We start from the raw sequence: 115,058 nt of genomic DNA on the forward strand, positions 1-115,058 counted from the left end.
TCTGGCCATATGCATGTTTGCATATTTAATAGAATTTTATTTTTGTTTAGCCAATTAGTTTTCTGCATTTCTGTTTATTATTAATATATATATATATATATATATTGATTTAAAAAAAAAAGTTTTTGCAGTTTTATATGCAAAAAAAAATATATTTTTTTCCCCAATAATTTTACATATAATTGTTGTCTGCACCTCATTCGGTTAAAAAAAAAAAAAAAAAAGTCCATCTTAACACCATAACTACATAAAGCTTCAGTGCAGCGCGTGCTGTGTTGTGTATCACTTATGATCGGAGAGATGCCGATGCCGTCAATTTAGCGAAGAATCATGGCTCGAATGGCCCAGAAGCGGGCACACAGGCATTTTTATCGGCTGCTGGCAGCCGCCCCGGCTACTCCTCGGCAAACCCACATTTCAGTCACGAGGAGCGCTCAAGGTATGATGGGAAAGAAAAAAAGAGGTTATTAATCTCTGTAATAGCCCAAAGTGGGATTCCACATGGATGCTCCCCGTGGATTCGTCCCATGGATACAGCTGCTTTCAGGAGTGGAAAGCCGGAAAAAGTACACAAACGCGCAACAAAGCCGATCTTTGGAGTAGGCCGCAAAGTTCACGCAGGAGAGGTCGACGGAAACGGAACGTTACGCCAAGTCACCTTGCCCTCGTGCTTTACGGGACTTTTTTTTTTTTTTTTAACCGTCGAGTTACACTGGACCCCCCCTTTCCCTTTAAGTCCGTTTAACAGTCCGGTAGCAGCCACGGATCGCTGCAGTCTCTTGGCGGGTACGGCGCTCGGCTGGGGCAAAAACTATTAGGCTACCAAAAGGAATCACATAAAAAAAAACAAAAAACCCAGTCCTCTCTCTCTCTCACACACACACACACACACACACACACACACACACACACACACACACACACACACACACACACACACACACACACACAGGAAACCAGCAGGAACGACTGCCAGCGTAGGTGTGAACGTTCCCAAAGCTTTCTTCTCTGCCCACCGCCCCTTCCACTTACATCCTGGAAGAAGTCCTCTGTCCCCGGATAATAAAAAAGAGAGAGACTGCTGCCGGGTGCCGCCAGTCCTCGTTACTTGCGAGCGGAGGGCAGGGGACGTTTTTTTTTTTTTTTTTTGCTTTGCTTTTCTGGCCTCGCCTTCAAAGCCACCCGCCATATCAAATGTGGTGCTTAAAGTAACCAGAGAGCAGCCAAATTAGCCCAGGCAACTCAATTTCGCTGCGGTTTACGTCCACCACCGTCTGCGCGGCTCGAGTGCCATGATGTCATCGCGGGGTTGTGAGCACATGTGCAGGGAAATGGGGGGGGGGGCGGAGGAGAGAGGCCCCCCCCCTATTTAGGGGTAATTTGTAACAGATCGGAATTATGCCGGCTGCCAAGAGTTCACGGCGCTGTTTTTCTTCCAATTAAAGAGTCGGTAAACTATCCCTCCCCGCCGCCACCCCGCAAAAATAAAAGTCGGGGTTCCGCAGGTGCCACGAATCGGGGTTCGAGGAGTATCAGGTCTGGCCATTTTGCTGTAAGATGCACCGCGGTTGCACCATATATAGAAATACATGCACACAGATGGGGCAGGAGTGGGTTTTTATTATTTTTTTTTAATGGAACGTCTGCCAAAGTCTTCATAGCTGAAGAAGGGCTCCATTGTCAGCCGGGAAAGGACAGGACAGCCAGACAAAATAAATTGAGGGACGTTGGCCTACGCCGGGTTCTGCTTCTGTTGACTACCGTCCTCTGCTCGGACCTCTGGGGGATACGCTGTGTGTGTGTATATAGACGTTTGGTGTCTATTTGAGTAGTCGGCCCTTAAGAAATGTTTAAAAATGACAGAGAAACGACAGAAGCCCGTCTGAGAAGGGACGGACTGCCAGGACACCATGAGTGGTGGTTGGTGTTTTTTCAGCCCGACCGAGTCCCCCTTCGGAGTCAAAGCAGAGCAAGTGCAGGAATTGCAGCTGCCTGCTAAACATTTGCACTTAGAAGTATAACTGTCATTAATTTTTCTCACTTGAAAACAAACAAATAAAATATTTTAAAAATGGGTCAGTGGTGGCCTAGCGGTTAAGCAAGCGGCCCCGTAACCAGGAGGTCGCCGGTTCGAATCCCGAATCGCCAAGGTGCCACTGAGGTGCCACTGAGCAAAAGCAGTCCCCACACGCTGCTCCCCGGGCGCCCGTCGTGGCCGCCCACTGCTCACCAAGGGTGATGGTTAAATGCAGAGGACACACTTCACTGTGTGCACCGTGTGCTGTGCATCCCTTCACTTACTTTACTTACTAATACTCCGTAAACCAGAGTTTCATATGAACCCCGGACGTGAAATAACCCAAAACCATAATGGGCCTGGCATCGACTCCAAACATTAAACCTCTAAACTGTGGCCTTGATTAGGGGGATGAAGCTAAAAATAAAATAAAAATGTCCCAAACGCGAGACGCAGGGAAAATATTAATGTGCTCACGACGTCAGTAACGCGCTTGGCCGCTACCGTTTGGTGCGACTCGGGATCGGACCTGAGGGGACCTCTTTTTCTCCTCCGGGCAGGATGATGATGATGATGAGGAGGAGGAGGAGGTGCGCCGTTAATTTAGTCACATTTCCCTCGCGACCAGGTCCTTTTTTTTTTTACGGCAACGCCGCCGCCAGAAAGTTGCTGACGGCGAGGAGAAGGCGCCCGAGTTGGCTTCTGGAAGCTGCGTCTCAAGGTGATCCTCTAATTTTTTCCACTTACCGAGGAATGCGGCCTTAACCGCGCGCCCGGTTTCTCCGCACCGCGCATTTGCTGTTTGTTTTGACCGCTCTCCCTGCGGGGAGAGAGAGAGAGAGAGAGAGAGAGAGAGAGAGGGGGGAGAAATGGAAACACTCGTCCGCCGCCAGGACAGCCGCCATCTCTCCTAAAGCTATTCAGAGTGATGCAATGGGAGTGTTATTGGGTTTCGCGGACAGGAAAACCGCAGGTACAGGCGCACTGGTCTCTCACCAACACACACACACACACACACACACACAGTACACTCAACATTGTGTAAGAGACGCTCCCCCATGACTGACATCCAAAGCCTCCATTCTAGCAGTTGGGGGAGACGGTTCGGTCCCATCTACCCCACCGCATAAGAACGAGACCGAAGAAACACCGGGACGTCCGGCGGAGCTGCAAGGACGAAGTCATTAGGGTCACCAGGTCTTCCACAGACTCCATGATGTCATCTGCGACGGGCCAGACCGAACCAAACCTGCCTCCTCCTCATCGTTCAGTACGAACGAGCACGTTCCAGGTGTGAAAATGAACGTGTTTCCGCCCCGACCCAGTCTGATCGAGGGTGATCTTACGCGGGTCCACTTCCTCTCGGCTCTTGAGGCATGGAGGGACGCTGGGAAGGATGGGACATGGAACGGGGGGAGAGCTGCAATCGATTGAGCGCTTTTCCCCGGCTACTGCCGGCGTTAATTGATAAGTGCGGCAAAGCGAGCCGGGCCCCAAGTCCCCCCCCCCCTCCTCTTCCCGCTTTAGGAATACCGAGGGGGGGGGGGGGGGGGCTGGGGGGTATGCTTTACGAGCCGATATCGAAGTGGACTCCTTCAAAATGTAGCGTTTAAACGGCTTCGGCCCTCGTCACTAAATAAGACGTTCCTGCCAACGTTCCAGTTCTCCCTCAGAAGAAATACGGTTTCCTGTTGAGTAACAATTAAAAAAAAAAAATAATAATAATAATTTCCTCCTTTGTCTTCATTATTTTTTTTCTTTTAATTCTTAAGGAGCTGATTTGCAACCTGCAGTCATGTTGCTTTACCACAATCACAACGGAGAGAAGGACCGGGAACGGAACCGGGCGCGTACTGCCGTCGGCCCGTGAACACACGGTACCGAAAGGAACGTTTCTACTTCCCAGCAGACGGCGCGCGCACAGCGGAAAAACGTGTCCTACGCATTTAACCAGTCATGGTGAATACAAATTAAGGAAACTGCAACACCGCAAAAGCAAAGTGAAGTGATTGTCACTTGTGATACACAGCAGCACAGCACACGGTGCACACGGTGAAATTTGTCCTCTGCATTTAACCCATCACCCTTGGTGAGCAGTGGGCACCATGACAGGCGCCCGGGGAGCAGTGTGTGGGGACGGTGCTTTGCTCAGTGGCATCATGGCGGATCGGGATTCGAACCGGCAACCTTCTGATTGCGGGGCCGCTTCCTTAACCGCTAGGCCACCACTGACCCAGCGGATCGATCGCGGTTCTTTGGACTGGTGTTGGCCGAATATTCGACATTCGGGGCGTCCATCGGCGTTCCAGACACCCACATTTCTATAAACCAGCATCACTGATGGCATTATTGATAATTATACACGATAATAAATAAAACAGTTCATACCCTGATAAAAGAAATGCGGTAGAATCAGCATGTGTGACTGCGTGTGTAGGACGATGCAGTTTTGATGCACTATAAAGTACATTTACCCCCAAAAACTCCAGTAAAATAAAAGTGCTTTAATTAAAACGTGGATTGAAATTTAAAGGATTCCTGCCGCATGAGAAAAAGTTATGCAGTGAGGCTCATGCGTAGTGGCATCTTTATTGTTTAGACTTTTTACGTAGGAATTGATCTCCACGACCAATGCGGATCGCAAGCATGCTGCGGTTCCTCAGTGCGACTCTGAAAAGCGGACCGAAAAAACTCCGCAGCCCTCCAGGCGGCGGGAACCCGTCTCGGACCGGGCCGAGAAGGGCGACGGGCCCGCAGGTGGAAGGCCTTGGCGAAACCCGATCCGCGGTGCACGCCGCCTCCTGATCGCTCACGTCTGGACTCTGCCGCGGAGGAAAAGGAGACCTATTCCCCAAACCCCCGCTGCATATATTTCACAAGTAAAAAAAAAAAAAAAAAAAAAAAAAAAAAAAAACAAAAACCCCGGTGACCTGCTGCAAAACGCAAAAAGGAAAAGAGTGGAAGGGAAGAAAAGAAGCATTTCAAGGAACACCAAGTTTAATAAAAAAAAAAAAAAAAAAAAAAAAAATGGAGTCAAAGGACACGGGAAAAGGTTTTACTGCTCGGCGGCTCATTCGTCTTCCGGGAAGAACTGAGGAGGGCAGCAGGTCTGGTGGAGCCCACGACAGCTCTGGAGCGGCCGGCCCGGCGAGACGTGTATATTTGCTGTCGGAGGTGATTCGCCACGACGGAAACGGGCTGTTCCTTTCTCGCTCGGGGTTGCGGGGCGGCGGCGGCGTTCGAAATTGAGCCTGTTTATTTGACTGTGTCAGTTTTGGCGGACGAGGAGCCGGTGCTGCGTACTCGTGGTGAGTGTGTGTGTGTGTGTGTGTGTGTGTGTGGCAGAGATTCGGACAGAAGGTTACGGGGGGGGTGGGGGCGTTTAAGTAAAAAGGCGCACTGTGCCGTCCGCTCCGGAAGAGAACACCCACGGCTGGCTGGGGTGGAAGGTCACGTCCAGAACCCCCAGGTCATGAGTGATGGCGTGTCCCTTCAGCACTTTGACGGGAACGATGAGCGGGTTCTGCAGCAGATCGCTGTGGATAAAGGAAAGAGGGATAAACCGCGAGGAAGCACACTTCCCTTTCCGTATTTCACCGTATTTATCCACCTTTACAGTGCGACACTGTCAGGGTTACCGCGACAATAAAAACGGGTGTGAAGGGAGCCTAGTGGGTAACACACTCGCCTATGAACCAGAAGACCCAGGTTCAAACACCACTTACTACCATCGTGTACCTGAGCAAGACACTTAACCCTGAGTCTCTCCAGGGGGGGACTGTCCCTGTAGCTACTGATTGTAAGTTGCTCTGGATGGGGGTGTCTGGTAAACGTCGTAAATGTAAATATGGTTTGCAGCGTATGCAAGCGTTGGGAGAAAATGGAAAAACAACATTACATCGTCGGTTCGAATATAAAGAGAGATATTAAGGCCCTCTGATGATCCAGATCTCGGTCGTGCACGGATCATTAGCAGAGCTCAAAGACTGAATGATGGCCTGCGCTGCGGCTACGCACTGGACGATGGCCCAACAGTTGGGGTGTGTGTGTGTGTGTGTGTGTGTGTGTGTGTGTGGACAGACAGAACAAGAAAGGAAATGACGGCGCGTTTGCACTCACTTATAGACCATGCCGTGGCAGACGATGACGCTCCCGTCATCGGAGCCAGAAGCGAAGAGGGGGTAGTGCTTGTGGTAGGCCACGCCCCTCAGAGCCTTCTTGTGGTGCCTGGAGGTAATCAGAACACCATGAGCGGTAACCAGGCTGGGCTCTACGTTCGCATTTACACGCACGCCTTCTGGCGAACTCGGCATACTTCACTGACTCACCGCAGCACTTTGTAAGGCTTCGTGGCCAAGTCCAGGTCGAACCAAGTCAGCCGGCAGTCGTAGCTGCCGCAGATCACGTTGTCGCCTGTGAAAATACATTCATAAATAAACAGACCGATTTGACGCTCACGCTAATGTAAAAATATGTAACGTTTGATTAAACTCTGCTTAGAGGCAGCCATCTTGGACTATTTATGTGATGAGTTAACATCGTGAATTAACATCGTGATGCACGGCGCCCTCAGTTAGCAGCGGGGAGCTATGAAAGGCACCCAGGGAGCAGCATGTGGGGACGGGGACCTCTGTAAAGAGAACGTGTAATAAGTGAAGTGATCGTCGCTTGTGATACGCAGCAGCACAGCACACGGTGCACACAGTGAAATTTGTCCTCTGCATTTAAACCCATCATTCTGAGTGAGCGGCGGGCGGCCATGACAGGTCGCCCGGGGAGCAGTGTGTGGGGACGGGGACCTCAGTAAAGAGAACGTGTAATAAGTGAAGTGATCGTCGCTTGTGATACGCAGCAGCACAGCACACGGTGCACACAGTGAAATTTGTCCTCTGCATTTAAACCCATCATTCTGAGTGAGCGGCGGGCGGCCATGACAGGTCGCCCGGGGAGCAGTGTGTGGGGACGGGGACCTCAGTAAAGAGAACGTGTAATAAGTGAAGTGAACGTCGCTTGTGATACGCAGCAGCACAGCACGCGGTGCACACAGTGAAATTTGTCCTCTGCATTTAAACCCATCATTCTGAGTGAGCGGCGGGCGGCCATGACAGGTCGCCCGGGGAGCAGTGTGTGGGGACGGTGCTTTTGCTCAGTGGCACCTCGGCGGTTCGGGATTCGAACCGGCAACCTCTTGATTAAACGCCAGGCCACCTTCGGACACGAGCGGCGCGCCGAACCCTCACCTCCTGGGTGGACGGCCATGCTCGAGATCCACTTGCAGTTGGCCTGCAGCTTCTTGGAGAGCTCCTGCTTGATGAGGTTGTAGACGCGCACGTGGCGCTGCGTGGCCACGAAGAAGAAGGGCCGCGTCGGGTGGAAGGACACGCACTGCACCAGGCCCTTGCTCCGCCGGAACGGGTTCTGCGTCCTGCGCTTGCTCACCTGGTGGATGAGCACCTGCTGGTGGCTGCCGCCGTCCGGCGTCACGCAGGCCAGGTAGTCGCCTTTGCTGTGCCACGTCACCTGTCTGACGGCCTTCGAGAGGGATTCGGTGGAAACAGAAACAGGGGGGGGGTTTTACATTTTTTTTAAAGGCCACAGGTCAATGCAATCCTGCGGTAAACCCACGCGGAAAATAATCCGATTGTAGCACTAAATTTACGGTTATTATTATTAATTCTCGCCGCGCTGCTGCCAGGCTGCCAACTGGCTCGACAGCTTGAGTCACTGTTTTTTCTTCACTCCTTTCCAGCAGCTTTAATTGGAAACTAGGAGTCGTCTCGTATTTCTTTCCACTTGTAGAAAGGTGGGAGGGGGGGGATAAGCGAAGATATGCCGCCACGCGGCACGTCGGTGATTAAAAGCCGGCTAGTTAGAGGCCTGGGGGGCGTAAAAACACAAGTCCAACTATCATTAAGGGGTGGGGTAACACACACGCCTGTGAACCAGAAGACCCAGGTTCAAACCCCACTTACTACCATTGTGTCCCTGAGCAGGACACTTAACCCTGAGTGTCTCCAGGGGGGGACTGTCCCTGTAACTACTGATTGTAAGTCGCTCTGGATAAGGTGGTAGTAGCCTAGTGGGTAACACACTCGCCTATGAACCAGAAGACCCAGGTTCGAACCCCACTTACTACCATTGTGTCCCTGAGCAAGACACTTAACCCTGAGTGTCTCCAGGGGGGGACTGTCCCTGTAACTACTGGTTGTAAGTCGCTCTGGATAAGGGCGTCTGGTAAATTAAGGAGAGTTTCTGACCTTGGGGTGGGCGAGATGAAGCCGGTGACCGGCGTCGTGCTCCTTCCCGGCAGGAGCGGCCCACTGGACGGGCTGCTCCCGCGCCTCCTCCGGCTCTTCGTAGGAGGACACGAGCTGGTCCGTGGCGCTCACCACCAGGCGGTCGCCCAGGGCCGGGTTCAGCAGCACCACCGACTCGTTGCTGTGGAGAAACCCTGGTTAGCCTGACTTCAGATTCAATTTGATGGCTGTATCTTCATCCTCGGCTTCACGCCATATTCGTCTTGTACGGTACGTAAAATAATTCTGCCCGTCAGCGCCCATCGGGCCGACCGCTTAGGAGGATTTCGGGCAGGGCGGGGGGAGAAGGTCCTTACAACGCCACGGCGACCAGGCAGATGGAGGGGTTGGGGTTCCAGGCGACGCTCTTGACCGCTCCGCCGACGTCCACCGTCTTCATGCAGCGGCCCGTGCCGATCTCCCAGAAGCGCACGGTGCCGTCATCGGAGCCTTAAATCAAAACAGCCGGGAGACGGGGGGGGGGTCAGTCGATAACGGAAGGATAAATATGGGAGTGGGAGGCCCGTCTGAAGGGAGCTCATGGGCCAGTTGGTCACGCGGCCGGATTCACCGCTGAACGAATGTTCTCGAGACGCTTCCCAGGTTGGAGGACAAGACGGGTGCGGTGACTACCTCTCGCGTGTCAGAAAGATGCCGCGAAGAGCCTAGTGATTGAAGTGATTGTCACACGCGATACACAGCAGCACAGCACACGATGCACACAGTGAAATGTGTCCTCTGCATTTAACCCATCACCCTGAGTGGGCAGTGGGCGGCCATGACAGGCGCCCGGGGAGCAGTGTGTGGGGACGGTGCTTTGCTCAGTGGCATCTTTGGAGGGTCGGGATTCGAACCGGCGACCTTCTGATTACGGGGCCACTTCCTTAACCGCCAGGCCACCGCCGCCCCATGTGATGTTCTGCCAGCGGTTGTACTCGACACAGCGACGGACGCGCTGACCCCTGCACCACACAACCAGAACTCGGCCCCTGTTAAATTGTGCCGTCTGGCGGAGCGAAGGGGGCTGCAGGGAGAGCGGGCCGCGGCGTGGCCCCGCCGTCAGGGCCCCCGGCTCTTCTGTTTCTCTTGGACGCCGCGCGGTCCGTCAGCTGAATGAAAGCGGACACTACGGCCTGAAGACGTCGGGGCCCGGCACCGAGGAAAGAAAAAAAGGGCCGCAGCGGAGTCCCTATTTCACTCGCCTCGTCTTATAATCCGTCATGCGACTCAGCGCCGCACGACAAAACCGAGACTCCAGGCAGCAAATTACGACTTTTTCTTTTTTTTTTTAATGTTTCCAATGAATGACGTCCCGCCGAAACCGTTATTACGGCCACGGAACGGCGAGCGAAAAAGAGAAGGAGATAAAGAGACTGGAAAAACGCGATCTCTTACCAGAGCATGACAAAAGGACCAAGGACCAAGGTGGCAGTACAAATCTTATTTTTTTTACTTTTATACCCGCATGGTCCATAAACGCAAGAAATAAAAACACCGGAAAATAACCGGGGCCCTGTCGGAGGGTGGAGCGTAATAACTTTATTTCTCTTTTCGACCATAATCACTTTTTAAGTATTGTGCGCTCGGGCGACGGATATAGAAAGCAGGGACGGCCCCGAGGTTGTGTCCCGCTGGCGGTTTTTGCGGAGCCCCGTCTGGCACACATAGCTGTGGTCGGCTGTGCAAATCCGCCGGGACGCGCTGCGCAGCCGGGCTCGAGCCAAGAGGCCTCTCTCGCCCTGCGCTTCTGACGTGCGGACAATAACGTGGTGCGTGGGTTCCAGACGTCCCCCCCATCCCGCGGAGTAAAAGGGGTGACTTGTGACGACCCCTTCAAACACTGGCACCGTATTATACAAGTCAGAACGAGGTCGCGCTCAGTGATCTAGGGGAGGTAGTAGCACACTCGCCTGTGAAACCCCACTTACTACCATCGTGTCCCTGAGCAGGACACTTAACCCCGAGTGTGTCCAGGGGGGGACTGTCCCTGTCACTACTGACTAAGTCGCTCTGGATGAGGGCGTCTGGGAAATGCTGCGAATGTTTGTGCGCGTGATGGAACGGCGCTGGAGCGTTTTATTGGGAGCCCGTCTCGCAGGGCAGCGCTCTTCCTGCTTGCGGCCTCGGGCTGCCGCTGACCCCTCAGAGCTCCTTGCGCTGCCCCACTAATTTATACTTGTGTCGCTGAGCAACTATTTCTTTTATTTTTTCTTTTTTTTTTAACTCAAACTTTGGTCTGTGTATAGTTTCGTAATGAGTATTTTATTTTGTGTGCGTTGCGCGGTTGTGTTACGCAGTATGGCTCCTGTAACACGTTACAACCTAACTACGTGAACTACAACTGTAGTATCTACATCTGATCTTCCCGAAACGTACTCCGTTCTTTACTTTACTTGGCGGACGCTTTTACCCAAAGCGACTTACAAGAGGAAGACACCAGCAACTGGGAGTCAAAAAACTAAGAGCCCTGATAAGGCCCAACTTGTCAGGAATAGAACGTATGAGGGAATTGTTAAGTGCTAGACGGGTTTTGTGTGTGTGTGTGTGTGTGTGTGTGTGTGTGTGTGTGTGTGTGTTGGACTCGTTTGAAATACTTTTTAAACAAGTGAGTTTTCAAATGTTTTTAAAAGGTGGTAGTTGTCTTGGCTAGCAGGGCAAGTCGTTCCACCAGCCAGTGACGACAAAGGAGAACAGAGTCGATTACCCCGGAGTGTCTCCAGGGGGGGACTGTCCCTGTAACTACTAAGTCGCTCTGGATAAGGGCGTCTGGTAAATGCTGTAAATGTAAAAATGTCAAAATTAAAGTGAAGTGATTGTCACATGTGATACACAGCAGCACATCACACGGTGCACACAGTGAAATTTGTCCTCTACATTTAACCCATCACCCTTGGTGAGCAGTGGGCGGCCATGACAGGCGCCCGGGGAGCAGTGTGTGGGGACGGTGCTCAGTGGCACCTTGCCGGATCGGGATTCGAACCGGCAACCTTCTGATTAGGAGGTAACGGTCCCGGAATTTTCAAGAAAAACAGTTCGGAGACACACGTGTATTTGGCCACGAGAACGAGGTCCCGCAAGAGACTTCATTAAAAACGAACAACGAATTAAAACCAACAGCGCCATGGAAATAATTATTCGGGGTGAAGGAGGGGTGGGGAAACTAATTGAGGCGGGGCATGTAGAGGGCGAGGGGGTGGCGCTAATTCCTGGGAGGCTGTCGACTGCCGCTTTTACTGTGGGAAAGATACTTTTATTGGGAGGTTCAATATATTTTACAGCAAGACAAAAGAGTGGCGCTGACTGTAGTGGTTTTGCATACGGGCTTTATGGAGTCCTTTGTTATGGCCGGCTTAGCAGATATTGCCGCTAAATTGCTGCCAGCCACACTACACCTCTCTCTTTCTCAAACCCCCCCCCCCCACTCTTCTGGGTGGATTCCCCACGGCCGTTAATGGCGATAGTGGGCTTTTTTTTTTTTTTTGTGGGCCGCCCTGGCCATCTGCGCCGGGTTTGAAATAAACAAGATCGCGCAGATGCCCATTCAAATCCCGCAAACAAATTTCAACCGCATTTTCATACTCGGGGAATCGTTTTTTTTTTTTTTTTTTTTTTGCTTGCGGGGCCCGAGGAGACCCACTCGCATCGCTTGCAAAGTGGAGAGAGTGATCTCATCTAAACTTACACGGGGAAAAGCTCCTACTTTCAGGGCGCATTAATGCCGACTTCTGACTGGCTATTAGTTGAGCATTCGTATTCAAAAAGTATTTCAGACAAATCAAATAACACTTACACACGCGTAAACACTGCACAATATTTTATATAAAAATTATTATTTTTCTTCGTGTAGCACTTAATCTCCGATCACACTCTTTGCTGACAAGTTCGGCCTTATCAGGGTTCTTAAGTTTTTGTAAACTCAAAATCTATAGAAATTGAACGAGAATTGCTGGTGTCTTCCTCCTGTAAGTTGCTTTGGATAAAAGTGTCTGCAAAATAAAGCAAAGTCAGTATGCAAAGAAAAAAAAAAAAAAAAAAAAAAAAGGTGTGAATTCAGACTAAAAATCAATTTGATTATTATAACAAATTATTTATATCACCCCATTATATTAGCTACACAATTGCACACATACACGAGAACAGGGTCTTGTGATCTTGTCTTTAGCGGACTGGGCCAATAGAAATTCGCGGACTGACACTTGAAACAGCGTCCAGAGAACCGATCCAGTCCCACCGCCGCCGTTTAACTTGTGCAAATCCGGGGGAATTAGCAGAGGGAGTCCAGAGCCGAGCTCGGCTGTGGGGCGGATGTGTCGGCTCCCCAAATACCATCCCGAACCTGAGCAAATGCTTTCCATTTGATTTCCCCAAAGCGGGCCGGAGAGAAGCCAACCTGCCAGAGGCTATAAAGAGAAAAATGAGAAGTCTGGTCTACGATGTGAGAAGGGAAGGGGGACCGACAGACAGATCACAAGCTCGCCGTGATTGATTTATCCTCTTAGCCGAGCGCCAGCGTGTGTAATAGTCCCGCCCCCGCACTCTCGACCAATCACTTACATCTCGCAGTGGGGCGCTCGTCCCCTTCAGTACCGATTTTTTGGCTTTTCGGGAGCCAAGAGGCATGACATCAACATTCGTGCTTTGGGGATGATTTAAGCAGCCAGTTAGCTACTGCTGAAGCAACACCGAGAAAGCCAGCGAGGAAAATGAGCCATGCTGCACCGGTGACAGAAATGGCCAAGTTAAGCTGCTGAAAGAACCTTAAGTAAGTATGGCACAGAATCCAATAACGTTCCATTAACCGTAGATTAACGACTGGAGACATGTTTCGTCATCATGGTTTACCCTACAAATTGATGTAATGTTTGAGAAGCAATAGGTTTTTAGTCGGTACTGACCCGAGACCAGCCACTGTCCTGTCGGTGACACACTGATGGACCGCACCAGGCTGGTATGTCCACGATACACCTGAGGGGAGGGGAGACAAAAAGCCAGAAACCAATTCAAACCCACTGAAGTCGGGAAAAACACTTTCGCGGGAAGTACTGTCCAGACTTGGCGGGTTCCAAGTGGAGATGATTCGAATACGAGTCCTCCGTCACTTGTTAATGTGTTGCCCACCCAGCCATTTTTGTCGCTTTAGCACCACAGCGCGTCAGACGGACTGGCGTTTGATTTAGTGCCGCCGGGTTTTATGGGCCGGGCTGTCTGAAATGTGAGCGTTTGAAAATGACGTGCTGCCGGGAGGGATCAGGACGCAACACCCAGTTACAGCGAGGACTCCGGTTCTGCCGGGCCGTAAAATCGCCACACCGCCCCTCGCCTAGAACCGTACCACAGATCCCACAATGCTTTGGGGCCGGGTGACGTGAGCCTACCAGGGACTGCGTGGTGGGGAAGGGCTGCAGGTCTTTGGGTTTGGGCATCTTGGGAATGAGGTCCTCTGGGTTCACATTCACCTGGGGGGAAAGACGAGGTAACGGCGGAGTTTAATAGATCATAATATCAAACGACCGGGACAACAGAACGCTGCAGAGAGGAAGAACCCCCAATCAGGGTGAAGCACGAGTGGACGCACCCTCATCTTGCGCTGACGGGGGCACAGGTAGAGGTCGAGGCAGCGCTCGAAGCGCTCGTGGATGAAGCGGGAGAAGGCAGGAACGGCACGGAGGCAGGAAAACCTCTGTGGCAGGAAACTCAACTTCCTGTCCTCCGGGTCCTGCTGCTCCCAAGCCAGTTTCTGATGAAGACGGAGGTGTGCAAGAACAGGTCACCATCAACGCTGGAGCCACAGAGTCTAACTTATAGGAGCCATGCAGACGGAGCCAAGGCTCAAACGACATGCGCCTAAAACATCATGTTGAAAGCGTGACTTTTCATTGTCTGGCAGAGTTCCATTTACATTTATGCAAACTTCTCTGCATTTTTTTTCCCCTTCTTTTCCCCATTGAGAAATTTAATATCTGTGAGTTAAATTGCGATTTTCAGGTTGATTCTTCACTCAGCATCCATAACCATTCCTCTTATCTATGAGTGTTATAGTGTTGTCTATTATTAGGCTTATACCATAATGTGTGTTTCACAAAAGATCTTCAAAGTAGGCCAACAAGGGGAACTCGTATTAATGTAAAATCTCACAAAAGGGTCAATAAATAAATAAATAAATAGACAAATAAAAATATTAGTAAAGAAAAGAAATTGAATCAAATGATAGATTACAATGATCTGTCTTATTCACTCTGGATAGTGCCAAATGCTGTAATTATAGTGTAGAAAAATCGGCATGTTTTAATAGAGCTTCTTTTATCCATCTTAACTTGAATAAAAACACAGGGTCGATGCTTCAGAAGAACGTTTCACGGGCTATTTAAAAAAAGCCGCAAGCCGCACCTCTTCCTCCGAGAGTAGATACTCCGGTGGGGGGTTGTAGGACTCCTCGTGGCCGGGCAGCCTCATCTTGGGCGCAGGAACGTGCATCTTGTGGCGACCCAGGATGGCGTTGGGGTCTTCCTGGGCCCACAGGTCATAGTACTGCGGCGTGGTGTCTCTGGGCTTGCGGGGCTTGATCCAGCCCATTTTTATAGCGTGGACCAGTTTGCCGACCTGGCGGCCACGAACACAGTTAGAAATAACCTCGCTCGCTGCCTGCCCATCTTACACTATCTGCTTTGTCTAACAGCCGGTCTTATTTGTCTAATTGCTTTTTCGCGGCCTCGTGTACTTTGCTCCACGGCATATCTGTTTTTAGGATTGCAGAATTGAACTTGTCCATTTGTCCAGAATGGACATTTATCTTAATGTCCCATGCATGCTCATCCACAGCCGTAAAATTTACTGGTAGCATTTCCATTAGAAGTTGATATGTCTCGAAATCGTACCAAATTTATGCATCTTGTATGATGCATTTGCATTCGCAAGACAACGAATGCAAATCAAATGTAAATCTAACTGCCCAGATGTCTGCTGTGCAAACAGCACAGCGTGCAGTTTAATAGCACAGACAAATTCGAGGTATGAAATCAAAACAGAGTTATATTAGCATTTAGCGATGGGGATTTGCATGTACAGAACGATCAGTTTTAACAGCTAATACCCTTTTATCTGTAGTCTGAATATAGTCGATTTTTTTTCATAGTCTAATTCCCCCCCCCGACCACCTCATTACAACTGAACGCAACGCCGCTTCTACTAATAACAACTATGTGGGAATCATTACGGCTGATGCTACACATATGGGAGCAGTTAGCAGAAGAGCGACTGGAAATGTGAACTTTTGTGTCAGTTAAGGTATATTTAAGGCAAAGATAAATACGGGCTTCCAATATTAAACTTAATAAGTGACGAGGATTCCACTGAATGAAAGAAACTACGTCAAAAAGCGAAGACTATCTATATATATCTATATATTATAGTTGGCTGGTAAACAAATGCCATCTTTGTAGAAGATACTCACTTTCTGCTTTTCTATAAGAGAAGGAATGAAGCTGCGCTTATCCTGAGGCCTGTTCGTCACCGGGTGAATCATGGTCTCACTGGAGAAGAAATCTATATAGGGCTGAGGCAAAGAGAGAGACAAGATTGACCATTTGACACGTTTCTAGGCAGAACATGGTTGTGATCTACATGAAGTTCGTAAAAAAAAAGGTCTGGTGGTGTGTGCGTGTGTGGTGCGCAACCAAAACCATTATAGAGAGAAACAAACCATATGGTGAAATCACGCCATCTGGGGTAGCGATCTGAATTTATAGACACAACATAAAAAAAAAAAACGTGTCACAAAGGCCCATGTCCCGACCAGGACAGGTGGCTTTTGAGTGCTGTTCCCAACTTGAATCCACCGCTCTGCTTTTAATGCACGCTGATCGAGTACAGGGCCGGCGCGGCGTGACTCACTCACTGTAAATGTGCAATTAACACCGGCGTTAATAAAACTCCACAGACGGAGGGAGCGCAGTCTGAAGCCATTAACGCGGACCTCCGAAGCGGCGAACCTCCAGAGCGGGCGAGTGTTTCGTAAACAAGACTAATTGTAGGAACGTTAGCGCTCCGCGCCGTCGGCTCGTTTGTCAGTGGCGGGAACAGACAGGGTTTGGGGTTATGTGGGCGCGGACGGGAGGGAGATGAATGACTCAAGTGAGGTTTGTTGTCTCCGGTTGTGTGCTGGCCCCGCTAGGCCAACTTCTACCAAATCTCCAACGTCCAGACCGCAGCCTCAATAGAGAACGGTATTTAACTGCACAGTAACAACTTCGTCCATACGTTAGCGTACGTTAGTGAAAGACCTGGAGCTACAGTTGTACGGCTCTGTAACCACGAGAACTACATTTTGTTCAGTAGGGTGCAAGCTGTGCGGTCGTAACTTCGCAATGTTTTTGGGCAAGTTGTGACTTCCACAACGACGTCGGCCCTTTTACCTCATACTCTTTGAAGTTGATGTCCCCAAACTGGCCTCGCTGAAGACGGTGCACCAGATCCACCTGCTCATCCGAGAGACGGACATCTGCGCCAGTCATTTTGTCACGGACCGTGCGCCTGAAAGAGGAGGAAGTGCGGAAAGTACAGCAATCATGGTCTCGAATCGGTGTTAGACTGGGTTGCCAGATTGGGCGTTTTTTTATTTATTTATTATTTATTTATGGAAAAAAGGCCTGATGAGAACCGCAGGGCTCACCAGCCCTGGTCCTGGCGGGCACCAGTCTTGCACGGATTAGATCCATCCTTCTTCCACCACACCTCAAATCAAGAACTGATTTTCGAGTACAGAAGTTGAATGGGGTGTGCAAAATGAAAGTACACACACAATTGTGCAGGACAAGTGGACCCCCAGGACTAGGGTTTGTGACCCCTGTACTACAGAGATTCAAGTGAGGTTTATTGTCAGTACAACAACATACACAGTACCCTGTGTATTGAAATGCTGTTTCACACAGACCTCCCCCCATACTGCAATCGTAAAAAAAAAAAAAAAAAGAAAATATGTAAATACACACTAAACCAAACTAAAAACTTAAATACTGTACAGACTATAAAAGAAAAGTTACACTTTTCTGTACACTGAACAAGGACAGGCTGGACAATATTCATGTAAGATGCTTGTAAGAGGATATTCTGGATATTTCAAACCAGACACACAAGACAAGACAAACGTGCAAAATGAGCAGAAACCTGCAAAAATAACACAGATGTGCAAAAAGAGCAGAATGTTAGAAGGCGCTTAATGTGTATTGATTGTTGAGCACATAGTTTTTTTTGGTGATCGCAGTGCATCGAGTGCACGGAGAGCTCTGACTGCTCGGGGGAAGAAGCTCTTGCCGTGTCTGGCAGTTACAGTTCTGATGGCGCGGAACCGTCTGGCCGGACGGTAGGAGGGAGAACAGGGCGTGTGAGGGGTGGTGCGAGTCCTTCATTATGTTCCGAGGAGTTTCTCGTAGAGCAGTAAGCAGTACTGTTGCACCCTTTCGCTATGTGACTACGTATGGAGGGTATACGTTTTTTCCTGTTTAACGCACAGGGTGACTGAGCAACGTTTATCTATCTATTTATCTATCTATCTATATCTATAAGCATAGAAACTATCAGACTAACTATTCGCTTACAGAATGAACAAGACCGAAAGATCAGCGGCAAGATATTGCGAGACTTAAATCAAGCTGCTCTCGGCCAATCACAGCGTGATGCTGAAACACGCCGTGGTAACTCCAGCACCAAAGCCTTTCCCTCACCAGTAATCAGGATTATCCATCTTGTCCAAGAACTCGTCCAGCTCGTCCTTGTTCCTGATGGGCTTGAAGATCTTTTTTCCGTCCAGATCGTAGCCAACGTGCGGGTAGTCCTGGTACCACTCCATGGGGATGTTGCCCACGGTGTTGCGGATGTCCTGCAAAATAAAAAAGGCACGCTGGCATCAGCGCTCGTCCACAGCAGGAGGTGCGCTTGCCAAAGCAACACTGGTTAATAACCCCCGTCGAGAAGACACACACACACACACACACACACACACACACAATCAGAAGTCATTTCCCCCTGCCATCCCATCTGGGCTAGAGCGTCCGGCTGCCAACGCTCACACGCACTCGCCGCTTCTCCTCCTCCGCTGCTTTTGTTCAGGCCGGCGCATGGATTCAGGCCCGCCGGCCTGCTACGCTGTGCAGGTGCATGCTGGGAGGGGGACCGGAGACGCCGGGAAGGGGGCGGAGGATGAGGGAGAAAAAAAAAAAAAAAAAACCACCTTCCTGCCACACCCCCTCCGTTTCGCGGCAGTCGGACCACACGCCACAACACCATCATACGGTCTCAGACAAAGAAATCCGTATTTTGAGGGCAAGCGCTTGTTTTTTTAAAAGCTGCTAAGAAAAAGAACTACACACACACACACACACACACTCCAGACAGCTGAAAGTCCTCAAAAGCACGGGCCGCACCTGCGAGCGATTTCAATAAAAACACCCCTACCATATCCAATTAGGCCAGAGTGGGCAGCGGTGTCACGCTTTTTCTCACACGGACGGCCAGCTGGAAGACCCCTCCCTCCCGCCTCACCGCCGCCGCGTGACAGGTTGCCGGAGGAGCCCTTCGCAGTCTGTTAGACTACTGGCCCGGCGCTGCCCCTCCCCTCCTGATTGGCTAACGGCTGAAGCACTTGACATGCCAGGACGGATTTTGGGGATAATTTGTGATGTAATGTCTAGGAAACGTCTAGGATGGGGGAAGAGGAACGGAGCCAAGTTTGGTGAAGTGCCATCCAGAAGGTTCTACTCTATCTGTTGGAGAGAATTAGAGACAGAGACAAAATTGCTACCTACATTTCTCAACGGCATGCACACACATACACACACACACACACTGCACAATTTCCACAAATGTGAGTACTTTTGGTATGGAATAAAACAAAAGCAGCAGACTATAGAATGTTTCCTATTCGTAGCTTCCTAAAAACAATGCTTGATGCCATTTATTGATTTATTAATAAATGCTGAGGAGTTTGCACACAACATACATCTGATTCTTGACTAACGTCTGTGTATTCCAAGTTCAAAAAGAGAGGTGGTGCTCAGGGATCTCATGACACAGGGCAACATTTTTTTGAGGACCATAAAAATCTGATATGTTTGCATAACCTCTCAAACGGCCACAATCACAGAGGCTTCTAAAAAAACTTTGAAAGAGGCTCCTTATTTGAAGTTGATGAATGTTAGAGCAGCACCAACATTCATCTTCTGCAGACACTTCAACAATTACCGACCGATGCCTACTGGGCGAGTGTCGCGCTGTAGATGAATGAGCCCTCAACACGCGAGCGCGATAAAAAGCGTACGTACGCATCACATTTCCGTCTGGGAGCCTCCGCCGCTCCATAACAGCGACGACACCCACCTGCCTGGCGAGCCAGTATTCAGCAGCGCCGCCCGGCCCAGTCCAGGCCGGGAGAGAATAATGTCTCCAACGGGAGACAAATGGAACATTTCACCAGGTCCAGGACGAAAAATATTTAAATAAAATAAATTATTAATAATGAAATGTATATTAAAAATCCTCAGCAATTTCTGGGCAAGGCGGCTGTATGCCTGCTCTCAGATTTCCAACTTTGACAGGGTACTGAGGATTTAGGGGTCGAAGCCCTAAGCATTCAGGATATAGAGTTCTCTCGTGCCATTCTTATCCATTATGCATGATCCAGCAAAGTTTTGAAATGTTACCAAGTTTAGTTTGACTAAATATGTACAAAAAAAAATAAATATCTAGTTGAATGAAGCCTAAGATGTAGCAGCCAATAAAAATGGTGGATTGTATGTTTCTTCTCTGTGTTTGAGGGGGTAAAAGGACATAAAACTGTAGCGCGATTGGCCAGTGGGCAAAAGGGCGTCATCTGTGATGGTGAGGTCTCTGTGGGCACAGCTGGACAGTCTGTCTGGTTCGAGAGTGTCAGGAAGGACATGTGAGACACACACACACACACACACACACCCCACCTGCTTTCAATTCCGGAGCTAAAGAGACTTTATTAAGTGTCCGTCAGCCAGCTGCAGTCTGTCAGTGTGAAGTGACGTGGAGGGAGAACACCATTAGACTGGACAGAGTGAGAGAAAATAAAGGGGGAAAAAAAAAAAAAAAAAAAAAAAAAAAAGAGCTGTGTCTGCCATTCAGAAGAAAGGGTCTTATCGGCTTCCTGGCTCCAGTGCTGTGGTTGAGACTAGATGGGCTGAGGTCGGAGTCTAATGTGGTCCCAAAAGGAAAGGGGAATAAAAAAATGTAAATAAATACAATGAAATTTTGATTTCAATTAGTACCAGGTTTGCATCTGCTGGTTAACGAAAACCGCCAGCAGTTTACATGAGGTAAGCACTCTAAACCTAATTCTGCAGCACCAAGTTCGCTAGGACATCAACCAGATGAATGGGAACAACCAAAAGATGTGGACAAGCTCATTTGCAAGAAGTGCTCCAAAGGTTGTCACTATCAAAGCAAGCAGCAGGACAGAGTTAGCATAGCCACAGTGAAACAATATTATAAGAATGGCAGTGTCTTCCATTTTTTCTGCATTTACAATTATGTAATTGCACATAAACTCATATTTTTCACTTTGTGGCATGAGAAGCGAGGAGTGCTTTTTCTGTTTGCCTCAAAAACATAAAAAAAAAAATAATAAAGAAATAAAAAACTATGAAGAGATAAATATTGATAGAAATAATGATGCAGTCGAACCCGCATTTGCTGATACTGAAAAGGATGCTCAGTCAGTCTAAATTTAAAATCACTACAACTGTTTTCAGCCAAGCTAAGATCATTGGAAAGTGGGTTTGTAATAAAATCACTGAAGCTTCTAAAAAGACAGCATTCCGTTAGTACAGACTAATTCTTGCCGATAATGGGCCTCTCTACATGTATGCCGAAATTCCTTCCTTTAAATCAGCTTTTTCAAGCTACCATGGTCATTTACAGCATTAACATGATAAAACAGTTGCTTTCTATCAAATACAAGAACGTTGAAACAGTGCTGTATATTTGAGCTTTGGTCTTTACATTGATATTGGGATCAATATGTGAATCAATATAAAATATATACTTACAATTTGATAACTATACAAGTGTACATTACAAAGGGCACAACCAGTAATACACGATGCATTTTTTGCCTGGTAGAGGGCAAGATGAAGGGTCCCAATCAGCACCATCTGAGACACATCCACTACTACAGCAGAAGGAGCTGCTATGAGAACTTCAAAAAGACTCCAAAAAGGACAACCGCTCAATAAACACCTCCAATGATTTCTGAGGATGCTGTAACCAGAACCCTGGCCCTAACATTCTCTGCAGAGTCTCTCAGAAAGAGCCCAAAAGAAGCAGTGGGAGGGGTGGGAAAGGCCCAGCCGCTTAGAACAGAAAAGCCCCAACTCGTGAATCAAATTTGTAACTTCCAAGAATTATGAAATAATGACTTAATTCAATGGGAACACTCCATGGATTGAACTACATAAAAAAAAAAAGATATGTGAACTGTTGACATACAGAGCATGAATAATATAATATATGTTTAAAGAAAATTTAACACATGGAAGAACAAGCAGCAAGGCTGAAATATACATAAGTTAAAACATCCAAAACCTGCCAGGCTCTGAGATCTCGGTGTCAATTGGCTCTGGCATGTGAGCCGTGTGGCGAGCCTGGCAGTGGCAGGTCTATCCATCAAAACGGTCCTGAGCCCAAAGAAACCCTAAAGCAAATAAACAGAAGGGTGGGGAGCAGAGTGGCATGGGTCTTGGTGTGATGTTATTATGAAGAAGACAGAGGACGAGAAAAGAGAAAAGCAGCTGCATCGGCCTCCAGCCTCTGCCGGGAGCCCGGCTCACTTTTTCCGTGCCTCGGCACCGCTGACCTCTGCCTTGCATTCTTTGGCTGCAGGGATATAAGAGGATTGCGGCATGGAATTTCGGAAGACCGTGACTTCATCTTTTGTTTTAAATTTATATACTTTTTTTTCAATAGGAGAGGAAAAAAAAAATAATAATAATAACCCACTGAATAAACACAACCGTGCCAGCGGCTAATCTGCCATTTCTCTGTGGTTTCCTCTTGCTGCAGTAAGTGCTCCTCCTCATGCAACAGTACAGGTTACAGGCACAACGTAATATAGCAATTACTCTATTATTAGGTCCAAATATTATGATGTCATTTTTAAAGTGCAATTTAAATCAAATACAAAAAAAGATGCGTTTTTTTTTTTTTTTTTTTTTTCCAATCCCCGTCCTTCTCTCAATGTGTCAAATATTCTTTCTCGGTTTCAGTTCCCAAAACCAGGTAAACAAAGGGTCGTGCGCCACAAGCCTAGTTGAGCACTTGGCCTTTAATTGTATAAGTCAACTTAAGTGTGAACATGGAGGTCTCATTAAGACAAATGTAATGACATTTGTTCTAAACATCCTAGAATACAAGAGCGCATTTTAAAGTAAAGTCTTTTGGGGAAAAAAAAAAAAAAAAAGACTTTGTTCTCTGGAATGCATTTTACATATTATAAAATACAGATTTGTATATGAACCGCTAAAGCATATATACAGTCAAATGTGTTCCGTTCAGTGATCAGTCCAGAGAACCGAAGGAAGCCAATTTAGCATCACTACTTTACCTTAATCAATATAAAATCTATACTTATTTGTATACAGGGTGGGCCATTTATATGGATACACCTTAATAAAATGGGAATGGTTGGGGACATTAATGTTCTGTTTGTGGCACATTAGTATATGTGAGGGGGCAAACTTTTCAAGATGGGTGGTGACCATAGTGGCCATTGGATCCAACTTTTGTTTTTTTCAATAGGAAGAGGGTCATGTGACATTAAATTTATTTGTAATTTCACAAGAAAAACAAACAAGGGTGTGCTTGCTTTTGACGTAACTTTATTCTTTCATGAGTTATTTACAAGTTTCTGACCACTTATAAAATGTGTCCAACCATTCCCATTTTATTAAGGTGTATCCATATAAATAGCCCACCCTGTAGTTATCAAATTGTGGGCACATAACCAGTAATATATGATGCACTTTTTGCCTGGTAGAGGGAAGATGAAGGGTCCCAAATCAGCACCATCTGAGACACATCCACAACTGTAGACAGCACTAGGAATTGCTATGACCCCCAAAAGCCCGTGGTGGCCTAGGGGTTAAGGAAGCGGCCCCGTAATCAGAAGGTTGCTGGTTTGAATCCCGATCTGCCAAGGTACCACTGAACAAAGCATCGTCCCCACACACTGCTCCCCGGGCGCCTGTCATGGCTGGCCACTGCTCACCAAGGGTGATTGTTAAATACAGAGGACAAATTTCACTGTGTGCTGTGCTGCAGTGTTTCACAATGACAATCAACACTTAAATTTTTTTATTTTTTTTTTTAGAAACAAATCATTGGTAACAAACCAATGCAAAACATTGTAGCCATATAAGGAATAATTTTAATACGACTATAATTTATATGTAATTTCCCCAAGTAGCTAGTCAGAATGTACACATTAAGACGGGCAACAGAACTGACAAATAGGAAGAAGTATTAATGAGAACACGCACGGTGTGGACGAGAAAGTGTGGTAGGTGGGACGTCTAGACCATAATGGACAACACACATTTGGTTTGCATTCAACTTGACTACTTCATGAGCCATTGCCATTATCCAGTGGGGTTCAAACCTAAAGAGTTGACTGACACTACTTGAGGGGGTAAAATTTCTTTGCATTCTTGACTGGATCCCAACACTTCTTTCCAGGAATTACATCATTAATGTACCCATTATTCCTCGTAACAGAACGGGGAAGGAAAAAAAATAGTCATATTGCTCACCACTACTTATTTAAATGTGGACTATAACCTGAGTCTGTCTAGACAGAGGGAAAGCAGACTGCCTCATTGCTACCAAATGCATCAAAGAGCTGAAATGAGCGCTCAAAAAGCATGTTTTCCTGGAGATGGGTCCAAGCCGCAGTGAGGAAATAAAACCAACATGCGCTCAGCACTTTCGTGAGCAAACACAATGATGTATGCTCATTTCTTTCACACAAAGCCCAGAGTAATGACCGTTCCAACAAGCACATTATCCTTAAAAAGGCTTATAGGGGGGTTAATGCTGAGGGGACCCATTGACCATGAAATTTATGCAACAGGGGGTCTTTAGCAGGATAGATCTGCTTAGCAAGGATGAGTCAGCCTTTCGTGGTGACTCAGTAGAACCACTAATGAAGAACGTAAAAGGGTCCACCTACAAACTGGTATACAGTGGAAAACAAGGACCAAATGGAACCAGAACCACAATTGCCAAAGCCATTTACATTTACAGCATTTACCAGACGCCCTTATCCAGAGCGACTTACAATCAGTAGTTACAGGGACAGTCCCCCCCTGGAGACACTCAGGGTTAAGTGTCCTGCTCAGGGACACGATGGTAGTAAGTGGGGTTTGAACCTGGGTCTTCTGGTTCATAGGCGAGTGTGTTACCCGCTAGGCTACTTCCACCCAAAGCCCAGAGTTGAACAGGTGCAAATTGGGACGAAGCGGAAATTTTGGAACTAAACAAGAAAATGCAGAACACCACCGACGCCCTTTGAGTAACTTAGATGACTCCTCTGAATTCTTCAATTTTTTTTCCGTCTCCTCTCACTCAAACCCTCCACCATCCTTAGCCAGCGTGCTGTCGCTAGGGAGCACTAGTATGGAAGTTGTTTTTGGACCGGGAGCCACATGCCTGGAAGTGTAGTATTCCCAGCTTTGTGCCTGACTCCTGGAAGTGAGGAGAGACAGGAAGGGGGGAGAAAAAAAAAAAAAAAAAAAAAAAAAAGCACCTCAAAAATAGTTTTCCTGAAACTATCCAGAATGCGGCTACAGCGAGACTGGCAAACAATTCTGGCCGGCAGAGTCATGTCTTGGCTTCTTCCATTCCACATCCATCCGACTTGCTAACCATATTCAAGGGCAAACAATGGAGGATGTTGGCCAGTTCTTCAAAAAGCAAGATGTCTGTACACCAACAGACACCAAACCTCGGTCGCAAGTGGCCGAGGAATGGATGGTCTGTGCAAGGCTGTTGAGATGCCCCCATTCCCTCTTGGCCTTCCCCTCAGGCCCGAGAGGATGCCCCCTTGCCAGACGGTACACTCATAAAAGACCCTTGGTGGTCCAAGAGGCAAAAGGCCTGTTTGTCTGTATTTTTAGGATTTGTTCCTTAGTTACCGGTTATTTATTTGTTTTACTATTCAAAAGGATATTAATCTCAGATTTGAGATCCCATTCGAGCATAGAGGCATGATTGATGAACTGAGAGCTGCATTGATAGTGACCCTTTGTCCACGAAATTTGGCACACAAGAGGCAGAACAGGGAGCATTTATGCAAAGCGATGCAGAGCAGGCCCCCGATAATGCGTTAAACAGCTGGGGGGGGGGATGCGGGACACGCTGCCGACGTTCCAGCCACCCGGCTCCACGGTCCCTGCGCTCGCGCGGAGCTCGATTAGCAAAGTGTGCGTGATGCGGCCGACGTTTACTGACGGGACGGACTGCTCGGGGAGGAGCGCCGGCGGTGGGAAGAGCATCGGGGCGGGATGGAACGTAGGAGCAGCGTGTCGGGGGGCCGGAAGTCTGCGCCTCTGCACCTGCGCGTCGCACGCGTTGGGGTGCACATCTGTTCCTCCCTATCGCCGATACAGCAAGTCTCCGAGACTGCCAGATGGCACGAATTAAATAATTATTATATATTTTTTCAAAAATCTCACACACACACACACACACACACACACACACACACACACAGTAAGAGAGGATCTGCATGTCTACATAGTCATTTTTAAAATTATTATTTTAGCCCCTTTTTACTAATAATAGTTTTTAAAAAACTGGTAGTAGCCTAGTGGGGTAACACACTCGCCTATGAACCAGAAGACCCAGGTTCGAATCCCACTTACTACCATCGTGTCCCTGAGCAAGACACTTAACCCTGAGTGTCTCCAGGGGGGGACTGTCCCTTAGACTACTGACGGTAAGTCGCTCTGGATAAGGGCGTCTGGTAAATGCTGTAAATGTAAAAGTAAGTGTCTGATTACATTTCAGTCTTAAAATTGGACCATGACCGCGTCTCTTCGGCCAGGCACAAGAGTTTCATGGGGTCTGCAGGTGACCTCAAAGCACAATGCCTTGCTCGTGCAGGAATCTCGTACGGATCTGATGGCATGTAGTAAAATGCTGGAGCACACACGCTTCTGCTTATTTTCTTTTCCACAAATGAAACACAACTTGGCCTTTTTTTTTTGTTTTTTGTGTTTGTTTTTTTGCATGACGTTGTCTACCCGCCTTTTGTTCATGGTTGCAGCTCTCCAATCTCTTAATACATTGTTTCTTACAAGACTGCAAGTAGAAGAAGGTTCTCATTTACATTTACAGAATTAACCAGACGCCCTTATCCAGAGCGACTTACAATCAGTAGTTACAGGGACAGTGCCCCCCTGGAGACACTCAGGGACACAATGGTAGTAAGTGGGATTTGAACCTGGGTCTTCTGGTTCATAGGCGAGTGTCTTACCCACTAGACTACAAACACCTTTACTTTCTCAAGATAAACTGATGTGATTGTGATACACAGCACTGCACATGGTGCAGACAACGAAATGTGTCCTCTGTATTTAACTATCACCCTGAGTAGGCAGTGGGCGGCCATGACAGGCGCCCGGGGAGCAGTATGTGGGGACGGTGCTTTGCTCAGTGGCACCTCTGATTCTAACCGGCAACCTTCTCATTAACCGCTAGGCCACCACTGCTTATGTGCAGTAGCATTTAAACCCGTATGGGAGTATTAACTATTTACGCTTAATGAGTTCTGAATGGTCCTGGCACCGCACATTTTCCCATTTCAGCAGTGTTGGCAGCGCACGTTTCAATTTAACCAACAGAGCGGGTGGCAGGTCTGAAGGTTCCTCATCGGAGACGCGGCCAATGGAGGGGATTCGACGAAACTAGCTCCACACAGTCCAAAGACGCGCGGCGCGCCATTTCCTGGCACGGCGGGCTGAGGCCGTCGCCCGCAAATGTAGGTTCGCATTTCCCTCTAATACGATCATTCATAAGCTAAGTAATCTTTACGCCACTGCGGATCGCAGGCACCCCTCGACTTTCCACTGGAGCAGTCCAAAAGTGGGTGATGTGCCTGCTTGCTGGCACGTATGAAGGCATGTCTGAGTCGGGGTGCGCGAGCGCGTGTCCGAATGCATGCGTAGTCAGTTTCGCGAGTGGCAGCAGCACGCAGCCCATTAGCAAGGCCACTAACGGCCGCCACTAACAGCCGGGTGGAAAAAAAAAAAAAATCCATGGAAAAATTGCCCTAAACCAGAAGATCCTGGGTGAAGAACATTATGAGCACATGACGGGGAGCAGTGGAACGCTCCGGAGTGAAGATTTTTCACAGTTGCTGCTTAAAAACTTTTTTTTTTGTTGTCACAATCCAAATTTTTCCCTCATCCAGCACGAGCTGATTATTTTAAAACACTTCAGATAAAAATCAAACCCATGCAGATGACAGAGCAAAAAAAAAAGGCACCTAAGAATGAGTGTGTCCCTTTTTTTTTTTTTTTTTGTCCCTTTATCATTAACCACGAAGGAAGAACTCCAACAGACAGGTCTGTCCCAGCCATTAATGAGCGCCCGTCTCTCTTGGTGCACATGGAAGAAATGCGCTGAAGACGTAGTCACGCAGTATTTCTCTCTTTGTATTTCCAGCCTGTTTATATGCTTAATGCACTATAAATGCCATAAAATGTACCCAAGAGAAAATGTCCAATAAAAAAAAAGAAAAGAACACTTTAACAATGGAAAACTTTGAGAAAGGAGTCATTTTAAATGAGAATAAAAGGCTGACATGGCTGTAAACCCCCCCCCTGTTTTTGGTGGGACCTCCCCCTCTTAACCAAACCTTTTGGACTGATTAATTGAAGTTGTGGTTATGGTGACCCTAACAGGTTCTCCCCTTGCTTTCTTCAACTGTATTTCGCTCTTCTGGCCAAGCGGCAGTGTCGTGTTGCATTATGAGGTCTGCAGTCCTTCCTCCCCTCAGGCCTGTCCAGACTGTGACACCCCCGGACAAATACGGTCAAGGCATCCTTACAGACGGATTTCTTTGGGCAGCCCAGGTAAGGAGTTGGGGTTTCGAGTTGTCTGAGGGAGCCGAGCCATTCGGGGGACCTAGATTCGACGTTGCGCTGTGGAGCAGGAAGTAGAGAGCGGGCTAATGCCTGTCAGATGTCAGGCCAGCCTTCTTTAAAAGGGTGAAAAAGAGAGTGGGAACCCGTATGGCTGGCGGACGACGAGTGACGTCATCTGCTGGTCCAAACGTCAGTGCTTATGAGGTAACAGAACGTCCCACTCCGCATTGGACTGAAATGCCCCTAATGACCGCTCTAATGCATAGGCCAAGGCTACTTGTGATAAAGTGGCTGCTTCAGCACATAAAATAAAAAAATAAGGAATTCCTGACCAAAAAAAAATTTTGTTTTTCCAATTGTTTAAAAATTTCAGATGTACTTCAGATGTCACCCCCTAAATGAAAACACTGAAATTAAATATGAAATGTAATATTTTATTTATTTAAACACTCCCCCTACACAGATTTTTTATTTAAATTATTTTTATTTTTTTTAAAACCCCATTCAGGCTGCATCATCTACTGCTAATAACACAGCTGCTGCTCCCCAGCTCCAGACATGGTGATTCAATTCCTAAAGCATTGGATGATTACTACTTACCCAAATATTGTCGAAAGTCAGCTAATTAGTGAGAACACATTAGTTTTCCCGTCAAACAATTTATTTCTACTAATGGACAAAAGAAAATTATACCCATGTGGGGAGGTGGGGGAAAAAAATGAAAAGGGACCGCAAGCAGGGAAAGAGCCATTTCAACAGTCATAGCATACAAAGATAAAAAAAAAAAATTATAAATGGAGTAGTAGTAGTCGAGGAGGGGGCGTGGGGCATTATGGCAGGAAACTCAAATTCCCATGGTGCCGCTGATGAGTGTGGACAGTAATGGGGGGCTCTCATGCAGTCGAGGGGGTGGGGAATGGGGTACCCTGTCTGGGCCAAGAGACCAGACCAGACACGGCTCACGTCGTTCATTACCATGGGGCTTGAGGGGGTGGAGACACACATTCATGTGGATTTATGGCACCCCCCGAACCAGGGAGAATTTGGCTTTTAAAGTTCTTTATTTATTTTCAAACCATCAGCATCAATTTCATTCAAATCTCAAGCAATCATTTGAGAGGGGGAAGAAAAAAAAAAAAAACGCTTCCGGTACTAAAACAGACCACATCATAAAAAAGTGAGCCTAGCTGTAACTTTTACTTTAAAGGAAAATAAAATAAAAGCAGTCTTTCTGTACAAGATCACTGCTGATTATCTAAACTGATCAATTATTATTATTTATTTATTTTTTACATTTACAGCATTTCCCAGACGCCCTTATCCACAATCGACTCACAATCAGTAGTTACAGGGACAGTCCCAAGGTGCCACTGAGCTGAGTACAGTCGCCACACACTGCTCCCCGGGCGCCTGTCATGGTGCCCACTGCTCACCAAGGGTGATGGTTAAATACAGAGGACACATTTCACCATGTCACAATGTGCTGTGCTGCAGTGTTTCACAATCCCTTCACTCCCCCCCCCCCCCCCCTTCACAGTCTTCGCAGCCCCCCCCCCACCACTCATCTTTATGGGTGAAACAAAGAGCAACAGGTGTACCACCTGAGTTATGGTCCCATGGACAATATTTTTGTTTCTATCTTCTTCGAAGCGCCATGACTAAACTGATCCAGTCAGAGTTGAACGGTGGGACATGCCTGCGAGAGTCGACTCGCTCGGTTTGTTTTGCCATTGCAGCAGCACGACTGAGCGTCAGAAACGGGGTGGCGGGGTACACGACTGTAGTTACACAAACTGCACTTGATGCGAGTTTGGGGTTTGTGGATTATGAGTGGGTGCGAGTGAGTTTTTTTTTTTTTTTTTTTTTCCCCTTTTAAATCCGCTTTGAACCGACGCCATTTAAATCCCCCTTGAACTTGCCGAGGTTCCTTTTTTACGAGGCTCTTAAGGGATGCCCAGGGGTCACAGCAAGTCCCTCTCGAAACGAGTCCGATCCCAAAACCACGAGGGGAGGGCCGGCCCGCAACCATTCACCCCCGCCAAATTAAAAGATGGGAACGTAGTTACGCGCCGTCGCGTCGGCGAGCGGGACCGGAGGAGATCCACACGAGCCGGATCTCCGCGCTCCACGCGATGGCCAGCCAGCTGTGGGATTTGCATGCGCGGTGAAGGAGCGGTAGGAAAGGGAGGGGAGCGAGGGAGGGAGGGAGGGGGAGCCCCGGACACTCCCACCGGCTATAAAGCGCGGCCCATGCTGAAACGCTCAGGCAGAAAGCAGCCACACGTGGACCTGCCTTCGGAGCGGGAGACGTCCCAGACGTGCACGTGAATGGCGGGAGCCACTTAGCGGAGAACGCCGGCGAGACCGAGAGGGAGCAGAAGAAGACGGGGATTTACGAAGCCGCGTTGGGACTTTAAGACTACGTTGGTGGCACAGCGGCGGGAACTAGAGGCACATGAGCAGGCGAGGAAGGTCAGGCCCCTTCCACTTCATGGTCCAGCCGAACGTGATCTTGAAGAGCTGCTGGACCGTCGGTGGAGAAGGTCAGACAGAGTAGGAGGGGGGAACGTCGGGTGAAGATGTCTTTCGCCATGGTCCGTCCCGCTCCAAGTCGATACCTGTACTCGGACATCTCCATGATGTCCGAGGACGAGGAGAACGGGAGCGAGAGCTCGGGGTCCGACGACCGCTCCTTCCGGCTGGACGCGGGGGGGGTACGAGATCAAGGTGGCGAGCCGAAAGCGCAAACCCGGGGGGAGCGGCGGCCGACTCGGGGGCACCGTGCCGCCGTCCGTGGTGCCGCAGCTCTGCGAGGGGCGCCAGCGGAACGCGGCGAACGCTCGGGAGCGCGACCGCACCAACAGCGTCAACACGGCCTTCACCGCGCTGCGCACGCTCATCCCCACCGAGCCCGCCGACCGCAAGCTGTCCAAGATCGAGACGCTGCGGCTGGCGTCCAGCTACATCTCCCACCTGGGCAACGTGCTGCTGGTCGGGGACGCCTGCGGGGACGGGCAGCCCTGCCACAGCGGCGGGCCGTCCGCCGCCACCTTCTACCACCACCACAGCTCGCCGGGCCACGACTCCGAGAACTCGCAGCCCAAACAGATCTGCACCTTCTGCCTCAGCAACCAGAGGAAGCTGGTGAGTCTCCGCGCTCCACCGAAAGATTTTCCACTCGGCTCCAGACAACCTGACAAAGCCTGTTTACAATTTTATCACCCAGGTCTGAGCCAGGTCTTTTTTTTTTTTTTAAATGAATGGAAAAGAACACATTTCGATCTGGTCTGTAGGGAAAAAGGGAGGGGGAAAAAAATTTTAATAATTTAAAAAAAAAAAAAAAAAAAAGAGAGAAGCAATTTTTCAACCTTCAAACTGTCAAATGCCCTGACATCATACCTGTCGCTAAAGTCTTTAAAAGAGATTAAATTCCCTCTCTGGAGATACCAGCGTAAATATTCGATGATATGGGGGGGTGACAGGGGGGTCACGGGGTGGCCGAGCAGATTTTTGATGTTGAGAGCGAGTGAGTGATGACAGAGCGGACCGGCTCTTCTTAGGAAAACAGAAGCTCAGCAGCAGGCTAATGTGCCACACGCTCGTTTTTTTTTTTTTTTTTTGGAGGGTCGGACCGACTTAAAAAGTTCTATAAAAAGTTGGCCTCTCTGAACTTGTCTGACGGTGACTTTAAAATATCTTCCACGTGAAAAGTAACAGGAGCTTGACCTCGGTGGACGCCTGAAAAGGATCACGACCGGCGGCCTGACAGCAGAAACACAAACACGTCATCCATCTCCGTTCTGTTTGTCCTCAGTCCGCCACGGCTGACCTTAGCTCATAAAGCCAACACCACGGCACATTAAAAATAAGACTGTAAATCATGCGGCAGCCACGAGTACAAAAAAAAAAAAAACACGACTGTAATTAAAATTTTTACACAGCAAAAGGGCCTTGAAATGTACCATATGCTCGGAACAATTACGGCCAGCCAAGATACCGGAACATTTTTGGTTGGGTACATCACCACCACAATGTGGCTCTACAGTCCTCAGAAACCTGAAGCGGGTCCACCACCGATTTGTTTGAGGGGTGAAAAAATTAAAGACTTTTTAGGGAAATTTTTTACGTGGATAATAAATTGATCGTCTATTATAAAGAGTGGCAAATACACAAATGATTAGCACCTGGTTTGAGATTGAAGTCCTTGAGAATGCATTACCTGTTCACCGCTTAAACCGCGATGTAAATCAGTGGACAGTGTCCACCACAAACCTGTATGTACAGCTGGTGTGAAAATTGGAAATGACTAAATTTAATAGATAATAATAATAAGAATCATTGTATAATGTATTTCTTATCAATAATAACAAACAATTTTTTTAAATACACTATGGTCACGCTTTCAATAGTTCATTGAAATCCAGGATATATTCAGGAAACAAATACGTAAAAGAACTGTTCTTTAGCCGTGTAAGTACTTTATGCAGAGATGGAGGCCTCTTTGCAGCAGTCATATTTGAAACAGACCATGCCTCCCTTTGTAGTGCAAGTTTAAGAGGCAAAACTGCTCACTCCAAACCACACTCCTTTTTCTTTACCCCTACTTAGTGCTCATTACCCCATGAAAAGAATCGCACAGCCAAGACAATCTTCTTTACTGCTTCAATAGAAAAAGAGGAAAAAAAAAAAAAAAAAAACGAAATTGGCGTAATAAAAACAAAGCACACTGGAATATTTATATTTTAAATAAAACAAATGTTTCAGATGTCAAATATGAAAAAGTCTGATAGGTTAAAGGTTTTAATATCACAAAAAAAAAAAAAATCCAAACATTCATATTTCCCCCCCCATCATATTTGTAATGCATCTGAAAGTAATGAGTCAGCACTGTCTAAACTACGAATGAAAATGAATTATTAAAATGCTAATTATATATTTAGTAAATGTATATGACTACACACACACACACACCATAAAAGTGACATTAGGCCAAATCTTACATTACTAGCAGGCAGCCAAAGATGACTTCTCTCCCCACTTTCAATTCCCAGACCACCTAGGTCAGGAGCAGGGAGCATTCCTACACCCCCCTAATGGCTGTAGCAGGTGAGGGTGGGGGTTACGGGGGATGGCCGGGGATTGCATAAGTGGGCACACGGGGGCAGGCCGGCTGCATGCAAATGGCCCGTACGTGCGGGGAGGCCTTTTTCGGAGCGGCGAGGAGCACCTTGGCCCACGCAGACTGCTAATTGAGTAAGGGGCGAGTCCCAGGGCCGTGCGTTTGCACCGTGGCTCGTATTTTCTCTAATTATCCAGAGCTCCTTCATTACCGCCAGGTGGAAGTTATTACGGACGCCCTTCCGTCCAACAAGAGCATATCAGTGTGAACATGGAAGACATTATGAAATCATGAGTAATAACGAGGAAGAATAAATCAGATGAATAATCAACAGAATAATCTCACTGGCACGGATCACCATTGTGTTAGACTACGTTACAGAGTGGGTAGTGGCCAAGAAGATGAGCAAAAAATACATTATTTTTCAATGCTCTGTGGCTAATGTAGTGTGTAAATATTAGGTTACGTCTTTGTTAACTAGAGACTTAGATGGAAGTGAACCATAGTTGCTGATATATTGAGGCAAGAAGGTGGCTTTAATAATCTGGATTCCCACAGTGGAAGAGCCTGACAAGTACCCCCCCCCCCCCTTTGTAATCTTTTCCCAATCTGCAAAAATCTCCTGTCAGACAGTAGAAAAAAAAAATATATATTTCTATAATATTTATTTCAACACATTAGCCATTCAAGTACAACAAAGACTACAAAAAAAAAAAAAAAAAAAAAAAGAACTTTACAGTGTGCTACACAGGATATGAAAAACAAATGGAGGCAAGACTCTTATTAAGTTTGCCGTAAGTGATCCCTTGAGTCGCCGAATTTTGCGACTTCAGAAGTGGCGGCGAATTAAATGAAAGGGGGCTAAAGGGCCGGGCATGTTCTCGAAATGGGCCTGTCTGACTTCATCTGCCTACATCAGATGCAGCCGTGGAGACGGTGGCATTCCTTCTGCTCGCTTTCTCACCAAAGCCCGGCGAGAAATGGAAGCCAGGTGTGTGAGTGTGAGAGCGTGAGTGTGTGTGTGGTGCCATGGTGTAAGGTGAGCCCAGAAAAACAGTGGTCCCTCTTTCCCCAGTGCCCATGGCGGAGTGCGGTGGGCGGGCCAACGTTGCTCCTGTACGACTGAGACCCATCACTGCCACTCAGCACGAACCAGTTTAAAATTGCTGTAATTATTTCATTAGGCTTTACAATAATGGACAATTTGGCTACCATGCAGTACGGATAAATGCTTCTACGAAAAAGCGAAAGCAATTTACTTCTTGTGCTTTTTGCCTAATGCACTTTTTGTTTTCTTTTTCTCCCCAATCTCCATTTCAGAGCAAAGACAGAGACAGAAAAACGGCGCTGAGGAGTTAATACGAAGAGGACCGTCGGCGTGAAGAAACTTGGAAAAAACTTTTTACTGCAAATTGACAATTTAATGGTGTATATATATGCAACCATCAAGTAATATTTAAATTACAACACACACACAAAAGATGATACAGCATTTTTTTTGGACAACAGTAACCTCAAAAAAAAAAAAAAAAAATCTTTACAATAAATTTTCATCTCAATTTCCGATTTTTTTTCCTCTAATGAAAGAAAAAGACTTACCAAGAATGTTTACAAGCCATCGGAGGAAAAAGTGACCAGAAGGACAACGGACTGAAGTACTAAAAATCATAATGCCAAACCAAAGCATTATTGAAAGAGAAGAAAAAAAAAAAAAAAAAAAAGGCAATGAACAAAACTGGTGACAAAATTATTATATTTTTGCTCTTACTTTGATCTGTGTACGTGCTTCAAATAAGCTTCCCTATCTAGTGCATACTATCTGATATGCTGTATAATATATGAATGATTAAGTACTGCTATGTAAGAAGGTAATAAAAAGTTTCGTGTGCAATTTCGCTCACGATTTGGAATTTCGCGACTGTCTGAGGTTATTTCAGCGCTCTGGCAGGAGCTGGGAAGGAGTGAGTTATCCCTTCAGGGCATCTGGCACCCCCTGACGTGACCCGGCGCAGCTACACCTACAAGCAGCTAAAACAACAGCGCGCTGCTTGATAAGAATCGTCTGCCAGCGTTCCAGATCTCGCAGGCGTGCTCGCGCACACGCGACAGCTCGCCTTCACGTAATCAAGAGGGGTCCAAGAGCGCATTCTGCCAATGCAAACAAACAGTTTTCCCCCCCGCCACTCTCGCGCACTTTTTTTTTTTTTTCTTCCCCGACCAATAAAATCAACAGGTTTGCGGGGGAAACGATGACTGGGACATTGTTAATTATTGTTCGTGTAAATACGGCAGTTCCCTTGGTAGGCAAAATATACCCCGTGTAAATCGGACACGAGCGGGCTTGTTGGTGTTGGGGCGGATGGCCACGTACCCGTCGCGATGCACGGACAGCGGGAGCAGAAAAGGAGGGATGAGTCTGGAGATGAGTGGCGGCTGGCCACAGCCATGGTGCAGGGCTCCCCTGGGGACCCTTAAATGGCCAGCTGCACGCAGCGGCGGGGGCAGATCGAATCTGCAGGTAGGGCTCTGGCCGCCTGCCGTCCGCCCCCGGACCGCCCCGTCTGGCTCCAGAGGAAGTTTGCGCACCTCTGAAATTCCACGCTTCGTCTTCTCCACAGCCCTTCATTTTACTTTCACCGCAACACGCCATCGTACCCACTCCCGGTCCCTACACCATCTCAGATTGGCTTCCGACACTCAAGATACCCCTTCACCGTCTGGTGATCCCACTGATCCCATGCTGGCCAGCACATCAAGGCCTGGGTTCATGACCTCCTCATGCTTCCTGACTCCCAACTGGGCGCTTCTCACTTGTCACTTAGTCAGATCGCTCAGCGTGCCCCCAACAAAACCCTATAAGCAACCAAACAGAACACCGATGCCATTTCAGGCCCGCTGGAGGAGATTCAAAAAGCAGATCTTGGAAAATCAGTAGCATATAATTTGCATTTGCACAGTCTCAGCAGGTCGCCACAGGCCAGCTTTAAGCAGGCACTGAAAGGTGAGGCTCAATGCAGACAGCGGCGTGTGACCAACACTGGCCCAGACACACAAACGCTGCTGGCAAAGGGTTTGAATTTTGAGGAGGGGAAAAGTGTTCTGGCAGACGCAGTCGCAGAAAGCTTAAAATTCCGAGCAGGGCTCACAAAGTCTTTTTGACAGAGGACCTTTCTCTTAAGCAGCTCAAAACAGGAAAAGGAAGACATTACAATCACCCTGTCTCCCTATCAGACCCCCAATGGATGCTAGGAGACAAATTAGCTCCAGATCTTCTGGCTGGGTTCGACGGTAATCATCTCCCCCGTCTCTCCGGTCACCTTTCTCCCGCCCCCCCTTCCTTGAAAAGTACATGGTCTGACTGCGTCGGAGAACGGTTAGCAGACGATAGCCCCTCAAGGGTGTCTGGCCTGGCCCACGTTCTGCTAAGCATCAACTGTCTCCTCTCCTTTGCAAGTAACCCAGAGAACGTGCCACTTCGCCAACAGCGGGGTTGATGTCGGGGTCGGCCATGCGACGGCGCCAAGGCCAGGCGCTGGCAGCACAACGCCAGACGCTTCCCTTTACCTACCAGCTGGGGAAGCCCAGCCCCCTCCCATACTTTTTTTTTTTATGTTAAATTTCCAACATCTCATATGGCTGGAGGAACCAGAGCCCATAAAAATAAATCCGTTCATTATTTTTTAAAATAGCGAAACCACAATTCGGAAAAAGGTCGCCTTGGGGTCAAACGCTCATTATTCATGATGAGGAAAGAAGGGGGAAAAAAAGATAAAATAAAAAAAATTATAAAAAAAAAAGGTTAACCGACAGCTCTGCCGAAACCCCAACAAGGGCTCCACGCCACGCCAGCCCGATAAATAAATAATCTGCAGATCCTCGTACACAGGGCTTTAACCTTGGAGGACTCATGTGGAAAGTTTGTGTTCAAGCCTTCCAGGTTTCAAATGGGTTTTCCACCTGGCCGCAAAAAGCATCCGGTACATCATTCAGAGAAAAGTCGTTATTTATTGAAAATTAAACGTCTAATGATGCCCTGAAGCTTTCTTCACCACAGATCGGAATTATGACAGAGGAGAAAGCCATCGGGCTGGAAGGTGAAGAACTGGAAATCACAAAGACTCAAAAACATTGCGACATAGCTATCCCCGCCTCATCTTTAAAACCGCAAAGAGCCTGCGTCAATTTATTACACACACACACAAAAATCAGAAGATCAAGAAATTGCTGGTTTTCATGGGAGGACAACATAAGAGTGGAAGAAGCCATAACTGAGCCATTGTCGAGATAAAATGTTTTGTCCCCCCGTCCTCGGTCTTGCCTCTCTTTCTTCCGGGGGAAAACAGAGCTGTAAACGCTCCAGCATCTCACGCCACGGCCTGGAGAAAGAGAGCCGATGAGCCCCATTACTGTGGGAGTCGGAGGCGGGTGTCAGGGAGAGACACAAGGCAGTCTAGACAGCTCATCCCTCAGCCGGGCTTCTGGAGCTCCCTTTCCTCTCGACCCACCCTCCCCGGCTCACCGGGGACTCGCACACATGGCAACTCCCGCTGGCAGTTGGTTTCAATCAGGTCTTCTGGCAGGACACCCGCTGGGGCCCGACCGGGGCCGCGCGCTGACGTCCGGATGAAAAGGAACCCCTAAAAAACGACGGAACGACAGGTGGCCGCTTTGGCAGGCCTTCCCCTTGCCCCCCACTTCCCACATCTTCCAACATTCCCACCACGTCCGCGCACCTGCGCGCGGCCAAGGGTCCCGTTTACCCTGTACGAACGGCACGTAGTTTAGCATAGCCGCCACCTTGAGACCCCCAGACGAGTGCCCTGTGTCAACATCGCCCTACCGACTAGGAAAAACACATCCCTGCTTCTGCTCAAATAGTCTATTAAAAAGAGATTTCCTGCTGACAGCACACTGACAGGCCAAGATTCCATGCAATTTACAAGCGATGTCAATTTTATCACCATATTGATTTCAGCAAGAGCTGTGCGCACTGAATGCAAACCTTTGTGCCTCAAGACGGAGCGCGTTCGGAAACTTGTATCTCCGTGTCCAAAAGTGGTCAAAAAACCGTTAGGGGTGCTTCGTTGTCTTGAAAGGTTTCTCAGGGTATCTGGCCCATATCCCAGATTTGCACAAATAACTCACCAGTCGATATCAAATGTTGAACGACCAGGCCAGAAACCACAGCATCATCATCATCATCATCATCATCATCATGCATCTCCTGCATGCAGCTGTCAATCATTACCTAAAGAAGTCACGACCACGTAAACCCAGTCCTCATCAAGTGGAAACAATGATTCATTGAACGTTAAAAGAACAATTGAATCCGAGCAAATTATTTTGCAAGACCTACTCGGTATATTAAACTTATTAAACTTGGTATATTGACTTTGAAAATTCTTCAACACCAAACCAGTTTAAACGTGGTCCAACACTTGAGCATCAAATTAGCCAAAAAGTTATAAAATTATAGTGCTGCACGATTAATCTAATTGCAATCATAATCGCGATGTCAGTCTGTGCGATTACATGAACGCAAAAAGATGCGATTTAAATGATTAGTACATGGATTGGATATGTTGCCGATCCATTCTCATTCTCTCAAAGTTGGCGAGCTGACTGAAGTCTCACTTCAGTCGGATGTGAAGTGTTTGGGTCACATGACTTTCGATTCTGAGACATATGGGTAGACGCCGCATGACGAGCTGCATCGTACGTCAACGTCACCGCCATATTGCGATAGGCTCTGCAGTGGCGTGAAGCATATCCATGTCTATGGAGAGAAGTGCAAAAAATGCCTCACTCTTGTGCTGCTTGGGGCTGTACAAACCGCTGTACGCTCCAAACCAGATCCCGGGGGATTACATTTCATAGGTAAGGATGGACAATTGTTTTGAATATATTTGGCCATTGTAAAATCCCGTTTTATAAGTCTTAACCTTAGCTAAACTAGGCTAAGCTAGCGAAGTTATGCATTCCTGTGTTCAAGTCAGCCTCCAAACAACATTTTGGCTAAACGTAGGCATTAACTATTTAGACTGTTCTTAGCTGTTTAGTTAACTTTTCTCAAACTTTGAAGGTTTCCTAAAGAAATTCACCTCAGTTTACAAATCTTAACCTTAGCTAAGCTAGCAAAGCTATGCATCCCTGTGTTCAAGTCAGCCTCCAAACAACGTTTTGGTTAAACGTAGAACTATAATACGGGATTTTATAATGGTCAAATATAATCAAAACAGTTGTTTAGCCATACCAGGGTTTGTCGTTCGACAGTAATGTAAAGAGTTTTTTGTGATTATTTTATATTTGTAGAATATTGTATTTTGAAAGCACTGGGCATTTCAGGTTGTTATAAGTAGTTTGTATGTTTCACAAGCAAGTGTCCTTTATCATATCGCAATCGCATATCGCAATACTGATCTCAATAATCGCAATATGTCTTTCCCCCAAATCGTGCAGCCCTATAAAATTAGATAAAAAAAAAAAAAGGACAGGTAAAATGTTTCATGTTGTTCAGATCCAGACAGAAAGAAAGATTCATTTCACTCCCTCAGGTTTGCAAACAGGTCTTTGGTTTTTGAACCTTCCAAGAAATGAAATATCTGTTTCGTTTCATGACACCCATCTGGAAGCTAGCGGGACGTGGGTGTGTGCCTGATGGGGACCTATGGCTCCTTCTGGAATAGGGGAGTTTAAATCTCACTCTACCTTGCATTGCCGGTAACAGAACACCACCCACATGCGCGCTTCGGCTTAATTTGATAAATTGTAAGAATGGGCTCCTTCCAATGGATCCGAGAACAAAAGCGCTCTTTGTTTTGTTCATCTCATGAAAACCATGCCCGTGTCTGTGTAGCAGAGTATATTAAATCATTTGCGTCCTTCAGAGAGGTTAAATCCAAAATGCTTACCGCGGCGGAGGAAGACGTAAAAACACACATCAGACCCGTTCGCGCTAATCAAGAAGGCTAAGAACAGAACTGGAGTGAATGAAAAACCATTCGCGGTAAATCAGACGCTGATATTGGAAAAGGGGTGGGTGTCTTAAGGTTTGGCACGACCAACTCCACTTCCTACACTCTTAACAGCTACATCGACTTCCATAAAGGAAGTTTTAGTGGCCGCTGAGGGCTGGCAATGGTTATTCCACTTCTGGAGCCCAAAGTCGGAGCCCTATACTTCTCCAATATGGTACCTGGCTCGTGGTGAGTGAATATTGCTCTTTTGAGGTAACTTCGACTTCATAGCTTGTAAAAACATTAGAGAGAAAGAGGAAAAACACACTTCATACTTTCAGAGTAGAAGCGGTAATGAAATGAACTTAGTGGGAAGAGAGGTCAGAAGCATTCCGCCACGAAGAGGAAGACGGGAGGGGGTCACAAGGCCACACGTTTAACTTGGGCAGCAATGTCTGGCACAATTTACTGTACCGCAGGTTTGACATCTCTCCATCCCTGCTAACTGGAGGGGGAGGTCAGTGGTAAGGCTGAGTTTAGGCCTGCTGGGTGAATGGATACGACCCTTAAGGTTCTTGTATCGCAAAATTGGTTAAATTTCATTTCAAAAAGATATGCCACAGGAAAATGGTAAGGGCTTGCACGAGGGCCCATTCCTCCCCCCAGCACCAGTTGCACCTGTGGTGTGCAGAGGAATGAAGGACTCCGTTCCAAGAGCTCCGCTGAGAGCCAGTGGCAATGTTTAACGCAGGAGGTTGAACAAGGCGTACACACTCAAGCCCCCTCTGGACAGTTCAGCGCTCCAGGTCGACTTCCGATGCGCCGTGCCAGGATTTTGTTCCATTTCGCCAGGATGCGTGCACTGAGTAAGCAGAGATGGCTCGAGACCAAAAAAAATTAAAATACATGCTTCCTCGTTGGAGACACCAGACCAGCTTTCTGTGGCCAGCCATGGAAGGAGTGGGGAGGGCGACCAAAGGAAAAAGGAAAGAGAATGACAGCAGGTGACAGAGACGAAGAGTGAAAGAGAGGGAACTGTAGACTAAAATTCTCTTTTTTTTCCCCCTCTCTCTTTTAGAGACAGGGATAAATCTCATCCCCATTTTGTTCCCAAGTTTGGATTTTAACACAGGGAACAGAAAGTTCTCCCTGCTGTCAATCATGAAGTTTAATAACAGTCAAGCAAGAGTCTGTGGCCGCTCTCCCTCTCTCTCTCGCTGGCTTTTGTTCCTCTTTTTCCTCCCCCTCTCATTACGATCCGAGGTTCAAGGGGGCTGCAGCCCACGCAAGGGTCCGTCTGTCGAAATTCATGCAATTTTTTGGCAATAAACTGGCACGAATTTGACGGGGCTCGGTAAGGACCTCATCTGGAATGCATTACAAGCCAGCACCTGGAGACATCCCAATCAGAAAATTAAACTTCGGGATTACCACAATTTAGCAGGATGGGGAGGGGGAGTCTGGCTCTTAGCTCATGGGTACGTGGGACACCTGACCCATCACGTTACGGCCTGTTTGCTTTGCTTCGTAATTAAATGAAAACAGGCCACCGCGCTAGCTCCCGTGCCCCAGGGAAGGCTGCCAGGCATGGCGATGGAGAGCGTCTGCACACCTTCCTGTGAGAGAGATTCAATCGAGAGACTTGAAACCCACGGTCTAAAACCCACATTGACGCAAAGGGTGATTACGACTAGTGCAAACATGGGGCAGGTGAGGATTATGGCGGAGAGGGGAAAGAAAAACACGTTGGGATAAACGTGAGGGAAGTGCGGTAGAGGTGGTTTATTGGGGACATGTGGTCTGAAGGGATGTTTAAAGTACGGTGCTCTGCTGTTTCAGCTCGGCCAAAAGCGAAGCAGCGTAGTCCACGGGGTCATTTCAGGTTGTCGTCATGTCATAGTTGCCAAGAGCTCAGACGCCCTTCTGTTGCATTGGGTCATAAGAACGGGACCAGCGATCAGCCAACCTACTGTGCTGTTCAGCGTGATTGGCAAGAACACTTTCTTGCTCATCACCGGTGTCTAGCTATCTAGATCCTAAGGGAGGACTGGAGGGAAGACAGGATTCCTTTCAAATGCTTAAAAGACATGCATTTATCCAATGAAATCTGGAAATCATATGGAATCACTTGCGCAGATATGAAATGCTGGACTTGAAACTGGGCAGTAAGCAAGCGCTGAATTTGTTTTACTTCTGTTTGCTCTGTGGGAGTTCTGGGAGATGGAATGCCCACTGGCCGCTCAACTAAAGTGCAGTAGAAACGGGGTTGAATGGGTTGGGCCATATTATTTGGAGGCAGCATTCTTGGGTGAGGGATGCTGAAAGTTCTTCATGGCAGGGCCATGAGGTCATGGACGTTTTGCATGCTCAGACTCAATGTTTTCAGGTGTATCTCAACAGATATAAATGGGCCATAAATGAACAAGTCCCAATCTCCGATTGGCAAAAAAGCCAATGACCATAATATGTCACCCACATATTTTAGTGGTCAATTACACACATTCAGCGATCAGCCATAACGATGTGAGAATATAGAATAGGACATGGCTAATTTGGTGGCAAAAAGGGAACCTCTCAAAGCATGGACCCCACAAGGCTTCTGAAGGTACAAAGCGGATTTTCCTGTAAATTGCACAACACCTCCTTTATGGATTGGATTTGTTTTTTTTCAGCTTGATTGCTCGAGAGCAACGCCTCAAAATTTAATCCAAGGTTGCAGGGCACTGCCATCAGGGAACACAGTTCCCGAGAAGTGGTGTACTTTGTGAGCAGGTAGACCTCTGCAGATCAGGACTTTTGAAAGTGCTATGGGCCAGACGTCTAGCAAACACAAGTTTGCCCAGGGCGCAACGATTTTAAGAAATTGAACAGACACAAAAATCACAATTTGACAAATATTGTGATTGCAATTTAATTTTATGATTATTCACTATATAATGTGTATTACAAAACTGCGCTGTAACTACAAGTTCAGAGCAAGGGTCCTTGCTTGCATTTAAGTTGTGAGGCTTTAACATGGGGCACATCGGACTGGGGAGCATGTCAATCACACAGGGACGTCAGCGCAACGTGACTGGACTCAGGCGGTGCCGTGTGCACCCTCGCGCCTGGCGCATTATACAGCCGTTTTCAGACCAAACTTTGCTCTAAAACCCATTATTGTCTATGTCTTGCGTGGCGCAAGAGGTGTTACCTGAGCCGAATCACCTGCCTGATCGGTCCAAGTTGGGAAAAAAAAAAAGCATCTAAGCGGGCAGTGTTGTCACTTTGAAACACACACAAGGCGGGAATGGAGGAAAAAAAAGCTGATCTTATCAGTCTCCGAGTGTGCAGATCTACACCACCACAGCATCGAGTTATACTTTTGCGTTGAGCACAGTGACAAGCGTGGCGCGTTGAGCGCCACTCGCCTAATAGCCAGAAGGCCCAGGTTCAAACCCCACTTACTACCATTGTGTCCCTGAGCAAGGCACTCTGGATAAGGGCGTCTGGTACTTGCCGTACATGTAAATGTAAAATGCCCATGCTCTGCATTCGCCCAGTCCCGCTCTCCCCACCACGGCGTCGCTGCAGCTTCCATCTTTTGCCTGCCTCCCCGACAAGCCAGGGGGTAACCAACGAGCCAGTCTCTTGCTCACTGACTGTCTTCCAGGTAACCCAGCGTGTTTGCACATGCGTCTTCCCGCAGCAACCCCGACATTAACCGATGGAGAAGACTTTGGGGGTTGCAAAAATCACAAATTATAGAATAGATTTATTAAAGACATAATTTTGCCGCCATATATTGTTCAGCACTAAGTTGGCCCTGGTCAAAGTCATTAAAAGTTTTACAAAACAAAAAATGTTCACTTGGTACCTAACATACATCGCACACTGCCAGGTGCCATTCCGACAAGACTGTTATTTACTTCACCAGTCAGTGATTAAAATGTTACTGATTGTGTATAGTGAAGCATGAACAATGGCTGAATTGTCCTTGGGTGCCCTGGTCAATAGATGGCTGGATCACCTACTTCCTACGTGACCACACACACACACACACAGACACGTACACACACAGGTCTTAAAGTAGTTATCTGGTACCGTAAGGCCCTTCAGCGCAGTAGCTGCACTGGAGCAGGAAGCTGCAGCCGCTGCCGGGAGCCAGGGCCTTTCTTCCCCCATATTCCACAATGTGTCTTCATTCATCTCACAGTGCACATGGAAAAGACATTGCGGGGGTAAAAAGCCCCTTCCTGCCGGCGAGGCCTCGGACTGCAGCGCCTGTCTCGCATATTCCCCTTTCACTCCGCAAACAGGAAAAGGCCTTTTATTGCAAGGAAGGGGGAAAAGGGGGTGTTGAGAAAAGAGAGAGTGGAAGGGGGTGGGGGGAAGAAAAAGGATTTCGGACGTCTGGAGTTTTATTTGTAGACAACTTGTGCCGAGGGCAACGGGGGACTTAGAGGCAACACTATCTGCTGTCCCCAGGCAGGGGGCTAATTTAACACAGGTCAGATGGCCGCAGACCACCACGACGCTTGCTTGAGCGGCACGTGGAACAGCGTGACCACACGAGGGGGGGAATCAACGTCTTATCAGCTCAATAATCGGGATAAAGACAGAACTTCACTCCTTCTCCAGTCCAAAGAAACGCTCCCTGTGACAAGACCAAAAATAAACCCGCCATCAAATGAGGGGAAGAGGTAGATAATCATTTCAGAAGAAGTAAACCTTGTCGTCTACACGTCTGCGGCAACCGCTGGAGAAGGTGGAAATAAAAAACAGATTTCCACATGCTACGTTCAAGTAATGTTCTTGACCACCTCTAAAACAAAATGTGGTCTGAATTTAAGCTGATTGTTTTATAAGGAAAAAAAAAAAAAAAAAAAAAACATAAGAATAAAAACTGGCTAAAGAGTATTGATATTACCTGTGCCACCTTTGCCACACAGTTTCGCACACCACCACCATTAAAGCAGCATTAAGCACATTAAGTATTAAATGTTGACCTGTCCAGCACACAGATTAGCCGTTAGCCCTTTAACTATATTATAATTACAGTAACGGCTAGCGCTTGAGTGCTAAAAATGAAACATTCGTGTGAGATCCAAACGGCCATTCCTGTCTAACATTTACATTTACGACATTTACCAGACGCCCTTATCCAGATGACTTACAGTCAGTAGTTACAGGGACAGTCCCCCCCTGGACACACTTAGGGTTAAGTGTCTTGCTCAGGGACACAATGGTAGTAAGTGGGATTTGAACCTGGGTCTTCTGGGTCATAGGTGAGTGTGTTACCCACTAGGCTACTACCACCCCGTATACCACCCCACGTAACCACATTACATGTTATTTGTATCTGAAGAGTTGTTTAGTGCTGCCTCATGCTATTGTTGCTACTTGGTAGGACTTGTCCCTCCGTACTACCTCGACTCTTTTAGTCCGGTCGGGAACATTATCAGCATCAGCATTGTTACGAGGTCCTAATTTCACACCAGACCGACCATATGAAAACATGACGCGCTCCAGCAAAGCCAAATAAAGAAGCCTGTTAGCATGGGGGTTGTATCTTTTAACATAGCAAAAGGAGGAAGGGGGGAAAAAAAAAAAAAAAAAAAAAAAAAAAAAATTCACTTAAAAAGGCAAGAGCCCATCCAAGAACAACAGTACTTGTACAACAAATTCATCATGGGAGAACGCCAAGAAGCGCTTTGGACGGCTGTCAAGTTAAGGTTGTATGGCCTGGCAAATAGTCCAGACCACACCGTGGCAGGGTTCAATGCCTCGCAATGGACCCAGTAAATTAAATAGCAGGGAGGAAAATTCTTTAACGGCCTGACACGAAAATCCAAAACCGTGCGGGGCTCCCAGTGGCAGGACGGCTACGCAGCACATTCCTGCAGCAACAACGCAACGTTAGCTCACGGAACGGCACCAGCGTGCAACAAGAATCGGTCGGATAGGTGCAAGAGCGTCTCCTGCCCATCACACTCCACAACGGGGCAAAAGCAGTTTGAGATCTATATTACGGTCACATTTGCGTCATGTACTTCTTCCCTTGCAAAAAAACAAAATGTGTCCTCTGCTTTTAACCATCACCCATGGTGAGCAGTGGCAGCCATGACAGGCGCCCGGGGAGCAGTGTGTGGGGTGCTTTGCTCAGTGGCACCTCGGTGGGTCCGTAATCGAACTGGCAACCTTACGATTGCAGGTTTCCTAACCTGCTGGGCCACCACTACCACTGTATTATGTGCATTTATTCATATTAAACGTATCAGATAAAGGGGGCATCTGCACATTACACAGGATCAGCTATCGGTGAGCATAAAATTTATTCTAATGTCTAACGTTATTAACAACGTCACAATTTGTATATCTTATTATATCTTTATATATTTTTTTTGAGTTGGAGAGTGGGCTTATAAAAAGGATCAAGTCCGATCAACACAGACGTCAATGTCCATAACAGGCAGCGCCTTAAACTGAAGCTCAGGGCACGATGTAAGTAAAATCTGTAGTAAATGTACAGTGTATCTTTTCCAGCTACTACCTGATGACATGTTGCTATAGTGTTTGTGTGTGTATAGGGGTGTAATTGCTGCTCTGTTAGTTTTACAACTTTTTACTCAAAACTGTTTATTCAAAGTGATTTTAATTTTTTGGTATTTACCAGACGCCCTTATCCAGAGCGACTTACAATCAGTAGTGACAGGGACAGTCCCCCCTCTGGGAACACTCAGGGATGGTAGTAAGTGGGGTTTGATCCTGGGACTTTGTGAGCTTCTGGTTCACCCACCACATTACATATTCAAAATCCCAGCACAGACTCACCTTCACATGGTCCTTCAAGGCTGCAAATTAACAGCTAATTTCCATGTTCTACACAAATTACACATTTGTAAAATATCCAAATTGAAGACGGGGAAATTTATAGTCAAATGATGAAATCTTACCTCTTCGTCTGAGGTGTCCTGCTCATACTCGTCTGCCTGCGGTGGACTGACCAGTCTTTTGTCTTTCCCAGTGTTCTCTGTTTCTGGGACAGCCCTTGACTTCGTACTCTTCGCTTTGCTCATTGTGGGGGATTCAACCATCTAGAAATTAACAGATTAATCTTATTCTGTGTTTTAAAGCACATTATTTTAGAACAGTCAGCACACAACCGCTTTCTTGGGCCAAAAAAGAAAAAGAAATAAAAATTGTAAATATTGTAGAAGCAGACTTTGCGTCCCGTTCATGGGATGGAGAGACATCGTACATGTTTTAGGGTTTCGTTTATTTTGTTTGGTGCACAAGCTTCCTCCGCGTGATTTACGCCCCCAGCGGTCCCCGGCGCTTCACATCCTGCCGGGACGGAGGGACAGCGCGGATGAAAGGATCCACGAGCGTCTGTTATTCGCTCGGAGCCATCAGTCACGGAGGCTGAGCCACCAGAGGAGCCCTTAACGGGGGAGGCGGGAGGACGGCTCTTTGAGGCCGGAGCGTCTCCCTCGTGGCAGCAGACAGACAGGTGAGCAACCTGCACCTGATTTATGCGTCCTAAGCGTACGCTGTGCCTCTTTTTTTGGACGAGAGAGATAAGTGAAACGCTTCCTCCCTGAAGGCCAGTTAACTCCCCGTCAAGACTGCTGAGCGCTTCAGCAAAAATAGGGAACAAAAAAAAAATTATATATATATATTATTTTCCTAAAACCCAACATGCAACTTGGTCACGTGACCGGAGGTTTACTCGATTTTATCACTGGCACAGGCAATGCGGCCATTCACGTTTATGGACACTTTAGAACCCCAAAAAAACATTATGAGACAGACGAGGCAGGAAATAAATAAATAATCGTTCGCTGTAGATGTTGGTGGGGTGTCGGGTGGAGGTGGCAGGGGAGGACGGTGGGAGAAGAGCCCTTGACAGATGACTTGTCCAGATGACGTGCGGACTGGCCAAGAGCGAAGGAGCCGACGGAGTCGATCCGGCCCGAAAACGAGCTCTCCTGGACTTCCAGCGGCGGCCCTGGCGCCCTGCCCGCGCCGCCGCGAGCGGCGACCCAAATGAAGTGCGGGAGACCGGCGAAGGCACAGCGCAGGGTCACGGGGTCACGGGGGTGGGGGGGGTGTGCGCGCGTGGCAACCAAACCAAACTTCCGATCGCACGCGCCTCCTGGTAACAGATTATTCCAAAAACCTCACACGTCCGACAATAACTCGTGCTTAATGTCTGCTGGCCAACCGCACCGGGTTCCGCTCGGCAGGAGCGACCAGGCCCCCGGTTCCTCTGCTGCGAAGCTGAATTATAGGGTGAGCGGTGATGACAACAACCTGGGGGAAGCGGGAGCTTGTTAGGACCGAAAAAAGCCGCCAAAACCGAGCTCCAAAGCGAACGATGAGGAACCCACGTAATTCTACCAGAAGATGTCACACGACTGACTAAATGGAAGTGGACTAGACGTGTTGGCGGAGGCGGGGGCGAGAGGGAAATGGAGGAGACGGCGACTGTTTTTGGCGTGGGTGTGCGCTGGAGAAGCGAAGCCCTTCCTGGTAAGACGAGCTCCACTGGTCCGCCAGCCCCGGCCTCCCTCGAACCCCCCCCCACCCACGCAGCACGAGTGCGGGGGGGGGGGGGGGGGGCTCTCTCAGGGGCCATAAAGACTCCAGCAACCCCATTCACTTCTGCCCGGAGACCTGAAGGGCCCACAGCTCTCGTTCACAAGAGTCCTGGAAACCCAAGGAAAGGAAAAGGGGAAGAAACAAAAGCAACGCAGACAAAAGAAAGTCCCAATCCAGAAAAACGCCTTTCAGATCGAACCCAGTACATCCATCATTTCACAGCCGATATAGGCAATTATTCTAACAAATAAAACTACACTAACCGTAATATCATATTATAGCCCTAAGAACGCCCCTAGTATCCCTTTGTTTAATGGCAAGCTGTTGGCATGTGTCATTCTGTTGAACAATACAAGATGCCAGAATAATTTCCATTCATCACGTCCTAATGTCCAAAGGCGAGCTGACGTAATCGTCTGAAGTAATGCTTCCCGCTGCGGGGCCGCGAGCACATCCTAAAATAAGGGGGCGCGGAGCGCCGCTACACGTATTATAAAATGTAACCATTCCTGGTGACCACCTGGTCCCACCTATGAACTGTCTCTAATAATCCGTCCCGGCACTAACAGAACGGCCCGGACCTCTGACCCAAATCTCTGTTACGGTTCTTGATGGCAAAAACAGGACGGGGGAGGCAGGAAGGCCTTCGAGCGGGGAGCGACAGAAAGGGTCCCTGTAACAGTCGCGCGGTCCCCGACCTACCACTGGGTGGCACTGGTGAGTACAAGAGCTGAAACGCTGGGGATGTTGCGGTCACGAAGTCCCCGGCTCATTACGGCCCTCTCACACTTCCCAACATCTACAAACCTGCTGGTGATTTAGACCATAACAGAAAATATAAAGGTAATTTAGAAAGGCATTACGTTATTACGTTACGTTATTATTATGGTATAAATACAGTTCCATTGCATTGGTTTAAACCGTGAGAAATTCTTGCACGCCTTTTCTATTTGTACGGCACATTGGTATGACCTCATGCTCTCTTGGTTGTGTCTCTTTAGGTCTTATTTTGGTTTTTAATGAAACATTTCAGACAGTCTTTAGTCTAGATCAGGGGTTGGGGCCCCCTGTAACTTCTGAAAAATCCTAATTTAAAGTGTATTGCATTTTTTGCCATTTATTTTTAATAGCATTTCGAAATTTGAAGATTGTGATCTTGTAACATTAAAATGCAATGTGTTTAATTTGTTATTCAAAATATGAATCACAATAATTCCCATCCAGCCCCACCAGAGCGGTTAGTCATGTTTCAAAATCTGACGTCTCTTAAAGTAAATAGTTGTTTGCAATATTTAGTGTTGGTTTTAAGTTGACAAGTAACTTTAGTAAGGGTAGAGTTAGCATAGCACTGCTAAGTTAGGGCGACCAGATCGTCTCTTTTGCCCGAACATGTTTAGCCAGGATTCTAGACTTGGCTAGATCATCGCATTCTACACACATATTCGTGCTAAACTAAAAAACTAAAATTAACATATCAAGTGTTGCTCTCTCGCGCTTTGGTGGAAACAGGGTCCAAATGGCTCTTTGCGGGTTAAATGGTTGCCGACCGCTGGTCTAGATGCTTGGTCAACAAAGCCTTAATATTTTTGAATGTACCGACCGTGTAAAAGGCGGCAGATAAAGGACCATTATAGAAGGTGAAGGGTGACGCGTGTTCAGTTGACATTTACATTTCCAGCATTTACCAGACGCCCCTTATCCAGAGCGACTTACAATCAGTAGTTACAGGGACAGTCCCCCCCTGGAGACACTCAGGGTTAAGTGTCTTGCTCAGGGACACGATGGTAGTAAGTGGGATTTGAACCTGGGTCTTCTGGTTCATAGGCGAGTGTGTTACCCGCTAGGGTACTACCACCCCCTAGTTGAAGGGGAAGCATGCATACACGTGTGTGTGTGATCACCTCTGATATTTCTCCTTCGGTGACTGCTTTTGTTGTCACCGGATCACTTGGATTTGCCTCATCATCCGAGCTCTCTTGTGCAGATTCGTCTTCATCATCATCGTCATCATCCGATCCTGAATCTTCAAGACCTGAGTACACGCTCTCCTCGCTGTCCGAAAGGTCTTCCTCCCCATCCTCTTGTTCACCAGCATCATGTCCATCAACAGGCAGCTGCAACTGTGCGAAAAGAGATGTGAACCTTGTAGTACCGCAACAATCTTGGAACAGTGAACAATGGGGCAGCGGTGGACTAGCGGTTAATCAGAAGGTCGCCGGTTCGAATCCCGATCCGCCAAGGTGCCACCGAGCAAAGCACCGTCCCCACACACTGCTCCCCGGGCGCCTGTCATGGCTGCCCACTGCTCACCAAGGGTGATGGTTTAAAAGCAGACAAGCAATTTCCTTCGGGATTAATAAAGTTAAAACCAAAAAATATCAGCAGCAAACACAGTGTGGCCAATTTAAACACACGCGTTGTACTTTAGCTAGCTAGTAATTTCCACACGCAGAGCCGCAACACCTCGAGTTCAATCGTGATGTTTCGGGTTTGTTTTTATTTTTTAACGCGTTCCAGTACCTGTTCGTCGTCCTCTGGCGTGCTTTTCCTTTTCGCACTTTTCTCCGCAGCTTTACTCATGGCGCCGGTTCGCTGTTGCTGCTGCTGCTGCTCGGCTCTAGGCGGAAGCACGCCGCGCGGTGTTGGCCATGTGGGTTTCAAGAGGTCAAAGTTCGCAGTTGAAGGTTCACCGGGAGTTTCTTAAAATGTAGCGCTTTAAAACACAGCAAACCGCATTAAAACCACTCCAGTTGTAACCACAGTACTCGTATAATGTGCTTGACGTTTTTGGGGAATGTCTTCGTGTAAAAGGTGTTTTTAAATAAAATGTTTTTAAAATGTTTTTAAATGCTCATATGATTGATATGATTGCCCCCAAAAAACACAAACTATTACTCCAACGTAGGCCATATTTCGTTCATTTATTCGCGTGTTTGTTTTTCGCCCGTAAACTTTTCCACGACTACGTCACAACATGGCGACGACCAACAGGCGCCTGTGCGACACCTGCGCGCTACGCACTTCGTAGATACATGTCGACCTGGCGCCGTTTCCGCTCGCCGCGAGTATGTTTCTAGACCCGCGGACGGGGCGACGTTGGCTAATGACCGCGGGGGCCGGGGACAAGGGACCGGAGGGCCGGAGCGCCGCTGCTTAGCCGCTCGTCTGGGGCGTTGCTAAGACAAGAAGCTAGGTGGCTAGCCGATAACAGGCTGTCAACGAAACGATTTCCTTACTGGTTGGCCAGCACACGCCAGCCGTCGGTTTATAAATATATATATTGTACATATTTTTATATTTATACATATATTGTATATATTTAGCTTGTTGTCCTTCCGAGAGTTGTCGCTTTGTTGACGCGTAAGCCCGCACCGGATCGCCCGGACATGGAGCACCACAGCGGGGGATCTGGCGCGGCCGCGAACAGCAACGTGCCCGCGTTCCTCACCAAACTCTGGACGCTGGTGGAGGACCCCGAGACCGACCCCCTCATCTGCTGGAGTCCGGTAAGTTCGGGGCGGGCGGCCCTGGCCGAGTTGGCCAACTCTCTGCCCCTCTCCCAAGGAGCCGCGGCCATGCGGCCGGGGGAGAATAGCAGCGCCGCCGCCGCTTGTGTGACGATTATTCGGCAGCGATCGCCTGAAAAGTAACGTCTGGCCCGTGTTTGTGAGTTCCTGCGGGTAATGTCGCTGCCGGCTTGTTAGCGTAAAGTAGCTGTGTCACCTCGTTTTATATATAAAGTGCAGGCCAAACGCCTGGACACATCTTCTCATTCAACGTGTTTTCTTTATCTTCATGACCATTTACGTTGGTAGATTCTCACTGAAGGCATCAAAACTGTGAATGAACACACGTGGAGTTCTGTACTTAACAAAAAAAGGTGAAATAAGTGAAAACATGTTTTATATTCTAGTTTCTTTGCTCTGATTACTGCTTTGCACACTCTTGGCATTCTCTCCATGAGCTTCAAGAGGTCGTCACCTGAAATGCTTCTCCAACAGTCTTGAAGGAGTTCCCAGAGGCGTTTAGCACTTGTTGGGGTCCAGCTCACCCCAAACCATCTTGATTGGGTTCAGGTCCGGTGACTGTGGAGTCCAGGTCTCCACTTTTTGTTAGGTACATAACTCCACATGTGTTCATTCATAGTTTTAATGCCTTCAGTGAGAATCTACCAACGTAAATGGTCATGAATGGTCTACTGCATATATATATATATATTTCTTAATCTCTCTGAACCTCTCCAGAACGGCAACAGCTTCTACGTCTTCGACCAAGGACGCTTCTCCAAAGAGGTGCTGCCAAAATACTTCAAACACAACAACATGGCCAGCTTCGTTCGACAGCTCAACATGTGTAAGCGTTTGCATGTCCAACATGGCGTTGAGCAGGAATGAGTGTGTGTGGTATAATGCATATTTTTATTTTTTTTTTAAACAGATGGCTTCCGCAAAGTTGTCCACATTGAGCAAGGCGGCTTGGTGAAGCCAGAGAAGGACGAAACGGAGTTCCAGCATCCGTACTTCGTTCGCGGACAGGAGCAACTCCTAGAGAACATCAAACGGAAAGTCACTAATGTGAGTGGCGTTGCAATGAGACGGCCGCTTGAATCGGGGGACAATGGGGAGTTTGGACGCAGGATCAGCACCTGCCCGGTGGCGTTGGGGACAGACGGAGATAATCGCGAGGCCTGCTAGAGGCTTGCCGCGAAGGGTTAAGTGGATTAGCGATAGCAGGCCGGGAGCTTGTAATCTGCCGATACTTTCATTTACATTTACGGCATTTACCAGACGCCCTTATCCAGAGCGACTTACAGTCAGTAGTTACAGGGACAGTCCCCCCCTGGAGACACTCAGGGTTAAGTGTCTTGCTCGGGGTGGGCCCTCTTGGCCCCTCGGTGGTGGAATGAACTTCCCCTCGAGGTCAGAACAGCTCAGTCACTGAGCACCTTCAAACGACAGCTCAAGACCTTCCTCTTTAAAGAATATTTAGATTAAATTGTAATTTTCTTGTCAAACTTTGTGTACAGAATCTACAACAGAGTGAATTAAATAGATGTATTCATAGTCGGGGTCCTAGTGAACCGGAATTGATCTCTTCATCGATGGTAACTTGAAAGCACATTGTAAGTCGCTCTGGATAAGGGCGTCTGCCAAATGCCGTAAATGTAAATGTCGGGGACACCATGGTAGTAAGTGGGGTTTGAACCTGGGTCTTCTGGTTCATAGGCGAGTGGGTTACCCGCTAGGCTACTACCACTTTCCACCCCGCCCGATTTACTGCCTTTTCCGTCCACCTCTTGTTTCCATCATCCTGTCCCGGAGTTGGGGACGGGTCGGGGAGAAATTTCCCTTCTCCCCCGGTTCCCTCTGTGTGTGTGTGTGTGTGTGTGTGTACGTGCAATAACAAATGTTCATACGGGTCTTCTGATGTCCAACAGGTGTCCAACATCAAACTGGACGACATGAAGCTCAGCACGGACGAGATTTCCAAAGTGCTGAACGACGTGCAGCACATGAAGGGCAGGCAGGAGTCCATGGACTCCAAAATCACCGCCATGAAGCAGTACGTGCGAGATGCCTGTCTGTCCCTCGTTGTCGAATGTGTTCCGTCTTTAAACGGGATGAACACGGACCTTTTACTCTCGCTTGCGTCTACCGCACCTCCCGGTCAAATTTAGCTTAAAAAGAAAGAATGGCGAGTCACCGCCAGGGAGCTGGTGGCATTTGGCCCGTGTAAGCTAGTTTATTTAAAGCCAGCGATTAGACGCAGAATTCCCCCGGCGCGTGCCGGAATACGCACGGCGGGAATGACCAGCCATTCCCATTAGCAGAAAATATAGTACGCTATCCTCTATTATGCACCACGTTTTATATATGTTGCCGTGAAAGTAGTGTCTATGGGCAGAACCCCCTGCCGCGGTGGTGGCCTAGCGGGTAAGGAAGCGGGTTCATGGCCGCCCACTGCTCACCAAGGGTCATGGTTAAGTGAAGGTGAAGTGATTGTCACTTGTGATACACAGCGGCACAGCACACGGTGCACACAGTGAAACGTGTCCTCTGCATTGAACCATCACCCTGAGTGAGCAGTGGGCGGCCATGACAGGCGCCCGGGGGAGCAGTGTGTGGGGACGGTGCTTTGCTCAGTGGCACCTTGGCGATTCGCGATTCGAACCGATTACGGGGCCGCTTCCTTAACCGCTGGGCCACCTCTGCCTCCAACCAGACCGGCTGATCCAATACAGAGGACACGTTTCACCGCGACAGTCATTTTCCGTTTCGGTACCTGTTTTTGGTCGCCACAGCGGATCAGCCGGTCTGGCTGGGCGACGGTTTTTACGCCGCGTGCCCTTCCCGCCAGCGTGTTATAGTACGGTGTGTGGGTGTGGGTGTGAAAACCCCCGTTTTGCTTCCTTCATGCTCATCGTGCCTGTGTGGCGTATGGGGGGGTGGAATTGTCCGATGTAACTCTGCCAAAACCACTTTTTCTTGTCCGTTTTCTTTCGAAATCCTTTTTTGAGGTCCGCCTGAATCGGTCCCCCCCCCGAGGTCGAGTGTCGAGGTTCACGCTGTTCCGTGCGTGTCAGCGATAACGTGCTAACGGGCGTCGAGCCGACGCCGCGGTTCACCAGCTGCGCTCGCGGCGTCATCGGACGCGCGGGGGGGCCGAACGTCTCACCATAAAGACGCGCCCCGTCCCTGTCCCGTCCGCTCTCTCACGCGCACAGCTGCGCCGTCATTGCCACCCTGGGCCCAGTCCGTCATCTCGAGCGCTCTTCCCCGAGCGAGGCGGGTCCGGCGCGGCGAAGCGATGACACGCGCTCGCGGGACATCGGCGGTGAGCTCATCGCTGCCTGTCCGTCAACTCGGCATGGTCACGCTCTGCTCTTATGGGATGTGCACGGCCCACGCGACCGCGTTACACCGATTGCACGTCACCTTTCCGTCTGGAGATGGCGGTCAGGCAGCCATGTACGTCTTTCGTAACCCATAAAGCATTGCTCGCGCGTTTTAATTTTTAATTTTTTTTTCCCCGTTTGTAGTTTTATGGTTCTCAGCATTGGCTTGAACCAAACTTATCATCCGCGGTTTCAAAGAGGTTTAAAGGGCCTCGGGCTTGTTGGGGTGGGGCGGCCGTGGGGAGGGCTCATCTACACCTGCCCCTATAAAGCCCTCCAGCTGTCTCGGAAGGGGGTTGCGCCTTTTTTTTTTTTTTTTTTTTACGGGAGCGCGCTGATTTACAGGACAGCCGATCCCCTCAGATAAGCTCCGTAAACGCAGATAAAGAATCCCCTCCGAAGGGGCGCGCTGGGGTCCGTCCCATCGACATTTATGGTCAGGTCTTCATTCATTAGTATTCATGCCAATAATCCACATTTATTTATTTATTTATTTTTATGAATGTAGTTTTCTGGTGTTTCTCACTTTGACAGTAGGGTCTCTGTCGGCGTCTCATCCCGTCTGGCCGATGTCTGTTTTATCGCTGCAAATCGGGCATGAAACGCAAAACACGGGTCGAAATTTTCCCGTTATTGGAAACAGCCCGGCGTCCTCGTCCTGCTCCGGCGTGGCCGGGGCCGCGCGTTCTTAACGCGAGCCGGGTGTCCGAGGAGCCTATGAGCGCACACTCGAAGCACTTTTACCGGCCCCGGGGGATCGGGCTTTAAGAGGTCCAGGTGGAGGGGGGGACGGGGGGACGGCTTTATAGAGCGTCTCTAAAAAGCTGAATAAACAGAGCCTGCTAAGATCTTTCTATAGCCATTAACACGGCTAAATAAACGCCCCCGAACCCCCCACATAGTTCTTAAAGAGTTTGTGAAGGAGGTGTGTGTGTTTACATCCAAATATCCTATTATTATTATTATTACGAATATTGTAATCAGCCTAAAAAGTTAAAATAAATCAGTATGTGATTCCTCCGTTGGTGGTATGTTATCGATGCACCAGGATCCCTCATTGACACGTCCACAAATGAAGTAATGATCTTAAGCCTGTGTTCTAAACCACTCTTTATGCCTACATTTATGGCATTTACCAGGCGCCCTTGTCCATAGCGTCTTACAATCAGTAGTGACAGGGACGGTCCCCCCTGGAGACACTCAGGGTTAAGTGTCCTGTTCAGGGACACGATAGGCGAGCGTGTTACCCACTGGGCTACCACCACCCTGACCCACAAGACCCGTTTTCAGAGTAGTGCCGTCGGAGTCATCGCTTCACTTCATCAAATTGATCTGCAGTTTGAGATTTCTTTTTTTTTTTTTTTAAACCGTTCTTAAACCCTTCAAAATCCACATTTTCAAGGTCTTCGTGCATGTTTGCCGCGAAAATGTACACAGTAGTCCGTTGGAAGAACCGGATGTGACCCATGCGTACTTGGAGTTCATGCGGTGGTTCGCTTTGCCTGTGTCTGTCTGTCTGTTGCAGCGAAAACGAGGCGCTTTGGAGGGAGGTTGCCAGTTTGAGGCAGAAACACTCCCAGCAACAGAAGGTTGTGAACAAGGTGGGTGTCGTTCTTAAGCCTTGCCTTCAGTGCACAGTAACGCTTTTTCTTTGCGTCTTTGACGCAATTTCCAACCAATCTTGCTTTGTATTGCAGTTGATCCAGTTCCTTGTCACCCTTGTGCAATCCAACAGAGTCATGGGGATGAAAAGAAAGATGCAAGTTATTTAGTCTCCTTACGAAGACGCTCTTTGCTTTGTGCGTGTGTGTTTTGTCTAAACGTGTCGTCCCTCTCTGCTCTGCAACAGGCCGCTGATGTTGAACGACAGCAGCGCCGCGCACTCCATGCCCAAGTACAGCCGGCAGTTCTCCCTGGAATCTTCTCCTGCCATCTCGGTGCGTGCTGCTCGTCCCGGAGTGCGGGGTGCGTTACCGCGAGTTCTGCAAGTCAGTCACGGGTTTTTTTTTTTTTTTCTCTCTTCCTCTCTGTTCGTAGGCCTCGTCCGCGGCGTTTTCGGCAGCAAATCTCTTCGCCTCAGATGGCCCGCTTAAGACCGGCCCGGTTATTTCTGACATCACAGAGCTGGCGCAGTCCAGCTCCAGCGGCACCTCTGAGTGGATTGATGACAGGCAAGTCTGGAAAATGGTGGCCTTGTGCCATTTTTAATTTTTTACGGCATTTACCAGACGCCCTTATCCTGAGCGACTTACAATCAGTAGTTACAGGGTCAGGTGTCACCCTCCCTCGTAGCCCGTATCTCTGCGCCCTCTGCCCGTGGTTTTTCCAGACAGCGCTCTTCTAAATCTGCACTGTATAGTTAAATTTATTTCGTTTGCAGGTACGGCTCTGGGCAGCCATTTCCTCTGCTTTAGAAGGTCGAGCAAACCTCACCAAAGACCACACGGTGGACTTCACCCTTTCTTGACTGTTGATCCCTCCCCAAGTTCAGATGTGATCAGTAGTTTATGGTAGATGCCAGCATACCATAAATTGAGAAAGAAGTGAAAAGTATTGTGTCTGATGTTTCCAGAGCTGTGGACACGATTGGGATTTTTGAGTCTTGCGACTTACAATCAGTAGTTACAGGGTCAAGTGTCTTGCTCATGGACACAATGGTAGTAAGTGGGGTTTGAACCTTCTGGTTCATAGGCAAATGTGTTACCCACTAGGCTATTACCACCATGTTCTGTTTGGTGCGGTCTTCTAACCGTTGGAAGGGCCTTGGTTGTGGACTAGATCAAACATGATCTCCTTACGCTGGCCAGTGGTGGCCTAGCGGGTAAGGAAACTGACCTGAAACCTGAAGGTTGCCGGTCCAAATCCAAAGAAGCCGAGGAGCCACTGAGGTGCCATTGGGCAGAGCACCATCCCCACACACTCCTCACCAAGTGTGATGGTTAAAAGCAGAGGACTCAGTTCGTTGTGTCACCGCGTGCTGTGCCAATGACAATCACTTCACTAATAAAAACTAATGAACGTTGTCTCCTCACAACAGCCCAATCCCAGTGGTGCATGTAAAGGAGGAGCCGCTGAGCCCCGCCCACGATCCTGAGGTGATCGAGGTGGAGGTGGGAGCGGAGTCGCTGGTTCCCGCCGACACGCCCCTATCCCCCACCACCACCTTCATCAACTCAATCCTGCAGGAGGGTGAGCCAGCTGCTCCCGCCCCTCCAACCCCTGATCCAATCCCGGCGGCTGCGGCGGCCCCTACACCAACACCGCCCCTGTTCAGCAGCAACCAGAGGTGTCTCAGCCTCGTCTGTCTCGACAAGTGAGTGCCAGCAGCCACATCTGTCCTCGCCTCCGGCTCAAAATAGCTCCTGCGCTAACACGGCTAACCCGATGTTTCCCTCCGCGTAAACGTTGCACCCTCCCTCGTAGCGCGTATCTCTGCACTCTCTGCCCGTGGTTTTTTCGTTTGCAGATACGGCTCTGGGCAGCCATTCCTCTGCTTTAGAAGGTCGAGCAAACCTCGCCAAAGACCACACGGTGGACTTCACCCTTTCTTGACTGTTGATCCCTCCCCAAGTTCAGATGTGATCAGTAGTTTATTGTAGATGCCAGCATACCATAAATTGAGAAAGAAGTGAAAAGTATTGTGTCTGATATTTCCAGAGCTGTGGACACGATTGGGATTTTTGAATCTGTCAGCTACACGGTGCAGATTTATAGCTGGTGCGCCTGCTCCGTCTTTGTTTAGCGACAGAAAACCGTGTAATATTTACTCGTTTTGTTGGGGGGGGGGTTTCGCAATTTGTTCAATTGGACTTGCATGGAAGAGTATCGATTCCAAATGGCATCGCGGTGGAACAATCAGCCCGAGAGACCTCATCACGTGGCACCAGTGTGCAGGTTGTAAAAAAGGGATCTTTCTGATCCACCCAAACCTTGTCTCTGCAAAATAGCTGGGACTGGGACTGGAAATGTCAACGCTCACAAAGTCCTCTTGTCATCCTGATGATTAGTGAGTCCAGCGGTGACAAATTGTACCCAATGTCACTAGCAAAGTTAGCCAGTGCTTATTCCTAGACCTCAGCATGCTTGATTTGAGTATTTCTTCGTTTTATAATAGGCTTTAATCCCATTCTCAGCCAATGAGCGGCCAGGACTATGTTGTGCAGGAGTACAGTCATGTCATGTTCTCCGCTGTCTCCAGTGCCATGTTGTGCTTCTATCTTTTCAGTTACCAACCGATTTCTGAGGTCTCTCGCCACTACCCCAGCCCCACCTCCTCGACTCCACACAGCAGAATACACCCAGGGTTAGCATTTCAGTACCATGCTGTCCCCAGAACACTCAATGCTGTGCTTGCCGTGACTCCCTGGCGCCCCAGAAACAGACTTCTTTCCTTTTTTTTTGGGCTTGATGTGGTATTGGATTTTTTGCCCTTTAAGTGGCATGCATTTGCATCACCTGCTCAGTTTTCACAAATGAAATTTGCATTTTGTGTTTTTATTTATTTTTGTGTGTGCGCTGCCTGTCAATTCCAATGAGGTTTTGCTAGCAAACTGCAGTATTGCCGCCAACCATCCCTCTCCAAAACCCCGCATCTGTTAGAAATATCTAGTTTTGCAGAATAGGTTGGCAGAGACATTTGACCGGATTTGGAGGAGACTCGTTAATTTGTGCTAATGTCGTTTTCAGTCCCCCGACGGTAGCTGCAGCAGTTTGGGGACACCCATGAACAGCCACAGTGTTCTTCTTTCTGGGGACCAGCTTCTTTTAAAACTCACAGGCGTTGCCTTTGCTAGCTATAAATGGCTTTGTTGCTCCAATCAGGCTTAATATGATTTTACGGCTCTTCCCATTGGTTGTTACTAATGTTTGTGCAAGATCCAGCCTAATGCTGCTCTGAAAGTGGGGATCAGTGGTACAGTGAACGTTTTGCCACTACTTTACCAGAACTGAACTCTGCGACCATCTGGAGAGCATCGACACAGACTTGGAAAACCTCCAGCAAATCCTCAACGCGCAGTCCATCAATTTCGAGTCCTCGCCTATCTTTGACGTGAGTACGGAGTTATACGACCTCAAGTGCTCACAGAAGCGCCTGTGCAGCTCTGGTCGGATCTGCTCTTTGGGTTTTGGGGTGATGAAAGTAGGTATTGAAAAGAGATGCTTATGTTTTGCAGATCCTGAGCACTTCAACCATAAATACAGACTTCGACCTGGACAGCCTTGCTACGGTGAGTGTGTGATTTCCCCCTCGGCCTATATAGGCTATTTCTTTTATTGACATTCCTGACCTTTGCTTGATCCGTCTCCCCGACCTTCCATGTTTCCCTGGCCAGATTCAGGATCTTCTCTCCGATCAGCCGAAGGAAACCGTATCAAGTGGGAATTCCACTGATTCAGGTCTGTGTGTTTAACTTTAGATAGTAAAAAAAAAAATAAAAATAGATATTTTCCTTTGTTCTTTATTTTGCGTATGAATCATTCCACTGCAAGCACTGAGCATCCAGGGTACATGCATTGGGAATGTGGAGACCTGCAGATACCTTGGTGTTCATCTGAACAATAGACTGGACTGAAATAACACAAATGCAAGCTACATAAAATCTACAGAAAGAGTCTGAACAGGCGGATCCAGGGAGCCATTTCTGTTGTAGGATGCTCTCTGGACCCAGTGGAGGCAAGGAAGGGCAGGAGAATGTTGGCTAAGCCGTCATCCCACCCCATTCTGGAGATTCTGACTGACTGAACAGATCCTTTAGTGGTAGGCTCCTGGGAAGTTCCTTACTTCCTTACCCGCTAGGTGAATCCCGAACCACTAAGGTGCCACTGAGCAAAGCATCGTCCCCACACGCTGACCGGGCACCTGTCATGGTCACTAAGGGTGGTGGTTAAAAGCAGAGGACACATTTCGTTGAGTCAGTGTATCACAATGACAATCACGTGTGACACTTTCACTTTCAAAGTGAAAATGGCATTATCCAGAGCGACTTACAATCAGTAGTGACAGGGACAGTCCCCCCCTGGAGACACTCAGGGTTAAGTGGCTTGCTCAGGGACACGAGGGCGGTAAGTGGGGTTTGAACCTGTGTGTTACTTGCTAGGCTACTTCAGCCCCAACAGCAGTCATTCCTTGCAGCTGACCACATACGTAGACTAACACACACACCCAATACAGCAGAATGTTCTTATGTTGTTCTGTTTATTTTTGCTGTTCTTTTCTCCCGTAGACGTAATTGACTATACAGATTTCCCACTATAAGAATTATCTTATTTAGGCCTTTTTGCTTCACGTCCATGTTGCCTTAAAAACGTCTGTTTTCTTTATCCAGGGAAACAGATTGTCCAGTACACCGCCCAGCCTGCGCTCCTGGTCGACCAGATCAGCACAGAGACCACAGTGGAAGACTTGCCCATTCTCTTGGAGCTCGAGCAAAACCCTTATTTTGAAGAAGACCCTGCAGAAGAATCAGCCATATCCATCCTCTCAAGCAACTACCAAACAGAGTGTCCCAAAAAATCTTAACAACTCTGTCTTTTTATTTGTAAAGGGATGCTCAACTTTTTTTTATTTCTTCCCATCTTTTCTATATTTGACGTTTTAGACATTTTAACAATCAGTGCCCATTTTCTTTGAAATGTTTGGACAAATTCAGTCTAAAATTTGTACCATTTATTTAAGTACCCTGACATGAGAACAAGTTCAGCCATTTCAAACTGCGAGTCAAGAACTGTTTTGGTTAAGCTCTTGATTTGAATTGCTCTATGTGACAGAAATATCTACAGTGCCGTTCTGGAGGTCAAAATAACGTAACATGGCATCAAGCAGCGGAAATCCCAAAAGCTCAGCCCCACTGTCACAAAGCTTTACTTTTGGGTCTTTTTAGCAGTGAGCGCTCTTGACGCTGCATCATTGTGTGTTTCATTGAGGATTTAGGAAAGAATGTACAAATATATACATATAAATATAAATACAATACTTTTTTTTTTTGCTTCCCCCACCCTTTTTCATTCTGGCCAACTCAATACTCACAGCACTCACCTGTATTAAAGCAAAGTTCCTGGACAAAAGTAATATTTATTTTGAGTAATATAATGAAGCAAAAAAAATTATATCAGTGCTTATGCTTATGGTCTAAGGTAGTTTTGATTAAGCTGATCAATCTGCCTCTCTCTGAGTAAACATACGCTTCATAAAGACTTTTACCGGTGTGCACATAACCAAAAGGATGCTGTGCTGAACAACTAGCGTCCTTGTATGTATACGTTAACACAGTTGTTGCAAGGTGCTTCTAGGTTTGGGCAGATAACTCCGTATGATTTATTCATATTTCATCCTTTCAATGTACGCTTTAACAGCGATAATATAAAAGGACTCCTTTTTCTGTGAATAATAGCATCTTCTTTGAGTGTCGCAATGTTAATTGACGCAAATGCAAACACCCGAATGCGTAATTATTTTTGCCGTGGTGTGAGAACTTGCAGTAAAGTTGTGCAACTTTATAAATCTTTTGGAAGTTGTTGCCTGATTGTATAATTGATATTTTGTGACCAATAGAGTGGAATATAAAATCTGCCCAACCGTAGATGCTTCCTTTCTGGTGACCGTAACGTATCCACCACGTTCTGTTGTTTTTACGTTTGCTGTTTTATCACGTTTGCTGTACATGGATTATCATGGTTTTGGTTAAAATGCAACGTTTGCTATTGATTAATGATTGGACTCATTGCCACCAACCCATCCACACGACATTATTATTAGTTGTATTATTATTAAGTTGAATTGAATTGTGTTCTTGTTATGATGAATGAATATTGCTTCATTCGATGGAGAAGTTGAACTGGGGCATCCGGGCCACCCAGAGGTTGTCAACACTCGTAATGTTGGTCATTAGATGACTTGTCACAGCCCGACACGATTTCTGAAGCTTATTTTATTACGCATGTGAATTAAAACGAAAAAAACTTTGTTTATTGATATGTTTGAAAATAAAATATTAATGTTTTCGAAGTAGTACGAAGCTTTTCAAGCAGCTATGCACATCATTTCTCCCCCTCAAACCCATTTCCAGTTGGCTTTATACATGCTACATCCTAAATAACAGGTTTTATTTGGAATCTGTTCCACAGATGTGTGTATGAAGGGAATATGAATATTTTTCAGCATGCAAAGTGTTGCGCTTGATGTTCAAAATAGATGTTGAATTTAATGTAAAGATTACCTTTCAAATGACATTCATTCAACAATGTACAATTTGTGACACTTGGATTGAGCATTGCTGACATAATAAAGCACCGAAACACCGAGCCTACAGACAACAGAGCAAAGCCTTGAACCTTGTTTTAGTTTTTTAAGGGGTAACACTAGTGTTTGAGCCTTTTTCATTAAAGAAGTATTATTCGGCAAAAATAAAGACAGGATACTTATCAACAGCGACAATAAAAGTTAACTTAGTGTCATCTGAATGTTTAAATAGTCAACATAAAAAGACACACACATGAACAAAGACTAAGACAACTAGTGGGCTGGTTCACTGGTCCTGTGCCGCGAAGACTGGTCCATACACTGAAATCGATAGCGCAAAAACCGGACACGGGGCTTGATGTGGAAGTCAGCAGGTATCCTCCAGTTCCACATTTTCTGCACCTTGTGAGATCAGTCATGCGGTCAGAGTGTGTGTTTTTCTGTGTGTGTGTGTGTGTGTGTATATATGTACATAAACAATTCCTATGACCTACAGTATAGGTCTACCCACCCTAAAAGATATAGATGTAAACAGTGATATAAAAAAATTATGAAATAATGTGGCATGTTAGTATCTTACATATAATAATGCATATAAAAATATTTTAGAATGGGTCAAAAAGTGATCCACTGCATAGAATAAATCTATAAATAATCTCACAAAAATATCTACAATTTACCTTGAGGGGGTGTTATTAGCATCAGGGGACAGGAATCGCCACCAGTGTGTTCACTAACGCCTTTTAAAAATGTTGACTGTGCATATTTTTAATGTATGTTTCCTCATTTGTATTATTGATTCACTCTGACATCAACAGTAAAATTAATTAGCAATGCACTAATATGGAATAAGAAGTCAGTTGTTTTGTGTACAGATAAAAAAAAAAGTGGTTGCACCCACCTTGAGGACCCTGACCAGATGTGTTGTACTGTTCACCTGCGGAAACTGGAAAGCACAAGCAAAACAGAGCAAAGAGAAGAGCTTTTGAATATCTGCTCAGATATTATACCTGCACGAGCTGCATTTCTATGCTTGAATATGAATTGGAATGAAGCACATAAGTTTATTTATATATATCTACCATATACAATATATATGGATTCCATACATGATGTTCTGTAGGATTAAGGACTTGGCCATTAAAGAACTCTTCATTCTTCATTTACCACTCTCTGTCTGCTTATGGCCAGTTTCAATGCTGTATGGTTTCTTTGACATTTTCCTATAACTATGGCCGTCCGACCCGGCCCAGATGTTGCAAGCCATGTTTCAAAGATGAGATCAGGTTCTCGTGTTTTCCGTTCTGCACACCTAAAGCCTCTCACTGAAAACCCCTGATGCCAGTTTCACCACGAAATGAATTATCATTCCTACAGGTTCACATCATTTTTACCCTTCACAGATGCCAAGATCATTGTCCTTAATAAATGCAATGTCTTTTCTTAGGTGCTTAATGTGAGCATTTGATGATGATTTAGGTGAATTACTCTGAATTTCCATTTAAGAAAATAGAAGTAGCACTATATGTCATAGCACAGACCAATTTTATTCTTAATATGAGTTTGATCATTATTGATGGTCATCTATTGTCAACACTGCAGTCAACACACATCAAGTGAGGATACTTGCTGTACCACATTGAGGATTGTAAGAATAATAACTACACTGCATTTGCACATGCAGCAGATGTGAATATTGACCTCTAGGGGGAGCCAGAGTAACAGGTTTTGAGAAACAAGGTTTTACACCAAATGTAGAGATCTGGAAATTTTGAAAGGGTGATGTCGGCTCAAACATTAGCATTTGACAAATGGGACAAACTAACTTCCATGAGGCTTACCAGCTGGTAGTGTCTGTTCCGTAACTCCAGGTTGACCTGTTCCAACAAATATCAAACGTAAGCAAAGGCCTCAGAGGGCACTGAGTACACAACGCTACATATAAAGATGCAGGTCATGGCTCGACTTCAGTAACACTTACTCGAAACCCCGACCGTGCCTTGGAGATCAGCTGTAACTGTGGTACATAGAAAATATGCCCAAACTCATGAGACCAGTAGAAGAATTGGTAAAAGAATTGGTAGAAGTACTCCTGTTCCACAGAAGCCAACTCACCAGCATCCACAACACCTGTGTGGTCAAAGGCTCCATGTGGACTGTCTGTAACTAAAACACCAAATCCATTTTACCGGCTAATAGCCCGTTTTGCATTTGAATTTTTGACATTTCTGAGCTGAAACAATAACCTACATGTCCCCTATATGGCATTTTGACACATGTAGGTTGCTTGAAAGCTGCCAATCATTTGAAATTTGACCTTTGCTTTTAACCGTCGCCCTTGGTGAGCAGTGGGCAGCTATGACAGCGGCAATCAGATACAAACCGGCAACCTTCCGATTACGGGTCCGCTTCCAGAAAAGATGTCAGTTCTTGTTTGCATCTGTTTATCTCTGCAAATCCTAAACACATCCTTGATGCAGCATTAGCGCACATTCCCCCATGCACTAAGGCTATTATAGGGCATTGATGAATGGCGCTCACAGACCCACCTGGATGTTCAGTCTGAGTGAAGGCGCCATGGAACATACCTGAGACATTAAATATTGGTATCAGTAAATGCTTAATATGAAGCCAGGCAAACAGGAATCCCTACCTCACGTTTTTTGGAAGCTTACCCGTGAAGCCATGACTACCATCAGGTGGCATGTCTACAAGTAAAAGTTCATTTTATTAAGTATTTATACCCTGAACTCATTAAGAATGTTTGGCTGCTTGGTTGAACCTACTCATACCTGTAACTCTGGGTTGTCCATCTGTCACCGCTCCTGAAATAAAGAAATAAATCAGACAGACTGTTACTCATAGCTGTTCGTGAGACACGTTATGTGTCTACATATCTGCACAGAGCAGACATAGAGGACGTCTCCACGTCAGTTGAATGAATAGGGGACATGGGATCCCCAGGAAAGTACGCACCCATAGTGCCTGGTGGTCTGGAGCCGTACACGTCACCCAGAGCTAAGACAAAGACAGAGAATCCACATGTACGTATGGATTATATTTACACCTACTGCAGTATATACATTTTATAATTTTATGTAGTAATATACAGTGCTGTGCAAAGGTCAATGCCACCAATACCAATTACAAAAAAAAAAAAAAATTACCTAATGCATTTGTTGCTGAATTTCCATATATTCAATAAATAATGATACTATTTGTGTAGAGAAAGAGGTAAAAAGTTGCATACAAAATCTTACCAGTCACTTCCACCTGAATGTGGGCACTGGTCACAGATTCACCAGCTGCAGTTTCAGCACCTGCGTTACACAACGACACGTATGTCACACAACTTATTTTTTCTGCATGAGCAGCTTTTATTGAGCAGGTAATATGTGGTATTTTATGTGTGCACGCTACAATGTCTGACTCAACCGGCACAGCGGCACTAATACCAATCCACAAATATCTAGCCAGCAGCGGCCCTGTGTTCAGAAACTGGCCACTGATGAAAGGCTAAGGTGCTGAAAACATATTGTACATGACAACAGGAAAAGCGCTCTAATAAAGTGCCTGGTGACCGGTTGTGTTTCTCTGTAACTCCACACGTGTTCATTCATAGTTTTGATGCCTTCAGTGAGACTCTACCAACGTAAATGGTCATGAAAATAACACAGTTACATACTGTGCCTACATTTACGCTCTTTATTTATGACATTTGAATTAATTGGTAGATTTTAAATATACGGCTCTGTGGCAGTTACTATAGGATGCATGCTGGGGAACATTGCCTTCTGGTCCTCAGATGGGTTCATTGATATGTACAAATATACACTACTGTTCAAAAGATTAGGGTCATTGGGAAATAAAAAAAAAAATTAATGAATAAATAATCCCATCTGCTGACGTGCTAGATACTGAATTAGTGTGTATTACACAGTTAGGACGTTTCTCCATTTACGAACGTTAGGCCTGTCTCTCTTGCTGCATCCCTGTTTCAGGCCGTGCAAATTGTAAAAGCAACACAATAACATTCATGGCAGTTTAATCTCGACACGTGGCGACCACCACGGCGCCTGTGCACGCGCCCCCTGCGTTTCCTGCGTCCTCCCGCGAGGCCCGTTCACGCGAGCTGGCGAAGTGCTAATAAATTCCCTAATAACTGCAATAACACGGTAAAGTGCGAGCGAGTGCGAAGAAAACAGAGAAGGAAAAGAAAGGTCCCTTACCTGTCTGGTCCCGCTGCGAAGCCACGCCGTGGGGCTCACCTGAACACACACAATCCATCGCGGACTGATGAGTGATGGTTATTGAGGCCGTCGGAATGTTTTCCAGAGCATTCCTGTCCATTTTTCCATATTCCGCATAGACAGCACCGCGCAAAAGTGTTAAAAACTCCAGGTTTTACATCTTCCTGACAAAATAGTTCAGGAAGGGACTATCTAAAAGTTAAAGCCGCATATGTAATAATGATTGAAACGTGAAAGTGGCAATAAAGTTCATGGTGTCGGTCTCTCCCAACGCTGTAAACTAATGAATGATTTCCTGCAAGCCAAAGTCTTCAGATATGGAAGAAGATTGTACACCAGACGCCCTTATCCAGAGCGTAGTTACAGGGACAGTCCCCCCCTGGAGACACTCAGGGTTAAGTGTCTTGCTCAGGGACACGATGGTAGTAAGTGGGGTTTGAACCTGGGTCTTCTGCTTCATAGGCGAGTGTGTTACCCGCTAGGCTACTAGGCTACCACCACCTATATTGCTGCTCAGAGAGTCTCTTTCTCTTGCTTAATGAAAATTAGGAAATTAAGGAAATTAACTGTGATTAACTGTTTAGGTAAATGAATATTTGATGAATGAATTTGTAACGTTTTGCACTACATATGCACTAGTAAAGTTTGAATGCACCTACTCTGTGGCAGTTACGGAGACTAATATATTTAGTATTTTTGGTATCAGGAGAAAGTGAAGTATGTTTGATGGATCAGTTTTTTTCACTATTTTAACATGACTTTTTAACATGAGTGAATGAGAAGAACGTGTTCAGCATGGACCTTCAGGACTGTTGGAAACCGTTCTCCAACTCAAGGTGGTGGAGAGAAGACACGAGTGTGAAATGCTGCCATCACAGAAAAAGCCCCCTGCTTTGGAAGGTCGTTGCCTTGCGTGCTATTATTTGTTCATAACGTGACCCCACATGTGTTATTTCATAGTCTTGGAGCAGTTATTGGCCTGAGCGGATAACGAAACGAACCCGTAGATCAGAAGGTAGCAGGTTCGAATCCCATGGCTTTCACGGCTGCCCACCGCTCACCAAAGGTGGTGGGTTAAAAACAGCGGATTGTTTCAACAATTACTTCGCTTTTATGCCTTTAGTTTTGTTCTATAATGTAAAAAAATGCAAGACCCGTATAATTGTCTGGACAAAACAAGTCCATGCGTGAAGGAAGTCCTACTTACCAGTAGCTAATGCGTCTGCAGCAGCCGTCTGCTGATCAGTCAGACCTGCACAGATGGAGAAGTGGCATCGTTTTATAGCTGTGAGCTTCAGCTATAAAATGCACTGAACTCGTTGTTGAGTGAATGGCGCACCTAAGCTGTCCAACTGCGGGGACGGGGCGTCCTCTGTGAAAGAGATCGACACGAAATGCGTCAGCTTCCGCAACGGTGGAGGAAATAAGCATTGATCGATCTCTTCTGTACCTTGTTGCGTCTGTGTGACTGGCTTGTGAGGCTTGTGTCGACCGTTGCCTGGGAAACAAAGTACTTTTACATTTACATTTACGGCATTTATCAGACGCCCTTATCCAGAGCGACTTACAATCAGTAGTTACAGGGGACAGTCCCCCGGTACAGTGAAACCGACAGTGCTTTACGGCATGCTACGGAACAGGCCCGTGTGCCACGCCCCTTACCGTTCGTTTCTGGCGCATCAGCGCTGGCCATGTCCATCCCACCTTTGGAAATAAAGGGCATTTCACAATCTGCACTCAGCTGTCTGGGAACCCCACGGCCCTGGGCTTTTGGAACATTGATGTGATCGTAGAAGTGGAACTCACCAGGGCGGTCTAAGATAGAATGCTCTGTATGCGAGATTTCGGCTAGGAAAGCGACATCTGAAAATATGATGGAAAGCAAGACATGAAAAATATTTCTATTCATCTAAAATCCCTCAGACAAATGTGCTCACCTGTTGTGTCTGCGGGGAAACCTATTTGAATGTGCTCAGCTGCACCTAAATACAAGTGAAGAGTGTCTTTTTTTTTTTTTTTTGGTGAAAATGTCTGTTTTCCATCCAAAATTGCATCAATTTGAATAATGAACATACAAATCAAGCAAAACAAAAATAATGATCTAATAATATTAGATAACGTTTGAAAAGCTATGCATAGGGTCGTAGGTCGCTTACCCGTGCTGCTACTCGAGGGCCCCGGACCATCGGGCCAGTAGTCCAGAGCCGAATGGTCCAATCCTGTGTGATCTGGTCTTGGACGCTCTTGACCCGCTTGATCTTGTCCAGAAGGCTCCGGTGGTCCTTTTTCATAAAATGAATTTATTTAATGTCCTACTAATACATGCAGGATTTCGGCCTGATATACGGTGACACATTTAACGCATAGAAATGAATGTATAACTAAGGAAAATGAAGTGGGGTACGCAGAGTTCACATGAACGGGATCCGCCAGACAACCTGCCAAACCTCGCAGAGAAAAAGGAAAAAAAGAAATTCCCTACACATGGACTCAATGATGTTTTGGAGCGTTAAAAGGAGGCCATAAATCTCCGCCGGGCGCCCTGAACTCCCCGTCACGATTACAAGCCTGGGAGCGCTTTTGCGAGGCGTGGCCGGGCGAGCCGAGCCCCCCGGACACGGCGACACATGGGAGGGAGACGCGAGCGCAGATTTACGGGGCCCGGCGGTACCTGGTAGGGCGCCTGGAGCCGTGCTGCTACCGGGCGGCCGTCCTGGATCCAAACCGACAGCTGGGAGTGAGCGCCAGGGAGAGAAATCAGCCTGATTTAGACCAGTCTTCCTTCGGTAAATATCGCAAGGGGACAAGCGGCGGTGATAATGGCCGGTTCACCCTGCCAGCACGCGGTTTATTAGCGCAGCGTGGCAGCAGGGGAAAAAAGGGGCTCCCGGCGCTGCGCCTGGGCTATCGTGCGCGGAACCAAGGCCCCTCGGAGGGCCCCGCCGCCGAGACCACTAACCTGCGGGGCCTAACTGAAAACCCGGGCCGTCGGTGACCAGGCACTCCGCGAGGCCCGAGAGCGTACCTAACGCGTCCGTGTGCGCGTCCGGACCGAAGGCGTCCATCCCACCTGTCGTGAGACAGCACACCGTGAGCTCCGGGGACGCGCTGGGAAAGGGCCGCTCTGAGGGCCACGAGCATGTTAGGGCCACTTACCCATTAAGCCTAAGATAAAGTCTGCGCTGGACGGGTCTACCACGCCTGCAACACATATTGACACACGGTGTAGTCGCAGCCGGGAAGGGAAGCATGATGGCGCTCTGTTTGGTGCTCTTCTCTGTACTGACCTGTGAGGTCCAGTTGAGAACTTCCAAACGAATCAATAGCACCTAATCACAGAATAAAAAAAAGGCATAATTTTCTTATACATGTATATGTCTACATTACATTTACAGCATTTACAGCATTTACTGACTTACAGTCAGTAGTTACAGGGACAGTCCCCCCCTGGAGACACTCAGGGTTAAGTGTCTTGCTCAGGGACACGATGGTAGTAAGTGGGGTTTGAACCTGGGTCTTCTGGTTCACAGGCGAGTGCGTTACCCGCTAGGCTACTACCACGCTGTGTGTGTGTGTGTGTGTGTATATATATATATATATATACACACACACACACTCAGATATCGATATGGTTCTTCATCTGAAAAAGTTTGTATGACATATACACACACACACACACACACACACACACACACACATATACGACATACAAACTTTTTCAGATGAAGAACCATATCGATATCTGAGTGACCATATCACTTCTTTATGGTGACCAATATTATGTTATATCTTCATAATCCTCCGTTTTTTATTGATTTCCACCCACCTGTAGGGTCTGTTTGGATCGGCTCCTCCCTAAAGTGGTCCGGCCCTGGGGAAAAAGTGAGAGAGCCGTCACGTGAAGCCGGGAATAAGATCCGCAGGGACACGGGCGGCCACGGACCTGCCTGTCCCGTCACTGCTCCCCCGGCCAGATGCTTGTTGCCGTTTCCTGGGAGAACGAGAACGATCTCAGCTACCTTGACTGACGGGACGCTTTTTCTTCGCCTTCCGGCGCAAGTTACTCACCGTTGTCCTCTGTCTCCGGCGGTTCCATCCCGACAGGTTCTGCACCTGCAGATATGAAGCGTTGGCCAGTCGTCATTTTAACATTAATAACAGCGTTTTTCGCCATTTAATGCAGAATATTTGGATGTTGGATCTGCACAGTCTCACCAGGAGCCTGAGTCTGCGGGCCATCGCGCATCGTCTCCCCTGAAACGAGAACGCACCGCTCAGAATCGCCATGCGAAGAGTCATGACTCGAGCTGGGAGTGTCGCGAGAAACGTACCGTTTGGATCAGGCTGAGATACGCCGGCGTGCGGATCTGATGCTGAAATGGAAAAAAATAAAACTAGATCTGCATTCCTGTCCTCTATGTTAGCTGGACATACTTTACTTTACTTTACTTTACTTTACTTTACTTTACTTTACTTTACTTTACTTGACAGACATTTTTATCCAAAGCTACTTACAAGAGGAAGACACCAGCAATTCTCGTTCAATTTCTATAGATTTTGAGTTTACAAACTAAGAGCCCTGATAAGGCTCAGACTTGTCAAAAGAACATGCGAGGGAATGGACGAATGTGTTACCTGTCACCTAATTAACCTGGCGTTACATTATGTTTTTACATTTACGGCATTATCCAGAGCGTCTTACAGTCAGTAGTTACAGGGACAGTCCCCCGATGGAGACACTCAGGGTTAAGTGTCTTGCTCAGGGACATGATGGTGGTAAGTGGGGTTTGAACCTGGGTCTTCTGGTTCGTAGGGGAGTGTGTTACCCGCTAGGCCACTATCACCTTATCCAGAGCATCTGACAGTCAGTAGTTACAGGGACAGTCCCCCCCTGGAGTCACTCAGGGTTAAGTGTCCTGCTCAGGGACACGATGGTAGTAAGTGGGATTTGAACCTTGTTCATTCTGCTTCGTAGGCGAGCGTGTTACCCGCTAGGTTACTACCACCCTGGCACCTCGACCTCATTACAGGGGGCGCCGTAAAGAGTCTCGCGGAGGTACAGCAGCGATAGGGCGGTGTCTGTGCCACGCCTTTGTTGGCTGCCGCCGATCACTGGTAACAGGAAGCGCCCGCGAACAATGCGGCCTTTTTACCTGGCGGCCCCGGCTGGCCGTGGCCCGCGGAATGGCCGAAAGCCGCGTCTCCGCCTGCGTGGCCGGCCGAGTCTGAAATGAAGAAGGTTCGCACGGGCTGCGTTACATCGGTTTTGCCGACGGCGGCCGACCGCAAACGCGTATTGATTAGTCGCTGGGAAAGAGAGGGACTTTACCGTGGTGCCCTGGCACTGGATCGCTCGCCCCTGCTGACAACATGGCGTCCGAAATGTCACTTTATTTAAAGCCGCCGGCTTTGAAAAGTGAAGCATCACTTACCTGGAAAACCGGCTTCTAATGAAGACGTGGTGTCTGGGAAAAGAGAAGAAGGAAAGTCCGGCGAGTTCAAGCTTTGAGATGGAGGTTCTGGGGAACTGGCTTTACCATGAGAACTTGGCTCCGAGGAATGGGACGATGGACCTCTCCCGTCGTCTCCTGTCCCACGAAAAGCGGTCACGTTGGACATTGCTGGTGGTTATAAGTATACTTGACGCGAAACGAATGCAGAGAATGGAGGATCTTTACCATGAACGCCACTTGCTGCAGAAGAGCTGCTCGATGCTGCCGGACAACAAAACAAAGGTCACACGGGGAGACTCGGATCCGAGCGGTGTGCAAAGACCTCGTAGGAACTTACAGTCAGAGCCGGACTGGACGGCCCCGTCGCCGTTATTTTTCTGACCTGCCGGAGTGAAGAAGAGGAGTGAAGAATTTCGTAACGATGGCCACCAAGTCCCTTCGTGATCGGTCTTAGGCGGCCTCACAACATTCCGCTAACATCCCTCGGACACTAATTTAAAGTCAAGTGATTGTCACATGTGATACACAGCAGCACAGCACACGGTGCACACAGTGAAATTTGTCCTCTGCATTTAACCCATCACCCTGAGTGAGCAGTGGGCAGCCATGACAGGCGCCCGGGGAGCAGTGTGTGGGGACGCTGCTTTGCTCAGTGGCACCTTGGCGGATGGGGATTTTCAGTCTAAGTTGCGGCCACTGACGGAGGCGTGAGAAGATAACCACCCTTGCTCCCATGAAGACTCGCCTACGGCGGGACAGGCCAGAACGACCGGTCCCATCTTTAAGAAAACCCAGGCTGGCAGAAGAATGGCCTCCTCAGTCTGGATTGGCACTACCCGTAAATACGCGCCCGAGGAGAGCTGCAGATCTTTGTAAATCCACGCACGGAGGCCTGCTTTCTGGTGCATCGCAGTTCACCTCCAGACATTGTGAGCCACGAGCCAGAGGAGGAGTAGCTTCATCTTACCCGGGTGTCTGGAGACCGTGGTGGCTTGCTGCACGCCGGTTCCTGGGAGGAGAGAAGGCAGAAAGGAGGCTGTGGTGAGAGAGGGGGGCAGATGTTTTAATAAGTTCGTGAAAATGTGCACGATGTGTGGGTTCAGAAGCCCCAAAATGTGGTGGGAGGGTTTTTAAAGGAAAATGCGTTTTGGAAATTGCGGCACGTTTTAGTGGAATATGTGGTCAGAACAAATATTTCCTGGCGACTATCGTTCATTTTTTGTTCTGCGTAGCACCCTCATGTCGAAACTATTTTCTATCCGCTGTTTCGTGCGTTCGTCCTGATTTGTTTTTTTTTTAGGGTGCCCTAAAGGCGAAAGATCCCGTTTCACTGCATTAAAGCTGAGTTATTAGCAAGCGTTCGGAAATATTGGTAAGTAACTCCTCACCCTCATTCATATCCTGACTTTTGGAGTCATCATCATCTGAAAAGAAAGGGAAATTGATACAGTTCATACAACTGTTCACATTTTTCCATTTCTCTGACCTGTTTGACCCTTTTCCTTGTAATCTAGATTTACACCTACGCGTGGATCATTTTTTTTATTAAAATGTTATTGTACAAAACGGGCTTTAATTTTATGCGCTTTTTCGGTTTATTTGTCCTTTATTTGTGCCTACCGAGGAAATGTTTGTGTCTTTAGATACAGCATGTTTGTACCCCTGGGTTAGTGTGTGCAGGATGCGGCCCCATACCCTCTTCCTCCTCTGACAGCTCTTCTTCACCTTCCTCTGCCTCAACCTCGCTCTCGTCCCGCTCCTTCTCTGTAGACAAAAAATTAATGATAATAATAACAATAATGTGACTCTGCCGCGTAGTCCTGTGAGGGTGAAAATCTGGATGTACCAACAGGTCAGAATGTACCTTCAACCGGAGCTGTTGAAGCCGTTGTCGCCAGAAGGACAACTACAGATGCAACTAAGAGATTTCTGGGAAAGAAACAACGTTGGATTCTCTTTAATAACATTGAACACCCATACAGAGACTGGTGCAATTAGAAAAAAAAAATAAAAAATTAAATGACTGTAGGTTTCAGTACCAATCGCCATGATCAAATGTTTTAAACGTAATATTGGCATTTAAAAAATATTTCATTGATAATATGAATAATCAACAAAGGAATAAATAAAAATAGATGGGTACCAACAGAATTGGTATAATATCCTGATATTAGAACCATTAGAAAAAGATATTAGAACAAAACACATTTTTTTATTAAGCTTACGCCAACATACATATTTAAACATACATAAATGCGGCATTAACTTACCGTGACAACATCTTTAAAAAAAAAAAAAAAAAAAAACCTCTATGTGGGAAATTCAAAAGCAGACATAGAGCCGGCGGCACTCAGGGATGGACTTCCTTATGCTTGAGTGGGCACCACTTTATGCTTTATAGTCTCCCGGCCCCCCATCTTTGGAAGGGGCAGGACCGTCCTGCTCGCCCCAGCCCCTGCCAAAAGAGCAACACCCACAGCGTGTCGATAATTCACTCATTACCAATTCGAGCGAGCATTTGCACTTAAATTGTACGTTTTGCAGTTGCTCGTCATTAAATCCTTTTTTGCTGCGGCCGGGTGGCTCCGGTCACTTGCTGGTGTCGGTCAGTCTGTGTAAAAGCTCCCGGAGTTTCAGACCCGCATCAACAGTTGAACCGCTCTGCCAGAGGAGGGCACAGGCACCCTTCTTATGAAATGAAACGCGAGGCTGCTCCCCATTCTCATATCCCGCCCGATGACAGCCAGGAAGCACCGAGGCCCAACGTCCGGGATCCGTTCCTCCCTGCCAGAAGATGCCGAGTTTAGACAGATTGCTCTGCTTGTTCCCTTCCCAGACCTGTCAGCTCCGCGAAATCTCCATCGAGCCGCCCGTCTCTGTCCCTGCGTGGAACATGAGCAATGCTGTTGCGGGATTTATTTTTCGGTGTAAATCGTGGCCGTATTAATTGGAGTTGTTTCTGGCCGCTTCTGTTTGCAACAGGCAATTCATTCAGGCCCACTGGCGGCTATCGAGTCCCAGGCCCTGAGCAGGGTGATTGCGTTCCCGCTCAGCTTGCCAATTTGTAGAATTCGCATTGGTAGCAGACAAGCCCTCTCTGTTTCACACTGTAATGAATATCTACAGGCTCAGAGACTTATTGCTTTAATAAAAGCTCCTTCGGATGAAATTGATGTCTTTCATATCAGAAATAATTAGCGCTGATGTACAACAGGCATTCAGTGTTTTATGCAACATCTATATATATTTGTGAAAGTAGTGCTTTTTTACGGTTCAGAAGGAATTTAAGGTCATTTTAATTAAAAAATGTACAAATATCCTTTCTGTCTAATTAATTAAAAAAAGTACAATGTCATTGGAGGAGCTGTTCTTCGAAAGCAGAAGTCTCATCCTTCATTGTAATCGAATACATTCTTGAAAAGTTGAAAGGAAGGACATATAGAAAGACTGCATTATTGCATGTCATGGAATCCCAAAAGAGATTTGCCAAGATTCCTCTTAACCAGATCTATGTCCGACACCTCCCCCTGTAGCTCCAGGCCTCTGTGGCCCTGGACAATGGCTTTCTGTTTGTGTGGTGAAACCATAGCGGCTCTTGGATTCAACCTTGGGTGACGAGATTAAAAAGCCATGGCGGTGGCTTGATCAGACTCACCCCTAAGGGTCAGCGAGTTCAATAATTGAAATTTGAGCTTGTGACCTTTGACCTTCTTTATTGTCACGTGTGAAAAAAATGCGTATATGAAGCTTGTTACATAACTCTATTTTCTGAAAATTGCCAACACACACACAAAATGAAACATCATTTCGACATTTAATAGTAAATAGTGGCAATTAAATAGTATCAACCATGTATTACTGTTGTTATTATTATTATCAAGTGAGTATAAGTAGCTACTATTATTATTATTATCCGTGGTACAAGGAGAGTAGTGTGTTGGCAAGCAAATCACAGTGTGCTCTACACACTACACTCTGGCCATTGTAGCCCACACAATGGTGTCTTAAGGTAGATTTACTATATGGTTGATAAGCGAGTCAGCGCTCACACACACACGTTTTCCCATGCAGACTCCGGGCCCGGCTCACGTTACCGCTCTCGAGCCACGAGCCACCCTTGACCCCCCCCCTGAAGGGGCCATTCTGTTTGGAAACGCGATATAGGATTGGGCCCCGACTGCCCAGGCTGCTGTGTAATTAATCACTCCGGGCAGAATGTAATATGCAGGAAGGGCTGGACTGTGGCACGGTGTGGATGGATTTTGGATGGACACTGGAGTGAATTAAAAGGTCATTTTGCAAGTGAGCTCATGTTGCCACTGTTATGACAAACCAAATTTTACTAAATACTTACTAGAACACAACAGTAGATACACGTTACATGATCAATTCTGGACCCATTAAGCAGCCTAGTGGGTAACACACGTGCCCGTGAACCAGAAGGCCACAAAGTCACAGGTTCAAACCCCACTTACTACCATCGTGTCCCTGAGCAGGACACTTAACACCGAGTGTCTCCAGGGGGGGACTGTCCCTGTAACTACTGACTGTAAGGCGCTCTGGATAAGGTAAATGCAGTAAATGTAATACAGTAGATATGCAGAGTAAATGTCTGAAAACTATGCATGATACTCTATAATAAAATAAAATAAGATATAGTAATTAACATTAAAAACTCAGAAGCAGGTAAGGAGACATAATTGACAAGCTTTGTTGAACTCTCAACCTTGTCAACATGACAACTCCACAAAAGTTCAGGTCATGTGCAGTTGCCATAGTGTCTAAATGGTTGTTAACTTAAAGAATTGCTAGCAAATTCATGGAGTGAATTCGTGAAGCGATTGTCATTGTGAGACACTGCAGCACAGCACACGGTGACACAGTGAAACGTGTCCTCTGTATTTAACCGTCACCCTTGGTGAGCAGTGGGCGGCCATGACAGGCCGCTTCCTTAAGCCCTGTGATGAGGCCACGGAAATGGAATAAATCCTGCTGCCTTGTAGATCATGTGACTTTTCTGGGCAATGTTCTGCAGCCTCATATCCTGACACCTACCACCACATTCTCTTCATGTTTTAAAGACCATGATAAAGAGGTGTCGACTTGCCCTACAAATTCCCAAGGTCGCAATTAGATCAAGCATTTCTTGGACGGGAACCCAACCTCACAAGAACAGCTGGTGCCAGATACCTCCAGAACACCTTCAGAGCATCCGCATCTTGGCAGTTCCAGAGCGTTGTGGTTTCCATGAGGGGAACCCACTCGATATCGGGCAGCTGGTTGTAACATCGTGGCTGATTTGGTGTATGATTTCAGCTAAAAAACATGGGCCCTGAATTCAGCCTTTGGCTGCTTGGTGGGCTGAAGTGAGAGCTGTGAGTTGTTCGTTTTTCTGTAAAAGGTAACACTCTTCTCACAGATATCAGTGCAGACATTAAAAAGCCCTTTCACGCCGTAAACTAAAGTATAATATTTCTTCCGATTTCACAGGTCCTTCCGGCCCACCTTCTCCCAAACTAAGAAAGGGTCGGGTGGGGCGGTCTAAATGCACTGCATAGAGGGAGTCAAGCTTCAGTGCCTAGGCCATTTGGATGGAGAACTTTCCCCTTCTCTCCTCTCCATCCACCCGCTCTTTCTTCTCCTCCTCAAGCTGGCCAGCGATGGTTTGCCCATTGGCTCACGGATGGAAATGAGTCACCCTCTTCCTGGCCAGGCACTGGCTCATTGTGTAGGAGCTGTTTGGTGGCTTTTGTCCGGCATCCCACCTCCTCCTTCCTCCTCCTTCTCCTCACACCCCCTTCAAGGACGGCGACTGGACCACCAGGCCGAGCTGATTTGTAACATAAGGTAGAGCCAAGCTCCGGGGGTTCCGCAGGGTGCACGTGGAAACATTAGCTTCAGAACAGCTCTTTCTTTCAGCTGCTGGAGGGAGGGTCAAGTGACTTGGATGGAAAAAAAAAAAATAGGCGCTGAGATAAAAATCTTCTCTGAGGAGATTGAATGCGTGCGATAACTCGCAACATTCAAGCATTCTGGGTATTGTGCACCTAAAACGTAACATAATACATTCTTGTGTTAAGCTGGAGGTTCAAATATGCGGCTTCCTTCGCTGAAGATCTAATTTCTTTACTATGGTGAACATAAAGAGAGACATTTAAATATTGAGACAAGGATGAGTGGGATTTCTTGCTAAGCATACTGCATGAATGAAAGAAGAAATACAAAGGTGCAGGCCTCAAAAATCCAGTCCCTGACAAAAGTCTTGTCGCTTATCTATTTTGTAGAAACACCTGCTATTAACCTGAACTTTAATTAATCGATTGGTGTTAGAAATAGCTCATATGAAAAGCTAAAACCCTGCCAAATGATGTTTAATGCATTGAAATGAATAAGATGCACTGAAAAATGATTTGTCATTTAATCAAGACAGAAAGGTCAAATTTTGGTGAGGCAAAAGTTTCGTCGCCTATACAGAAATTGAACCAATTTACTATATATGTCAGCAAATGAAGTAGTGGTGCTGTGATCCAAATTGAATATCTTGTATGACTTCCATGAGTTGAAGGACTGCATCCATGCGGTTTGACGCGGATTCATACAATTTATTGATGAGGTCATCAGGAATAGCAGAGAAAGCAGTCTTGCATGCCACCCATGCCGTCTTCCATGCTTCCTCTTTCATCCTACCCCACACATGCTCAATGATGTTCATGTCTGGTGACTGGGCTGGCCAATCCTGGAGCATCTTGATCTTCTTCGCCTTGAGGAACTTTGATGTGGAGATGGAAGTATGTGATGGAGCACCATACTGCTGCAGAATTTGGCCTCTTTTATGGTGGGGAATATAAACGGTGGCTAAGATTTCTTGGTATTTCAGACTATTGATATTGCCTTCCACCCTGCAGATCTCTCGCACACCCCCATACTGGATGTAACCCCAGACCATGAGTTTTCTGGGTGAATCTCGGATCCATGTGGGCTCCAGTAGGTCTCCCGCAATGTTTGCGGTGACTGTGGTGTAATTATACAGAAGATTCATCTGAAAAATCCACCTTCTGCCACTTTTCCAGCGTCCATCCTTTTAGCAGGCTGTGGGTCTTGACAAATGCCATTTTTTTCAATTGTCTTTTGTTAAGTGGTGGCTTCTGGGAACTGATTCCACCATGGAGGCCATTTCGAGACCGAATCTGACAAACTGTTCTGGTTGACACAGGGTCTTCAGGTGACCAGGTCTCGTGGAGCTCTGCTGCAGTGGAAAATGGGCTGGCCTTGGATTTTTGAGCCAACAAAGCGTCTGCCTGAAATGGGCTTGTCAAAAACGTCTCTAGTCTCTTCAAATCTTTTTTTTTATCCTCTGTACTTGATGCTGAGACACATTGAAGGTGTCTGCCACATCAGCAGTGGATCTGGTCTTCAGCCTCTTAATAATCAACACTTTAGTCTCAGGGTGAATGTTAGGCATGTTTGCAGAGGTCTAGTTGCAGTTGATGTGAAGGTCTAGCTGCTTCCCAAGCAGTTGACCCGGGTTCGATTCCCGGCCAATGCAATGGACCTTTGATCCACAGATGACACCATATCACATCTCCTCCATACAGCACTCACCCACCTGGACACTCGGAAAGGAAATTATGTTAAAATGCTTTTCATTGACTACAGTTCAGCATTTAACACAATAATCCCTTCCACACTCACCACCAAGCTGGAGCACCTGGGACTCAGATCATCTCTCTGTCAGTGGATCTCCAACTTCCTAACCGGGAGACCACAGGCAGTAAGGATGGGCGGACATGTCTCAGCCTCCATCACCCTCAGCACTGGAGCCCCCCAGGGCTGTGTTTTGAGCCCCCTGCTGTACTCCTTGTACACATACGACTGTACAGCCACTACTAACTCCACCACCACGTGGTGGGCCTGATCTCTGACAACGACGAGACGGCCTACCTGGAGGAGGTTGGAAATCTGGTGAACTGGTGCCAGAGGAACAATCTCCACCTGAACGTCAGCAAGACAAAGGAGCTAATAGTGGACTTCAGTACAAAGCAGGAGAGGACCTACCAGACCCCTGTTATCAACAGGAGCCCAGTGGAGAGAGTGGACAGCTTCCGTTGCCTCGGTGTTACCATCACGCAGGACCTGTCACCACCTCAGATGCCTGAGAGACTTCAGACTGCCCTCCAAGGTGCTCAGGAACTTCTACTCCTGCACCATATAGAGCATCCTGATGGGAAATATCTCAACCTGGTTCGGGAACAGCACCATGCAGGACAGGCGAGCCCTACAGAGGGTGGTTCAATCAGCCAATCGAATCATCCGTACCAAGCTCCCTGACCTTCAATCTATCTACAGCAAATGGTGCTGTACCAGGGCCAGGAAGATAGTGAAGGACCTCACCCACCCCAACAATGGACTCTTCTCTCTGTTGCGATCAGGGAAGCGCTTTCGCTCCCTGAAGTCCAACACAGAGAGAATGAGGAGGAGCTTCTTCCCGCAGGCTGTCCAAGCTCTCAACAACAGTACATAAAACTCCAGCACTTTCACTTTCACCTCCAATCACTCCGGACTCTTTTGCACAAAACCACTTTGCACAAAATTACTTTGCACAAAATTACTCTGCGCTTTTTACTTTGCTGCTCTTTTTTTATGTCTCTTTTCTCTAAACATTGTCTGTAACCCATTTGCACACCTTCACCCTACCAGTTACACATATTTTATGTTAAAGACGTAAAAGTGTAATATTTGGTTATGTTTGCAATATTTGCATATTGGTTCATTGTATACTTGCAACATTTGCAATACTGTGGTCTGTAGTAGTCGCAAAAAGCATTTCACTGCATATCATACCGTTTATGACTATGTATGTGACAAATAAAATTTGAATTTGGAATTTTTATACACACCTGAGACCTAATGGATCCATTATTAGTCACAGGTGAAGCTCATATGACAAGGCGACAACAATTATGTCTTTGCAAAAATTGACTCAATGGGCTTTATCAAGTTTTGAATATTAGAATACTTTTTGACAGTTCGTTTTGCACTGAAACATTATTACAAAAGCTGTTGGGAATAAAATGAGCCATTTCTTGTAAAAAAAAAAAAAAAATTGATTAGAAATATTTCAGCGGCACTTGAGGTCAATTTGTACACAGGCGACAAGACTTTTGTCAGGGACTGTATGTCTCGTTTAGGCCTTTGGAAAATATTTTGACTAGTCATATTTGCACTGCTCCTGCATTTCTCACGAGGTTCAAAATGGGACTTTAAATAATTCAAGAGGCAAAAGAGGAATTAGAATTTGTTAGGGTTGTGAGTGAAATTGAAGTACAACCATTATTACCATTATTACCACAACTGTTGGCCAAGAGACCATTGACCAGTATGGAACCGAAGGCGAATATAAACCAGATAATGATAACACCTACTAAAAATAACACCTATTTGCCACTGAGAACACTTGTTTCTAAGCACAGTGGGGAAATTTGGATTCAGATGGATGAAATGTTTAGCTTAACGTACCCATTAACTCACCCAGTGGGAGTACCGTTCACTTTGAATACACTCGACTGAAACATACAATAGTTTGCACTGAATGGACAAATGTTACGGTGCCCCCTAGAGGTGTACCTCCAAAAAAATGATGCATGCTTCCCCTTTTTTCCGTTACACCTCGAAAGTTCAGCAATGGCGCTGAGCTTAGGACTCATGTGCCGTGATGACTAGTCTTATGAAAAACAGATGCACAAAACAGGCATAAATATTTTGCATGACCTGGTAAAGGGATTTTTTTTCAGACACCTGTGATTTTATGAGTTATGAACCGAAATGTAAATGTTTTTCATACAGTGCCATCATCTGGCCAACAGCGCACTCGTTTATGGCAGCATCCTGTATTCAAAAGTGTGAAATGACTACAAAAGTGAAGTTTCCACTTGCTTATGTGTTATTGTCGTTGTGATTATTCCTTTAGTTAGTAGTTACACGGTCTGTAACACAACGGATGTGTCGTACTGCTTGAGCCGTTTGTGGTGAAGGATGGCCCTCTTGTGCAATTCCATGTTAATGCATGTTCCTGGTGCCACTCTGTCCACACTTCTGACCTTTTAGCAAAGTTGGTCATTCTCAGTTAAAATGTATGGAATATATCCATTTTACTCATACATCTTTTTTCAAATTTGTATTTTTTTTTTATAGGTAAATTGTCATAGTTGTGTTCATGATTATAGTGGGCAACCTCACTCACCGCCCAGTGAATTCGGCAGAGGACTTTTTTTTTACGCACTTGACACGACGACAATGCATCCTCTTCCCGTGCACGTCAAAGAACGGTGCGAGCTTGTTGTTTCATGACCACTTTATTCTTTATTCAGTTTGCTCCCTGTGTACATATTAAAATTACATTATTGATATCTACACATCTCTGTTATTACAGCAATTCTCCTGCTCTGCTCTTACATCTCTAGAAAATTAGTCACAACCTCGTTAGAGTCGACTCGAAGAACTGTCCCACGCAACGTCTGTACACTTCGTTCTTATAGAAAACCATAACAGCATTTTAAGCACGCGAATGCTTATCCGAGAGCCAGAGTTGGTGAAGAGTGTAGGAGCTGTTATCTGCCAGACATAAAGTGTGCTGCCGTTAAGGCAGCGGAGTTGCAGAAGCATAGAACAGAGGAAACCCCACAACCTGCACGTTTGAGACTCATATCTAAAGACACCCCAAAGAACCACGGAGAGAGACCCGTTCAAGACAAAAATTAGGAAAAAGGACATTTGGGAGACAGGACTTCAGGTGTGGGCATAACTTTTTTTTTGCAAATTAAATAAGCATTGCACAAATGGACCAATAAATTTAAAACTTCGCAATGTTGATCACACTGAATATTGCGGGTAAATCACGTTTTTTTTGTTTTTGTACAGGGAAGAATAATTTAATTTGCACATTTTTACCCTACAAAAGGCATGTTCATAAATTTTAGGGGAGGGCTAAAAAGAAGTCAAGGTCAAGTCTCATGCGTCTCGTTCCATCCAAAATGTCACTCCACCTGCATCATTGAATTTCTTTGTGTTTTGTCATTTCTGCAAAAAAAGAAAGAAAAAAAAAAAGAACAAGAAACTTCAGACATGAAATTATACGTAGAATATTTCTATTTAGAATTCTTGTTAATACCTGTGGAACTGATTCCACTTTAGCGTTCTGGCCCACACCAGAATGCTAAGAAGCCTGATTTGGGGTTAAGATACCGGCACCTGAGAAAGTAAAGGAAAAAATGATTTAAAATAAAAGGAAATGAATAAAAAAAAATAAAATTGCATGCCATTATGGACAGGCCTGTGTGTGGAATATACAGTACCGTGTGTTGTGTCGTCTGGTAGATTTGCGTGTCCTGTGGTATCGGCAGTGATAGCTGACAAAACAGCATCGGACAGGATCTTTATGTGATATGTGTTTTACGTAGTTGCGTAAAATGCAAAGAAATCCTCTTTAGAGAATATTTAGGTGAACTTGTAACCTTCTTATTGTCTGACTTATGCATAGAATGTACAACAGAGCAAATAAAAATGTTTTATTCATAGTTGGGGGTCCTAGTGAACCGGAACTGATCACTTCATCCATGGTGACATGGAAGCACGTCTGGATAAGGGCGTTAAATGTCAATGGTGATGTGTTTGAAAGAGCGTGGTTCTCTTCCCTACCGTCAGAGACGTCCTCGCTCCCAGGGGTCGGGTTGATCTCTGTGGAAAGAGTAAATTGAAGTAAAGTGAAGTGATTGTCACATGTGATACACAGCATCACAGCACACAGTGAAATGTGTCCTCTGCATTTAACCCATCACCCTGAGTGAGCAGTGGGCGGCCATGACAGGCGCCCGGGGAGCAGTGTGTGGGGACAGCGCTTTGCTCGGTGGCACCTCAGTGGCACCTTGGCGGATCGGGATTCGAACCAGCAACCTTCTGATTACGGGGCCGCTTCCTTAACCGCTAGGCCACCGCCGCCCCAGAACTGCTTTGCTCAGTGGCACCTCAGTGGCGGTTTGGGGATTCGAACCGGCAACCTCCTGATTACGGGTCCGCTTCCTTAACCCCGTCCTTACCTGAGGAGTCTGTCTCGGTGCTCTTCTCCGTGCTGTCCTCTGAAGACAGAGACGTTAGACGTGCGTTAAAGTGTGCCCCGGTCACCGAGGTTTGACAGGGTTTCGAGGGGCGTTAGTTGGCGGTACCTTTTGAGATGGACTCGGATGTGCTCTCGGACTCCTCTGTGTGGCTGGTGTCTGCAAGGAACGCATGACGTTCATGAGAAAACTCTACTCATCATTGGGATTAGTTAAGAAACGTCTCGTGTGCTTCTGAAACGGTACCATTGGAATCTGCATCGGCTGAGTCTTTTGAGTCTGTTGGAGGAACGCGAGAACGAGTGAGTTAGCGACGCCCACCAACGAATTGGCCAAAGGGACGGATCACGGTGACAATCTGATACGCACCAGGGGTCTCTGAGTCTCCGGCTGAATCGCTTGGACTTTCTGCGAGTACAAAATATAAAGATTTTTGTTGTTTACATTGTGGTTTGCCATTTTAATATATTTATTGTTGTCCGTTGTTATGTTTTAACAAGCTGTACCTTCGGCGTCCTTCTCCAGGCTCTCACTGTCCTTCTGACTGCCATCGTTCTCCTCAGTCGTGTCATGGCTGTCCTCACTGTCAGCTCGGGTGCCGTCTCCTTGCATCACTGCAGTCTTTCCGTCCCCGCCTTCCTCGCTGCTCTTGTCCCCCTCATCACCCGCCTCCTGACTACCAGCGTTGGTTCCCTCATCGCTTTCTGATTTGTCCCCTTTTGCGTTGTCGTCCTCATCGCTGTCTTCGTCCTTGCTGTCCTTTTCTTCTTTCTTCTCCTTACTGTCACTATCACTGTCATCGCTGTCCTTGGATTCTGTGTCACTGTCAGATTCTTTGTCCTTGTGGTCTTTATCTGCTGAATCTTCCTCGCTGGTGGTGTCCGGCTCGTCTCCTGCGTCTTGCTTGCTGTTGCTGTCGCTGTCCTTGTCACTGCTGCTGTCGTCTTTGTCTTTGCTGTTGTCCACCTTGTCCTCTTTGCTATCTGAGTCTGAGCTGTCTTCGGAGTCCTTCTTGTCATCTCTGTCATCTGAGGCCTCACTGCTCTTACTGTCCGTGGTGTCCTGTTCGCTGGAAGTGTCTTTGTCTGCTGAGTCAGAGTCGGAGTGGTCCTCTTTGCTGTCCTTGCTGTCACTCGAGTCTTGTTTGCTGTCACTGTCTGAGTGGTCGGCGGCGTTCTCCTTACTGTCAGAGTCCGACTCCGATTTGTCAGACGAGTCGCTGTCTGAATCTTTGTCTTTTTCTCTGGTGTCCTCCTTACTGTCAGAGTCTTTCTTGTCTGATGAGTCTTGATCGCTGTCCGAGTCCTTGTCCGCGGACGTTTCTTTGCTGCTGCTGTCTGAGTCCGATTTGTCTTCCTCCTTTGGAGTTTCGTCACTTTGAGAGCCCTTACTGTTGGATGCGTCCTGCTGTTCGTCGGAGTCTTTGTCATCGGAATCATCGCTGCTGTCTTTGTCAGAATCTGTGACGAGGGATGACACAGTAGACCATGAGCAGAGGTACCGTAACACTTCTCTGCCACTTCCAGACCTTCCACAACCATTTATGACCCTCTCAAACTGATGGAGACGAGATGTTCGGGGAGAAGTGGTTAAAGAACCAATCATAAATATAATCAATCATGCTAAAATATAAGAGATTTCTGCAGCCGTTGCGATTTAGTGTTATTTAGCTACTTAGCTCATCTTGTCATTTTGTAAGTGTTGTGTTGACTCTGGACTGGATTAATGTGGTGACCTGAAATGTGAACAGTGGAACGACCTAAGTTGTTGACTACTTAAAGTTCTTACTATTTACTTTACGTTACTTTATTTTGCAGATGCTTTTATCCAAAGCGACTTACAGGACGACGACACCAGCAATTCTCATTCGATTTCTATAGATTTTGAGTTTACAAAAACTAAGAGCCCTGATAAGGGCTTAGATTCTTGTTTATTATTTAAAAAATGATCGTTTGGCTTTAATATAACTGGTTCAGTAACTGCTGTTTTACATTACAGAAATGTAATGTATTAAAAAAAAAAAAAAAAAAATATATATATATATATATATATATATATATATAAATATACACACACACACACACACACACACACACAAAAACTCCTGTTTGTTATGAAGCTATGGAGTGAGAAGGTAACATAGCAAAAGTGCCAACTTGCCCGTTCTGTTAACTGAATTTTTTGTTACAAATTTTTAATTTTCTGGGATGAATATAACAATGATAACTGGTTGTAAACTAGCTAAAGTGTTGAGTTGCTCTCGCGTGACAATTGTTGCTGGCTCACAAACTATTTACTTGCTTTAAAATAAAATTCACACTTATCTGGTATGACGTTTGGACACGCTTTGTTCGGAGTGGGTTTATTTGTAATGTGGGTTTATTTGTAATGCTTGATGCATCTCAGTACACATGTCGCCAGTGCACCGTTTGAGTTGAAACTCATGGCTGTGAATACGAACCCGAGTCGTGTTTTTCTTTGGTGTCCTCATCAGATTTTGATTCAGTTTTGTCTGCAAACAGAAGTCAGACAATAGATCTTGGAACCAACCCAGTGTCTCGGACAAAGCCACATTCCTATTAAGTGGGACAAATGGACGCCTTCATTTGAATATTTTACCTGAATTGTTGGCCTCTTTGCTTTCCTTTGATGAATCAGATTCTTCTCCATCTGGCGAGAAAACGTGTGTGTTTTTTTGTTTTTTTTGTTCTTAATGTGAATGTTGCCCAGTTGCAGCCTTACCTTTTACGTCTGAGTCTTGGCTGTCAGAGTCACTGTCAGAAACGTCTGAAAAACACATAGCATCAAGTCAAAAGTCCCACTTTCATGTGTTGGTGCATCAGTCCATATTCCTCTTCGTAATGGAATTCTACTACACACCTTTCGAGTCCGAATCGCTGGTTGTGTCTTCCACACTTGTGTCTGTAAACAGGCACAGAAATAAGATTCAATTTGAAACTGACACTAAGAAGCATTAATATAAATTAGAGAATGTATTTGTGAATTTGGTAAAATAAATATGAATACATAGAACGAAGGTATAGTCAGGGTTATTTGTTTAATTAGAAGAAAATGTTTAACTAACTTCTTTAACTTCTTAGTTGCTTAACTAAGAATTACTCCGGTCATATACGTACTATTTCTAAAGAGAAATATTTAACCGTAAAAACAATTATTAATATAAAATGCAATGTGACATGGGGGAGGAACCTAGTTTTTTTTTTGTATTGGGGAGGGGCTTTATAGCTATTTTTTTCACTGTCTTTGTGTGTCTTAAAAGAATTTCTGCCCCTTTTATGATATTTAGTTATCCAGTTACCTATTATAAGTCTCACTATTGTTGAATGTCCTTCCTTGTACTCAAACATTTACCAAAAACTCTATAGAAATGAGGCTTGAGAAATGTGATCCAACCCCTTACTTGTGCATGAATCTATTTACCCTTATTATGTATATATGGGCTGTGGTCCATATATTGACACATCTGAGAAATCCGATTTTATCTCTGCTTGGGACCTCTGGTTATGTAAAGTCACGAGACTTTAGGCATTGTTAAAGATCATATTCATTGACAGCATCTCCATTGAAGCGTGTGTATTTTGAACACTTACCTGGTTTCTCAGTGGTTTCGCTGGAGGAGTCCACTGCACCTAAATCACAGTTAAACATCAACCTCAGTTGGGCATTCATGCAGAGCGTATTATCCACTCTCCTACTTCCTTCCTTTGTCATCTTATCACCACCATCTCGAATGTCCTACCTCCAGTCTCCTCCGTCGAGTCTACGCCGTCTGTGGTTCCTGTGGAGCGGCACATTGATGTCATAATGCACGTGCAGACAGGAGTATTGTGGTAGACGGTTTTTTAATGTACACTAGGCTGTTACCCAAGTCTCCAGTGTCGGGGCTGTCTGTAGTGTGGCCTCCATGACTGTGATCTGCGAGAAGAGAGGTTTTATCATCATGCTCATTCATCAAGCTGGGCGTGTTGACTACGCCAGCCTTTACTCCGTACATGTACATGTGTGCATTTCATATATTGTAGTGGTAAACCCCACTTTTTCTCGCTGTTATTACACTGATAGCATCATACATGACTCTGAAGGAGCTGAGTCTGAAGGGTAAATTTGCTCTTGCTTACCATGGACAGCCGTTGCGTTATCTGCAGGAACAGACAAATCCGTTACTTCTATTTAAAAATTTCATCTCACACATGATCGTATGTGATGCGTGATTGTAAATTGGCTTTAAAAATCAGATCCTTACCCACTGAATCAGTCCCATCTGTTCAAAGCAACAACAAAAAAAAGCACACACAGAAGTTAGCCAAGCGCATCTGTAGAAAGTGCAGCGACAGGGTCGCCTATAGAGGCCTAATCCTACATGCACCAGAGAACAGAACTCTATTGTGCCTCTTGAAGAGACCCGGGTTCTGATTACACCCTCATTTAGCGAAGCAGCGAGAACTCCTTCCCATTGAAAGCCAGGGATTGTTCGACACTGGAAGCGACGGTGTAGGACCATGAAAGGGCTGCCTTAGATCACGTCGGCAGCGCGGTATGTTTGCAGATATGACTCTTAATCTCGCAGACATAAAGACGGGCTTGTGCCCGTGCTCGGAGATGATTTACTGCTGCTTACCGTGGACGGGTGCTGAAAGGACACCTGCTACAGCAAATATCAAAGCGCAAATCAGAGTCCTGTGGGGGCAAACAGGCAGAGAGAGAGAGAGAGAGAGAGAGAGAGAGAGAGAGAGACGTTTGCATTAGGCGTCCTCTGGCAATATTTGTCATGTTATTCAAACGTTGTTAAAGCAAACCCCTTTAATCCGCTCATTAATCTGCATTTTACTTGATGGATCATTGACAGCTACCATCGTAAATTGTTCATTCACAGGCTAAGACATTATGATAAATGCCTCTTTTACATTTAAAGGACAATTATTCATTTTACATTTACATTTTTTTTACAGCATTTACCAGACACCCTTATCCAGAACGACTTACAATCAGTAGTTATAAGGACAGTCCCCCCCTGGAGACACTCAGGGTTAAGTGTCTTGCTCAGGGACACTATGGTAGTAAGTGGGGTTTGAACCTGGGTCTTCTGGTTCATAGGTGAGTGTGTTACCCACTAGGCTACTACCACCCGGGTATTCCCATAGAATTTGTATTTATCAGATTAGAAATAAAAAAAAAAACCCAAATAATGCTAATATGGAGAAGAAGAAAAAAACGTCCAACACCGGACAACAGAGACCTGACTTCACTTACCTTGATAGCATTTCGATGGAGATTAAAGCCTGCTGGTGAGGGAGGACAACACTCGGGTGTCTGCACGTTCTCCCACGACAGTCTGAAGCTTGACTGGACAGAGCCGAAGCACTTTTATAGCACCCCTGCTCTCCGGAGCTCTTAGGGGGCAGGCCCGTCCGATAGAGGCGTTACAAAGGAACCTCTAAGGTTACGCTCATTAAAACGGGGTTAAGGGCAGGGCTGGAGAGTCTTTGTTGCTGTTTCCAAACAGCTCTTGTAAGTACTGTAGACCCCCCCCCCATTCACCCAGAGTTACCCCCCAAAACACGTCTTCACATATGCAAAAAAAAAATATTCTTTTCTTGCTCTGCTCAGTTTGACGCAAAGTCTTAATAGGCAACAACTCAATTCAAAAACGTTGCTAATATAAATGCAAATGCAACGTTTATTTTGCCACGACCTTTATCATAATTTATTTAGGCTTTAGTTATGCAACAAAACTAGGCATTCCCACCTTTATTGCATTTTCAGCCAGAGGAATTAATAACGACTAATATATTGCAACCTGGGGACAAAGTGCCTTTGGCTGCAGATTAATTCTGATTTTTATATAACGCCGTGGCAAAATCTCCATTATTCAGAATGGAAAAACTCCATGGGGCCGGCTCATGATTAATCCCGATGTTATGTCTTCCTTTTAAAAAGTCACACAGATTAAGGTTCCCTGGTCGGGGAGCCTGGAGATATATTGTTATGCACGGTAGAAAGTGGTGGGGAAATTAGGAGAGGGCTTGTTCTAATGCTAATACGCGTTGTAAGGACCGAGAAGGGGCCTGGGGAGGTTTTAAGGCCCTCTCCGGTTGACACTTCATTGAGCAAAGCAATTCATTTCAGGGGCTTTCACAAAACCAGGGGTTTTAAATTCTGAGTTAATCAGTAGCTGGGTGGGTGAACTGAAAAGTGCCACAAAGAACTAACCAGTTATTAAGGATCCTTTCAGCAGACCTATGAAAAATGCCGGAGTCAAATATTTGTGTTGTGTAAGTACCGGTTGTTGTATGTGCAAGACGAGCGGCGTAGGCGTCGAAACTGAACAAGACGATCCGTCCTGGTGACGTGGAATACCAAGATAAAGTGCGAAGGACGGGAACAGACGAAGGCCTTTGATCTTTAAAAGCCCTGAGCCCATTCATCATTAACCCTAACCATCAATCAATTTAATACAGTGTTCCACAGTATACTATTAATAGACTTTTAGGTCTGTATAATCGAATGAAATGTAATGATGTTCATTTAATACGGTGTATACCTTTATTAGTCCCACAAGTGGGAAATTGCACTTGTCACGGCAGAAAGTGGACAGAAGCAGAAGGTAATATAAGCAAAAATAGAGGTAATAGCCTCACAAAAAAATAAGATAAATATGTATCTGTACATATGTACAAATTTACAATTTAAACAGTTAACAATTTAACAGAATGTGCCCAAGTGTGTGTGTTTGTCTGTGTATGTGTGGTCAGCTGTTAGGTCTTTGTTATAGAGTCTGACAGCGGTTGGAAGAAAAGACCTTCTGAACCTCTCCTGAACCTTGCTGGATCAGAGATGAGAGAGAAGCATTTATTCTCGCATCAGCTGTATCTGCGAGAGACCTTCAGCGTTGCCCGGCCGCGATGACGCGCTCCTGAAATCTTCACAAGTTCAGACTGACCCAGATACGAGCAACACGGAAAAACGCTTCGACGCGATTACATTTACAGCATTTATCAGACGCCCTTGTCCAGAGCGACTTACAATCAGTAGTTACAGGGACAGTCCCCCCCCTGGAGCAACTTAGGGTTAAGTGTCTTGCTCAGGGACACAATGGTAGTAAGTGGGATTCGAACCCGGGTCTTCTGGTTCATAGGCGAGTGTGTTACCCACTTGGCTACTACCACCCTGGTATTACCATGTGTCACCCCGATTACACGGCGGTTAACCAAATATGGCTGGAGATGGAGCAATAAATGAATAAAGGGCAATTCCTACTCAACGCACGCGAATTTTGAAGCAAAGAGTGCGGGTTCTTGTAGGGTCCGCCCTGTTCCTGACCAGTTAAAGCCTGCAGTTATCAGGCCTGGGTCACATGGCTGGTCGGCCAAAACCCTCCTGCTCGCCAGTGGAGGCTTGTGTTCATTTAAACGCGGCTGAGTTTCCCGTTTCCGAGAAGAGTCGACCATGTGCCGTTGACGGCGGTGAAATGACCTGTTGCGGCGCGCCGGGGTTTATTCACTCGGCTCCCGTGCTCCGAGGGGTTAACGGGCCATTCCACCGCCATTCTGGCAGCCGCATGCAAGTAGCGTCGCCATTCGCGGAAACGGGCCCGAGCCTTAAATCCACTTGACACCCTGTGTTAAGGCCGAGAACATTCACCGAAACGCCGGGATCTCTGGCCAAGGCACTGCGATTGGCCCTCCGGGGCGGCATTGTTGGGTTTTTTTTTTTTTTTTTTTTCCGAAACACACCCTCGGCCCTCGCAGCCGTCCCCTGGTGACGCACAAAAGGCAATATTAGCTGAATGACAAGAGAAACACAGTACGGTCCCACACTGTCCCCGGTCCCCCCCGCCCTCACCCATAATAAAGATCGGTATCGTACAAGCGTGGTATGGATTTTGGATAAAGAGCCCTTTTCCTCGCCCGGTATCGGATTTATGGCCTCTGTGTGGCAGGAGCCGGTGAAAGGTGCTTCCCGAACTCCGCCCGAGGGAGCCTATAGCAACAGTGTTTGGAGTCGCAAGAATGCTTTCGGGGTTCGAAAGAGGCGTCTTTGTCCTGTGTTCTCCGACAAATCCGTCTCGCCTGGACTCGTAACTGTTCCCACTGAGGTCTTCGAGCTCCAACGGTGCTGCTGAAGCCGTGTGGCTGTTTCCCCCCCCCCCCCAGAAAGTATTGAAGACCACGTTCTGTGCACGTTTAAATCATCTCGATTTACGCTCACGTAGGAGCCCGACGTCTGCAATCCCAGCCTTGAACAGTAGGTCGCAGTGTTGGAGACGCACACACGTCGCCTCGTTCCGGAAGCGCGGGCCTGGACCACGCCTGGCAACGTTTCAGGTGATGCTGAGATATTCCGCACCAAGTAACAGATCTTTCGAACAGAATCACGTTCCTTCCACTCTCACGCTGTTAAGTGCCTCGTGTCGGGTGCAAGTGATAACAGCATTGGCTTAAATTTTTACTGGTCACATGAAAAGGTTTTAGACGGGTTCACTCACACTCTAGTGCCTAAGAAGGCCCATGTGAGGGGTGTGTGACCCCATTCCTTCAGATATAACCCCCTAACGATTTCTCAGCAGCCAGCACAATGAAAAGCGTTATATATATATATATATATATATACACACACACACACACACACACACACATTTACAGCATTTACCAGACGCCCTTATCCAGAGCGACTTACAATCAGTAGTGACAGGGACAGTCCCCCCCTGGAGACACTCAGGGTTAAGTGTCTTGCTCAGGGACACGATGGTAGTAAGTGGGGTTTGAACCTGGGTCTTCCGGTTCATAGGCGAGTTCATACGTTTATATACGTGCATTTCTTCTTATTTCTTATTGTTGAATCCAATGATACGGCTTTATTAACCTTTTTTGATCAGGCTGTTCCGCGGTTGTTGGCATCCGAAGACTTTTAACCCTTTCGTGGTTTTGGGAAATGTGACAGAGTGGCGCATATCTGCAACAGAAGGATATTTGTGGTGGAATAGCGGAGAACCCAAGGAAAGGTGAGACCGGAGCTCACCGAACCGCTAAAAGGTTGATCGAGACGAGCCTGAGTGTTGTTTCCTCCTGCCGGGGTGTGGGTGTCTCACAAGAAGTTGCCCCTCGTCGAAAAAACACACACACACACACACACACACACAAGACCGGGGATTATGTGGAGGAAAAGGCCCCGTGAGCCGCAAAGTTTTAGCTTTTTAACCTTTCGCCGACGTAGGATCAGGTGGCGAGGGAAAGGAGACCCGCCGTTCACCCACAGATCCAGGCTGGAAGAGCCTACAAGACATTTAACGCGTTTGTGCGCGTCACCCGGAACCCAGAACGGGGTTCTGACTTCTCAAATGGCCTGTGACCTTTCCAGTTAATAGAGATGTGATGATAGCCCGCAGATCCGGAGGTGCCGACCTCGTATTTGGCTGAAAGACCACTGTGGTCGAAATAATGATGGTAGTTATTCTTTTCATTGGCCGCCATGCAATGAATAATTTTTTGCTATTTAATTTAAATCCAATATTTAAATATTCTCAGTTGAGTGGAGTGCACAGTGTAACTCTATTCAACTGGACAAACACCCGTTAGTTGCTTAGTAAAGTTTATTAATAGAGGTAAGAAAGAGGTGAAGTAAATGCATTCTTTTAACGTGTATTCTTGTTAAATACTGCGTGTGTGTGTGTGTGTGTGTGTGTATAAAAACCATAAAGGGTGGAACACCTTTGACTTGAACACTGTCTTTGTGTTTGGCTCTAATAAGAAGAGCCACCGGTTTGCCAGCACCAGTCAAAAGTAGCTTCATCAGTGGTGAGATTCTGACATTGTTTGCATGTAAAATGATGACGTTGCCGACCACGTTCGTGGTCCACAGAACCTTCATAAAGTGCCGTACCCTCACAACGCAATATCACTACAACTGCAGTTATTGTGTTACCGAAAACCTTTCAATCCAGAGGACAAAAAAAAATATATCATCCTGTCTGACCTTTATGAACATTGTGTTCCTCGCTCTCTCGAATAAATACGTGCAGATAAGAGCCTGGATGACAAAGAGTGTAACCCAACGCTGTCACCTGCGTGCGTACGTGTGTGTGAATCCGACTATCCGCTTTACAGTATTTTCATAATGGCTACGAAAAAAAAAAACAACAAAAAAGTCACAAGGTCAGTACAGGCAATTCAGACAAAATGTCTGAGAGTACAAAATACAGTATCACCTTCCCTAAATAATCGTCACATGGATATCGCGTGCGGCCCAGCACATCATATTTCGCGGCGGGGGCGGGACCTTCTTTTTGCTGGGGCGGACTTGCTCCGCTTCCCGAGGGCCTTCTGGGACACCGAGGCGCGCTGGGCCGGTGTGTTCTTCACAACCTCATCGGAGTCAGCACTTTCGTCTTCTGGAATGAGAAGCAAGGGGCTGTCACTGTGATGTCCGCTCATTGCCAGAGGTGTCCATTTTGTCCATTTATTGGACAGCATCTGATAAATGCTGTAAATGTAAGCTATGCATATATTTATATATATATATTTTTTACCATCTTGTTCTTCAGTGCTGGTTTTAGCGGCATCTACAGGAAGGACAAAAACATGCTCTATGAAACCAAGTGGAACTATCCTAATGAATGAATGATCTAGAACATAATGAATGATCTCCAATGGTACACTGGGTGGCGATTTGAGCAATCACATGACCAGTTCTCAGCTTTCTGACCGGCTGGGCGCTTCAGTAGCCCGCTAGTGATGGAACGTCTCCAGGTAAAGGTTTACTAGCACCACCACCCGGCCACAGTTGCTCTGTTTATCATTCAGGAGGAGGGTGCCAGGTATTCCTGTACACAATATACAGTCTAGCTTTTAACAACACTCCAACAGTAGAACATTAGTAACACTGCAGTAGTACGGCATTTACCAGACGCCCTTATCCAGAGCGTCTTACAGTCAGTAGTTACAGGGACAGTCCCGCCCGCTGGAGACACTCAGGGTTAAGTGTCTTGCTCAGGGACACAATGGTTGTAAGTGGGATTTGAACCTGGGTCTTCTGGTTCATAGGCGAGTGTGTTATCCGCCCTAGAAATGTCTAGTTCTCTGTTCAGTTACTGGCATTTGTTGGCAACTCATCACCAATTCACTCTTCTCTTTTCTCTATCCTTCACCGTCCACTGTGGATGGTAAATCCCGCCTGGGGAGTCTCCTGGTTCGGAGTGATCGCGTGACGTGGCCGACCTCCAGGGACCGTCCAACTTGGCCCTCTGCCGACCCCCTGGGACTCATTATACACAAGCGGACCGCAATAACCACCGTATGCCATCATGTTCTGGATGGATTTCCTTGTAATCCAGTGCCGACTAGAGGAGGATGGGTTCCACGTGTTTTTTTATTTCCTGCCACTGTTGCCTCCAGCTTGCTCACCTGGGGCTTGGAGCCCAACATACATTGCAAAAAGTGCCATATAAATGAATTTGATTGATTGATTGATTGACATTAAAGGATATTACACTGACCAGCTCCGGTCACGTCGATCAGTTGAGGTGCTTTACAAAAGAAAGAGGCAACAAAACACAGTCACTGTTACTGTTAATATATATTTGAATATATTTCTTCTTTCCAAAGGAAAATAAATGAGAAAATCTTCACCATTATTGCCCGATTCAGCACTTGAGCCTGGGGCATCTAAAAAAGAAGACGTGTACAAAAGCGTAATGCACGTGTCCAGTAAGGGCACCCGGTTCCTGAAGTATTGTGTTAAATTGTGTTAGAATTATCCCGGGGCTTCTTACCTACGGTTGCTCCGTTGTAATACTGCGGCTCATCTGCGGGAGAGAGGTGCAGGACACCGTGTCAGAGTGGCTTTCTTCGCACAAAACGCTTTCGCGGAACTTCACACAAATCCACACCAGGATTTTGATCCAACCTGGCAGCAAGGCAGTGGCACCACGGCCAAATTTGCCATTCATCTGGTTGGCTGACATGAAACCCTGGTCTGGATTTGTTGAATTTAGAAATTTCGTCTCTCTCTCTCTCTCAGCCTCTAGGTGGCGTACTTGGACCGACTGTAAGAAGCAACCGTTCAGTAGTCAGACTTCTGCTCGACAATGCAAGCTCGGTTTGTATTAAAGAGCAGGTTTGTCCAGGTTCTATCTAACAGCGGCACAAGGAGACGGAATGGTTGCATTTGGAATCCACACGCTCATCTCATCACTGGAGATGGGAATTACCATATACCATATTACCACATGATATACTCTGTGCATCATGTGGACAACCTGTTTGTACCTGCCACTTATTTACATGGTAAATTGCACCTTAAATGCTGTAAACGCCGGTATATTTGTGGAATACTTATTTATTTTTCCTGCCCCTGGTTATCAGAATCCAGGCACTCACCTTTGGGCACGTCTGGAGAGATGGCATTCATGCTCTCTGCAAGAAAGTCATAAAAGCTCACCGTGACTCACATGGACACGTCCCGTCCCGGACGCGAGACAGTGTGCGTTGCTCAACTCACCGGTGGGCGCCTCGTCAGACGTGGAGTCCTGATCTGCGACCGAAAGCAGCGTCTCATTACATCTCACATCATTATCACAGTCACGCAGACGTTTGCAAAGAGAGTGTGTTTCGTCCCAGCTCTCACCTGTGGACATGGCCTGGGCACCAACATCTGGGGAGGCAAAAGGACAAGGCTGAGGGCACCTGCCGGGTCTTACACCAACGTACAGCGATATGGTTTCACATCGATTCGTGAGGTTTTGCAGTACAAACGGATGACGGATCTTCTCACTGTACCTGCTTCAAGGTCCGCCTTCACAAGCAGAACTGCCAGTGAGCAGAGAATTAGAATCTTCCTATGGAAATAAATTCTGAATAAATTTGACTCTTCTTATTTGGTTAAAATGACATTTTACATAACATGGTCTTCGGCATTAATGTTTATATGTCCAGAGTTATGGTGCTGTACATTTGAAGCCAAATGCTTATATCCAGAAATCAAATGACATATCGTGATGGTTATAAGCATTTGACATTTTTCTTTCTGTATGAAAAAAGCAAAGTGGAACTCACCTGTACAACATGGTTGGAGGTCTGGATCCTGGATGGTACAGAGCAGTCTTCAATATTGCGCTTAAGGTGGTCCTTAAAGACCAGCCTTAAAGACGCTGTGGCTTTTATACCCTTCCAAAGGCCACTGGGAACGTGGTAGTGGGTGGCCCTCTTATTGTGGAGGACGTTTGAAAGAGGAGGGGGGCAAAATAGCTGCTTCTTGGATTACATTAATTCAATGGCTTAATGTAAGGATTCATATGTCACCCCCCCTTCACACATTTTTACCCCATGGGATACCCCGTTCCCAAATGGCAAAAAATAAACTTTTGTTACCTGGCTCATTTTAACTTATTGCTTCACCTTTTTTTTTTTTTAAATGAGAGTGGAGGGTTCTAGCTCTATTGAAAGTTCGTTTTACGCTACGCTGGCCTGGGGAGGCGGGCGTTACCAAACGGTGCCAGGTAACAAGGTCACAGCTCCACACAGGGCTGATGGCCGAGTCTGATGACGGCGAGCTTTGAACGGTGGGGTCTGAGCTCGCCGACCTGACGTGAATGTGCCGGGTCCTCTGGGGAACCGCTGTACTTTCCTGACCTTTACCGACATAAAAAGGTCTCCTGAGAGGGGAATCCCCTGGTCCACGAGTTTATTTTTGGAGCGTTAAGGTAAGTTTATTGGTGTAGCGCATCTATTTATAGTATGCACAGGTCTACACTACCAATAAAAAAAGTTTAGTTGTCGTTTATGATTTTTGATAGAAATCACTTGTTTTGTCCATTAAAATGACATCACACTGACAAAAACTCCTGTCCAGGGATGTTGAATTTAATTGAATATTTGTACTATCAGCAACAACTATATAATATTAACAATTATATTATTTATATGATCAGCAACAATTAAGTCTTAAGTTCCATCAGAATGCTCTGATAACCAATGCAAGTCTGTCACTAAAAGCTTCATTGATTTATTAGAAAAGCCTTTTGCAATAATCTTGAAGTATCTTAGTACAACTGAAAAAAGTTGTACTAATTATAGAAGCAAAGTATCTGGTGCAAATGTGTGCTCGACTACATCATCATGTGTTAATGTGGGAAAAATTACATTTCTAAATGACCATATACTTTTGCATGAGAGTGTATGTAAGTTGCAAATTGGCGTTAGCTTTTAAAAATGTCATAGAATGTCACAGAAACCAGCGTATGCTTGGAGTTCCCTCGAAAATACGGGGGGAAAAGCTAAGACTGACGCCCTTGTTTCTACTGTAAGTCCCCACCACAATCGCATCCATGGCTGCCACCCGATCCGCCGGTCCTTTCGCCTTTTTTATCAGAGAGAACAAATGCCAATGGAAATGAATGGGCCGTCTTCAGACAAGACAGGAAGTCTACCCATCGGGGTTTTACCTTTCCGCCGGTTTGTATGGGGGCCTGTGGCAAAAAGCAGAGGTCCTCTCTCGAGCAGAACAGGGGTTACTGCGGTGATAAAGGGAGAAAGTGGTCCTCTGTAATAGAGTTACATCTCACACGTCCTCTGCGCCGGTATTTAGGACCGGCCTTGAGCTGGATGAAAGGGACCTCTGTCTGAGCACTAAAAGGATTTCTCTCTTGAAGTGTAAAAGGATAATTAACCGTTGAGGATCCCGTCGTTCGGCCACATTACGGAGCGGGCGACCAAGCCGCTTAGCTGTCTTTTCAGGCAAAACATTTGGTAGAAAAGTCTTTGAAAGCTGGTAATGTCAGGTTTACATGGGCCCAGGGGTACACCAGACTCCTAAAGTTCCAACTTTAGAACCACGTTTGAAAGGAAATAACTGGACCCCAGAATTGCTGTAAGAAAACAGAGCAGGACCAACGCACAGAACAACCTTTTGAAAAGTTCCGTATGGCCGAACCCACTGAACCCCTGTCTGTTTGTCATGCATTCTTTTAAATGGCACATTTGTACGGGCATACTTTAGGATCGCCTTCCTTCTTGTACTCAAAAACCTGACAAACATAGAGTGGAGTTTCAGTCTCCGGTGTCCACGCGTGCATACAAGCGCCTGGTTCGGAGTCGGGCCCGTCCTCTCAGGAACAAGAATGCTTGCGAAGATGCGTGCCAGCTCGGTAAATGAACCGTAATAATAATTTAGAGGCGGTTTCCATCATCGTTGAAGAATTACAACCTTTAACGGGCACATACCAGACGGGATTTATTGAAGCGACGATGGTATTGAATGGCTTTTAATATAAAGTGTCACACATGATTCCTTTGTGTTGACTTTATTTGGGGTGGAATTATCTATGGCTAGTTATCCACCTGACGAGCCTTAGATGATGAATGCAATTCAATAAATCTGAGACGTCTGCTTCCAGCCAGTGACAGACGCTATGAATAATCTGTAATTCTGTAATTATCCATTTATCTTATTTTTTATCCAAGACATCCAATACGTGCAAATTTTATTATGAGTTAATTAAAATAGATCCATTAACAGCATCTGTGATTATTATTATTATTTTAATAAAAAAAACGGGTATTTAATGTTGGAGAAAACATACCAAAAAAAAGTAAATGTCTAATTTCAACAGCGAATTCAGTCACAGCGTTGAATGAAAACGTCGATTTACTTTAGAGACTTACTTAATAATAAATAAAAGTTGAAACTAAACCTGGAGTTCTTGGCAGGCGGGCGGGCAAACTCGCCGCGAACGGCGTGGGCGCCCCCTGGAGGACGGGAGGCCGCGGCGCTCTTCCGCGCCTCGACTTGTTTGCCGGAGCGGCGGTTCCGCGGGAGCCGCCATATTGTCGCCCCGGAGCAGCGAGAGGTAGTGCCTGCGCGTCGCCCTCACTCTTCCGTTTCGCCGCGGCCGTCGGTTCTACGCGTTGTGGCCGAGTAAAACCGACAAAAATAAGAATAATAATAACCGCGGGGCGAGATTATTGTTAACGAGCGAATGGAAACGGGATGACGAGTTGTCGCGCTAGAGAGGTGGCTCGACACCCTTTAGCTAGCGATGACTAGAATGTGGCGGCGGCGGCTTCTGGTTCGGCGGAAACCGCTTGATCGTGCCATACCGGCCTAAAACCCCCGACGGCGCATGATAAAGAGCCGCGTCCCGCTTTACTGCCCAGCACCCGTTCGGCCGGCATGTTTTATCGTCCAGATTTCGACCGGTTTGTTCCTTTCTTCTGAAGATGGCTGCATCCCCTGGAGCTACTGTTGCCAAATCCGCTAGCTTCGAGGCCAACTTTAACTGAGCCGCTTGTACGTGTGGTTGCGTGTATTTTTTAAAAACGTTATTCTCCGAGCATTTTTCGGTGTCTGTACACGTTTATTGTGCCGCTTCGTCCTTTCGGCACCAAATGCGTCTTAAACGCAAGAAAGATGGCTGTCATAAGGTGACTTAAGCGACGTTAGCCCATCTGTAATTACTTATCTGTTCTGTACAAATACTTCCCCGCGTCTCTTATTTCAGACGCATCTTTTAAAAAAACCAAGACGTTTGGTTTTTGTGTGTGTTTGGTATTGAGTGTACTAGTCGCTTATCTTTTTATTTTCTTTTAAAAGACCAGGTTGAATTTCCGCTGGCAAGATCTGGCAACAGGCTAGCTAGCTAGCGGCAGTCAGTCTCCTGCTCGGCCGACGGTACATTTACTGTTTTTTTTTTCTCCTCGATGTCGCGCATCGTATCTTTTTTAAACGCCGGTTTTAATTCGACAATCGTCTCTGATTTCATCACATGACTTAAAAAGTAATAAATGATATTTTGAAACAAAACTCTTGATCGACCGTCCGCAAGGCGCGAGCCGATAGCTAGCTTAGCGTTAGCTGGAAGGCTAGCCCGCTTTACCTTTCCCGCATTCGGAAATACCAGTAAGCAACACTAATTCGATTAAAGACACACACACACATATATATATATATATATATATATATAAATCGCGCATGATTAATTTTGAGCCCGAACCCCGTCCCTTTGCTCGCTAGCCACAGTTTATTGGTCGCCATATGCGATGGAAGGTTAACGAGCTGGTTGGTTCAGTGCAATTGAATGCAATACGGGTTCCGTTGCAGCCGAGTCGTGTAGCTCCTCCGCGTTGCCGTCAAATTGGACCCGCGACTAGTGAGGATGTAACGGCGATGTTCCAGGAACGTAATAAGAATCAGCAATGCATGCATCGCTTGTCTTGATGATTGTACACCAACGTGAATGCTGTTTTTTCTGTTTTGATAGTTCCTAGGTCTTCTGAATGCAATGTGCGTGACCATTTCTTTCTTCGATTGTGTCTTCAAGGCTCCTCTGCCCTCCCCTCCAGTTCAGCCTTCTCAGCCGCTCCATAGAGGTCTCTGGAAAACCTCGTATTCCAGGTGAGTTGCCAGCTAGTGACCAGTGAAGGCCACTATCCGGATTTGTCAGATTTGTTGTTCCTTCAGATTCAAGTAGTCCACCGCCACACCAGGGCAATCCAGAGTAGTAAAGCGGCCCGTAATCAGAAGGTTGCCGGTTCGAATCCTGATCCGCCGAGGTGCCACTGATTAAAGCACCGTCCCAAAAAGCACTGTGGTTAAAAGCAGAGGACACATTTTGTTGTGCGCACCGTGTGCTGTGCCGCAGTGTTTCACAATGACTATAATTTCACTTCATTAACGGCCCTTATCCAGAGCGACTTGCACTGAGTAGTTACAGGGACAGTCCCCCCCTGGAGACACTCGGGGTTAAGTGTCCTGCTCAGACACACAATAGTAGTAAGTGGGGTTTGAACACAGGACTTCCTTTGGTTCATAGGCGAGCGTGTTACCAACTGTGCTCCTAGCACCCTATTTTTACACCGTTTCTTCTTTCACGCACACACACACCCACCCACGAAAGTCAGCAGGAATGCAGTCATATATTTAGCATTTATCTCAACAAGCGTCTGCGCTGTTCTAGTCTCGTTTCGGCTCGGTTTTAAGCTTCGCGCGATGCTTTAGCTGCCCACCTTGACACGTACCGTCTTTAAACGCGTTAGGCCTGGGCCAGATTTTTTTTTTTGTTAATTAAGAGTTGGTTATCTTAACAAATGCTCGTTTCAATAGAAGCACCGTGTACCTTTCAGCGGCTTTCCATAACTGCAGAAACCGAAGCGTTGACATGATGGGCGGGGTTTACTGTTCTTTTATCCCACTTTAACACTTCAAAGAGTAGCGCGTAGGATGTGTTTCCGTGGGATCCGAAGCATTTTAAGATCAGGCTGTTATTTAAAAAAAAAAATTTTTGTAAACTTGTCCAACGTGCTCTCTTGCTGTGGAAGTAGGTCACGTGGTTCGCGCCCTCGGCGATATCGGACCCGTGCACGCATTGTGCCGGTGTTTTGCCCTCAACAGTTCCCGTTGATCCAATTTCTGTCTAGTTCCGAGCGCCGCGACCCGTCCCAAGCATGTCCGGCCCGGTCACCAGCCGATCCAGGGTCTACCCCGACGTGAACACGCAGAGGCCTCGCGAGTACTGGGACTACGAGTCGCACGTCGTGGAGTGGGGGTGAGTGGCCCCGGTGGTCGCACCAGTTCCCCTAAATAAAGCCCGGAGCGTTCTCCCCCCTAAAGCCTCTCGTTTCTCCCGCCGACAGGAACCAGGACGACTACCAGCTGGTCCGGAAGCTGGGCCGCGGCAAGTACAGCGAAGTGTTCGAAGCAATCAACATAACCAACAACGAGAAAGTCGTCGTGAAAATCCTGAAGGTAAACCCTCGCCTTTTTATGGCGCTGCTATTCTGGCCGCGAAATACTGCACGGCGCAGCTTGTCGTCATGCAGGACTGTTTTTCCGCACTTTTTGATTGCAGCCGGTGAAGAAGAAGAAAATCAAGCGGGAAATTAAAATCCTAGAGAACTTGAGGGGCGGCCCGAACATCATCACACTCTTAGATATCGTGAAGGACCCGGTGGTGAGTTGCCCGGAGGAGTTTTGAAATATGCGCTAATAAGAATAAATGTGTGTAATAACCTTTTATTATCGGTAACCTTTTCCCTCTGCCAGTCTCGAACACCAGCTCTGGTTTTTGAACACGTTAACAACACAGACTTCAAGGTATGTTCTTTGGCTTGTTTTACTGTACAACAACTGCACGCTGGTTATTTAAAAAAAAAAAAAAAAATTATATTATAATTATTTATTCTTTTCTTCCCTTCAGCAATTGTATCAGACGCTATCGGACTATGACATACGGTTCTACATGTATGAAATCTTAAAGGTAAGGGCGTAATTGTCGCATGGGATGCGATAACGGGGGCAGGGGTGGCCCAGCGGGTAAGGAAGCGGACCCGCCATGCCGAGGCGTCTTTCGTGGCTGCTCGCTTGGGCGACGGGTCAGATGCAGAATTTCACAGTGACGATCACTCCACCGCTTTCACTTTTAAACCCCAATTTTTTTTTTTTTTTTTTATAAATTTTTTAAAAAAGCTCATTTGTAGTTCGCTCCGCCGTTAATGGAGCCTTTAAATTCCCTGAAAACACCGCTTCGCTGCCGGCTTCATAGGCCGCAGGATCGTCTGGGTGTTTAGTCTGACTGGGGGTAAAGGGGAGTTAGCCGAGTCAAAGCTACAAGGATTTATTTCAGTGGACGTGCGGGAAAATACGGCTCTTTAAAAAAAAAAAAAAAAAATGTTCATAAACGCACGGCCAACCTCCTTACTGCTCGTATGAAGCTCACGTTGAGGTAAAGGCGGAAGAAAGCGGCCTGTTAACGTGGCTCGCTGATCGGACGCCGCGTCCCTCTGCTCAGGCTCGGGTGTGTTAGCCCTTAAAGCCGGCCCACACCGAAACCGCATCCGCCGTGCCCTTTGTCCCACTGAATCATCCCCGCTGTGGGTTGAGCTTTAGCCCTCGCCCGGGCCGCGGCGTCTGGACGTGAATGGTTTGCGGAACTTCTTGCAGCCTTTTGGGGGCGGCGGTGGCCTGGCGGTTAAGGAAGCGGCCCCGTAATCGGAAGGTTGCCGGTTCGAATCCCGGTCCACCAGGGTGCCACTGAGCAAAGCACCGTCCCCACACACTGCTCCCCGGGCGCCTGTCATGGCCGCCCACTGCTCACCAAGGGCGATGGGTTAAATGCAGAGGACACATTTCACCGTGTGCACCGTGTGCTGTGCTGCCGTGTATCACAAGTGACAATCACTTCACTTTTTTGAACGTATGGAGTTAACGTTTTTGCGTGGTTTATTGTCAGTTGAGCGCACTAGGCCTTCCAAATTATTATTGAACTTTGACCCCTGCCGCTGTGACACGGACTAATAGAAACAAAGCATCAGCAAAAAAAAAAAAAAAAAAAAAAAAATATTTTTCTATTGGATTATTGCATATAAGTGACTGCTTAAACTCTCCACAGGCCCTGGACTACTGCCACAGTATGGGAATCATGCATAGAGACGTCAAACCACACAACGTCATGATTGACCATGAACACAGAAAGGTAATGTTCACGAAAGTTGGCGTCTCCAAGAGTAGGGGCGTCGGAGTAGCCTCCAGGTCATTTTAGGAAGGCCAAAAGTTCTGCCAAAGCAGAGTTGACAAATGGTTGGAGGTCTAATTTGTGCCCTTTTTTACTCACTTGGCAGAATTAAATTCTAAGAGGTAAGACCGCTTCTAGAGGCAGAGCTTTTGGATTTTTTAAATGTATTTATTTTTTTAGATTTAACACATTAATCCAATTGACTACACTACCCAGTGTGCTCTGAAACGGTCACTAAGGTTCCATTTGTTCTGTTTTTTTTGGGGGGGTACCAGACGCCTGCATTTCTGTTACACTAATTTTAGCTTGTTATATATAACAGAGCTTTGAGCAAATGCTGAGCTTAATTAAACTCATTTCAATCTGTAATTTACTTATTTCAATTTCCCTTTTTTTTTTTTTTTTTATTGTGTTTGGGGATAAAAAGCTTCGTCTGATAGACTGGGGTTTGGCAGAGTTCTACCACCCAAGCCAAGAGTACAACGTGCGGGTTGCATCAAGATATTTCAAAGGACCTGAGCTGCTGGTGGACTACCAGGTCAGAGACTGTTCTCTCTCCATCATGCCGCTGCCTTCTAGCGTTAATGCAAAGTCTTACACAAAAATGTCAAATGATAGAGTCCATATTTATTCATACAGTTTTTTTTTATTTTACTGGTAAACTATTTCTGCACATTTTTCGTTTCTCCTCTGCAGATGTATGACTACAGTTTAGACATGTGGAGTTTAGGCTGCATGCTGGCCAGTATGATTTTCAGAAAAGAGCCCTTCTTCCACGGACACGACAACTATGATCAGGTACAGTAGATTTTTAATAATAATAATAATAATAATATGTATCTCTAGTCTTGGTTTGCCTACTTGCATTAGAGAGTCGCTCCTTTTTCTTTGCAGCTTGTACGAATCGCTAAGGTCTTGGGCACAGAAGATTTGTACGACTACATTGACAAATACAACATCGAGCTAGATCCACGTTTCAATGATATTTTGGGCAGGTGGGTTTTTATAAATAAATACATTTTTACATGATAATTTCATGAAAATGTCTTTTATCCGTGCTAGACTTATTGTGCTGTAAGCTGCCACATAATTCACAGCACAAATGTTTTGTGTCGTACGGGAGGTTAAAGTGCCTGTGCCGCACTCGCCGAGGGTGTGGACGTTGCGTAATCACGTCCCCCGTCCCTCGGGAATTCTTTCAGACATTCCCGCAAGAGGTGGGAGAGGTTCGTGCACAGCGAGAACCAGCACCTGGTCAGCAACGAGGCGCTGGACTTCCTGGACAAGCTGCTGCGCTACGACCACCAAGCCCGCCTCACGGCCAGAGAGGCCATGGAGCACGCCTACTTCTGTGAGTCCCGGCGGTAGTAACCTAGTGGGTAACACACTCGCCTATGAACCAGAAGACCCGGGTTCGAATCCCACTTACCACCATCGTGTCCCTGAGCAAGACACTTAACCCTGTCTCCAGGGGGGGACTGTCCCTGTAACTACTGATTGTTAGTCGCTCTGGATAAATGCTGTAAATGTAAATGTCCCGGCCGTCTCTCTCTTCTTCCAGTTCCCATCGTGAAGGACCAGGCTCGAATGGGCTCCACGTCCGGGCTGTCGACAGGCTCCACCCCAGTCAGCACGTCCAGCATGATGACCGGTACGGCGCACACGCGCTCTTTATTTAAACCAGCCGTCTCCCTGCACGCTTCCTGCTTCCTGCCGTCAGACATGAAATTACCGGACGGGTCACAGTGGACCGATGAGTCCGTTTCTTCGTGCACGTAGACCCTCACCATGGAAAAGACACGAAACGCATATGATGCAGCGTCGTCTGGAAAATAAGCTCGAACGCACAGGAGGGTGGTCCTGCTTTTCCCGTCATTCCGCAGAGGAAGCGTGTGACGACGTAATGGCGTAGCGTCAGGCTTCAGTACGACAATTTTAGTACAGTAAAAAAAAAAAAAATCATCTCATGCTCCAGTGGGGACACGTGTGGCTTATTTATGCACCATTTCTTTTAAAAACGAGTAGATGTAGATGCAGCCTATACAAAGGTCCGCTCCATAGTAAAATATATACACACTCGCTCATGACAAATTAGTGGATCTTTTTAATTCCGTTTCTATGACTATTGAATCTTCTGTGAATTGGCTATTGCCCTCATGTTGTCATGCACGTTGCGACCAGTCAACATAGTTTGAAGAGTGTAAATTAAACGCAACCGCGTGGATTGCAGCTGTGCTACGTCCACGCACTCGCAAACAGATTCTAAATGCGAGTTTTTGCATATGGCCGTTCGGTTGCACACGCTACTGCATATGGCCGTATCCACACGCTAATGGAGATTCATGACTAGTAATTACGGGTGGTAGTGGCCTAGTGGGTAACACACTATGGACCAGAAGACCCGGGTTCAAATCCCACTTACTACCATCGTGTCCCTGAGCAAGACACTTAACCCTGAGTGTCTCCAGGGCGTCTGGTAAATGCTAAATGTAAAATTTGTTTTTTTTTTTTTTTTTTTTTCCCCCCCTTGCAGGCATCACATCCATGTCATCATCACAACAGCCCCTGGGTAACATGGCCGGCTCTCCCGTCATCTCGTCCCCCGGTGCCCTGGCCGCACAGGTGCCCGCAGCCGCGGGCGCCCAGCCCTGAGCCAGTCGACTGCCACCCTCCCTCTCCCCAGGCCACCACATTTTTATGTTGAGTCTAATATACAAAGAAGGAGAAAAAAAAAAAAAAAAAAGACTAAATTAGGTTCCTCTTCTTTTTCTTTTCTTTTTTTTTCATACAATAATTGTATATTGAGATTCGGAGGCAAGGCGGAAAAATTTGCATCCGTTTTTCAATAAGTGTAGCTGCGTTCTTTCATGATTACCGTGTCTAGAGATGCAACTACAGTGTAGAAATGAAGAAAAATGGATAATAAAATTTATTTTATATGTCCCTAAAAACTCTTGGAATTTTGTTCTTCGCTGCAACTTAATTTGCTGCTTGAATTCGGTGTAAATGTGTCCGCGTTGGTCCGACTCCGCCTGTTGGTATAATATAAAGGAGTGATGTTGGGTTGGGGAGCACCTTGTGCCTTTGTGGGAAGTCCCCGGAGGTCCACTTGGTGATCCACGCCCCCAGTTCAGGACCTAAACGTTTACTGAATGTACATGAGGGCCACGCCGTGTACGTGCACTTGAACTGCTTCGCCTCAGCTTGCATTTGCGGCCACGTCAGTGAACAGCAGACGGCTCTCGCGTGGTGAGGGTGTGACCACCTTGGAGTAGCGGTGGTCCTGCTTCCACGCTGTGGCACTGGCCTCCATCGTGCCGCCAGCATTCAGCTGAATGGGATACGTTCTATGATTTGATTTAGACGCCCGATTGCCCGGCTGAGGAAATGTGTTGCTCTTCATCATCTGAAAAGGGAGGATCATGAAACAAGGGCTCTGCAGAAGCCGAAACCTGTGGCTGGACGTAGTGAGGCTCTTGGGAGTTGTGCACTTTTTTTGGTATTCCCACCAGCAGGGGGCGCTTAGCTCCAGATATGTTCACATGTGGAGTTATGTACTTAACAAAAAGTGGAGACCTGACCTCCACAGTCACCGGACCTGAACCCAATCCAGATGGTTTGGGGTGATCTGGACCAACAAGTGCTAAACACCTCTGGGAACTCCTTCAAGACTGTTGGAGAAGCATTTCAGGTGACGACCTCTTGAAGCTCATCGAGAGAATGGCAAGAGTGTGCAAAGCAGTAATCAGATCAAAGAAACTAGAATATATTATAGAATATATTATTTCACCTTTTTTTTGTTAAGTACAGAACTCCACATGTGTTCATTCATAGTTCTGATGCCTTCAGTGAGGATCTACCAACGTAAATGGTCATGAAGATAAAGAAAACACGATGAGTGAGAAGGTGTCCAGACTTCTGGCCTGTACTGTAATTCTTATTTTAAAGTATAATTTACAATAATAAATTTCATTATATAGTGCTTATATATATATATATATATATAAAAAACTTTGTATTGTTGCTGATTTCTCTATGCAAAACAGCTTAAAGCATGTAAACCTTGGTAATGGCGAATTGTTTTATGCAAATATACTTCTATGCCCAGTCACCAGAAAACAAAATCATGTTCCGTCTGCCCGACTCCGGTCTCGAGCCATCCTGCTGCTGCAAGATGATTAGTGACCGCTCGAGCCTTGTTGGCATGAAGCGAGGGGTCTTCTGGCCTCTCCGACGGTCTCTACCGAAGGCCGAAATCGGAGAACCATTACAGCAGCTTCCGAGAAGACTGACCAACACACCTCTGTTTTAGAACCCTATATTTCTTGTTAGTCGTATAAGAAAGTAAAATGCGGCGCTAGCTGAGGAGGAGCCGAGTCTTTGTCCGCGGTCCCTCTGAAGAAATCGCGCTCGAGCGAGTTCACAAAAGCCGGCGCGTGTGGGCAGCAGCTTTTATCAACAGCCAGTCGTGTTCCGGGACAGAACGTTCCGGCGGTGGCGGTGCCAGTGGGGGGTTCGGCGTGATCACTTCGCTTTGGCGGTTCACATGACTCATCTCCGGCTCGCGCCCGGCGCCACCGCCGCACGACAGAGGCGCCACTCAGGTTGGACGGCTCATGATTGACATCCTTTATTGATAACATTTCTCTATACAGTTGAAGGCGGGGCCCTTCCAAAAAAAAAAAAAAGGAGGCGTGTCTCAAGCGGGTGAAAGGACCCACCCGTCCCACCCCGCGTCTCCGCTGTAACAGCTCGGCGCCCATCGCGCTACGTATATATATATATGAATCGGCCCGGGCGTCGCCAGGACCTTGTGTGTCGAGGTTTAAAAACACCGTACAATCAGTGTGCTAGAAGAACAGAAAAAGAAAATCAAGGTTTCCATTAAACATCAAATCCCCTCTTCGCCGCGAACGTAACCGCAGGCGCGTTCCGAGCTCACTCGGCGGGGAAGGGAGGAGGAGAAAAGAAAGGAAAGAACGTAAAAAAAAAAAAAAAACGAAGCGCCGAAGCATCGTGGGAAATTAAAACGTACGCCGGCACGCGGCGGTTTCCCGGACGGCCCGCGGCTGATAGGCCGGAGAGAGGGATAGAGAGAGAGAGAGAGAGAGAGAGAGAGGGAGGGAACAGAGCAGGCACGAGAAAAATAAAATTAAAAAAAAGAAAAGAAACAGATACATTTCCGCCGGTCCCCTCGAATCCCGCAAATCTCGTCCTCCGAGAGGCGGGACGTGGGACACTTTGGGCCGAGGGGGCAACAACGTCGACCCCAAACGCCTCTTTTTTTTCTGGGTGTAATTCTAAGCCCGCCCCCGTTTCAGACGTGAGGCGGCGTGGGGGCGTGGCCGGGCCACGGCAGTCCGTGGCGGCGCGTACGAAGAGCAAAGTGCGTCGTGTGGAGGTCCGAGTCCGTTTTTTTCCCGCGCTGGTCCGGGTTCCGTCTGCCGGGGGGGGGTCACATGACGCAGCACTTGTTCTTGAAAATGTGGGGGTGCTTGTAGCGGAGTCTCTGTTTGGGACGGTACTTCTCCAGGTAGGTGAGCTGCTTGCTGTTGATGGCCCCCCGGCGCTTCCTGCGGAGGCCGAGCAGATACCAGACTTTAGCGAGCGAGCCGAAACGTATGACACCCCCGGTCCAACCAAACCCCCCCGATTTATTGTGAAGGAACTGTGACGTGTTACAACGTGAAACAAACCCCCGGGTTTAAAAACGGAAAAAAAACAAAAAAAAAACCTCCTTTTCAGAAACACTCGGAATAAACACGCCTCTTACGTATATAATAAAAAAGGGTTATTGAACCAACGGCATTTGCGGATCGGCGAGAGAAAAAAACTTTTCTTATGGAAGTCGCTGGAAGGGATTTCGAGCCCTTGGGTCACACTGATTTACATATAATCACATATAACTAATCTTGTACAAAGAGCGAGAAAGCGCGAAAAAAGGTCCGAAAAAACAACACACACCTTTTCAGAAGACGTTGCCGTTGGTTCAGCTTGTTGAACGTGTGGTTTTTCAGAACAACAGAATACTTACTGTCTAATGAACTGGATGGCATCTTCATACTTCATTCCACTTTCAATCAGCGCCAAGGCAACAAGAACAGGAGCTCTGGGGGGGAAGAAGAAAAAAAAATATATCGTATTTTACGGGGTATAACGTTTGAGACGATATTCAAGACGTGAATGGTTGGTTGGGTGCCCTCGGGAGTGTCGGACTCCCCAGTTCAAATTCTTTAATAAGATGATATATTTGCCGGAGACGTCTGGCGTTGTGCTGATGCCGATTTCATGACGAGAAACGGGATCTCGTTCTCAGGGTTGCCAGATTGTGCGGTTTTTGGCTAAAACAGAGTATTTTGAGTAGTTGGGGGTTTAAAAAAAAAAAAAAAAAAATCGCAGGAAGAAGTGTGCACGAGAGCTGTCAATCATATTAAAGGGCTACTCCCATCGAGGTCCAGATGACCGATTTATTTATGCGGCTTATGCACTTATTCTGGCGACGTCCATTATCTGGCACCGTGGGACGAGCGCGGCGTAGCGGGTGAAAGTTCAGGCCGTGTCGTTCATTTTCTGTTAAGCTCCGACCGGGCATTTCAACAAAAGGCCAAAAAGCACGTTCCGTTTCCTCCTGAGCACGAGAACCCCGGTCCAGAGAACCCTCCGGAACGGCTGTAATTAGTGGCCGGGGCGAGGAGGGGCAAGGCGAGGCTCTCTCTCCGAAAGCGGGCCGGTGTTTCCCATCTGAACGGTACGAAAATAAACAAGGCGGGGCCAAGAGCGCGCTGGCGCCCGCTCAAGAAGCGGGGCCGACTCCCCGGGGAGGGGGACGGAGGGGGACGGGCTTCGGCGGGCCGCGGATGGGAACGGCATGGGCGTGGCCCTCGCCCCTCCTCCCCCTCCCCCCGAGACGGTTGTAAAAGCCGCTCGTTTACGACTCTGACGCATAAGTTGCGACGCAAATGCATATTTTAGACTATTTTACGCCATTCACGCGGCTGTTAATAACGCGAAGCGTCCTGGCGGTCCGGACTGGGCGTGTCGAATATTCGTGTAAATATGTCGGTTGTGCGTTACGGCGCCGGGAACGGACCTTCCCAGCCCCGCCACGCAGTGAACAGCCACACAGCAGCCCGGCTCTTCCAGGAAGCGGCTCTTCAGCAGGCTCAGCCAGTCCTCCACCACCTTGGAGGGAGGCGGGGCCCCGTCGTCAAAGGGCCAGTCCTGGCAGGGAGAGAGAGAGAGAGAGAGAGAGAGAGAGAGACACACACACACACAGTTAAACTCGTACGGCAGGTGAAGGTTCCGCCAAGTCAGAGGGTTTTTGTTTGTGTGCGAGCAGAATTCCCCCCACGCCGCCCCCCTACACCATCATAAACTCCTGCCACACACACTCATACACACTCACTTATGCACAAACATGCACACTCGTGCATACACACACACACAGGCACTCACACTCACTCACACACACCCACACTTACTCACATGCACACTCGTGCACACTTACACTCAATTACACTCACACACACACGCACACTTACTCACATGCACACTCGCGCACACTTACACTCACGCACACTCACTTATGCACAAACATGCACACTCGTGCACACACACACACAGGCACTCTCACACTCACTCACATGCACACTCGTGCACACTTACTCACACTTACACTCAATTACACACACACACACACGCACACTTACTCACACTTACACTCACGCACACTCAATTACACTCACACACACTCGCGCACACACACTCACATGCACACTTACACTCATGCACTCGCGATGATGAGAGCCAGTCGCTGATTGGTTCAGGTGACGCTGCACGGCGAATACTCGTCGCCCGCCAGGACGACCCCGGCGCGGTGCTGCACCTGCTGAGGGGGCGGGGCCGGCCGTGTCTCGTCCGGGATTATTTTTTACTTTTTTCGAGTGGATGGACGTTCACCGGCATAAATAAACCGGCACGTCCTGGTTAGAAGGTCTGGAGGCGGGGTCACATGACAACCCTCGAAACGAGCCGCCGCCGCCACCGCCGCATTAATCACATTTACCTGGGTTTAAAAGGTTCTTACTCCAAAGCCGCTTACGCCGGCGCGGCACCGTTCGTCTCCCTCTCCGTTATTTTTATATCCATTCGTCAAAATCCGCCGTAGCAGCGGGTGACGTCACACGATGGGCGTCGCCATATCGTCCTCGCGGGCCCTCCGGACCATTCCTTTCTATCGATCCGCAGCGAAGCTTCACGCCCGGAACACGAGAACGTTTCACCGGAACCTCAGTCTCATCTCCGCATTCATCTGGTTGCACCAGATTTAACTTCTTATTAATTATACTAATTATTCATATTTTTGTTTGTCAACATGTGAACCCAGCGCAACACGGCAGAGAAAGAAAGAAAGAAAGAAAGAAAGAAATGGTGAGGAGGAGGAGAAAGGGAAGGAGGAGG

General features: G+C 47.0%; 7 protein-coding genes across 13 annotated transcripts; 3 read left to right on the forward strand and 4 right to left on the reverse strand.

Annotated features, from left to right (window-relative positions):
• Positions 1–5,052: 5,052 nt before the first annotated feature.
• Positions 5,053–52,726, reverse strand: bop1 (BOP1 ribosomal biogenesis factor). Of its 3 annotated transcripts, XM_028963349.1 has the most exons (17): positions 52,579–52,726; positions 51,651–51,843; positions 51,032–51,250; positions 47,483–47,623; positions 18,033–18,187; positions 16,725–16,842; positions 15,764–15,865; positions 14,701–14,913; positions 13,889–14,050; positions 13,689–13,769; positions 13,209–13,278; positions 8,631–8,763; positions 8,275–8,455; positions 7,258–7,549; positions 6,346–6,430; positions 6,137–6,244; positions 5,053–5,553 (listed from the first exon to the last, which is right to left on the reverse strand). In XM_028963349.1, exons 2-17 carry the CDS (start codon positions 51,708–51,710, stop codon positions 5,400–5,402), a joined length of 2,274 nt encoding a protein of 757 aa, XP_028819182.1. In that variant the 5' UTR covers positions 51,711–51,843; positions 52,579–52,726; the 3' UTR covers positions 5,053–5,399. The 3 variants fall into 3 exon arrangements, with proteins under 3 accessions (XP_028819182.1, XP_028819183.1, XP_028819185.1); XM_028963350.1 differs by lacking the exons at positions 47,483–47,623; positions 51,032–51,250; positions 51,651–51,843; positions 52,579–52,726 and adding an exon at positions 18,763–18,891; XM_028963352.1 differs by lacking the exons at positions 47,483–47,623; positions 51,032–51,250; positions 51,651–51,843; positions 52,579–52,726 and adding an exon at positions 18,378–18,440.
• Positions 30,751–35,312, forward strand: scxa (scleraxis bHLH transcription factor a). Its single transcript, XM_028963356.1, is given in 3 exon segments — positions 30,751–31,180; positions 31,182–31,616; positions 34,912–35,312. Coding segments are annotated over 3 exon segments (603 nt in total). The 5' UTR covers positions 30,751–31,051; the 3' UTR covers positions 34,951–35,312.
• hsf1 (heat shock transcription factor 1) lies at positions 52,111–64,034 on the forward strand. Of its 3 annotated transcripts, XM_028963354.1 has the most exons (15): positions 52,111–52,323; positions 52,454–52,636; positions 53,375–53,483; positions 53,568–53,704; positions 54,568–54,692; positions 57,551–57,626; positions 57,723–57,784; positions 57,875–57,962; positions 58,063–58,196; positions 59,063–59,338; positions 60,251–60,328; positions 60,970–61,075; positions 61,200–61,253; positions 61,359–61,422; positions 62,352–64,034. In XM_028963354.1, the coding sequence occupies exons 2-15, from the start codon at positions 52,517–52,519 to the stop codon at positions 62,543–62,545; spliced, it is 1,623 nt and encodes a 540-aa protein (XP_028819187.1). In that variant the 5' UTR covers positions 52,111–52,323; positions 52,454–52,516; the 3' UTR covers positions 62,546–64,034. The 3 variants fall into 3 exon arrangements, with proteins under 3 accessions (XP_028819187.1, XP_028819186.1, XP_028819188.1); XM_028963353.1 differs by having other exon boundaries at positions 52,111–52,636; XM_028963355.1 differs by lacking the exon at positions 60,251–60,328 and having other exon boundaries at positions 52,111–52,636.
• A 248-nt stretch (positions 64,035–64,282) lies between these two features.
• LOC114770593 (collagen alpha-1(III) chain) lies at positions 64,283–76,248 on the reverse strand. Its single transcript, XM_028964630.1, has 37 exons — positions 76,238–76,248; positions 75,832–75,896; positions 75,663–75,731; positions 75,356–75,391; positions 74,935–74,976; positions 74,305–74,349; positions 74,193–74,228; positions 74,052–74,102; positions 73,947–73,979; positions 73,844–73,873; positions 73,668–73,739; positions 72,846–72,887; positions 72,730–72,768; positions 72,583–72,627; positions 72,458–72,505; positions 72,341–72,385; positions 71,802–71,843; positions 71,671–71,715; positions 71,540–71,584; positions 70,671–70,796; positions 70,452–70,496; positions 70,321–70,377; positions 70,177–70,218; positions 69,965–70,012; positions 69,854–69,886; positions 69,722–69,766; positions 68,494–68,532; positions 67,525–67,584; positions 67,241–67,282; positions 67,057–67,089; positions 66,940–66,972; positions 66,814–66,852; positions 66,380–66,430; positions 66,246–66,281; positions 66,106–66,141; positions 65,166–65,210; positions 64,283–64,666 (listed from the first exon to the last, which is right to left on the reverse strand). The coding sequence occupies exons 1-37, from the start codon at positions 76,246–76,248 to the stop codon at positions 64,632–64,634; spliced, it is 1,686 nt and encodes a 561-aa protein (XP_028820463.1). The 3' UTR covers positions 64,283–64,631.
• Positions 76,249–84,300: 8,052 nt separating this feature from the next.
• On the reverse strand, positions 84,301–91,449 carry stm (starmaker). 2 transcript variants are annotated; one of them, XM_028964777.1, is made up of 20 exons: positions 91,349–91,449; positions 90,717–90,775; positions 90,342–90,359; positions 90,217–90,237; positions 89,963–90,013; positions 89,838–89,876; positions 89,689–89,727; positions 88,958–88,999; positions 88,820–88,864; positions 88,697–88,747; positions 88,539–88,589; positions 86,584–87,537; positions 86,447–86,485; positions 86,324–86,356; positions 86,186–86,236; positions 86,060–86,098; positions 85,662–85,700; positions 85,319–85,372; positions 85,135–85,214; positions 84,301–85,043 (listed from the first exon to the last, which is right to left on the reverse strand). In XM_028964777.1, the coding sequence occupies exons 1-19, from the start codon at positions 91,357–91,359 to the stop codon at positions 85,180–85,182; spliced, it is 1,671 nt and encodes a 556-aa protein (XP_028820610.1). In that variant the 5' UTR covers positions 91,360–91,449; the 3' UTR covers positions 84,301–85,043; positions 85,135–85,179. The 2 variants fall into 2 exon arrangements, with proteins under 2 accessions (XP_028820610.1, XP_028820611.1); XM_028964778.1 differs by lacking the exon at positions 90,342–90,359 and having other exon boundaries at positions 91,349–91,440.
• Positions 91,450–101,859: 10,410 nt separating this feature from the next.
• LOC114770189 (casein kinase II subunit alpha) lies at positions 101,860–109,351 on the forward strand. Of its 2 annotated transcripts, none has more exons than XM_028963890.1 (14): positions 101,860–101,939; positions 103,410–103,483; positions 104,506–104,633; positions 104,722–104,833; positions 104,937–105,038; positions 105,131–105,181; positions 105,285–105,344; positions 106,476–106,559; positions 107,026–107,136; positions 107,295–107,396; positions 107,493–107,593; positions 107,801–107,949; positions 108,160–108,249; positions 109,132–109,351. In XM_028963890.1, the coding sequence occupies exons 3-14, from the start codon at positions 104,533–104,535 to the stop codon at positions 109,248–109,250; spliced, it is 1,182 nt and encodes a 393-aa protein (XP_028819723.1). In that variant the 5' UTR covers positions 101,860–101,939; positions 103,410–103,483; positions 104,506–104,532; the 3' UTR covers positions 109,251–109,351. The 2 variants fall into 2 exon arrangements, with proteins under 2 accessions (XP_028819723.1, XP_028819724.1); XM_028963891.1 differs by lacking the exon at positions 101,860–101,939 and adding an exon at positions 102,712–102,760.
• A 1,861-nt stretch (positions 109,352–111,212) lies between these two features.
• Positions 111,213–114,897, reverse strand: LOC114770594 (protein tyrosine phosphatase type IVA 3-like). The gene is made up of 4 exons (XM_028964631.1): positions 114,881–114,897; positions 113,689–113,958; positions 112,633–112,707; positions 111,213–112,171 (listed from the first exon to the last, which is right to left on the reverse strand). Exons 1-4 carry the CDS (start codon positions 114,895–114,897, stop codon positions 112,054–112,056), a joined length of 480 nt encoding a protein of 159 aa, XP_028820464.1. The 3' UTR covers positions 111,213–112,053.
• Between the last annotated feature and the right edge of the window lie 161 nt (positions 114,898–115,058).

This window comes from Denticeps clupeoides, chromosome 20, assembly GCF_900700375.1.
Source record: "Denticeps clupeoides chromosome 20, fDenClu1.1, whole genome shotgun sequence".
NCBI lineage: Eukaryota > Metazoa > Chordata > Actinopteri > Clupeiformes > Denticipitidae > Denticeps > Denticeps clupeoides.

Bases quoted from the DNA above. Each gene is read 5' to 3' on its own strand.
- bop1 (XM_028963349.1), bottom strand. From the start codon at position 51,710: ATGAGTAAAGCTGCGGAGAAAAGTGCGAAAAGGAAAAGCACGCCAGAG. The intron at 7,550-8,274 runs GTCAGAAACTCT...TCCCTCTCGAAG, and splicing joins TTCATCTCGCCCACCCCAAG to GCCGTCAGACAGGTGACGTG. The intron at 5,554-6,136 runs GTGAGTGCAAAC...CTTTATCCACAG, and splicing joins TGCCACGGCATGGTCTATAA to CGATCTGCTGCAGAACCCGC.
- hsf1 (XM_028963353.1), top strand. From the start codon at position 52,517: ATGGAGCACCACAGCGGGGGATCTGGCGCGGCCGCGAACAGCAACGTG. The intron at 52,637-53,374 runs GTAAGTTCGGGG...GAACCTCTCCAG, and splicing joins CCCTCATCTGCTGGAGTCCG to AACGGCAACAGCTTCTACGT. The intron at 54,693-57,550 runs GTACGTGCGAGA...TGTCTGTTGCAG, and splicing joins AAAATCACCGCCATGAAGCA to CGAAAACGAGGCGCTTTGGA.
- LOC114770593 (XM_028964630.1), bottom strand. The intron at 67,283-67,524 runs GTAAGATTTTGT...TCTTTGTCTTAG, and splicing joins CATTCAGGTGGAAGTGACTG to CTCTGGGTGACGTGTACGGC. The intron at 66,853-66,939 runs GTAAGCTTCCAA...TTAATGTCTCAG, and splicing joins TGGTAGTCATGGCTTCACGG to GTATGTTCCATGGCGCCTTC.
- stm (XM_028964777.1), bottom strand. The intron at 89,000-89,688 runs GTAAGTGTTCAA...GCCTGTTTACAG, and splicing joins CGAAACCACTGAGAAACCAG to ACACAAGTGTGGAAGACACA. The intron at 86,237-86,323 runs GTACCGTTTCAG...CGTTCCTTGCAG, and splicing joins AGCCGATGCAGATTCCAATG to ACACCAGCCACACAGAGGAG.
- LOC114770189 (XM_028963890.1), top strand. From the start codon at position 104,533: ATGTCCGGCCCGGTCACCAGCCGATCCAGGGTCTACCCCGACGTGAAC. The intron at 106,560-107,025 runs GTAATGTTCACG...GGGGATAAAAAG, and splicing joins TTGACCATGAACACAGAAAG to CTTCGTCTGATAGACTGGGG. The intron at 108,250-109,131 runs GTACGGCGCACA...CCCCCCTTGCAG, and splicing joins CACGTCCAGCATGATGACCG to GCATCACATCCATGTCATCA.
- LOC114770594 (XM_028964631.1), bottom strand. The intron at 112,708-113,688 runs GTCCGTTCCCGG...CTTCCCCCCCAG, and splicing joins TGCGTGGCGGGGCTGGGAAG to AGCTCCTGTTCTTGTTGCCT. The intron at 112,172-112,632 runs GTAAGTATTCTG...CGGCCTCCGCAG, and splicing joins GCCATCCAGTTCATTAGACA to GAAGCGCCGGGGGGCCATCA.